This window comes from Chamaea fasciata, unplaced genomic scaffold (genome assembly GCF_029207755.1).
Source record: "Chamaea fasciata isolate MVZ Bird 193981 ecotype frontalis unplaced genomic scaffold, bChaFas1.0.hap1 SCAF_41, whole genome shotgun sequence".
Classification (NCBI taxonomy): Eukaryota; Metazoa; Chordata; class Aves; order Passeriformes; family Sylviidae; genus Chamaea; species Chamaea fasciata.
Window position 1 is genome coordinate 1,161,693 of NW_027094126.1, and position 120,875 is coordinate 1,282,567.

General features: G+C 53.7%; 7 protein-coding genes, 1 long non-coding RNA gene and 1 pseudogene across 11 annotated transcripts in view; 6 read left to right on the forward strand and 3 right to left on the reverse strand.

The window, feature by feature from the left end:
* The first annotated feature begins 3,882 nt into the window (after window positions 1–3,882).
* Window positions 3,883–9,400, forward strand: LOC136303716 (keratin, type II cytoskeletal 5-like). Its single transcript, XM_066207299.1, has 9 exons — window positions 3,883–4,746; window positions 5,574–5,794; window positions 6,635–6,695; window positions 7,222–7,317; window positions 7,424–7,588; window positions 7,710–7,835; window positions 8,141–8,361; window positions 8,474–8,508; window positions 8,916–9,400. Exons 1-9 carry the CDS (start codon window positions 3,883–3,885, stop codon window positions 9,398–9,400), a joined length of 2,274 nt encoding a protein of 757 aa, XP_066063396.1.
* Window positions 9,401–15,433: 6,033 nt separating this feature from the next.
* Window positions 15,434–22,043, forward strand: LOC136303717 (keratin, type II cytoskeletal 6A-like). Of its 2 annotated transcripts, XM_066207300.1 has the most exons (9): window positions 15,481–16,085; window positions 16,655–16,869; window positions 18,496–18,556; window positions 19,180–19,275; window positions 19,526–19,690; window positions 20,085–20,210; window positions 20,401–20,621; window positions 20,917–20,951; window positions 21,099–22,043. In XM_066207300.1, the coding sequence occupies exons 1-9, from the start codon at window positions 15,519–15,521 to the stop codon at window positions 21,446–21,448; spliced, it is 1,836 nt and encodes a 611-aa protein (XP_066063397.1). In that variant the 5' UTR covers window positions 15,481–15,518; the 3' UTR covers window positions 21,449–22,043. The 2 variants fall into 2 exon arrangements, with proteins under 2 accessions (XP_066063398.1, XP_066063397.1); XM_066207301.1 differs by having other exon boundaries at window positions 15,434–16,085; window positions 20,917–22,043.
* A 6,849-nt stretch (window positions 22,044–28,892) lies between these two features.
* LOC136303729 (keratin, type II cytoskeletal 6A-like) lies at window positions 28,893–33,403 on the forward strand. The gene is made up of 9 exons (XM_066207325.1): window positions 28,893–29,381; window positions 30,321–30,535; window positions 31,040–31,100; window positions 31,294–31,389; window positions 31,655–31,819; window positions 32,000–32,125; window positions 32,367–32,587; window positions 32,838–32,869; window positions 32,976–33,403. The coding sequence occupies exons 1-9, from the start codon at window positions 28,893–28,895 to the stop codon at window positions 33,167–33,169; spliced, it is 1,599 nt and encodes a 532-aa protein (XP_066063422.1). The 3' UTR covers window positions 33,170–33,403.
* Window positions 33,404–37,763: 4,360 nt separating this feature from the next.
* LOC136303728 (keratin, type II cytoskeletal 6A-like) lies at window positions 37,764–41,456 on the forward strand. The gene is made up of 9 exons (XM_066207324.1): window positions 37,764–38,234; window positions 38,612–38,826; window positions 39,130–39,190; window positions 39,300–39,395; window positions 39,643–39,807; window positions 40,060–40,185; window positions 40,604–40,824; window positions 41,100–41,134; window positions 41,254–41,456. The coding sequence occupies exons 1-9, from the start codon at window positions 37,764–37,766 to the stop codon at window positions 41,454–41,456; spliced, it is 1,593 nt and encodes a 530-aa protein (XP_066063421.1).
* Window positions 41,457–44,217: 2,761 nt separating this feature from the next.
* On the forward strand, window positions 44,218–51,350 carry LOC136303704 (keratin, type II cytoskeletal cochleal-like; annotated as a pseudogene).
* Window positions 51,351–63,264: 11,914 nt separating this feature from the next.
* LOC136303725 (keratin, type II cytoskeletal cochleal) lies at window positions 63,265–77,151 on the reverse strand. Of its 3 annotated transcripts, none has more exons than XM_066207320.1 (10): window positions 77,087–77,151; window positions 73,148–73,445; window positions 72,211–72,419; window positions 69,622–69,682; window positions 68,876–68,971; window positions 68,022–68,186; window positions 67,424–67,549; window positions 65,857–66,077; window positions 65,307–65,341; window positions 63,265–64,444 (listed from the first exon to the last, which is right to left on the reverse strand). In XM_066207320.1, exons 1-10 carry the CDS (start codon window positions 77,149–77,151, stop codon window positions 64,257–64,259), a joined length of 1,464 nt encoding a protein of 487 aa, XP_066063417.1. In that variant the 3' UTR covers window positions 63,265–64,256. The 3 variants fall into 3 exon arrangements, with proteins under 3 accessions (XP_066063417.1, XP_066063415.1, XP_066063416.1); XM_066207318.1 differs by lacking the exon at window positions 77,087–77,151 and adding an exon at window positions 73,772–74,519; XM_066207319.1 differs by lacking the exon at window positions 77,087–77,151 and having other exon boundaries at window positions 73,148–73,730.
* Window positions 77,152–87,833: 10,682 nt separating this feature from the next.
* On the forward strand, window positions 87,834–104,112 carry KRT80 (keratin 80). Its single transcript, XM_066207328.1, has 9 exons — window positions 87,834–88,535; window positions 91,476–91,690; window positions 97,066–97,126; window positions 98,218–98,313; window positions 100,757–100,921; window positions 101,294–101,419; window positions 101,730–101,950; window positions 102,395–102,450; window positions 102,526–104,112. The coding sequence occupies exons 1-9, from the start codon at window positions 88,206–88,208 to the stop codon at window positions 102,684–102,686; spliced, it is 1,431 nt and encodes a 476-aa protein (XP_066063425.1). The 5' UTR covers window positions 87,834–88,205; the 3' UTR covers window positions 102,687–104,112.
* Window positions 104,113–109,417: 5,305 nt separating this feature from the next.
* On the reverse strand, window positions 109,418–116,837 carry LOC136303738 (uncharacterized). The gene is made up of 3 exons (XR_010724284.1): window positions 115,673–116,837; window positions 115,441–115,581; window positions 109,418–111,424 (listed from the first exon to the last, which is right to left on the reverse strand). It is a non-coding gene; the product is annotated as an uncharacterized lncRNA (long non-coding RNA).
* Window positions 116,838–120,599: 3,762 nt separating this feature from the next.
* Window positions 120,600–120,875, reverse strand: part of HOXC13 (homeobox C13) — a 1,913-nt gene continuing 1,637 nt past the window's right edge. The window contains exon 2 of the mRNA XM_066207286.1: window positions 120,600–120,706. Within this exon, the coding sequence (XP_066063383.1) occupies window positions 120,600–120,706 (107 nt within the window). The remainder of the gene's footprint in view (window positions 120,707–120,875) is intronic.

A 120,875-nucleotide genomic window follows, 5' to 3' on the forward strand; every position in this document is an offset into this window, starting at 1 on the left:
TCCACTGATTAGTGTGGCCACAAGGAAGTCTGGAAAGGAGGTTATTTAACCATCTGTGGGATATGCAGTTTGCTTGGGATCTCCCACAGTGTCTGGAATCTCTGGAGATGGAACCAAAAGGCAGCCAGGCCCTTGTCTAAAGAAATCAGTAAGAACCAGCTCAGGGAGTAACAGGGAAATAATCCCACACCACACCCGTGAAACCCTCTCATGACACTGGGTTGATTTTAGAAGAAAGTAAGGAAAGTTCAGTTTCCCGAAATGCAGCACCAGGGGCTTCTTCCTCAACACCCACCTTTCTCAAAATGTGTGAACTCACACAAAGAGCAGGGTCTGGAGATATGGCTGGACATGCCCCTCCAGGGAGGGAAAATCTCTCACAATCTTAGGAAACTGGGATTTAGGAGAAATCACACCATCCTCTCCTTTTCCTATGAGTGTCATAGAATCATGGAATATTGTGGGTGAGAAGGGACCCACAAGGATCACGGAATCCCAGTCCTGGCACTGCACAGGACACCCCAAAAATCTCACCAGATGTTTGAGTGTTGTCCCAATGCTCCCAGAGTTCTGCAGGGCTCCCAGTTCTCCTGGACAGTGACCCACTGATGGGTCTCTACAACTCGGCTGGGAGGATCTTGCCATGGTGACAACTCAACCCAGCCAGATGCACATCTGGAATCACAGGAAAACCAACCAACCCTGCAGCTCCTCCCTTCCCACAGCTCCCCGTGGCACAGCCAATGGCCCCCAAGCCAGCTCTGCATCACCCTTGGAGAAATCCCTATGAGCTTGTCCAGCCTGGAATGGCACAGGGTGTGGGCAGGTTCATCTGCCCATGAAAGGCTCACTGAGAACCAGGAGCTGTAATTTATTCCCCCATGTCCCACTCCGCTTCCAAGACTTCCCTGCTGACTCACGGCTTCTTTCCCTCGGCCTCTCCAGTGCTGGAGGACGAGCTCAGCCCCCATCCACACTCAGTCTGTCCTCACTGGTGGGATGGGGATGAACCCACCATGGGATGAGTTCAGCCTCTGCTGCTCTCCCAGCATCAGGCTTTCCAGCTCCCCTCATGGTATATTGGATGTGATCAACAGGGAGCAGAGCAATAATTCTATTTTAAGAAATGCCACAGCGGCTGGGGAGTGGTGAAAGCCAAGGGGGTCACCACTTGGTGAGAAAGCAAAACTCACCCCTCTAAAGATGTTTTTGGAAATGTTGTCTTCATCTTTTCTGCTCCATGAACACCGCTCGGGCTCCATCTCATTTCTATGTAAATACCAAGCAGAAACACCCAAAACAAGAGGCTTCCAGTGCCCCAACAGCTCATAATTTATGTTGATCATCTCCCTGCAAAGCAATACCTGAACACCAAACAGCAGCCAGCTCCCCAGGGGACAAAAGCAGTCTGGCAGCTCTTGCATTTCTGGGAGAAAACCTTTAATCATCCCTGTCCTCAACTCCCAGCTATTGCAAAACCCACGTTTGGTGCTACCTGCTTGAAGATGTTCATGTAGGTCAGGGTGTTTTGGAGACCAAAAAAAAGTCGAGAATGTGGGTTTGGGGTGGATGGAAGTCAAATCCAGCACAGTGTCAGTCTGGACAGACACTTTTGTAAACTGATAGAGTCTAAAACTATGGATTCATGAAATGGTTGGGTTAGAAGGGATATTATAAACCATCTCATTCTTGTCCCTGCTGTGGCCAGGGACACCTTCCACTATCCCACGTTGCTCCAAGCCCCATCCAGCCTGGCCTTGGACACTTCCAGGGATGGGGCAGCCACAGCTGCCCTGGGAAATCCATTGCAGGGCCTCCCCACCCTCACAGGGAGGAATTCCTTCCATATATTTGACTTCAACTATCCCTCTTTCAGCTTGAACCCAGAGCCTGGCAGTTGATCCAAACAGACATATGAAAATTCCACATCTGCCTCTGGGTTTGGAGCCCCAACCCTCAGCTCCTCCAGACCACCAACCAGCCCAGGGAGGAAAGGCAGCGTTTTTTCAGGTGGCCTTTGCATCTCTCACATACCCTGTGGATAACGAGCCGAGGGGAGAAGAGTATGGGAGCCAAAAGTGACAATTCCCTCTTTCTTCTTGGCAGCCCCACCTTTAATCCCATTACATTCATTCAGCTCTAACATCTGATCTGAACCCGTTCTTCAGCTTCAGGACAAGCTGCCTTTACTGGGGTCAAGGAACCATGAAGACAAAATCTCATTTTCCCATCGCACCCTGGCTTTGAATTGTATGCAAATCATCAAGGCAATGGATGCTCATGAATTTCAAGTGACATTCCAGATTCAGACCCACATTTTCCAAAAAGAAACAAGCTGACTTGCACCGTCTGGGAATAATTTCTCACTGCAAAAGGAAATTCTCTTTCAGTGCCCCAATTCTTCCATTCGAGCCTTCCCAGCAGCATTTCTCCAGGGATAATCAGATATTTGGTCTTCTGTATTCAGTAGCACCTGTGTAATTGTTCTTCCAGAGATGCCAGTGGGATTTTAGCTCCTTAATGGTTTTGTAGCACTGGGGCACAGGGGTGTGTTTTGAAGGGCAAGTAGAGTCCTGTCCTCTAAATATATTCAAGCTTCAGTCCTGCAGAGTGCAGGCAAAGCCACCAGGGCAGCCCCATGCCAAAAACCAGCTGAACTCTGACATGCAACGGACAAAATACTCTCAACACTGCAAGTTCCACAATGTCTGAGATGCCAGAAAATGTCACCACACCCTGTTGAATTTGATCTTTTTTCCCAAGGACTCCAGGAAGTAAAATAAGGAGGAATTGTGGGAGTGTTTTTCATGCTGGTTAAATCTGCTTTTGGCAGCATTTTGGATGGAAGGTTCAAAGATCTTTAAAAGAAAGCAGAGCTAGATTCTGAGCCAGAATCTCAGGAGTGACTACATCCTAAAGTGGGCAAATGACATTGTTCCACAGAGTGGGGCAGAGAGTTTTTCAGAAAATCTGACTCTTTCTGAAATGGTTTTTTGTTCAAGATGAAAAAACGTCAATCACATCATCAGCTAGCTGGAGCAATCACAACACAGCCTCTGCATGGAATACAATTGTCCTCTGGAAATGCAAATATCCAGAGGAAAAGCCTAGAAAATCTGCCATAGGCTAAATAATGAATATAAATGGGCAAAATTTGAGGTGATATTTACATCTGGGAAGGGGAAAGAGGAAAACTTGATCAGGACCTCTTTGTCAAGTCATCCCAAAGAGATGGTCCCAGGGAGCAGGAACAGCAGACTGGATAAATTAGAGCCCTAAAAGGGATGTCAGGTTTCATGAACATCAAGCCACCTTCTGCCTTCAAGTGAAGAATTAATTGTTTTTGTTCAGATTTAATAATTTTGTTCTCACTGTCTGTCACTTGAGTTAGTCCAGAGGACTCTACACTGATCTCTGTGTTGCATCTTTTAAGTAGATTTGAGAATCCAAGACATTATTTCTGGCTTTATAACATTTAAAAATTATTTTCTGTCACAGTGAGGAAGTTATAGAATCATGGAATCCCAGAATGATTTGGGTAGGAAGGAATCTCAAAGGCCATCTCATTCCCCATGTCCCATGGGCAGACACCTTGCATTAACTCAGGCTGCTCCAGGTCCCTCCCAACCTGGCCTTGGACACTTCAAGGGTTGGGCAAAATAATACAAAATAAAATAACCCTTCTCTGTGAGGAGACAGAGGTTTTGCATCAGACTGAGCTCTCCCTGCCAGAAATCTGGGCGTTAGATAACTCTTCCAGCTGAGCGGATCCAGCCCCAGGAGGTGTGTTTGGGTGCAGTCAGGGTTTAACAAGTCTCAGGGAGACAGCTGCCTCCTGGCACGTCAAAACCATGAAGGCACTAAATTGATCACTGGACTTCCATGCAACCAAGCCCAGATCCCTGGGGGATAAAAGGGGCCCCCGCATTCCCTTTCCTCAGAGAGCTGCAGAGTCTCTCTGGCTGGGCAGGGACCTTCTCTGCTGCCACGATGAACCGGACGCTCAGCATGAGGGCAGGGGGTGGAGGCCGATCCTACAGTGCAGCCTCGGCCATAATTCCAAGCAGCAACAGGGCTGGCTTTAGCTCTGTGTCTGTGGCACGATCAGGAGGAGGAGGAGGAGGTGGCTTTGGGAGGCTCATTGGAGGAGGTGGTGGCGGCAGTTCTGGCGGTGGTGGAGCTTTTGGCAGCAGGAGCCTCTACAACCTTGGTGGTAGCAAGAGGATTTCCATCGGGGTTGGAAGCAGCTTCCGAGCTGCTTTTGGAGGTGGAGCTGCAAGTGGCCTTGGCCTGGGAGGTGGTGGTGGAGCGGGTGGCTTTGGGCTTGGCAGTGGTGGAGCTGGTGGTGGGCTTGGGCTGGGGCTTGGTGGTGGTGGAGGCGGATTTGGTGGTGGTGGAGCTGGTGGTGGCCTTGGGCTGGGGCTTGGTGGTGGAGGTGGTGGATTTGGCTTTGGTGGAGGTGCTGGTGGGCTTGGTTATAGTGGTGGGCATGGAAGTGGTGGAGGGTTTGGCTTTGGTGTACTGGGGGGGCTGGGAGGATTCCCTCCAGGGCTGGGTGGTGGCAGGAACCCAGCAGGATTTTCTGGTGGCCCGTCTGGAGTGGGTACAATCCAAGAAGTGACTGTGAACCAGAGTCTTTTGGCACCACTGAACCTGGAGATAGATCCAAACATCCAACAGGTGCGGAAAGATGAGAAGGAGCAAATCAAGACCCTCAACAACAAATTTGCTTCTTTCATTGACAAGGTGAGACTTCTTTGGGTGCTGCAGATCTGTGGTAGAGGGGGAGTGAGGATCTAGTCAGTACAAAAACATGACTTCAGAGATCTCCAGTCGTTCACTCATTTCCTCCCTGCATGTCTTCATTAACTCCCTCGAACGATAATATCCTTGTGAACATTTACAGGGGAGAAAACGAAACAAGAAAATTGTAGTAATGGGATTAGATCCAAGTTTTGTGCCTGAGGAAAAACACCGATTTGTTGAAATGGACTAAGTCAGTTTTGGGTCCAGCTCTAGTGGGTCAACCCAACTCTCCCTCTGGGCAATCACACCAGATGTCTTGGTTTTTGTTGTTTATTGTCTGCAAGATAAAATCCTTTTTGTATTGACTCAATCGACTCAACCACTCAAGCCCTTCCTTGGCTTTTAATTGGATAAATATCTTGTATGTATGAGCAAGAGGAAAGGCAATTAAGCCTTTTAGCGTTAGTATTCAGACCTTGGCTTTAACGAAGAAAGATATATATCTTACAAAGAAAGAAACCCCAGAGGGTGTGAAAGAAGAACTTCACTGTCTGGTCAAGAAAGAGCTGAACCCAAGTTTTCTTACCATCGCTTGTTGGCTTCCTAAATTAAATTGCCTCGGAAGAGAACTGTCCACTGAGGGTGGATTTTCTCAGCTACAGTTTGGGCTAACACAGCCCTGGATAATCCAGAGGATATTCCCAATTTGGAAACTGTTAGTTCAGGAATCCCTTGGCTCCTGCCATGTATCACTCCCAGTTACTGAATATTAGCTGTCAGCTCACAGGTATCTTCTGCCTAAGCCTCTTCTGCTTCCCAATGCTCAGGTTCGCTTCCTGGAGCAGCAGAACAAGGTGCTGGAGACCAAGTGGACCCTTCTGCAGGAGCAGGGCCAAAAAAACAACTCTGGAAAGAGCAACCTGGACCCACTGTTCGAGGCCTACATCAACAACCTGCGGCGGCAGCTGGCCAACCTGCTCAACGAGCGGGGCCGCATGGATGGGGAGCTGAGGAACATGCAGGACCTCGTGGAGGACTTCAAGAACAAGTGAGTGTGAAATGGGGTGTAAATTGTTCAGCTGAACATTGAGCAGCAGGAGTTTTCACCCAGAGGGTGGCTGGGCACTGAACAGGCTCCCCAGGAATGGTCACGGTCCCAAGGCTGCCAGAGCTCCAGGAGTGTTTGGACAGTGCTCTCAGACACAGGGTGAGATTGGTGGGGTGTCCTGTGCAGGGCCAGGAGTTGGATTCAATGATCCCCACGGGTCCCTTCCAACTCAGCTGAATTTGTTATTCTATAATTCTGTAATTCTAGGATTCTGTGATTCTATAATTCTATGGTTCTGTGATCCTATAGTTCTGCGATTCTATAGTTCTGCGATTCTATGATTCATCTCAAAAATTTCAATTTCTGAAAGTCAAACATCCAGCCAGACTTATTAATGGAAATTTTTCCAGGAAAAGGAAAAAAGTGTCTCCAGTTTATGCTCCATTCTGTAACATAGAACATCACTAACCACCTCCAATACCTCCTGCTCAGAGGTATCTCTCCCTGCAGGACCCATTTTCCTCAACAACACCAAAAAGGGTCCATCGACATTTTTCCCATCAGAAAATGGAAACTCAACCAAGACACAGCACCTTGCAATGGCTCTTGCAAAGGAAAATCCTCTAAACCAGCTTTACCTTCTTTGTTCTGTCTGCATTAAGTCAAAAATGTCCTTTCTGCCTTTTGGGAAATGGGAATCTCACACATTTGAGCTGGACAGTTCCCAGGAGGCTGATTTGGAGATGCCATTCCCAGTCCAGACCACTTTGCAGTCCTACCTGGACACCTGTTCTGCTTCCCAAGGTCTGATCCAGCATCTCTTTCCCTTCATCCCTGCAGATACGAAGAGGAAATCAACCGGCGCACGGCAGCCGAGAACGAATTTGTGGTCCTCAAAAAGGTGGGTGAGACAGGAGGTGCTGCAGATGCTGAGCCAACCCAAACCATTTCACAGACTGGGAATATCCTGAGGGATGGGAGATCTCGTGGAGCTGCATCCTCATCCTTTAGAAGGGTTTTAAATCACCATTTGATACTGGTATTGCAGGAAAGGAATGGAGTGTCTTGTAGGAGGGAAGCAAAATCTCCTCCTGCTCCTGTCCCACAACACACACACAGGTGCAAAGCAGACCATGTAGAGACAAAGGGGATCAGTCGTGCTGGGAATCCCAGGTACCAAGGCCAAAGAGCCAGGACCTCCCTCCTTATCCTCTTCCAAATTGCACACAGCACTTTTCCGAGACAAGAGATGCCCTTTTGGTGCTCTTCCAGTGGGATGTGCCAAGCACAGCTTCTCTAGCAGGCAGCAGGGAAAGGGGCAGACTCGTCTCCAGGACTGGCCATTTCTTGGCTGTGCCAAGGAACTTCTTCCTGGCTGAGAAGTGGATCCAGGTGCCACAGGTGTCCCCACAGCTGCTCTTTTCCAGGACGTGGATGCTGCTTACATGAACAAGGTGGAGCTGGAAGCCAAGGTGGATGCCCTGAGCGATGAACTCAACTTCCTTCGAGCCCTCTACGAGGCGGTACAGACAAATGCCCAACTCCTGTCCTGCCATTGTCCTTGGCTGGGGACTGCCACCACTCTGAGGGTTGGGGGAGGTAAGTGCAGCTCCCGTGTGCTTCCCACAGGAGCTGGCTCAGCTCAGCGCCCAAGTGTCTGACACTGCCGTCATCCTGTCCATGGACAACAACCGAGACCTGGACCTGAGCAGCATCATTGCCGAGGTCAAGGCCCAGTACGAGGACATCGCCAACCGGAGCCGCGCCGAGGCCGAGGCTTGGTACCAAACCAAGGTGAGCTGACCCATCATTGCCACAAGAAATCCCTGCTGTCCCCTAGGAGGGGCTGTTTGAGCCATGCCTTGTCCAGCCAGACACCTCAGACGGTTCAGTTACATCTTCCTTCTTACCTCAGTTTGAGGAGCTGCAGGCCACAGCTGGGAAACACGGCGATGACCTGCGCAACACGAAGGGTGAAATCTCAGAGCTCAACCGGCTCATCCAGAGGATCCGCTCTGAGATAGAGAACACGAGGAACCAGGTAGGAATGGCAAAAGGAGCCAACAGAGCCCCATTCTGTTGTCCCTCAACACCACAGCTCAGCTTTGCTGACTGGGGGCTTTTCCAGCCTCATTGAAGGTGTTGAATTCCCTCCTGGAAATGGCTTCACACTGTAAAATGTAACTATTTAAGTCATCCTTGCGAGCCTGGCATTTCAACTCCAGCCATGTTAGCTCAGTTGGAACATTTTCCATGAACATGCCAGCCAGAACATCCCGGTTTCTTCCTTGGGTGACTCTCACCAAAAGGGAAGAGCAGCTTTCCAAGCCCCCTCATCCCTTGCAGTGTGCCACCCTGCAGACGGCCATCGGTGACTCTGAGGAGCGTGGGGAGCTGGCCCTCAAGGACGCCAAGGCAAAGATGATTGACCTGGAAGACGCCCTCCAGAAAGCCAAGGCTGACATGGCCCGGCAGCTCCGGGAATACCAGGAGCTCATGAACGTCAAACTGGCCCTGGACATTGAGATTGCGACCTACAGGAAGCTGCTGGAGGGAGAGGAGAGCAGGTGGGAGCAAAATCCTTGTGGGGATAATAGTGACTATAACTTTTCCCGTCAGAGGTTGGTTCCTCTGCCTGTCTCCACAATTTTGCTCTAATCTCCTCTAATCCCCCAACAGGCTCAGTGGGGAGGGACTGAACCCCATCAGCTACTGTAAGTATCACAGTTCTGGATCCCAAAGTCTGGCTTTGGGAGCAAGGCCTGGGAGAAACCTTGGGAAAAGGGAAGTTTTGCCCCACATAAGACTTTTGGAGCCGTCCACTGTCATTAGGGGCTTGCACAGGGGGTGGAAGTTGGGTTCATGTCCTATGGGTCAAGGTCCTGATGATGGTACTTTCTGGAACTGGGTGACTCCCTAGCCAGCTGTGGCTGCCCCATCCCTGGAAGTGTCCAAGGCCAGGTTGGATGGGGTTTAGAGCAACCTGGGATGGTGAAAGGAGTCCCTGCCCACAGCAGGGACAGGGATGGGATGACTATTATGGCCCCTTCCAGCCCAGCCCATCCCATAATTCCATGACTGTGAAGTGGATCTCCAACCCTCTGGTTGCTTTTCCTTGCAGCAGTCATCAGCTCCGGCTCCGGCATTGGTGGTGGAGCTGGCCTAGGAGGAGGATTTGGTGCACTGAGCCTGAGTGGAGGAGGTGGCGGAAGTGGTTTTGGCCTTGGAGGAGGAGGTGGAAGCAGCTTTGGTCTTGGAGGAGGTGTTGGAAGTGGTTTTGGCCTTGGAGGAGGCGGCGGCAGCAGTTTCGGTCTTGGAGTTGGCAGCGGAGGAGGAGGAGGCTACAGCTTTGGAAGCGGAGGAGGACTTGGACTCGGGGCTGGAGGTGGTCTTGGGGGTGGATTTGGAGGAGGGAGTGGTCTGGGCACTGCTGGCAGCTACAGCCATGCTGGTGGTGGCAGCAGTGCCCTGAGCACCAGCGGAGGGAATTTCAGCTCTGGAAGTGCAAAAGGCACCAACCCAGGTGTGAAAATCGTCTCCAAAACCTCCTCCAGCAAAAAGAGCATAAAAAGCCAAAGCCTGAAGAATGCCACAGAGTCTGAGTGAAGCCAAGCCCAGACCCTACCGTGGTTCCTCTGTTGCTCCTGCCCACCATTCTCCCCCCACCTTCACCCCTCCAGCTGCCCCTGCCCTGCTCCTGCTCTGTAGTTCTCACACATTTGGATCTCAGGTCAAGAAAAGGAGTGGAACACACAGAAACCAGAGCTCTCCAAGTCCCTGGAACAGGAGTTAAAGGAAAACATGGGCCTAAGTGATTGTTCTGAATGGGGAATTGGTTTGGTTTTCAGTTTGTTCATTTTTAATAAGGCCAAGCAGTTTGTGATTGTGGCCACCCACAGCCATCAGCTAGAACAGAGCAAATAGCAGGGAAAGTTTTAGCTCAGTTCTGGCCCCCAGAAGCCCAGGGATGGGCTGGGAATGTGTCTTTAGCTCACCCTGCTTTGCCTTCACTGCTGGAAAGAGCCCAACCTGCTCCTTCACAAAAGAAGCTCATCTGCATCAGAGATCTGGGTTATTTTTCTGCTGTCTAGAAATACCCCTGGAGACTACTCAAAAATCCCAGGCAGTGGCTTGTATTGTCCCTCTTAAAATATCCTTCATTCTGAGTCGCTCCGGTCAGATGGAAAATTCCCCTTTCCTTCATTCACAGCCAAGTTTTGAAAGATATGATTCTTCCAGATATTGCCAAGTTTTGCTGCTGAGTCAGCTCAGGCACTTGAGCCTGAGCAGGGGTTCGGAGCAGCAACCTGAGATCCCTCCACCCACAGATGAGAATTCAGTGTGCCACGAGCTTTTCAAAAAGCTTTTCCCAAATCACTCTCCCATTCCTGTCTTTCCTCTTCTTAAATGAGTTTGCCCACAGTGACCCTTACACATAACCTCAGGAGTGGTTTTTGTCAGAGGATTCTGATTGATCCAATGATCAATCAGTGATTGATCCTAAACCTATGAAAAAGGACTTGTTTTCTAAATTATAAGATTTTTAAATTCTAAATAATGTCTGACACAAGGAGTCTTTCAAAAGCAAGACCAGTGCTTGCCATCAAGTGGGGTTTCTGTCCTGTCCCATGCAAGGTTTTCCTGGAATGTCTTCAGAAATTCCCAAATCCTCCAGCAGTCCAAGTCTTGCTGTCTCTCCCCACGGTCTTTGTCGCAGCAGGTGGGGAAAGTCTGAGACTGAAAATCATGCTGGAAAAGCTGCCTGAGGGGCTGTGTCCACAGCTCCTGGAGGAATTCCAGCATTTCCTCTCTGTGTGGGTTCCTGTGCCAAAAGAAAGACCTTGGGGAACTGGGAAGTGCAGCAGGTTCCAGCCCAGTGTGTGGGAAACGAGGCAGTCGAGAGCAGGATCCCAAAGGAACTCCAGCGTTCCAAATCTATTTTCCCCTTTTCTGGTGGAATTTACCCCTCTAGCCTTCCACTGTGTCTTTTTATTTTTGGAAAGCACCATTAAAAAAGAAAATTGCAGCTTTTTATACTTCCGTAAAAGTGATGCGACTCCATGTTTCCCTTCCTCTCTCTGTTTGGAACATATCCAATAAAACCAGATTGTAACTTATCTGTTCTTTTTATTTATCATTTTATTCTGAACCAGAACCAGCAACACAAAATATTCTCAACCTTCGTCAGAACAAGCTGGAAGCGTATTTGTTTTACTTCTAGGGAAAAGCTTTGAAATTCTGATTGAATTAAAATGAAAATCTCGAAATCAGTCATCCCAAAATAAATTGAAGAATTGGAGAAAACTGGAGAAGGAAGAGGAGGAAGAGAAGGAGGGTGGAGGTTTATCCAGAAGTGACAAGATAATTTGTTACATTTGGTCACAGTTTTGGAGATGGACACACCAATGGGATTGGCTGGGGTCCCCTGTTTGCATTCCAATCCAACCTATCCTTGCCTCACCCAGGGACTTGTTTACTTTTTATTCTTTAACAAGGTAAGTTAGTCAAGTTCAGTTCAGTTATGGCCAAATTTATCTGTGCACCTTCAGATCAGCTGCAGCTGTCACAATAATTAATCACCATTCATTTCTTAACTTATTGGGGTTAATCCAAAAGCTTTTCTTCTGTGGAAGGGAGGGCTTGGGGCAGCCAGGCAAAACCTCAGGATTTAATGTTTGCTTTCTTAAAAAGCCAGAGCAAACTCAAGTGTCTGTAGGGCTCTTGGGGAGGCTTTATCTGGAAGATCTGGGTTGGGGATGGGTGCTGGAGCACAACAACAGCACTGATGCAGGTTTTTCAGTCAGTCATTGCAAAAGAAGAATAAAACCAAGAAAAAGTGGAGAAAAAACCTTCAGTCAAATGTTATTGCAAAGCCCATATTGAATTTCAAAGGCTCAGATGCTTTGCTCTGCCCTGACCTTGCAACATCCTGGCCCGGCATAACTCCGGGCAGAACCTGGGAAGGAGCAGGAACATGGGAGGGAGCAGGAACACACATGCCAGCGTGTCCTGGCAAGTTCAAAGGAGATGCTTCAGCAAAACCTCACTGAAACCCAGGTGCACCAAAACACAGCAACATCTCATCCCCCTTGCCCAGGAAAACAAAGGAGCCTCAGTGAAAGACCAAATCCAGGGACAGAACTGGACTCAGAATCCCAGAATCCCAGGGTAGTTGGGGTTGGACAGGCTCTTTGGAGCTCATATAGTCCAACCCCCTGCCAAGGCACAGACACCTGGAGCAGGTGACACTGGTGGGCATCCAGGTGGGCTTGGAATGTCTCCAGGGAGGGACAATCCATGCCCTCCTAGGGCAGCTCTTCCAGGACTCTGCCACCTCCATGGAAAGAAGTTCTTCCTCATGTTGGGGTGGAATTTCTTGTGCTCTAGTTTATGGCCATGACTTCTCCCTGCCCATGGAGGTGGTGGAATCACCATCCCTAGAGTTGTCCAGGGAATGACTGGATGTGGCACTCAGTGTCCTGGCCTGGTGACAAGTTGGGGATCACGCACTGGATTTGATGATCCTAGAAGGCTTTTCCCACCTCAGGGATTCTGGGATCCTTGTCCTGTTGCTGGGAACCACTGAACAGTCTGACACCATCCTCTTGCCACCCCTTGGAGATGTTCACATGGATTGATGAGAGACCCTCTCAGATGAGATATTTTTATGGATATTTAGATATCCCTATGGTTGTTGGGATCCCCTCTCAGTTCCCTCTTCTGCAGACTGACCATGCCCAACTCCTGCAATTTCTCCTCATCAGAGAGATGCTCCAGACCTCTCATCACCTCTTTGACTTACACTGGACATCTCCAGGAGCTCCTTGTCATTCTGGAACTGTAGAGTTCACAGTAGAACACAACACTGCAGACGTGGCCCCACCAGGGCCAAGTAGAGGGGCAGGATCCCCTCCCTGACCTGCTGGCCATGCTCTTCCTGAGGCACCCCAGGATTCCATCGAGAATTCCATTCCTTCTGGCTGCAGGGATGCACTTCTGGCTCATGGTCAACCTGTCATCCACCAAGACTCCTCAGCCCCTGTGTTCAGAGGATGTTGTAGACAAGCCAAAAAAACAGTGAAGGTTAAAAATAAACTCTGAGTCACCTCAATTTCTGACCTCACCGAATTGCAGAGGTCAGGAGTGAGGATTTAACTCAGCTCGTGACAACCCAACCTTAACCAACCTGGAGAGTTTTTGACATCTTTTTTCAAGTCCCTTCTGAAAAAAAGAGCAAATCAGAGCTCAGAGGCGGCTGAGCTCCTGCCGACAGGAGCCTCATTCCTCCTCCCCTTTCTCTGCAGTGCCCTCACCCCCCAGACAACCCCCCATGGCATGTTCTGTCACTCCTCAGGGAACTGTCCCACCTGAGGGGCCAGCACAGCCCCCTGCAGTCCTAAGCATCCTCAGTGGGACACTGCATGTGAGCAACACAAACCGAGAAAGGAAAGTGTGAGGGACTGAGAGATTCTGTAAGAATTTTCCTTGTTTTGGTGCCTAAACCATCATTTGCTTTGCTCTTCCATATCCTTTGTAATATTCCACTTAATTGCCATTGTCTGCAGTAACAGGCTTTCCTAGAAGAGCTGGGGAAGTAATGACTCCCTTCCACATGAATCCTTTCCCTCTGCTTTAATTAAAACCTGTGCTCCTTTTCCCAGGTGTGACTTTGCATAAGTGATTTGGGAGTCAAAGGCAAGTTCCCTGCCTGGCCCCCATCCACAGGCTCCTGGCACAGTTGTGCCAGTTCTCATGGGCAGGCATAGGAAAGCAAACCTCTATGGATCTGCCATGCTTGGAACAGAGTTTATTTATTTTCAGTGCCACTGTGTTTATTTTCAGTGCCCAGGGGTCTCATGGCTGAGGTTCCTGCTGCTGTGAAATCGGGGGTCGCTGGGTTTGGGTGGAGCGAGGGGTGAAGATTTCCCAGCAAAACACTGCATTTCCAGCGCACAGGAGATTCCCACATCTCTACTCCCGGGGTGAGAGCACCCCCTTGCTACAGCCCAGCTCCCTCCCCGTCCAAGGGAGGGATCTTGGATCAGCTCCTGCAGGGATCAGCTCCGATGGCGCCCGCGGTGACTCACTATTGGAATCAGGAGCGCTTGAAGGACATGGGAGTTGGGAGCGCTGCTGTTTTCTGATTGCAAGGAGACAAAACCCAACCAAACCAAACCCAACCAAACCCCTCCTGCTCAGGTTCTTTCAAGTCCTCAGACAGAAAAAAAAGCAGAGGTTGGAAACACATCAACAAAAACAAGCTCTAAGACATAGCCGATCCCCTAAAGCTCCTCCTTTTGGATTGAGCTCCTGCACTTTTTGCTCACGTAGATGAATTTGGGAATGTTTTTGGTTTAGCTGCTCAGGGTCTCATCTCTCTGTCTTTCACTATTACTTCACCTGACCAAGGTGGGCAACCTTGGCCAGCAGGCAGAATCCAGCTCACAAAAGTATTTGGGGAGGTATTTTGAGAGGGAATGAGGGGATTTCTTCTCCTGTATCTCATGTCCAGCTCTTCATAGACACAAGAGAAGGATCCCCAGCCCTCAAGCCTTTACACAACCCAGACTTATTGTGGGGGTTGAAACTCCTGCGCAAGGGTTCACCCAGGAGCAACATCAAGAGGCAAAAGCTGTTTCAGAAAGTTTTTCCAACTGTGTGATCTCAGTGGAATGAAGGAGGGGGTGGGAAGGAAAGTAGGTGAATTCCCCTCCACAGAACATCTTGGAGAGCCAGCAATGACATGGAAACTGTTGGATAAATATGAGGCAGGGGGGCAGAAAAAGTGATAAAAATACCACTTCACAGGGAGCTTTTGAATCCCGAGCCTGACAAGGAGATACTACAGAACCACAATCATTTCAAGCAGCTTTTAAATTGTATTTTATAAATCTGTATTAAGGAAAGTACTATTTAAGCTATTTTTATGTGATTTTGGAAAAGGCATTTACTTGCTCTCTTTCAAAGTCACGTTAACTAATTCCTCGGTTTCCCCTGGAATGAGGGGAGATGATTTTTGGTAAGATCCCAGAAAATACTGCCATGACACAGCTTCCACTCAGCTCATCTCTTCAAGCCCATGATCACATAGATCCAGGAAAAAACCCAAACTTGAATATTAAAAAAAAAAAATCACAGTAAAAAAAAATCAGCAATGATCATTAAAACCACCATCACACCCAACTCTCCCGAGCCAACAGCAGGACATGCATGGCCAGTCACAGAGATGGGAACCTTGGAAAAGTCCCTGTTTTTCTTGTCTATGCAATGCGTTAAACCTTAAAATGCAACTTGCAAAATCTTTCCTTTGCTCAAGCGAACGAGTCCTTGGCTTGCCTGAGGGAAAGCGGCTCCCAGGGTCTCGGGAATCATGTTGCATCCTGCCCCTGAGCGCAGACCTCGTCCCATTCAATTCTAATTCTATGACTCAGAGCGGCGGCTTTGGTGGAGGGGGGAGCTCCCTCTCGCCGTTACTTTCCTGCCTGCAAACAATGCATTTTTCAGCGCCTCACCGTAGTCGAGGTGTGTTTGACAAGGCAAGTTGCTGCAAGGCACGTCAAGTTCTGAATTCCCGTGCCAAGTTTTCCAAGCAGATAAAAGAGGAGGCTCCCAAGCTCTCCCATTACAGGGGTTTCTGTCTCCATTGCCCTCTGCTCTCTTTCTGCTGCGCAGCCTTTTTTTGTTTTCCTCTCTCTTACTCTTTGCCTTCCCAACTGAACCAGCCATGAGCCGGATCTCTTTCAGATCATCTACTGGAGGGGGCATGAGGGGCTTTAGCTCAGGCTCTGCTATCGTAGGTGGTGGTAGTGGGACCAGAAGCAGTTTTAGCTCTGTCTCTGTCTCCAGAGTTGGAGGAGGAAGAGCTGGAGGTGGAGGAGGATTTGGAGCTGGCGGTGGCTTCGGCAGCAGAAGTCTCTATAACTTGGGTGGAAGCAAAAGAATTTCCTACAGCTCAGTCGGTGGAGGTCTACGGAGCGGAGCCGGGGGCGGATACGGCTTCGGTCTTGGCTATGGTGGTGGAGCAGGCGCTGGCTTTGGCTTAGGAGGAGCTGGAGGTGGTGGTGGCTATGGGCTGGGAAGTGGATTTGGGCTGGGAGGGCCTGGATTTGGTGGCCGAGGTGGCCCGGGGTTCCCCGTTTGCCCACCTGGTGGCATCCACGAAGTGACTGTCAACCAGAGCCTCCTGGCACCCCTCAAGCTGGATATCGATCCAGAAATCCAGAAGGTGCGGACACAGGAGAGAGAGCAGATCAAGACCCTCAACAACAAATTTGCCTCCTTCATCGACAAGGTGAGAGTTTGGTGTGAACCATCAAGCCACGCATGTTATCAGTTGCCTTGGGAAAAAGCTTCAGGAAGAAACTTCATTTGGATTTAGGGACTTGCCTGAACTGATCCCAGCCGACAAACAACGTGGGCTTGGCTGAAAACTATGAACTGTTTTATGTTTCCTCTTAGCAAGGATGAGTTTTTCAGTGCCTTTGTATTATTGACAAAGTAATTCTCTCTCTTCCCTGTAAAAACCATCCCTGGGTGGATGGATCTGCTTCTCTACAATGAGACAGAACCAGTTTAAACCACTGAGGTGTGCTGAACATCTACTGGGGGGAGAAACATTGAAGTTGCCAGTATGGGTGTTTGGCCTGATTAAAACTCCCGAAAAAAATCTTGATAAACATCTCCAGAATCTTCTAATACTTTTGAGAAACCAATGCCCTAAACTGGGACACTCCTAATAATTGCCCTCTGATTGTCCCAACGTCTCTGGACCTTTTCTGTTGGTGATGCCACCTTTTCCTGGCAGTTGTGAGGTTTTTTTGTGTGCTGTTCACACACATCCCTGGTTTTGTTCCTCCCCAGGTGCGCTTTTTGGAGCAGCAGAACAAGGTGCTGGAGACCAAGTGGACCCTTCTCCAAGAGCAGGGTCACACTGTTACCAGGAAGTCCCTGGAGCCCATTTTTGAAGCCTACATCAACAACCTCCGGCGGCAGCTCGACAGCCTGGTGGGAGAGAGGGGCCGGCTGGACTCCGAGCTCCGGAGCATGCAGGACATGGTGGAAGACTTCAAGAACAAGTAAGGAATCACGTTCTGCAGCGTAAATCATTCCAGCCAGTAAAACCTGGGCAGGTGTTCATTCCTGCTGGTGTACATACGGCATCTGGTCCAGGTTCCTCTTCCCAGCATGAACATGTTGCCAGAATTGCCCCTTGTTATTTTACATTTATCGCTAGTAAGATCAGCGTTTAGTGCAGAATTCCTGGGGGACTGCTTCAGCATAACAGAGGTCATGGTCTGATCCCTGGAGTCTCCTGAAATAGTATACCTGGAGACAGAAAAATCAGTAAATTGTGAGAATAATAGACAGGCAGAACCAGAACGAAACGTAGCCAGTAAACTTCCAGCTCCAAAATCCCCCATTTCCCATGGGCTGTGAAGGAAATTCCAGCCTTTCTAGAGGACCCAGGTGGCCTGGGAGTGCTCAAGCTCACTCAGCTCCCATCACCTGGAAGATGATCAGCCCTTTGCCAAAAATTTCCCTGGGGAGGGAATTAACCCCCTGCTGAGACACGGGATCCAGGGAGGGGGGATGGATGATCCTCAGGATACACTAGTCAGCACCTACTGCCTAGAGGGGATTTTGGGGGGGATTTTTAGGTGAGACCATTGACTTTTATTTGGCTGAGAACAATCTGTCCCTTCTTCTACCAGCCCTGGTTGACTGCAAATTTGAGAATTACCCTGCAGGGCTGGAATATGCTAATATTAGGTAGTTAGGCATGGGAAGAGACAGGTTTTTGGGAGAGGGGCTGGGAAGAAGACACTAGATCCAACAAGAGGGACTGGCAGAGCTTCTGGTGTGGTTTTGGGTGCAACTGAGGTCTTGAAATGTGTTCTGGACTTTTAGAAATATTGGTGAGGCCCCAAACGATGAATTCTACAGTCCGGATTTCAGAGCTTCCTCCTGGGAAATAGAACACATTTTATTTCAAGTTTGTTCGCAGTCCACTGGTTAATTCCCGCTCTTCCCTTGTCCACTCAGATATGTGGCTGCAGGGAAAACTCTGCCAATATTGGTGAGCAAACTGGCACGAACCTGCCTTTAAAAGCCAGGTCTTTGTCTCAAGAGCCTGCATGTTTTGTCTACTTTCTAGCTTAAGCCCTGCCCTGATTATCTGATGAGAGGATGTTGCTCAGAGCCATAAAAAGTTCCACAGAACCACTGTCAGAGCTGTAATGATCCTCTCTTGCACAACCATGGAGCTTTTTGTTTTAATTAAATGCTGCAGTGGGTTCTTCAGAGCCATCAGCATTATTATAATATCAAATATCAAATGATTGCTTTATTATACATTTGTAGGCATTGCAGTGCAGCTTTGTTGAAAGTCTTTTGCATAACTTTGCTTGGAGCGAAGGTCACTGGGAATGGCTGCTCCTGCTTCCTGCCAAAACGGGCTCTGAATCTGCACATTTATGTATGAGCTTGACTTTATGGGCAGTGATTAAAATATATTAATTTAACTGGGACTACTCACATCATGGAGTCCCACAGTTCAAAGACAGTAATATTTGCTCTGCGTCTGCTCTGGATAAACCTGTGGGAGTAGGGAATATATCCAAGAGCCACAACTGATGATTTGGGAGTGGGGTGCTCCCACCTCTTCATTCCATCCAAACCCCCTCACTCTTTCATCCTGGCAGATATGAAGATGAGATCAACCGGCGCACGGGTGCTGAGAACGAGTTTGTGGTCCTCAAGAAGGTGAGTGGGTTGGGAATTCTGAGCCAGGAAATGGAATTAGCTTACCTTGCAGTGTTTGAGCAAAGCTGGTGGGAGTTGGGGTCCTGCACCCTCATGGCTAGGTCAAGCTGTGAGATCAGCACATCCTGGGCTGGGTCCTCCTGAGGCCAGGAATGGGCACAACCTTCTCTGTGCCGATAGAGCTGCCCTGTTTTCTGGTCTCTTGCGGCTCAGCTCAACTCAGTCTCAGTCTCTGGTCACATCTTTGTGAGTCAGGGCTTTGCCTTCTGCCCAAGAATCTGGTTCTGGCTCACAGTCAATGTCCAACATTACGTTAAAAAATACCTTGATCACAGGGATGTAAAAATGAGTCTAAGCAACTGCTGGCAGTGGCACAGGTTGCCCAAAGAAGCTGTGGCTGCCCCATCCATGGAAGAGTCCGAGGCAATATGGTCTATGGAAGGTGTCTCTGCCCACGGCAGAGGTGGGAATTGGATGAGCTTTCAGGTCCCTCCCAACCCAAATCTTTCCAGGATTCCACAATTCTGTGAATAATAGAGCTGGAAGTAGACACGGTCCCATTGGTGTCCTGAAGCCCCTTTGGGTTCTGGTTTCATCAGAAGCCATTGGTATCTTCTCTTTAGGATGTGGATGGTGCTTACATGAACAAGGTTGAGCTCCAGGGCAAGGCCGATGCGCTGGCAGAGGAAATCAACTTCCTGAGAGCTCTGTACGAGGCGGTGAGTGATTCCTGGAGAGCATCCCCCATCTCCTGCTCCGTGGATCCCATACACAGGGCTCTGTGGCAGCAGAGGAGAAGGTGGTCCCAGGATTTTGGAAATGATAATGCAGAAATAAGTTACAAAATGGAAACGGAGCAGGGGAAATGCAAGAAAACAGCTTGGTGGGGAGGACTCTCAAATCACCTCATCTCTGTGGTTTCCACCATGGACACCAGACCATTAGCTTCATTTTGTGCATCTTCTGCAGGAGTTGTCCCAGATGCAGCAGCAAGTGTCTGACACCTCCGTGGTCCTGTCCATGGACAACAACCGGAACCTGGACCTCAACAGCATCATCGCCGAGGTCAAGGCACAGTATGAAGACATTGCCAACCGGAGCCGGGCTGAGGCCGAGGCTTGGTACCAGAACAAGGTGGGTAACTGGGGTGACAGACTGATTTCTGTGGCCGGAAATGACCAGAAATTATTTCCCATCAGCTGAGGGAAGACAGGGATAACGTGTTTAAAAGTTTTGACTTTGGGCTCGCAGAGTCACTAGTAGAACTGGCCTTAAACACTTCCCTTTCCAGGTTCTTGTGGGTGACAACGTCCAGGTCCTCTGTGCCATCAGGCACTGCTTGCCCAGCACATATTGAGAGCTGAGGGCAAGTGCCGTTACTCCATGGACAGATTTCAGATGAATCTTATCCCCCACCCCTTAACCCTCATCCAGACCTGCACTTTGTTCCCTGAAGTCCCCTCACCCTTCCCTGAGCTCCCAGTGCTCACCAGTGCTCACCAGTGCTCTCCTCCTTTCCCTGAACCAGTACGAGGAGCTCCAGGTCTCTGCTGGGAGACACGGGGATGACCTGAGGAACACCAAGATTGAGATTTCAGAGATCAACCGGATGGTCCAGAGGCTGCGGAATGAGATTGACAGCGTGAAGAAACAGGTAGGAGGGGGGTGGTCCTGCAGAGCAGATGGAGGCGGGTGGGACGTGATGGTGGCCGGGTACAGGAGGAAGAACCAGCTCCCATCAGGAGCCCTCAGTGCCATCCTGGGAGCCACCAGCCAGTGTCTAGAACAGAGAGAGTGGTTTGGGGAGCCCAAATGAAACAACTGCCTGTTCTCCCCACTCCCAGTGTGCCAACCTCCAAGCAGCCATTGCTGAGGCTGAGGAACGTGGGGAGATGGCCCTCAAGGATGCCAAGGCCAAGCTGACTGAGCTGGAGGATGCCCTGCAGAAAGCCAAGGCTGACCTGGCCCGGCAGCTCCGGGAATACCAGGAGCTCATGAACGTCAAGCTGGCCCTGGACATCGAGATCGCAACCTACAGGAAGCTGCTGGAGGGCGAGGAGAGCAGGTGAGGACACGTGAATCTGCTGTGTGCTGACCAGGGACCATCTCCTTGGAGTCAAACAGCTTCTCCCAAGGGGCTGGAGCGCCTGGGCAGACAGAGGGATGGTTGAAATTGGGAACTTTGTAGGCAAAGTTTTGTTTCTCCAGGTCTTGTCAGCTGATACTGATAAAAATGAGCACTGTCACCTTTCAGCTGTAACACAGACACACCCTACCCTACTGATGGCCATGCAGACCTAATTAGATGGTCCCATGGGCAAGGTTTTGGCATTACTGCTCACTTTCCCCTTTCCCAACAGGCTTGCTGGAGAAGGAGTCGGAGCTGTCAGTGTCTGTGAGTATCACCCCTCTTCCACCTCTTTGTATCTTCCCCACTTCCACCCCTTCCCACCCACCCCTCACCCAGGGGGTGACACTGCAGGTCTCCCCACCTCGGGGGTCCAGCTGTCCCCTCACACGGGTGTTCCTGCTTCATTCCCAGCCGTGGTCAGCAGCTCCAGCGGGATGGGCTACGGCGGTGGGAGCTGCCTGGGCATGGGCGGGGGGCTCGGCATGGGCGGCGGCGGCGGCGGCGGCAGCAGCTACACCATGACCAGCAGCGGCTTTGGCGGCGGCAGTGGAGGCTTCGGCAGCAGCGGAGGCTTCGGCAGCAGCGGAGGCTTCGGCAGCAGCGGAGGCTTCGGCGGCGGCAGCGGAGGCTTCTCTGGGGGGCTCAGCTATGGCGGAGGCAGCTCCTTCAGCTCTGGGAGCAGCCGGGGCGTCAGCTCCAGCACGGGAGGCAGTGTCAGAATCGTTTCCAAGACCACCACCAGCAAAAAGACCATCAGATAAGGCTGGCAAGCACTTGACCGTCAGCAATTCCGGCCTCCTGCCCTGCGGATCATGGTGTAAATAGCTGCGCTAGAGCCTCTTCTTCCTCCGTCCTTCACCTCTGGGGCAGCGGGGGGGACCAGGACCCCTCCGTGAGAATCTGTAGCACCTTTGGCTGAAGCACAGGTTGTAACAGGTCACTGGCTGGGCATGGACCCCATGGTACCCCTCTGTCAGCAGGCCCTTGGTCTCTCCTCAAAGTCAGGTGTTTAAAGGGAAATGGAAGCACTGTGTGGAACGGGGACAACCATTTCGTCCATCCCATTCCAAGGGTGAATCACAGCCTTGTGGAACCACAGTCCCAGGGCCTCAGCAGTGAGAACACCTCCAAGAAGCTCTAAAAGCCTCTGGCCGCCCAACATGTTACAACCTCCAAAGGTTTTGTCTGCAATTAAAGATTTCTTCAAGCCCCTTCACTTTTCTCTGGCACTTGTGGGAAAGGTTTTTGCTTTGTGTGTATAAGATTTCTAACTACTCGTCCTCGTGGCTGCAGCCTCCTCACTTCCATGCCTAACCTACTGTAAGGTGCAATAAAAGAGCATTTGTCATTTTTAAACTCTGCTGGGTTTTGGCTTTTTTTTCCTCCTCCTGCTGTGGGTGTTGATCTGTGCCGTGCCCCTGGTGCACTGGGGACGCCCTGAGGGCATTTCCTGAGACAGGATTGGCTCCTTGAGGAAACAAAACTCAGTTTTAGGACTTGAGCTCTAGGATAAGTTGGGGCAAATGGAAAGGAGGGTGGAATGAGCAACCTGGTCTATGGAAGGTGCCCCTGCCCATGGCATGTGGGTGGAACTGGATGGGCTTTAAGGTCCCTTTAACCCCAACTATTCCATGATTCTATGGATGGAGAACTGACACACAGGAAAAGCTGTCTCATAACTGAGCCAAAAGATGGATGAATCCCACTGTGGCTGTTACCTGCAGAGTTGCCCTTTCTGTCTGTTGCTGCAGGAGGAAGGAGGTGTAGGGAAATGGGGAAAAGGAAGGTGATTCCTGAAGGTTTATTTGGGATTCATGGGCTGGCTCATGCAGGGCATGGCTCAGCCATTAGGTTGTACAAGCAGGAGTAAATTGTACATCAGAGGAGTCCACCTCTGGCATCAGCACCATGAGGACACAGCGAGATTGGCACACGGAAGGAAGGGAATGGAGCAGGTGGACATTGCCCTGATTGGGAAGAGCAGCTGCAGGGGCCAGCACAGGGTAAGGCACCCCAAATCTGCACACACTGTTTGCACACCGAGGTTTCCCCGGTACGCGCAAATATCCCATGAAACATCCTGGCTGCTCCTCTGCAATGGCAGTTTCAGGGCCTCAGGTTTATTTGGAGTGAACCCGAGGTCTTCCAAGGTGCCCACAGCACTTCAGCCTCCCAACTCCCAGCCAGACACCCAGGAGGTTCCCATGACCTGCCTGCTTGGGGGGCTTCAGCCGAGATCCCATCCCAATCCCAGGCTCCCTCCTGTGGCTCCACAGGTGTCTCCTGATCCCACTCCCTGCCAGTGCCAGGTGTGGATCCTGGCAGGAATGGGGCAGCACCAGGCGAGGTGGGAATCCAGTCCCAACGGCAGGACAAGAGCCATGAGCAAGGAAGGAGCCAGGGCAGAAGCAGGGCAGATGAGGAAGGACACACAGCCCTTTGGCAATGCTGGTCCCAAAAGGAGATGGTCGGTGCCCATAAACCCATCCCTCAATCCCTGCAGCCTCCAGCTGGGAGTGGAGAAGAGAGGGGGCATCAGCCGGGTCTGCCAGAAAAAGCCCCTCGTGCAACATTCCAGAGCAGCTTTCCAGAGAAAAGCCTCAAAGCTCCCTCACTACCAGGACCCCCTCATCCATCACCTGGTGCAGGTGTGAGAGTCCTGGCCAAGCCAGCCGAGCATCTCCAGCAGGTGGGGACCCAGAGCAGGGAAAGGGATGGTCCCGCCCAATGGGCCTGTGGTGGGATGAACATCCTGAGGCTCCAACTCCAGCACCTGGGAAGGACCATGGAACAATGTCTGGGAAAAGCTGGGGCAGCCCATTTGCACCAGAGGAGGTTTAATGGTGGGTGAATGGCTGGGTTCCATTAATTGAAGAGTTTTACCCACTTTTTGAGCATCTGGCCTAGTTTCTTAGACTGATTTGAGGGAACGGGGACAAGCTCCCAGAGCTGAGCTGGTGGCTGGAGGCAGAGCAGCCCAATTTGTTGGGTTTTATTATTGAAAATGTCAAATCTGATGGTTTTTGGTTTTTAACCCAAGTTGCACAACACGTTGGACCATCGGCCACATCAACGCATGGGTCCACCACCAATGAACCCTCCATGAAACATCTTTGCCAAAACCTTACCCATCCCCATGGCACCAGGACAGCTCCTGACCATCCATGAGCCACTGCTGGGTCTGTCTCCTGCACTCTGAGGGTGAGGATGCAGCCAAAAAAGCCCTGAGCAGCTCTGGGTGTTTTCTGTTTCCAGAGAGCCCATCCTGGCACATCTTCTTTGTGAATTTGCAGAGCAGATGCAAAAAGCTGTATTTAACTTCCATCCTCCTGATTTGCAGAGACCTGGAAAACTTGAAACACTCAAGTCAAACATGACACAATATTTTAGCTGCTACCAAAACACCAGGTGAAACATTTTCTGATACCAAACATTTAATTTCAATGTTTCCTATGGGAATGATCCTGTCCTGAAACCCTGAACCAACTCCCCTTAACAATTCCATAATGAAACTTTGCAGCTTTTTTGACTCAAAAGCCGAATTTCCATCAAAGGAAATTATTTTAATTTGCAAATTGTTTATTTGCACAGGCCGATGAATGAAACAAGACACAAAATGCCTCCAGGGAAGGCAACGCAGGATGCAGCAAATCCAGAGTGGAACAATATTCCCAGCTGCCATCTGCTCAGTTGGAGCAATATCCCGCTGCCCAAAGCGGAGGCCAGGAATGGAACCAATCCCTCAGGACAGCAGAGTGGTAAATAAACACCAGGTCCCCTGGAATTGCTGCCCTGTGATTGGATCCACTTTCCAGGACACATGGATAATCCCTGTTTAATTTCACAGCTCCTTGTGCTGATCCAGCTTTGTTTTAACAGGGACAAATTAAACTCCGCACCAGTTCTTCAGAAGGAAAGCCAAGCCAGGAGCAGGATGGAGCTGAGGGATGTGGAATGTGCACAGAGCTCACCAAAACTGTGGGACTCCCCAGCGACACCATTCCCAGGGCTCTGTGTTCTTTACCGGGAGGAAAGACATGCCCCAGGTCCAGGAGAAAGGGTGGGATAGGACAAATACCCTGTGACCACCTCCAGCCTTTGGAGTTGGTGTTTTCACACAGGGTCACAGCCTCAGCAGCCCAGCCCAGGGCAGGGGATTCTCCAAAGGCGTTACAAGATGTGGGGGATCCCAGTTCCTTCAGGTGCCACCAGCCAGGCACCAGAACAGGATAAAGGAGGAACCAGACCCCTCCAAAAGTCTGAGGGTCCTTCAAGAGAAGGACCCGGAGAGAACAAGCCTTCCCAGGTGTGCGCAAGGCATCAGGGATGGAGGTGAAGTTCTTTGCAAAGCCTGGACTGCACTGGAGTCTCCGTGCTGGCACAGAAAACAATTATCTGGGGAAAGCAGGTCACGCCTACACTTCAAAGTCACCCAGGAGCTGGAGCTGACGGGCCTCCAGATACTGCTGGGAACAGGCTCAAAGGACCCAGCACAGGGCAACACCTATGGGAAAACTTCTGAGAAGCTTGTCCTAATTCATCCCTTCGGGAAATGGCATTCATGGACACTGGCCTCCCACCCAGGGGGTCTCAGAGGGGCCTGGCCCCACAGCACAAGGATGCTGTGAGTTCAGTGGTCTCCTGTGGAAAAACCTCAGTCCTCTTGGTCATCATTAATGTGGGATGAAATAGTAAATTATGCCTGAAATGAGTTGGGTTTGAATTTAGCTTGGAAACCCAAGTTTAACCCAAAGGCTTTAATTTAAGCAATTAACCTAAATTACAGCCTTGACTTCGCTGATAATTAAACTGAGATTAGGTAGCACAGGTGAACCAATGCAAGGCACTTTGACACGCTCTTGTTTAACAAATATGGTTATTTTTGCAAACAAAACACAGAGAGGAACATCCAAAAATTTCAGCCTGAGAAGTTGCATCAGATGAAGGATTCTGAGGTGGATTCTGGACAGGAGCAGTGGAGAGGTTTTTTACCTTGACAGTAGCATGGTGCCAGACGCAAATTCAGCCAAGACTTTACTCCCGGGTTTACAGCATTTGTAAAGTGTTCTCCTGCCTCTTGCTCTGGGCTTGCAGCGACTGCTCATCCAGGTGGGCAGAAATGAGGAGGGGGAAGGAAGGGAGCTCCAGAGCCTGCCCAGCCTCTCTCACACAGAGGGGTCTGGCCCAGAGGGACCTGCCCAGACACAGCTCCTGAGGTGGGATCAGAAGGAAAAGCTCCCAAGCAGTGGGTGAGCTCCAGCACCAAGCTCTGGAACCTCTGTATCAGGAGGTCCCTGCACCAGAGCAGCAAATCCACTCTGTGTCTGGAGCTGCAGGAGCATGGGAGACACTCCCCCAGGAGCTACCTGGAAACCTTGTGTTTCATCAACAGAGCAGGGTGGGGACCCCCCTTGCCATCAGCCCATACCCCAAACCTGTAGCTACAGCTCCTTGTGCTCCCAGTTCTGCCTTTTGTAATTACCTCTGAAATTCCTTCCGGATGAGTGACGACCACATCACCTCCACCCTGGCAGAACATGGAATGGAAAGAAATTAATTCCTTCTCAGTTGCTTGGAGGAGCTGCGTTATTACTACTGTTATTAACCATGGGCTCCAACGCACTCGGTGCATTCCTTAGCCAAAAAAAGACAAGTTTCAGATGTAAAAGGAACCTGAGGGGAAAAAGGAAAGCACTGACACATCCCACTGGGAGAACTGGGGAGAACTGTGTGAGCCCAGCACACCCGGACTCCCCACATTGTGTCTCTCCCTGGGGAGGGAGGATCTGCCCTTTGGTGCTGATCTCCACTGGAAAAATTGGAATGAAACTCCTTTCATGTACTCAGATTTAGGGGAGACGGAGAGAGCTGAGAGGGCAATTTCCAAAGGAACCGTGGGCTGGCAACTTCCAGCTGCTTTTGAGTATCTTACGGTCATGAAGTGGTTTGGGTGGAAGGGACTTCAAAGCCCATCCCATTCCATCCCATCCCATCCCTGCCATGGGCAAGGACACCTTCCACTATCCCAGGCTGCTCCAACCTGACCTTAGACATTTCCAAGGATGGGGCAGCCACAGCTTCTCTGGGCAGCCTGTACCAGGGCCTCATCACACTCACAGAAAGGATTTTCTTCCCAATATCCAACCTAATTTTCCCCTGTTTCAGTTGGAAATCTTTCAGTCTGGGACTGGAATCCAGCACGCAGGAATGAATCTCACGACCTCAAGTCCTGATATCTCTCTGTTGGTGGGCAAAGCCCCCAGACTGATCAATAATCCTTTCAAAAATGCCCTTTGCTTACACTCTGTTTGCTTCCAGCTCCCAGGGCTGCAGAGTCAGACCCAGCGACACAGCCTCACTGTGCAAAACTTGCAGGATTCAGCTTTTCCTTGCAATAAAAGCTCAATCTGGCAATAAACACAAAACCAATCTGACAAATCCTGTCTAAGAATAACATTGCACTGAAAACCTCCATTGCAAACATTGTCCCTCGGACTGCTGGGAAACAACAGGCACACAAAGAATTCCTGGGAGCTTCCTGCACTTGGATACATCACCAGGCAGGGGCAGATGGAAGCACAACTGCCCCCACCTTGGTGATTCCTCATTATTCCATTCATTCCTCATTATTCCATTCTTCTTGTACTGCAGCAGCAGCTGCTCTGGCCTGCAGCCAGCACAAGGGGAAGCTGCTCAGGGGTGTACATTTACAATTTCAGCCTTTTGTATAAATAAATTAAATACAAATACTATTTTCCTGAACAACACAAAAGGCCACAAGCACTTTTTGTCCCTCAAAATGAATTATTTTTTACGTTTTTGTCTTATGTTTACTCAAACCACCTGTTAAATGCAAAGGGCTGTGCTGGTACCTGTCGTGGGAAAGGAAAGACCCAGGATGTCCTAGAGTGTCCTGTGGATCTGAGCAGAGGGGAAACCTGTAGAGGACTTTCCAATGGATTTCAGCAGGCAAGGATCACACTTCCAGATGTGCTGAAAGAGCCGATTAAATCCTTGGGAAATGACATTGTGTTAATATTAAGTGTGCATTGGGAACAGCCCCGGAGCACTCCATTTCCACAGAGCCAGTGGAGTCAAAGCAGTTCCCATTCCCACAATCTTTCCTCCTATGTATTTATTTCTGAGTTGTTTACTTGTTTGTTTTCATCCTGCTAAAATAAAGTCCAAACCCTCAAACCCGAGGCAGCAGAACGTGTTTGTGACAGCTCAGTGGCAGCTGTCAAAATCCACACAGGAACAAAAAGATCTTGTCAAAATATTCCATTTTTATTCCTGTAATTATATTTTTAAAGACAGTGGAATAAGCCTGGAGAAGCAGGATTTCCAGCAGGATTTCCAGTGGGACCTGAGCTTTTTAGGGATGGGAGAAAAACTATATCTGCTGATTTCTGTGGTGGCTCAGAGGGGACCACGTGGTCCATGGAATCACAGGACGGTTTGGGTGGGAACCCAAAGGTCCCTTAAAGATCATCTAGTCCCGTGGACAGGGACACCTTCCATAGACCAAGCTGCTCCAAGTACCATCCAACCAGGCCTTGGACACCTCCAGGGATGGGGAGTCCACAACCCCTCTGGGCAAATTTCCCAAGGATCTTATCACAAAGATACCCCAAAACACCAGGATAAAACTATTGACTGCAGGGCTGGCTGTGGAACTGGCACCAGTCCCACTCCTAAAGCACAAGGATTTAAAGTTTCCCAAGCCCTGCTAGTGAACAAAAGAAGGGGCGAAAGCAATCCCGAGGGATGAAGTTTTCCAATGACAGAGGTGTTGAGTGACAGGCACTTGAGGGGTGTTTTGCTGCCGGTGCCTAACGTGACTCATCAGCACTTTCCAGCTTTGAAATGGGGACGAGTCTGGCTGTCTACAAAGACCGGCGACAGTTATTCCCAAACAATGTTCCCTGGTGCTGAGAACCTGGGCTGTATTATTTCAGCAGGGCGTGTGTGAGGAGTGAGTTCACTCTCCAGAATGCTGTTGGACATGCCAAGCCTAATTCATCAGAAAGATGATCCACCTCATCCAACCCATCCCAGGCTCATACATGCATAAAAGGGCTCTCCCCAGCCCTTGCAGAGCACAGGTTCACCTCTCTCCTTTCCCTCCTACTCCTTGCTCCAGGCCAGCACCTTTGCTCCTTTATTCTAGCTGCAGCATCCACCCCAATCCAAAAAGCCCCAGCAATGTCTCGCCAGTCCACCGTGAGGATTCAGAGGGGGAGAAGTGGCTTCAGCGCCGCTTCGGCCGTGGTCCCCAACACCTGCCGGACCAGCTTCAGCTCCTGCTCCGTCACCCGCCTGGGCAGCTGCAATGCTGGCAGCGGCTTTGCCAGGGTCGGGGGGGGCTTTGGAAGCAAAAGCCTCTACAACGTTGGTGGTTGCAAGAAGATCTCCGTGGCTGGAAGGGGTGGCAGCTTCTATGGCTCTGCAGGGTTTGGTGCCGGGAGCGTGTACGGGGGCGGCTTTGGTGTTCCGGCCAACCTTGGCTATGGATATGGGGCCTTTGGAGGTGGCCCTGGATTCCCAGCGGGGGGCATCCACGAAGTCTCCATCAATCAGAGTCTTCTGAAACCGCTCAACTTGGAGATTGACCCCAACATCCAAAGGATCCGAAAAGAGGAGAAGGAACAAATCAAAACCCTCAACAACAAATTCGCCTCCTTCATTGACAAGGTGAGATCTGAGTTTTCATAAATATCTGATTTTTTTGACAGGGACACTTTTCTTTTCTGCTTGATGAGGACAAAAGCTGATCAAGGAGGAACAGAAGTGAGGAATGAGACTGGAAGATGCCCTGGAAGCTCGAGGGAATGGCACCTGTTCCATAGCGGTTGCCATGAATTAATCATCCAGTGTCTGAGTTTCTTCCTTGTTTGCTGCTCTGCACCTCACAGGCAGTGGGGAAAGAAATCTCCAGAGGACAATCCCACCCTTCTGGAGACTTTAGGCTCCTCCAGTGAGCATTTCAGGAAACAGCTTTTTAGATGATTAAATGAATTCCTGAAACCCACCTAAAATGACCAAGAAACTGGCACAAGGGAGAAGCAGCTTCTCAATGCTTGCATTCTCTGAAAGGCATTTAAATCTGCCACCAAAGTGTTTGGATTTTTAGCTCAAAATATCAAAATCCAATCCAAATCTGTCTGTCCACCGCATTTCACTCATGCACAACATCTGCTCAGTTACTGCTCTGGTTGAGCTGCTCCTCCTTGGTTTCAAGGAAAATTCTGCAATATTTTGGAAATTTATGGGGTAGGGGAGCTCTACTGAAGGGAAGGAGAAGCAGCACCTTAAGAATGTTATTTTAATTAGAGAGCAAGCCTTGCTTTGCTCCTTATGTGATTTTGCTCACATTTTTCACACAAAATCCCTGTTCTTGGTCTCAATTTATACAATGATTGAGAAGCCAGAAAATCAAGGGTTGTTCCAGAATGTGTAACACTGAACAGGGTCCCTGCAGTCAAATCTCCCAACAGATGAGGATTTGGCTCTGAAAACCAGCTGGAAGGAGCATTTCACCTTCTCAGCCAGTTATGAGACCCTCCCATTTGCCGGGAAATTCTCCCCAGTCTCTGTTCTTTCCAAGCCCCTTCAGGATATTTCTCCTTCCAGGTCCGATTCCTTGAGCAACAAAACAAAGTGCTGGAAACCAAGTGGAGTTTGCTGCAGGAGCAGGGAATGAAAACAGTCAGGAACAACCTGGAGCCACTTTTCGAGACCTACATCAACAACCTGCGGGTGCAGCTGAACTCACTGCTGAGCGACAAGGGGAGGCTGGAGGGGGAGCTCGTCAACACCCAGTACCTGGTTGAGGACTTCAAGAAGAAGTAAGTCTTGAGCTAATGCTCTACTCACCTGGGCAGGTGCAGCCTTTCTCCTCTCAACATCCTTAAACCAACCGGGGAATCCAGGAGAGTCTTGGATCCTGGAATTCTGGGCAATGACATTTTCTCAAGGAAAAATTTTCTTAGTAACAGAGTAACAGATCCAAGTACACCAACATTTAGGGAATAATTTGGAGCATGATCAAAGACTTATTAACTAAATTACCTGCTGAGGGGGAAGAATTACACAGTAGGTCTGAAAGTTTTAGGGCAGCACATTTCATTTGCTTAGAGCAGCAGAAGGATGACTAATAGCCAGAAATAAGTAAAAAATAATGGATTCGTTCAAGTTGTTTTGATGTACTTGTTTTAACTGGTTCAGGTTCTGGTCTCTCTTTGAGGGAAAAGAGCATTGTATGCAAAATGCTCTGAAAGAAATTATTCCAGCAAACTCAAATTTCTCTGTTACCTGCCCAAACAAAAACTCCCTGTGCCGTTCTCCTTTAGGTACGAAGATGAGATCAACAGAAGGACCATTGCAGAGAACGAATTTGTGACGCTCAAGAAGGTGAGAGCAAATTCCAGGGCACTGTGGGATGGCTCTTTGTAGAGCTCTCATCACCCACTCAGTCACAAATCCACCCATTACAATTCCAACCCCTTTAGTTTTCTTATGATTTCTTCCCTGGACTGTTATTACAATGCATATTCCTGATTTCCTGATAGCGGTGTGAACCACCCAAAAATCTCTCGTCCCCCAGGATGTAGATGCTTCCTACATGAACAAGGTGGAACTCCAAGCCAGGGCAGATGCACTGAGTGAAGAAATTAATTTCCTGAGAGCACTTTATGAAGCAGTGAGTACAACCAGTTCCAAAACATCCCAGCCCTTAGTGAAGAGCTTCTCTCCTTCCATTCCTCTGAGAGCCTCTAATTCCTTCCCCCGGGAGATGCTAAATCCTTCACCTCTGTAGAGTTGCACCAACACCTGAGCTGTTCAGATAATGATCTGGAACAGCCTCTCCCAGGTCTGCAGCTCACCTGGAAGGGTGAAAAGGCATCTCCCAAGGGAATTACCTCATTCTCCCAAGGGAATTACCTAATTCCCTGTGCTCTTTGCAGGAGCTGTCCCAGATGCAGACCCAGATCTCCGACACCTCTGTAGTTCTCACCATGGACAACAACCGGAACCTGGACCTGGACAGCATCATCTCTGAGGTCAAGGCGCAGTACGAGGACATTGCCAACCGGAGCCGTGCCGAGGCCGAGTCCTGGTACCAGACCAAGGTGAAGGATCTGGGGTTTCCATGCTCTTATCTTCCTATCTTGTCTGGAACAGATAAAGAACCAACTCTTCCAAGAAAATCTTCCCAGCTGCTGATCTGGGCTTGAGGGGGGACTGTCAGGCTCCTGGTAGTGCCAAAAATGGTGGATTTTCCCTTGACTGGTTGTTTCCCTGTGTGACAGTACGAGGAGCTGCAGGCCACGGCTGGCAGACATGGGGACGACCTCCGGAACACCAAGCAGGAGATCTCGGAGCTCAACCGCCACGTCCAGCGGCTCCGATCTGAGATTGACAGCGTGAAAAAGCAGGTAAAGGGCAGCAAACCCCACTTTTAACCAATTTACCCCCACACTTGCAAGGGAGAGGAAGGAAAAGGTTGGAGCAACCTGGGCGGTTCTGCTCATTTTGACCCTTTTTCATTCAAAAACAAAATTGTCACTAAAACTGGTGGAGCTGATGGTGCTGGGATAAAACCTTGTGATTGCAGGCAAGGTGAAGAACAACCTGGGTCTGGGGTGGGGACTTTGAGCGGAGTTTTGTGTTCCATAGTGTGCAAACCTGAAAGCTGCCATCGCTGATGCTGAGGAGCGCGGGGAGCTGACCCTCAAGGACGCCAGGGCCAAGCTGGCTGAGCTGGAGGACGCTCTGCAACAGGCCAAGGCTGACCTGGCCCGGCAGCTCCGGGAATACCAGGAGCTCATGAATGTCAAGCTGGCCCTGGACATCGAGATCGCGACCTACAGGAAGCTGCTGGAGGGCGAGGAGTGCAGGTGGGTGGGAAACATCCAGCTCTGGGGCTGGGGGTGGCACAGCAGGAGCTCAGCATTTCTGGAATGCTAAACAGGAGGGCACAGAGCAGGGGGATTGTCCCAGATAATGGAAATAACAAAAATCCACGAATCAACATTTTGGGTTTTTTTATTTTTGTCCCCAAAGGACTCTGGGAAATGTATCCTATTATTCCCCTTCCCAATATCAACAGACTTCTAATCCTCTTCCTTTTGTTCCATCCTTGAACAGGCTGGCTGGAGATGGGGTCCCAGTGAATATCTGTAAGTCTCTAAAATATAAGAATTACCTTATTTAAACATGCCTATGTCTCTGCACTGAGAAGCCAATGCCCAGAGATACTGAAACTATTCCTTCTCCTCCTTGCAGCTGTCACCAGAACAACAGTGGGAACAGGATATGGAGGGAGCAACCTCACCACGGGAGGGGGGATCTGCAATTTGGGGAACAGCTTCAACTGTGGGAGCATTCCCGGGGTGAGCAGCACCACCCTCGGGGCTGGCAGCAGCTCCAGCATGAAGTTTGTCTCCAGCTCCTCCACCAGAAGAAGTTACAGGAGCTAAAATTCTCCTCCCAGTCACCGCCACGCACCAGAAAGCACCAAAACTGGTCCTTTACTGGAGCGTGGCAGGGTCAGCACAACCAGGGCCACCTGCACCCCAAGTCCTGTCCCACAGGAGCCCTACTTTAGGAACTCTCTCTCAGCTGTGTTGTCTCGCACACACCCCAATGGGCTCAGCCCTGGAACCTGAGTCTCACTGGGTTAAATTTGCAGCTTGCTTGCTCCAGCTCAGCAATTTTTCAGATTTTGTATATAAAATGTGTCCCATGACTGTTTGTCTCTCTTCACTTTCTGGGGTTTGTCTAATAAAAATGCACATGTAATTTATTCTATTTTGTGGTCCTTTTAATTAAAGAGGTGCAAGAGCAAATGCAAACACAGGTAGCAAGAACTTTCCCTCAGGCCCTGACCAGTTAAAGGCTCAGATTTTTGCTTCTCACTCAGATTTACTGAATTTCACTGTCAGCAGCCAGAACATCCCAGCCCAGCAGGGCCTCAGAGGGAGGTTTGGTGTTGCTTTCGACATTCCCTCCCCACTGTGCAGGGAAAATACCTGGAAGCCAAACACCAGGACACGCCAAGGCAGGAGTTAGGCACAGGGGAAAAGGTCTCAGCTTCATTTACTTCCAGCTACCAGCCCATGGAGCATCCAAGAGTCTGGATCCTGGGGGTGGGATCCCAGTGCCAGGTGTGTGATGTACTTGCACAAACCTCAAACAAGAGAGAATTAATTCCCAGGGGAGCCAGAGCAACCCCCTGACTTGTTCAGGTGAATCATTCATCCCAAACCCCTGGTCTCACCCACGCCTTGGAGCCAGCAGTGCCAACATCTGCCTGAGAGGGTTGAGAGCCCTCCCCAGCTCAGGTGCTCAGTTTGGGTCCTGCTGCTGATGTTCCCTCTCCTGTAACCACACAGAGGGGCAGGATCAGGTCCATACTCTGGTCAATAGGAATTATGAACCAGATATGGTTCTACACTGAATTAAATGTCACTTAGTATCTATGAAAACACCCAAGAAAGGGATTTATTTCACAGTTGAAAAGTGAAAGTCTTCAGGATCCAGTGTTTCTTCAGAGTTTTAGGATATGTTGGACACAAGGTCTTGGTTTGAGAAGGTGGAAGAAAAACCAGAGGAGGTGTAGGGATTTCAGATGTGGTTTTGACTAATTGGGAGGAATTAATGGAGAAGCAAAAGCAGAGAAACACCTGCAGTGACAGATCTCACTGCTGGAAGGTCACTTGAATGAACAGATGAGACTAGAAAAACCATCCCAGCCCTCATTCCCTGGATTTTAATAGATTCAAGTAGTGAGCAGGGAGGCTCTCTTAGGAAAATACCCATGGATATGGGGAAATAGAAGGGAATTGGTAGTGCTGGAATGACAGACTGAATTCAGGGTTTCCTTCAGGACCAGTAGTTTCCCATAATTTTCCAGGATGCCCTGTGCTCTGCATGTGTATCCCTGAGGAAATCTCCTTCCCGAAATCTTGCAGGCTTGGTTGTGGATCTGCTGTGGATCCTCACTCCTGCCCCACCACCTCTCTCAGCAGCCTCCAGGGAAGGAGCAACATCCTCCCTCAGAACAGCAGCCTGGGCCAGGTCAGCCAGTGGCCTTCCTGCTGCTGCCCAAACAAACCCTCTCTGACCACGAGGATATGGGATCGTGTAATCCCCGAATCCCTGAGGTTGGAAAAGCCCTCCCAGATCACTGAATCCAACCTGTGCACAATCCCCATCTTGTAACCCAACCCAGAGCACCAAGTGCCACGTCCAGCCCTTCCTAGGACGCCTCCAGGATGGGGACTCCACCACCTCCCTGGGCAGCCCCTGCCAATGCCCATGGAGAAATTCCTCCTGATGTTCAACTTCAACCTCCCCTGGCACAGCCTGGGGCTGCTTCCTCTTGTCCTGTTTTTCCCTTGGAGCAGAGCCTGACTCTCCCCTGGCTGCCCCCTCCTCTCAGGGGACTCCCCTGAGCCTCCTTTTCTCCAGGCTGAGCTATCTCAGCTCCCTCAGGAGTTCTGTAGACCCTTCCCTGGTGCTCCAGCCCCTTTCCCAGTTCCATTCCTGTCTCTGGACACGCTCCAGTCCCTCATGTTGTGAGGTGTCAATACATGGGGCATTAGCAGGAGTCTTGGAGCACCTGCCACCAAAAAACAGCTGGGGAGTGGGAAGGATGTGGAGAGAAATTTATCAGCAGTGTTCTCAGACCTTTACTTTCTGTGAAAACTGTCCATGTTCCACTGAATCATCAGGGTTGGAAGAGACCTTCAGCATGACCCAGTCCAGCTGCCAGCCCAGCACCACCATGACCACCCTAAACCACGTCCCCAAATGTGCCAAATCAGCCTGATTTGGACTGACAGCAGATCAGGAAATATCAGAATCCGGCCCAGGAGGGAGTTTCCATCATCTGGGACACCAGCACTTGTTCCCACATCCAACAGGGTCATCCAACAGTGTCCCACATCCAACAGCGCTGCCCACTGCATCCACAGCTGGGTCACAGCACAGAGAGGACAAAGCCTTTCATCCAGCCTGGGAAATGCCAGGGCCAGAATATTTGTTCTTCCAGGGCATCACTCTTCCAACCTACAGCTGTCCTTGCTCAAGAGCAGGGCCCTGGTCACCATGCTGTCACCTCCTGCATCCCGTCAGACTGTGGGCATGACCTGGGGTCAGTATTTCAGCAGGAGAAGATGATCCCCATTAATTCCAGCCCAGCCCAGATTAAAGCCTTAGTCATAATGACATGGATGGTGCTGGCATTCAGGGGCCTGGATTTGCAGTGTGTGGAGGGAGCTGATTGCAGGTTGGTGCCCATAAGGATTTTATAGAGTTCTTTAGGACAGCCCAAGGCTCAGTCAGAGGAGCTCCTCACTCACAGAGCTCCTCTCTCTTACAAACAGCTGCTTGTTGTAACACACCCGTGTGTTACTGAAGCTGAAACTGGAGCTGAAACACTCCCAAGACAGTTATTGCCATTCCAGGGTGTGCAATGCAAATGTTGCAAAAACAGAGAAAAAAAATAGAAATAAAAATAAAAAAGCTTGGCTGAAAAGCACAAAGAGATGATGGGACACTGCCCAGTTCCCTCCTGAGACCTTCTGGTCACATTCACTTTTCTGTCTGGCTGCCATGTGTGTCAGGACAAGCTCCTGAAAGATGCACCTGCAAACACCTGTGGCACATCCCAGAGCCTGGACATGGCTGGAGGAAGCCATGGATTCCCAGGAATGCTCTGTGGGAGGGCTTCCACCTCCTCCAAGGAGTGGGTGCTCAGCCTGGGCACCTGCAGCAGAGACAAACTGTGACAAACCCCAGGGGCTGGGGAAAGCATGCCCACCCCATCCAGACAAGGCACTGGGAGAGACTTGGGACCATGCAGCCTGCTCTGGGATAATCCCCTGTGTGCCAGAGCCGAGACACCGCGTCCTTCTCCAGGGAAATGCCCAGTTTGGCTTTTCCTGGAAGCCACAGGGGGTAGGAGTGAAGAGAGGTGTCTGTGAGCAATGTGGTAAGCACTGAGTATCCTGGTGAGTAAGGGATATCAGAGGGGAGAGACAAGAGGCGTGGGGAGGTGAGCCTGGTAACACCGTGTAGAGACAAGGTCGTCCCATGAGTCAGGAAACAGCTCCAAAACCTGCGCAGGTGAAGCCCTGAGAAATCGCCGAGTCAGGGTTTGTGGCATCACAGATGACGGAAACTCCCTTCTGAGGTTCTGATATTTCACCATCCCTTGTCAGTCCAAATCAGGCTGATTTGGCACTTTTGGGGACGTGGTTTAGGGTGGTCATGGTGGTGCTGGGCTGGAGGCTGGACTGGGTCATGCTGAAGGTCTCTCCCAACCCTGATGATTCTGTGGAATGTGGACAGTTTTCACAGAAAGTAAAGGTCTGATAACACCACTCATAAAATTCCCTCCACATCCTTCCCACTCCCCAGCTGGTTTTTGGTGGCAGGTGCTCCAAGACTCCCCCATCACCACCCTGGCCCTCCCTCTATCACCCCTTTTCCCATCCTGTACCAGTTCTGCTTTAAAGAACTCTCGTTTGGGCATGAGAACAAGAGAACAGTTCCCATCAGGTTTGGGCCTGAGGTACCAAAGCCCCTCTGCAGTTTGCTCAAAACCACAACCCATGATCAGAGACCTCTCAGAGTTCAGACCCGACATCAGGAACCAACATTCCAAAATCAACCAAATCACCCTTACACAACCCAGGTTGATTCATCCATGAACTGGAGATGAGTGAGCACTTGCCCAACGAGGAACCATCTCCTGCAGCAGTGGAAGGAGGGAGTGGGAAAGGGCTGGCTGCAAATGGGAGCTGAGCAGCCACTATCGAGGTTTTCTCAGATATTTCAACACCAAAAAAATGCAACTCCTGCATTTTTTTGAAAGCTCCATAGGTGCTCATGGTGAACTCACTGTGGGTGTGCCAGGTCCGGTTAATCAGTGGGATGAGCCCCACATCAGAGCTGTCCCCTCCTCAGGAGGGTATAAAAGGCCAGTCCCATGCTGGGGAAGCACAACTTCACCTCCAGCCACTTCCTCTCATTCCTTTATTGCTTGGATCTCTCCTGGCAGCTGCCATGTCCCGCCAGTGCACTGTGAGGAACTTCAGCGCTGCTTCCGCCTTCATCCCGAGCTCCAGCAGCTCCGGCCTCTGCCTGCGCCCTGCTCTCCAGGCTGGGAGCTGCAGGGCCACCACTGGCTATGGAAGGTTCACTGGAGGGTTTGGAAGCAGGAGCGTCCACAGCCTTGGTGGATGCCAGAGGATCTCCGTGGCTGGAAGAGGTGGTGGCTTCTATGGACCTGCAGGTTTTGGTGCTGGCACTGGGATCTCCTGTGGGTTTGGTGGGGCAGTTGCTGGTCCCTTTGGGTTTGGTGGTGGCCCTGGATTCCCTGCTGTCCCAGCTGGGGGCATCCATGAAGTGTCAGTCAACCAGAGCCTTCTGAAGCCACTCAACCTGGAGATTGACCCCAACATCCAGAGTATCCGGAAGGATGAGAAGGATCAGATTCAAACCCTCAACAATAAATTTGCCTCCTTCATCGACAAGGTGAGACCTGAGATTCCTGCTTATGCTGTGGTGATTCTTTGGAGGGGAAGCACAAAGAGTGAATTATATCTTTAGCCACAATTTTGCTGCTCCTGTACTGCCAGTTCTAACACCCCAGCAGCCTGGGATCAAATCTTGAGGGTTTCCAGCTTTGAGACCATTTACATCTTTCAGGAATGCTGAGGTGAGACCAGAACACAGGGACAAAGTGGTGGTACTGGAAGTAAGGAAGAAGAGTTGGGAAAGAAAGCAGGAGTGTTTAAATTGTCAGCTGTTCCCCAAGGGCTGAGATCTCTCACCCTCCAGCAAGTGAATCCTTCCAGGATGTCCCTCACGTCTCCAAGGAAAACCATCCTAAAACACCCTTCTCTCTCCAGGTCCGATTCCTTGAACAAGAAAACAAGGTCCTGGAGACCAAGTGGGCCCTTCTGCAAGAACAGGGGAACAAAACAGTAAGAAACAACATTGAGCCCCTCTTTGAGACCTACCTGAACAACCTCAGGAGGCACCTGAGCAGCCTAATGACAGACAAGGAGAACCTGGCAGGGGAGCTGAGCAAGATGCATAGCCTTGCTGAGGACTTCAAGAACAAGTGAGTCTGTTCGTGGTCTGCCTGGGCCTTGGTGGGCTGCGACAGATGCAGAAAACAAGGGGGAAAAGCCTTTTAGCTGATTTAATCTTCTCAGAAAGGCCCGAGTTTAACACAAGATATGTCTGAAAAGTTACAGGCAGAAAATCACAGGGCAAAAAGACCAAGGTGCAAAACTCTACATACAAAAAAAAAAAAAAAAAAATATATATATATATATATATATAAAAAAAAATTAGAGGCTGGTCTGGAAAACGTGAAATAATTTTTAAACAAGCCCAAACCACCTCTCCACCTCCATTCTAGATATGAAGAGGAGCTCAACAAGCGTGCGGCCGTCGAGAGCGAGTTTGTGACCCTGAAGAAGGTGGGTGCCTGCCCACATGGCCCCCCAGCCCTGCAAGAAACCCCTTCTCCAGCTTTTCCTCTGCTTCTCTGAAACTCACCTCATTCTGGTGATGTGTTTCCTCTCCTAGGAGGTGGACACTGCCTACCTGGACAAGACAGAGCTGCAAGCCAGGCTGGATTCCCTCACAGAGGAGATCGACTTCCTCAGAGCCCTCTACGAAGCTGTGAGCACCAGACCTGATATCTTTCTCCCAGTCCTTGCATTCCTTTCCCATCTCAGACCCTCAGGGCTCATTATTTTCCCCTCTGTTGCACTAAATAATTCAAAGGGTTTTCCATTTCACATCTCTGCATGAAGCTCTCTTGGAAAAATCCTTTTGTTCACCCAGCTCTCCCTTCTAACCCTGGGGCTTTCCATCCTCCAAGCAACATTTGTGTCACAGCTCTCGGTAATATTTGCTGTTTTTGCAGGAGCTGTCCCAGATGCAGACCCAGATCTCTGACACCTCCGTCATCCTGACCATGGACAACAACCGGAGCCTTGACATGGAGAGCGTCATCGCCGAGGTGAAGGCGCAGTACGAGGACATCGCCAACCGCAGCCGTGCCGAGGCCGAGTCCTGGTACCAGTCCAGGGTAAGTCCTGGGAAGGTTTCTGCAAGGGGAGAACCACCCTCCCATCCCCAAACTCCCCCGGGGAGGTGGGTCCCACTCTGATTTTGAAACACAGAATGTCTTAAGATTTAACCACCCTATGAAATTCGGACACGTTAATTCGGGATTAGGAACACACACACATTTTGCGGTGAAAACACCCCCAAACCCACACTCTGTTGGGCTCTAAATCCAGCTGGTTTTCCCTTGACTGGTTGTTCCTCTGTGTGACAGTACGAGGAGCTGCAGGCCACGGCTGGCAGGCATGGGGACGACCTCCGGAACACCAAGCAGGAGATCTCAGAGCTCAACCGTCACGTCCAGCGGCTCCGATCTGAGATTGACAGCGTGAAAAAACAGGTAAAGGGCACTGTCTATGCATCAAATGGAACTCCTGCTGTGACCTGACCTCTGGGTTGTCCAGAGAAAAAAAGTAAATTCATCCAAGGGAGTTCTGCTGGATCAGGAATGAGCGTGATATAAATCAGAGCAGTGACATCACCAAGAGTTACTCAGTGTAATATCAGTGATCCCAAGGAGATTCTGAGTGTTGTGGAGGTAAATCCAGGTTGTGACCTGGCTCAGAACATGAATCAGTTCAATGGATTGAATTCAGTTCATGGATCAGTGATGATTAAGATCACACCTATTGATGTTAACCCAAATAGGTTAACATCAATAGGTGTGATCTTAATCATCACGAGGATCAGGCCCTCAGGATACAAAGAGCTGGATTATGCTCTCAATAAGGAATAAAAACCTGGATTTTCCCCTGCAGGTCACTGGGTTGCAGACGGCCATCGCCGACGCGGAGCAGCGCGGGGAGCTGGCCCTCAAGGACGCCAGGGCCAAACTGGAAGAACTGGAGACAGCCCTGCAGAAAGCCAAGGCTGACCTGGCCCGGCAGCTCCGGGAATACCAGGAGCTCATGAATGTCAAGCTGGCCCTGGACATCGAGATTGCGACCTACAGGAAGCTGCTGGAGGGCGAGGAGTGCAGGTGGGTGAGATTTTATATCCCAGTTTTCAGAGGTGCAATGGAGTTGCAGGCCCTGGTCAGGTTTAGGCCCACATTAAGACCTGAAAGCTGTTTAAAGACCAGTGAGTGCCTGTGAAGAGGAGCTGTTTGGGAACAGTCTTTCATATAAACTTTCCACCTTTCAAAAATATCCCAAGGAAGTTTTCCTGCCTTTGTCAGCTCATGCCTTTGTGAGCCTTTGTCCTGCTCACAGGTTCCCCTTGAACTCACACTGGCTCTCTTTTGCTCCCTGACAGGCTCTCTGGGGAAGGTGCTGGCTCAGTGAACATCTGTAAGTAACTTTTAGAGACATTTGGCACTTTCTAGATTTACCTCCCACCCCTGCACAGACCCCATCCCACTCATCCACTGCCTGTGGATTCCTCTCATGAGGGTGTTTTCCTTTGGCAGCCGTGACCAGAACCACTTCAGGAACGGGATATGGAAGCGGGAACTGCCTGAGCTTCAGTGGCGGAGCTGGGGTCTGTGCTGGAATGGGAATAGGCTCCATCTCCGGAAGCGGACAGGGCACAGGTGGCTCATGCATCATCGGAGGCAGCAGCTCCAGCTTCAAGTCCACCTCCACCAGCTCTTCCACCAGGAGATGTTATTGAGGAACTGACTCCAGGCCCCAGTGCTGAGGCGCATTTTGTGTCCAATCCTCACCCAGCTCCTTCAAAAGATTTGGAAATCAAACCCATTTGTCATTATTTATATAAAAGATTCTGTGCTCCCCTTTGTCTTTTGACTCTCAACATTCCTCATTTCCCAATGTTTGTCTAATAAAAGGCATGTGGAATTAATTATGTCACATCCTCTTTTTAATTTCCAATTCTTTTATCATACCTTGTGGCAAAGGGTGGTTGGTGCAGCAGAGTAACTTTGCTGCTTTGAAGGCAAAACAAGTCACACGCAAGTTGAGACATCTCCTTCCTCTCCAACTCCATGGACCTCATATCCAACAGGAATAGAACATTTGGATGTTTCATATCCATGACGATGGGAAGAGATCTACCCTTACTTCTTGGCAAAAGACAAAAGTCCTTCTATCTTAATTCCTACATTACAGAGCTTGTCTGAACAATCCTTCCAGCCACAGTCCCAATCACACTTGGTCTCCCATCCCTACGAATCCTTTACACAATAGACGAAATCAGTGAACCTGACCTTACCCTAAAAGCCATTGGTCACCAATGATACTGAACCTATGAATACACTGATTTAAAGACCTCACATTCAACTCCTACACAACACCCGCAACAGACCTGCCACTAGGACATTTCCAGCTCCTGGAAGTCGACTGTCACACTATTGTCCCTACAGAATCCACAGTCCGAGTCATCGTCACTGCTGACAATGTGCTCCACTCATCTCAGCCTTTTACTCCATTGTGGTCATGCCCAAACCTCTGTAATCAAATGGGATGAGTCATGGAGGGATATAAATCCAGTTTTCCCAAGAAAATGAGTGCTGCAGCTCATCTGTTCTGCACATACATCTCCTGCAGGGATTGATAAAACACTTTCACTGCTATTGCCATAATTAGAAATGGAAAACAACCATTAAACCCCCAAGGTAACCCTCTTTGGGAGGAATAATATCCCCAGAGGAGGTTGTGAGACAGTGAAAGACCCTCAGGGCAGTGGAAAGGAAGTGGCTTGTCCCCTTCAGCACCTGCCCATCTTTCTCTGGCCTCTCCAGTCCACATCCCACTGGCAGCAGCAGAGCTGGAGTTTGGTTTGTTATTTAAGCACTGTCCCCCATCAAAGCTACATCCAGAGCTACATGGATGGGCAAAGGTCTGCAGGGGGCACACATGGAACAGTTGATTTACCCACCTTGGAAAAGAGGAGACTGAGGTGAGACTCCTCAGAGGGTGCAGCTTAGTCCTGAGGGGCAACACCAGTCTCCGCTCTGGGGACCAGGGACAGGACCCAGGGAATGGCTGGAGCTGTGTCAGGGGAGGTTTAGGTTGGATATCAGGAAAGGTTCTTCCCCAGAGAGTGCTGGGGCACTGAACAGGGAAGGGTCACAGCCCCAAGGGTGCCAGAGCTCCAGGAATGTTTGGACAATGCCCTTGGGCACGGGGTGGGATTTTGGGGTGTCTGTACAGTGCCAGAGGTTGGAATTCATGGTCCCTGTGAGTGCTTCCAGCCCAGGACATTCTGTGACTCACCTGATGAGCAGGACTTTCACACCTCAGGCTGTTTTCTCTCAGGGTACCCTGGACTTTCAGAATTCTCATCATTCAGCATTTTGACTCAAAGCACCTGGGCTCCCAGAAATGCACTGGTGCCTCCCAAATCCCTACCTTTACCAGCAGCACCTCAGTGCAGGTGAATTTCTGCCTGCAAAGCTCAGGACTGCAGACCAAGACAGGAACTTCTTGCCTGGATCAGTGACATGTTGTCACTACCCCACAATGGCTGGAAATCTGTAGGCAGAGTCAGGTGTTTTCTTCAGCAAAGCACATCAAACTGGCATTTTTCCCATCTCTAGATTCCCTGTTGTGGCAACTTCAGTCCCATCAGCTTTAAACTAAACAGGAATCACTTTAACCAAGCTAAAACCAAGCCCAAAGGCAACTAAAGAACAGATTTTTCTTTTCCCCCAACCAGTAATCTCCTCTTTGAAAAACAGCTTAGAAAATATGGGTAAGAAAGTTTTATGAGCTGTTACTGCCAGCCCATGGCATCAGAGCAGGTGGGGGCAGCTGGGTGCCAGATTCCAAACCCATGAGCTCACTCCCTTGAGCTGTGGTCAAGCCCAGCTCTCCAAAAGCATAAAAGGCTGGGGGGACTCCTGATCCCAACTCCCAAAGATTCCTGCTCCTCTTCCACCTCACCTCATTGTCCCCTTTCAGTGCTGGGCCTCCTGGAGCTGGGAGCTGCTCCTGCGGTGATGCCTGTTCAGCGCAGCAGCCGCGGCTCTGTGCCCGTGTCCATGTCCCTGTCCATGTCCACGTGCATGCCTGTGTCCATGCTTGTGTCCATGTCCATGCCCGTGTCCGGGCCTGTGTCCATGCCCGTGTCCCTGTCCATGACCGGGTCCATGTCCACGTGCATGCCTGTGTCCATGCCTGTGTCCATGCCCGTGTTCCTGTCCATGTCCGTGTCCATGTCCACGTGCATGCCTGTGTCCATGCTTGTGTCCATGTCCATGCCCGTGTCCGTGCCTGTGTCCATGCCCGTGTCCCTGTCCATGTCCGTGTCCATGTCCACGTGCATGCCCGTGTCCGTGCCTGTGTCCATGTCCATGCCCGTGTCCGTGCCTGTGTCCATGCCCGTGTCCCTGTCCATGTCCGTGTCCATGTCCACGTGCATGCCCGTGTCCATACCTGTGTCCATGCCCATGTCCATGTCCATGACCCGGACCATGTCCACGTGCATGCCCGTGTCCGTGCCTGTGTCCGCGTCCATGCCTGTGTCCGTGCCTGTGCCCATGTCCGTGTCCCACAGCCCTGTTGGAGGCGCTGGAAGAGCCGGTGGAGCCTTGTCTTGGGCTGCAATGCAAGATGTAACCAGCAGTATATATTCCATTTATCTGTTGAAACCAGCTGGGGAGGTGTTTTCCTCTTCTTTGACTCATTCCTCATAACTCTGGGGGCGAGAGGGGGGGTTAATGGGCAGCTGTTAAACCAGGTGGGGCAGTGTTCTTATTTCTTCCAGGACCCGTCCTCCCTCCAGAGGATCTCTGCTGTCCATGGGCCATCGAGGGTCACTGCAGGGCTGATACAATCCCATCATCCCATGGGGAGAGGCTCCACCCAGGGGGAGGAGCCCAGCATTCCGACCTGGATCAAACCTGGCATTCAGAACACCAGCACATCCTGTGTGCACTGGATTCCCAGAGGAATATGGACCCATCTCAGCACCACTGGACCCTTCTCCAGGATCATCTCTGCTCCAACAGAACCACAGCTGTCACTGCAGGAGGACTGGATTGGACTGACACCAACACCCCGACCAACAGGGGGTCAGGCTGTATTCTGACTGTCAGTGTTTTCTCTTTGTTTGTTTGTTTGCATTTTTTTACTACTACATTTTTATTTTTAATATTCCTAGTCAAGAACTGTTATTCCTATTCCCATATCCTTGCCTGAAAGACCCTTAATTTCAAAATTAAAGTAATTCAGAGGGAGGGGCTTTACATTCTCCATTCCAAGGGCAGCTCTAGCTTTCCCTGGCAGACACCTGTCTTTCCAGACCAAGACAAGGCTTCAGCAGGAGGAGCCTTCACAGCCAACAGGGAGAACAAGGATGGCCAGGAGTGAAGGGCCCAGGGCTGCCAGACCACGATACAGCCCCAGGGCAGGAGGCAGGACCGGAGGGGCAGGGCTTGGATGAGGCTCTGGAGGGATCCAAGAGGTCCTGGTCAACCAGCGCCTCTTGGTGCCGCTGAACTTGGAGACTGACCCCAACATGCAGCAGGTGCTCCAGGAGGAGAAGGACCAAATCAAATCCCTCAACAACAAATTTGCCTCCTTCATCAGCAAGGTGAGGCACGTTCTGCTTCTCCAGCTCTGGCATTACCTGGAGATGGAGTCAGGCAGGTCTCAACATTAAAAATTTAATTCTAAATCATTAAAGCAGAGATAAGGATTTTGTGCAGGACTCTGTTCCACATGCAGACTGTCCATACAGATCTTTTTGACAATCTGGATGAAGAGCAAATTATTTCTCCAGATTTCCTTGCAGCTAAGTATTTCTCCTGGCTCCCAAATCTTCCCACCAATGATCTTTTAGTGGGATGCCCATCAGATCATGCTTTAAATTGCAGAGAATATTTACAACCCCCACCATATTAAACCTCCATTTCACGAAAACCAAGGCAAGTTTTGAGTTGAGGATTCTGAATTACTTCTATTGTTCTGTTGGGTTTCACGTACAGTTCCTGGATCAACAAAACAAAATTCTGGAGACCAAATGGAGCTTCTTGGAAGTCATGAAAATTGTGCAGGATAACTTGGAGCCCATGTTTGAGTTTTACATGAAGAACACGAGGTGGCAGCTAGAGGCTCTGGGAGGGGAGAGGGTTAGGGTTAAGGCCATGCAGGATGCAGTAGGGGACTTCAAGGTCAGGTAGGCAATACCCATAGAAAGACTCGTCCAGTTTTCCTTCATTCTCTTCTTCCTGCATCAGTGAAAAGGCCCAAGACAGCCCAAAAAATGTGACCTCAGAATCATGGAAAGGTTTGGATGGGAAAGGACAATAAAGATCATCTCATCGCATCCCCTGCCATGGGCAGGGACTCTTTCCACTATCCAAGGTTGCTCCAAGCCCCGTCCAACCTGGCCTTGGACACTTTCAGGGATGGGGCAGCCACAGCTTCCATGGGAAATCCATTCCAGGGTCTTCCCACCCACACAGAGAGGAATTTCTTCCCAATACCCCATCTAAATCTCTCCTCTTTTAGTTTAAAGCTAGATCAGAATTCATTCAATGTATTGGATAGTTTGAGCACTTTGGAAAGTGAGGAGCTACCTCCCACCCATGGAAAGTTGCCAGGATCCTGAGTGAGAGTTTCAGCTCAGTAACTTTTTGGGCTGTTGGGAGCAGGAGTTCCCTCTCTGCTCTGCTCTTTGCACTTCAGGAAAACACCCATCCAGTATTTGTGTGTGCTCCCATGGCCACGAGGGATCCAATGGGAATGGATGTGAACAACCGTCAGAATTTTATCTGGTTCTGTGGGACCAGAAAAACGAGAGGCGGGAGTGAGATTTCTCATCCCAGCTCCCAACAAGGGCACGTACATCCTGCCTGATCCCTCTGCCCTCCTTTCCCAGAAGATCACATGCCTGACCCTCTGTGCCACCTTTCCCAACAGGAAAAGTTCCCTCCAGCCCCAAAGCGGCAAAAAACATCCTTGACTGCCGTGGGGAAAGAAATCAGCACACACATGAAATCCTTGGACAGTTAAAGGTCACATCAGAGAAGCAGTTTAGACTTTAGGGCTCTGCTTGTGTCTGACAAAGCAGCAAATATTCCTTCGGGATCAGTGGATTCTGGGGTGAAGCCCAATGACACCCCACACATTGCTGGGCAGGGACCATCCTCTTGCATCTAAACCTACAAAAAGACACTGACTCCTGCGCCACTTCTTTGGAATTTGTCCTTCCCACCTTTATCTATTTTAAACATTTGGGTCTCGGATTTTCTTCCTAATATGGGAACTGGAATGACATGATCTTTAAAGTCCCTTTCGAACCCAAAGCTGGTTGGAAGTTCCAAATTCCTCTGGGCCAAACATTAATCCAGCAACTGGAAAACAGACATTAAATTTTCTCATCTACGTGGCCAAGAGCTTCGAGACCCACAAATGGATGCAAAGCTGGGGCTCTGCTTAATGGAAATTATTTTCAGGGATGGATATTTCTGATGGGAATAAATCTTCCCCCATGAAAGGGCCAGGAGAAGCCCATGGTTTATTAGCTGCACGGACTCCTTCCTTTGAACTCCTCTCTTTCATCTCCCCCATTTAAGCATTCCTTTGGAGCTGGGCATCAGTCCAGGCTCCCGCTGTGGGTTTTGACCTTTCCCAAGAGTGTGGCCTTGGCTGTGCCTGCCCAGGCCACCCCCGCCCTCCTCCCCGGCCATCCCGCGGGAGCTGCGTCCCCATCCCGGCTCTCCTGAATAACCAGGTGTGGCGATGAGCTCACCCCCGGCTCCACCCAGAACATTCCGGGAGCACAAGGCTCCCATTCACGGGATAAAAGGTGCCTTTAATGAGGGCCTGCAGCTTTTCTAGACTGCCCCTCCTACCCCCCAGCCCAGGGGTGCTGCCTTTTCCATCATTATCAGCGACAAAGGAGCAGAAACAATAAAGCCTCATCAAGGACTCTGTTCAGCGCTGCTCCCTCCAAAAATCTGTGGATTGGTGGTAAACGCCTGCAGGAAGAGCCCTTTGGTCTCTCCTCCTGTGAAGAGGGGGTTTGCACAGGCCCCTGGAGGAGGCTGTGAAGGGATTCTGAGCTCGCCCTCCCCACAGGTACGAGGAGGAGATCGGCAGGTGCAGGACAGCAGAGGACAACTTTGTCGTGTTCAAGAAGGTGAGGAGGCACCACCACCAAAGCAGGGACGGCTTTGGAAAGGCACATTCAAATCCCCCTTTGTATGCAGCAATGCCAGGCCCCGAGCACTGGGTACAGGTGGAGACATCCCAGGAAGCAGAAACACCTGGCTGTGCCAGCGGGGCAGTGCTGGGCTGTAATTCCTCCTTGTTTCAGGTCCCTCATCCCAAACTCGGGAGTGTCCCACAGATCAGCACAGACTCCACAGATCCCACTGATCTGGTCCCCCAGACCTTGTCCTTTCACCAGATGCTCTGCCAATCTCTGCTTTCTGTGTCCAATCCCAGCATTCACAGCCCCCTGGTCCCACCTGCAGGAGACACAATAAGAAGCTTACTCTGTTTCAAACATTGTATAAAACCTCTGTCTGGGCACTGGCAGGAAAAGGGCAAGTCAGTGGTGTGACATCATTTGGATCCATGGACATCCTCCCTCCTCCCCTCTGCAAAAAAAAAGGTGGAGGTGAGAAATCAGTTCACTCTTGGCTCTGTTTAAAGGCGCAGAGATCAAGAAATCCTCCATTTCTAGTTTAATATGAAATTTCAGTTCTTAATTCAATCTGAAACTCCAAAGGTTTGAGTTAGGTACAAAGATTTCACCCAAAGACCCAGAGAAGGTCTGGTCCAACCTCCACTGTTGCCGTTCCAGGATGAGGATGCTGCCTGTGTGAACAAGGTGGATCTGGGGACCAAGGTGGATGCTCTGACAGACAAGATAAACTTCCTGTGAGCCCTCTACGAAGCAGTAGGAGTATCCCAAATTTCCCACTGCTATTCCCCCATTTTCCCAGTCTCCAGAGGATCAAAGAGCCCAAGAGCTGCTCAGTGCTGCAGCTCCTCTCCAACCCTCTTCTACCCCTTGGCTCAGGACAAACAAACAGTGAAACATTTGGGACAGAAAATGAATTTGTTTGACTTACCGCAGCTGTCCCAGATGCAGACCCAGATCTCCAATACCTCTGTGGTCCTGTCCATGGACCACAACCGGAACCTGGACCTGGACAGCATCACCACCAAGGTCAAGGTACCAGGACATCACCAACTGGAGCTGCACCGAGGCCAAGTCCTGGTCCCAGCAGAAGGTGAGGAGTTGAAAACAAACAGGGAGATTTTTGTTTAGCATTTCCCAAAGGCTGATCTATACTGGAGAGAACAAGCAAGCAGTGAAAACAGGGGGAAAAGGTGTAAAATGAAGTGGATTTGGAGAGGAGTTTAAATAGTTCCTTGGAGATGTTTGGCAGTTGGACTTGATGATCTTAAAGGTCTTTTCCAACCTTAATGATTCCATGATTCTTTATGATTCTATGTGAAAACGCTGCTTTGATAATGAGAGATGGAGTAGCAGAAGAACACAGAAAGAGGAAGCTCAGTGGGATGAGTGTGGAAAGTCTTGGTCAAGAGAGGATCAGAGCAGGGTCAGTGTCTGCTGTCCCCCACGTCACCTCCCTGCCCACCCAGTACGAGGAGCTGCAGCTCTTGGTGATGCCTGGGGATGGCTGACCTGAAACAGAGACTGGAGAGAGCTAGAGAATAAAGTAGATATTTATTGAAAGGCCCTTAGGGTACACCTTGGGCAGGACAAGAGCCTGACCAGGGCTACACCCAAGGTGGACTAAAAATGGTCACAAAAAAACGGACGACTGGTCACGAGGTCTCACACTTGATTAAGTTTTGGTCCATTTGCATATTGGGGTTTAATTGTCCAATTACAGCTTCAGGTTGTGAGGTCTCATCCCTCTTGTTGCTCTCTTCAGTCCACCGTTGTTTGTGCTTTTGGGCCTGAAAGTTGTCCTTGGTCTCCAGCAGGAAAAGGATTTGTTTTGTCTCCTTACTCTGTGAAGACAGCTGACTGACTCTTAATGTGAGGCTCAGAACTGCACCCCTGAGCAGCACAGAATCTGGAAAACATGAAAGATAAAACTTAACCATTAATGGTTTAATGGTTAAACCATTGGCCGGGTGGCACGGGAATGACCTCCAGAACACCAGGGTGGAGATCTCCGAGATGAACCGCCTTGTCCACTCAGACATGGACAGCGTGAAGAAACAGGTACAGGCACAGGACCTCTGCCAACATGCGGCACTCCTGTCACCACCCCCGGCTGGAAGGGGCTTGGAAATCAGGATCCAGACCCACCTCATGGTCCCTGGAGTTGTTCCCTGCAGGTGCCCGGGCTGCAGACAGCCGTCACTGAGGTGGAGCACCACGGGGACATCGCCCTCAGGGACACCAGGGCCAAACTCGAGGAGTTGGAGGCTGCTCTGAAGAAAGCCAAGGCTGATCTGGCCCGGCAGCTCCGGGAATGCCAGGAGCTCATGAACATCAAGCTGGCCCTGGACATTGATATCATGACCTACAGGAAGGTGGAAGGTGAGGAGAGCAGGTGGGAGCTCCCTCTGCAAACCAAATCACATCCAAATCCAGAAATGTTCTCACCTGTGCCTTGCAAGGAGGTGAAAGTGCCACAAAATTTTGCAGAGCAAGTTCACCCCCATCCTACACAGTTACAGATGTCATTCCAAATCCTCTTGGATGCTCCCCATCAGACCCAGCCCTCCTTGGGTCTGTTTTCCAAGGCCCTTGGTGCAAAAATATTGCTTGAAATTATCCTTATAAGGACCCCTGACTTCTCCATCCTCTGGAAGAAGATGTTGGTGCTGTGAATATTTGTAGGTAATCCATCTCACAAACAATATATCAAGTGATTCCTTGATTGTACCTGGAATTGAGGATAAGACAAGGAAGATGCAGCTTGTAGTTATCAGCACAAAAATTAATGGAATTAGGTTTTACTGCCTAATTTTTCCAGCCCTTTAGGTGGGACTAGGGAGGCCAAAGAGCCTGAGGCACATTTTCCTCGACCAGATTTGAACTTGAAGGGATTTCTACATTGAGATTGTCCCTTGGGAGACTCAAATGCCTCAGGCCAGGAAGAAAACACGGAGAATGAGATGTGTGAAATCCAGTCAGTGAGAGACTGTCCAAGAAATAATTGAAATGCGTGAAACTAAAGCTTGAAATTCCTTTGTACTCTTCCAAACAAACTCTGTGCTCCCGCTTTCCCATCGAAGCCGTGGTCCCATCCAGGAGCAGCTACAGAGGTGGGGACACACTGGGAGCGGGTTTCAACGACAGCCTTGGAATGGAGGGATTTGGCTCTGGAGCAGGAAGCAGCTCCAGCGTGAGGTTTGTGTCAAAAGCAGCACCCAGGAAAGCCACCGGAGCTGAGCCACTCACCTGGAGCCTGGGAGGCAAGCAGCACCTTCACCTGCCAGCACAAAGCCTGGAATCATCTCAGAATCCCTGCTTGTCACTTTGTCATTGAGGGAAAACCTTCCCAGCGCTGTTTCTCGGCTTGGGAGCGCTCCCTCTCCCAGTCCAAACAATTCCCCTGCATATCCGTCCCGCAGCTGGCGAGTGCAGTTTGTCAGTGAATAATCAGCTGTCTCATTAACGAGTCTCATTAGCGTCAGAGCTCAGCGCCTTCCCAGTGCCCCGGCTCCAGTCCAGAGGAGGGGCAAGAATTATGTTTACATCTGGAAGCAGAGCCTGTTCCTTCACCTGCCCGGGAATCCAGGAGAGTCGAGCCCATGGTGCTCCCGCCCACCTACTCCTCCCTCACTCCCCAAATTCTTAAGGAATCGAAAACAAAAGTTTTCCCACAGGCAGTTTCTCCATTCCCCAGTTCTTCTGGCATTGCTGGTTCACTCCAGGGCTCTCCTGCTCTACCTACATCCCAAAACTCAGCCTTCATTTTCCACAGGTGAAAGGGCTCTCTCTAATGTCCAGTTAATTCCTCACCCACCAAGAAGGGATAATTTTAAGCCCAAAGCTCATATAAACCACAGGTGTCCCAGCAGAAAATCATTCCCCTTCTCAGAAGGTGGAGACAGGTTAGAAACACGGGGAGGGGGGGGAAGGAACAATTGTTGAACCCAAACCATAAATTTTACTCTTTTTTTACTTTCCCCCCCCCCCCTCCTTCTCTTTTTATGGAAAGGGGAGGGAAGCAAAGAAAAGGGTTGGTAAATTCTGTGCCAAAATGTAACCAACTCATTCCTCCCATTTTCTACTCCTGATGAACTTTTTATATGACTTTTATGAAATTTATTCAATAAACTGCAACCAAACCATGAGCAGCGTAGGGTTTCTCTGCCACCCCTGCAAGTGTCATTTTAGAGTAATTTTAGAAGGTTTGGCCTCGTCATTGGCTGTTGCTCGGAGCCTTCCTGTCTCCCACTCCTCCCTGTCTCTGTCCTGAGAGGAAGGGGAACACTGGAGCATTGGGAGACATCCCAAAGAAGCACCTTGGGAGGTTTTCCACATTTAACAGCCCACAGAGACCAGAAGGTGGGGCTGGTTTCACCTGGCCATGTACACCACCATCCCAACCAGGCAAACAGCAGAAAGAATTTGGGGTCAAAACTTGTTCCCCAGGAGCATCTCCCCCCGTCCATGGACTGAGAGTGCTTTAGGTAGTCCCTGGAGATGCCAGAAGAGCAGGAGTGCTCCAAGAGGTTTTTAAAACCAAGGATGATGGATTCCAAGGATCAGAGGTAACTTCTGGAAAGGCTCATTGCAGATGAGGGAAAAAAGTCGGGCTTTGTCTTCCATCCCCTCTCTGGAGCAGCTGGCAGAGCCACCAGGGCAGGAGTTACCAGGGATGTGATTCCAGGGCAGGGAGAAGCTCCCAAGCCAAGGTTTGGGCCGGGTCAGCCAGGCTGGAGGTGCTGAGATCAGCCCAGCCCCACAATTAAACACTGGGAGCCAACGAGCCAACCCCGCTCCTTCCACCTCCCAGGAGATGCCAACTCTCCCGGGCACCCAGGGCCCAACCAGGAAAATGCTGAGCTCTCTGAGCTCCTTTTAGGCTGGATCCCAAAAAAAAGTGCTCAACTCCCGGAACACCCACACAGCTTCACCCTAAAACATAGAGTGGCTTCTGGGGTTGCATGCAGGAACTTCTCCTCCATGGGGCAGAACATGTTCCCAGGCCATGGGAATGCCAAGAAAATCACATAAAAGTACATTTAGAAGAGGGATTTCCAGGACTAAGCCTTATCTCATGCAGCCAAAGGAATTAAGAGTGTTCCCACCCATGGCACAGAGCCCTGTTGATATTCCAGCAAGGATAGGACTGAAAATCACCTATTTCATTTCTCCAGGAAAGATTTACCCACCTTTCCTGCAATTTTGTCACTCAGAACCCGCCTCTTTCACTGAGAAAGAAATACATGTACAGTTCAAACTCACAGGGATTTGCCCAACAGTTCCAGCAGAAAGGAATGCCCCGGTCTGGTTTTCCTGGCAGCAATTCCCCATGGAAGACACTCCTGCAAGTGATGAGAGGTGTCACTCTGTGGAACTGATCTTTGGGATGGCAAAGGCTGCACAAGGATCAGGATCTGCTCCAGGTTCTTGCGGGTGACTTCCATCAGCAGCTGCTGGGGTTCGGCATTTGGAGGTGGAAGAGGAGGATTAGATTAATGCTCCTGTTTAATCATGAAATATCCTGAGCTGGAAGGGACCCAAAGGATCATCAGGTTCAACTCCTGGCCCTGCCCAGGATAATCCCAAGAATCCCACCGTGGGCCTGTATTTAAGGTGAATAATGAGGAGCAAAGTGATGGGTTTTCCTCCCCTTGCAGGTATGAGGAGCAAACCAGCCCCAGGCCTGTGCAGAGGAGGAGTTTGCTGCACTCAGAGCTCTTTCAACCAAACACAGCCTTTATTCCAGGCTCTTAGGGAGAACAGCAGCCAGTGTTGTCGGAAGGAAGGTGAGGCCTCTCGCTCTCCGGAGACTCTAGAGGGACCTAAAGGCCAACTTTTGGGCAGATTTTAATTAAAAAGAGTAGAATCCCACCTTAAGTGGATCAGCTTTAGCCGAGTGTGTTCATTTAGGATGTTTGGAAATCCCAACTGGCCCAAACCCTTCCTTCTCCTCTCTGTGTCCAGTGACATTCGTCGTCATCCTGGGAGGACGAGGGAGTAAAAGGCTTTAACAGCACAGGGAAATGTGTGTCCTTGAAGAGAGCAGCCCTGGGAATTTGTAACCTCATTATCTGCTGGCATTAAACACTTTTCCATTTCCCAACGCCTTTAAGTGCTCCAGGACACACAGATTGTGCCTCTGTGAGCAAAGCTAAGCTGAAAGCCAAGGTGGAGTGCCTCATCCAAGGGCACTGCAGAGCCTCTGTAAAGTGGTGAAGGCTTTTCCTTTGCTCTTCCTCCCTGCTATGTCCCTTCAGGGGCTCTGTGGAACTGGCTCCCACAACCCATCACTAAATCCCAGAGATTTTTGGTGTTCCAAGTGTACGTCAGTCGATTGCTCCAGATTTCAAAGGTGTTACTCCTGCACTATTTGGGCAAGATCCCAAAGAATCTGTTCCAACCTGATGGGAATGAGAGATGCCAAGGGCTTCATTCTTCAGATTTTCAAATTTGTATTAAAAAGGCTTTTTAGAGGTCAATTTTCCCAACCCCTGCCAGGTTTCCCTGTCTGCGACACATGTTCTGTCCACTTTTTACTGCTGCTGAGTCACTTGTGTCCCCAGAAACAAAGGTTTGGCCTTAAAGCTTCAGATCTGGGACTTCAGCCCCAAAATCCCAGCAAGGGTTTGATCAGTGACTCATCTCCTCACTCTGTTTGCATTCCTCATGTTCCTGCTCTCCTCCATGTGAGGAACTGAGAGGAACCACTGGAATGACAGCAGCTCCTTGGACACAAAGACTGCAGTTGTGGAGGCGATCCAGAGACTGCCTGCAACAGGGAAACACCAAAGCCCAGGGAAGGATGACTCAGGACACTGAGGAGTCCACTGCAATCCCAAATTGTGGCTTTCCAAACCTCCTCCAGAGCATGGGAACAATAAAGGCAGTTCTGATGGGATTGGGATGAGCTGCACCTCTCAGGCTCGTGAGTAACCTGAGCACGGAGTAAAGGGTCTGGTACAGCCCGTGACTGAGCTGTAACATCAGTTGTACACCAGTTGTAACATCAGCGAGGACACGGCAGAGACCATCACCTCGGGAACTGCAGCAAATCCCACCCAGACCCCACCTCCCAGGGTGTGACACTTCCCAAAGCATTTTCCAAAGCACTTTCCAGCATTTAATCCAGGCATCTGAGGACCCAAATGCCTCTCCAGTCAAATGATCCTAACCCCCCAGGGTTTTCCCCAAATGGGAGGGAAGCCTCCCATGAGTGAAGGTGAGGTTTTGTGCAGCCTCAGGTCTCATCCAGCTGCAGGCTCAGCCACGGCCGTGGCCGGCACCTTCGCCTCCCCAGCCAAGATGAACTGGAACATTCCCCCTCCTTGGAAGTGTCCAGAGCCAGGTTGGACGGGCCTTGGAGTAACCTGGGACAGTGGAAGGTGCCCATGGCAGGGGTGGAACAGGATGAGCTTTGAGGTCCCTCCTAACCCACACCATTCCATGATTCCCCAATTCCATTTGGCTAAACTCATTCAGAATGTTTCAGGTTCGGATCGGGTTTCTTTGGAGTCTGTTTGACAACATTCCCAACACATATCCCTGTGGATACTGAAAGGGAGAGGTCAGGCAGCAACAGCAGAGTCTGAGTCTGTGTGAAATCAAGTCACATAATCCTCTCACACTGGCTTGAGAAATTGTGAGGAGGAATCAAGACAATCCTTGGGAGAAGAAAAACCATTAAGGTGAAAACCATTAACAGCTGATGTTTCCCAGCTTGTTTTTTACTTGGAAAAAACAGTCAAGGGGTGTTGTTCTGAGTGTCCAACAGTGTTTCTTTCTCGGAATTGTCTATATAAAGGGTGGTGAAAAAGAAAGATCGCTTCTCTCTCTCATCTGGAGATGAGAAGTTTGTGTGTCATTTCTACCACTGCTCCTAACCAGGATCAACATATCCCTGTTGCATTGGAGAAGCTGCAGCTTCACCCACTGCCCTCTCCTCTTCTGGGATCAGACCCCTCTCCCCACAACCCCTCCCTCAGATTCCTGCCCCAAAGCACTCCCAGGCCTGGCTGCGTTGGTTGGCTCATCCAAAGCAGAAGGAATTCCCAAGGATGAAAACATGGAGAAAGGAACTGCAGCCAGAGAGCCCCAAAACACAACCAAAGTCTGGAGCAACATGAGGATTGAGGAGAACCATGAGGTTAACTCAGCCTTGTCTCTTGCCCAGATCCCCTCAGGATGTCCAAGAGCCCTGGAGCGTCCAGGAGCTCCCAAACACCTCCAACAAAGCTGGGGATTGTGGCTCCAAAACCAACCAACCACGGGACAGGGAAGAGGAAAGAAACACGAGGAACAAAACCAAACCCTTCATCTGAAACTTTCCACCTTTTCCCTGCAAAACACCACCCTTCCATGAAGGGACACGGCTCCAACACCATCTGGTCCTTCCAGGGATCAGCACACACAGGAGCAGCAGGAAAAACCCAACCCCAACACCAGGAGGGCACAGTGTTAGAGGGGAAGGCCCTGCCCCAAACCAGGTGGGATCTTCAAGTGAGGGATGAGGAGATGCTGCTTTTCCAAGGATTTGGCCAATGAGCGTCTAGAAGAAGTCACCACATTCCAGGCATTGACTCCAGTTTAAACTGATCAACTTCCTCAAATTAATAATTGTGCTGGAAAACACCCAGATCAGCAACCTGCAGAAAAGCCACCTTGGGAAATAGATTTGGCCCTGCAGATGTTTCCTGGCATTAAAACGCCGCGTTCTACCTTTCTTCCAGGTAGAACCCACAACAAAATGGTCATTTACCCTTAACCTGCCAGCCAGACTTTGTTAATTCCCAGTAAATTCCCATTTATTGCTGAGAGTTTTATTAACCAGCAGGCTGAGTCCCTCTTTCCTTCCAATCTCTCTCTTGAAAGCAGAGGGAGCAGCAAAAAATTAGGATCTCCTCAGATAAAAAGCATTTTACACCTTCAAAGTCTCAATTTCAGTTCATCCCACCAGTAAAAAGGGGGAATTTTCACCTGAAAATAATTCACCTGACCCAAATTCCCCAATTTTAGTTGTCCTTACACAAGGCCTAACTATGGCCCCTGTGACTTTAAATCATTCCTCAAACCCAAATTGGACTGACCAGGTGCTGCCCTGGCTGCCAAGCACAAGAAAGGTTAATTAATCCCCATTCTTCTCATCACAAACATTTTGTGGAAGTTTCATGCAGCCTCACCCCGTTTTCCAGAGAAATAAAAGGAAAAGGTGCTCTGCAGAGGGAACTGCACCCAGGAATCTGCTTCCAGCACAAGCCCTCTCCCAGCACTCCCCATGTCCTGCTGTTCCTACTGCATCAGCTGTGGCCAGGCCAAAGGGAATTTTGGCTCTTCCTCTGGAGCTCTCCCCAGAAACTGCTGTGGTCTCAGCACTGCCCTGCATCCCTGGGGTGCTCTGGGCTGCTCCAGCAGCAGAAACTGTGATGGTTCATGGTCGGGGTCCAGAAGGGCTGGTGGAAGGTGTCCTCCAAGATGTGGACACGGTTTTGGTGCAGCCAGAGCAGGGTTTGGCTACAGCGATGCCAACTTCGGTTCCAAGCTGGGCAGAGCCTCCCAGCCCTGCAGCATCACCTTCATCACCATCACCCCATTACCCTCACCCCCATCCCATCACCATCACCCCCATCACCATCACCCCCTGCACCATCACCCCATCACCATCACCCCATCAGCATCACCCCCTGCACTGTCACCCCCATCACCATCACCCCATTACCCTCACTCCCATCTCATCACCATCACCACCATCACCTCCGTCACCATCACCCCCTGCACCATCACCCCATCACCAGCACCCCATCAGCATCACCCCCATCACCCTCATCACCATCACCATCACCCCCATCACCATCACCCTCATCACCATCACTCCTGAACCATCATCCCCATCACCATCATCCCCATCACCATCATCCCCATCACCATCACCCCCTGCACCATCATCACCCCATCACAAGCACCTCCATCTCTGTCACCCCCATCACCCCCATCCCCATCACCCCATCAATCATCACCCCCATCACCTGCATCCCCATCACCCCCTGCACCATCATCCCCACCCTCATCACCCCATCAACCCCTGCACCGTCATCATCATCACCCCATCAACCCCTGCACCCCATCCCCAGCACCCCAATCACCATCACCCCCATCCCATCCCCAGCACCCCATCACCACCCCAGAGCTGCTGCTCCGGCTGCAGCTCCATCCCAGTGTGCAGACAGTGAAGTACCAAGAGAAGGAGCAGCTCAAGACCCTCAATAACAAATTCACTCATCAACAAGGTGAGCTGAGGACCTGCCAGCTCATTCCCAGGGTCTGGAGTCCAAGGGAGGCGTTGGGCAGGGACAGGGCATGGAAAGGGCACGGAATCCTGGCAGAACAACTCATTAGAGACATCAAGGGAACTTGCACAAGCTGCCAGGGGAGAAACCTTGGGGTTTACGAGGCCTCAGTGTCCAGGCACTGCTGCTCTGGCCTCTGGGCCTGGCTGGGGCAGGAAACAAGCTAAAACCAGTCCCAGCTGCCCTCCAGTCCCCTCTCAGCCCTCTCTGCACCGCCCAAATTTGTTGTAGAGCTGTTTTCTAAAAATGTCTTTTGCTTTTCTTGTGCATTTCCACACGGGTGCCCCCAAACAAAAGCTGCTGGATTGGGAAACGCTGCCGGGTGTGCCAAGAGCAGGAACACGTCCCACTGCCAGGGCATCAGCACTGCTCCCACAAGCACTTTGCCATGGGATATCTGGGAAAACACCGACAGGGATCATCCAGTCCAACCCCTGGCCCTGCGCAGACACCTCAAAATCCCACCCTGTGCCCAAGGGCATTGTCCAAACATTCCTGGAGCTCTGGCACCCTTGGGGCTGTGACCCTTCCCTGTCCAGTGCCCCAGCACTCTCTGGGGAAGAACCTTTCCTGATATCCAACCTAAACCTCCCGTGACACAGCTCCAGCCATTCCCTGGGTCCTGTCCCTGGTCCCCAGAGCAGAGACTGGAGCTGCCCCTCAGGACTAAGCTGCAGCCCCCAGGGAGTCTCACCTCAGTCTCCTCTTCCCCAGGTGGACAAACCAAATTACTTCAGCTGCTCCTCATGTGGGCCCTCCAGACGCTTTACCACCGTCTTCACAGTCCTCATCCCATTTCCCATTTTTCTTTCTGGGATTCAGGTTTGGATCCTGGAGCAGCAGAAGAAGGTGCTGGAGACCAGGTGGAGCATCCTGCGGAGTCACAGTGAGAGCAGCATCAAGGCCGTGCTCAGGGCTTTTATCTGGAATTTGAGGCAGAAACTGGGAGCCCTCAGAAGCAGCAGAGTCCAGTTACAAACAGGCCTGAGAGCAGCAAAGCAGGGTTGGGAAACTAACAGGAAAATGTGAGTAAGAACCAGAGAAATTCAACTTCAGAGCTCCAAATGTTGCCTGAAATTTGTGAACAGGCAGAAACACTGGACTTTCTGGGGTAGCAAAAGGTTCCCAGAGAACTTGCAGGTGGAGATGAAACAGATTCACCTCCAGCAGATTCCCATGGTGGAGGTGAAGAAGATGGAAAGATCTCCCAGGATCTCAGAACAGAAAGCAACACCCACATTTACAGACACATGGAGGAAGCAGAATATCCCTCTTCCACACTTGTTTTCCCTCCTTCCTGACTCAGAAATTCTGATTTCTAAGTGTTCAGCAGCTAATTGAGGTCACACAAAAGCAGTTCTGCTGCAGAAACCTCTCTGAAATCATGCTTGTTTTTCTACAGGCTACAAAAAAAAAAAAAAAAAAAAGAGCAGGGTATCCCCAAACACTGTCTGGGGAGAGGGAAAAAATCAGTTTCATTTGTTTCACTTGTGGCCTGAAGGAAGTCAAAGAATGAGGGAATTGTGCTGAACTCCAGCAAAAGTTCCCATTTTCCCACGCAGGTCCAGGGATGAGCAGAGCCTGCAGACACACGCCCAGGAGGAGCTACTTGTCCTAAGGAAGGTGAGCAAGGGTCTGTCTGGTTGAACTTTCCCCTTCTGGTTCTTTTTTGGGTGGTTGTGGTGGCTTCTTTCCCCAAGGCAGCACAGGAAACAAGTACAAGCAGAAGCTGGGTTTGCTCAAACTTCAATTAGACCCCAAATTCCAGGAGCCAGAGCACGGTCATGGCACCGACCCTGAGGGCAGCCCCGAGTCTACTCTCCCTCCTAAAATTCCTCTTTCCATCTCCAGAGCATCTCCAGAGCACAGAGGGAGTTCTCCTGGACAAAGCCGAGCTGGAAGCCGAGGTGGAAAGGCTGAAAGAGCAGGATGAGTTCCTGAGAACATTCTGCAAAGAGGCGAGCGGCTTCCCCAGGGCTCCAGCAGTAATCCCCATTTCCCAGCTGGATTTAGAAGCTGGTTATCCTGAGGGAGCAGGGCGTGGCCCCGGGCCCACGGGTGGTTCACTGTGAAATGAGTCTGTTGAGGTGTTTGGGCTGGGTTGGACTCGATGATTTTGAAGGTCTCTTCCCCGCCCAGTGACTCCGTGATTCTGTGAATCTACAGACAGACAAATAACGTGACCCTTTTCCCACTCTCCACAGACTCTGTGGGGAAGGTGCCTTCCCATCAACACCTGCAAGCTGGAATATTCACCTACTAAAATCTGCCTCTTCCCCAGGGAATTTCTTAAGCTGGATTCCTTTTCTCTGCCTTTTGCAGCCACTTTTCACTCCCAGTGAGGTCTCACGTACATCCCAGAGCCTGGATTTGGAAGTGCTCCCGGACCAGAAGCCAGAAATTCCCACTGGAGCAGCAGAGCTGGGGTTGGAGCAGTGGAATCTGAGCAGCAGGAGCAGGAGCAGCTCCCATGGGAAGGGTGTCCAGGAAGACCTGTGGATCATGGCAGTGCAGGGAACAAAGCCCCACACTTCCCATTGCATGGAGACAAAAAAAGGGTGGTTTCCATGCTCAAGATTTCACGGTTTTGTTAATGTGTTTTTGTTTTGTTTTGGTGGTTGTTTTGTTTGGGGTTTTTTTTCTTTGTTGTTTTTTTTTTTTTTTTTCCTGGGGAATCCAGGAGAAAGAAAGGCGAAAATCCCTCATCACTCCCATTAAAACCAGATCCTTTGGCATAGTTCCCTGGTCTTTCCATTCCCACAAGTGCAGGGATTAAAATGAGGTGGGAGGGAGGGGAGGCAGCTCCTTGTCCCAGGACCTGACCAGGCCCTGCTCAGCTCATTGGGGTGATCCCCCAGCAAAGGCACCCCGAACCCCCACCCCATCCCACCCCACCCCACCCCATCCCATCCCATCCCATCCCATCCATCCCATCCCACCCCACCCCACCCCACCCCACCCCACCCCATCCCATCCCATCCCATCCCATCCCATCCCATCCCATCCCATCCCATCCCATCCCATCCCATCCCATCCATCCCATCCCACCCCATCCCATCCCATCCCATCCCATCCCATCCCATCCCATCCCATCCCATCCCATCCCATCCCACCCCATCCCATCCCATCCCATCCCATCCCACCCCACCCCAACCCATCCCATCCCATCCCATCCCATCCCATCCCATCCCATCCCATCCCATCCCATCCCATCCCATCCCATCCCATCCCACCCCATCCATCCCATCCCATCCCATCCCATCCCATCCCATCCCATCCCATCCCATCCCATCCCATCCCATCCCATCCCATCCCATCCCATCCATCCCATCCCATCCCATCCCATCCCATCCCATCCCATCCCATCCCATCCCATCCATCCCATCCCACCCCACCCCATCCCACCCCATCCCACTCACCTCATCCCAGGAAGACAACAAGAGCACCAAATCCCACCATTTCCAGCAAGAGGCTGGAAAAGTTCCTCTCCCTGCGGTGCTGCCCTTTATAACCTCAAGCCAGTGAGGCTTCCCAGGTGGAGTCTTCCCAGGATGGGAATTTCCCTCTCTCCCACCCCACTCCCCCCTGCCCAGCGGAGCTGAGCTCAGGCCCTGCTGCTTCCAGGTCATTTCATTCCTTCAAAGCATCAGATGAAAGTCTCAACCAGGACTTGATGACCTTGAATTTTAACACTTCCATGAGTCAGCCCCAGGGCAGGGCTCCAATCTCCCATCCATCCCTGCCCTCTGGCAGTGGGAGCCATTCCCTGTGTCCTGTCCCTCCATCCCTGGTCCCCAGCCCCTCTCCAGCTCTCCTGGAGCCCCTTTAGGCCCTGGAAGGGGCTCCAGGGTCTCTCTGGAGTGAGGTGAACACCCCCAGCTCTCCCAGCCCGGCTCCAGAGGGGTTCCAGCCCTCGGAGCAGCTCCATGGACTCCTCTGGACTCTCTCCAGCAGCTCCATGTCCTCCCTGTGCGGGACCCCAGGGCTGGAGCAGCTCTGCAGGTGGGGGTCTCACGCTGGGGCTCAGCCCAGGCTCGGGGGTCTCTGGTCCTGTCCAGCCCTCACCCCCTGGCACCTCCAGGTGCTGTCACCTGCAGCCACCCAGACCAACCGCCCTTCCCAGGTCCTGGAACCAAAAATTCAAGGAGCAGGGCTGGAGCACTTGGAAATCCCTGGTAATGCAGAATGAGGCCCACAACTCCTCCGCAAGTATCCCCAAACCACACAACTCCTGCCCAAGCATCCCAAAGCCACCCAAAGGATGACAAATGGTGGCACCCCCTCCCCAAAATGGCTCAGAGCAGATCAGGTCGGAGGTGCTGGGCTGTGGCAGGGCTGGGTAAGAGGCAGCTGAAGGATCCATCAAGGATTCACCCCCCATCCCAGAGGAATCAGCATCCCCAAGTGACCCCAAAGCCTCTGGCCCCAGCTCCACAGAGCTGCAGCCCCAGGCAGGGTTTGTCCCTGCTCTGCTGGGGGACACACAGCCCGCCCTGGGATGGGCCCAGCTCCCCCGGAGCCCCACAGGCAGGAGGAATCGTGTCCCTGTTCCAGATGACCCAGACCCCACCTCCCAGCTCCAAGGAGGCTCAAACACTCCCAGAGGGGACCGAGGGCTGGGACAGGGACAGTGGGTCGTGGGAAAGCTGTAACAAAGCTCCCCACATTTCCCATTGCACTGGGACACAAAAGGGTCTTTTCCATGCTCAGGATTTTTTGCTGTTTTTTCCAGGGAATCCATGAGCAAGAAGGGCTAAAATCCCACCCCTCCCTCCCATTAAAACCAGATTCCAATTCAGCCCTGAGCTCAAACCATGACTCTGAACAAACTCCCCCCATCCCTTTGGCCAGACTCCAGGCAGGCAAATTCCCACCAGGAATGAGCTGTGCAGGCATCAAATCCCAAACCCTGCCCCTGCCCACAGCCCTGCTCCAGGGGATGGCAGGAAGGTGATTCCTGGATATTTCCCAGAGCTCCTGAGCACCCAGGGCAGCACAAAGAACTTGGCTGAGACTGGACATGCAGCTAAAAGGGAAACTTTATTAGTCCTATAAAGGACTCATGAGAGACATAAAAAGCATAAAAATCCAACTCAAAACACAATCCCAGGACAGGGCTGCACATCAACACAAAAACTGGGAGCGGGTCCTTGGAGTAAGTTCCCTAAAAACTCTTCCTACTGCAGTAACAACAATTTCCCTGGCATGTTGAAGACCCATTTTGGCAGGAATGAGGAGTTTTCGGAATGGGGCATCAACTGAACCCTCTACTGCAGGAGACCCCAGATATCACTAAACACCCTTAAACAGGGAGTGGTAAACAGAGACACCAAAAAATAGGGAATTTATCTCCCAGTTCAGTGGGACACATGGAATTTGAAGCAGTTTTAGATCCCTCAAGCTTTGGGCTCCATTTAAAGAGAGAGAAAGGGTGTGGGAGGTTCTTATTTTGCTATGAGGAGCCTGAAATCAATCTGTCAGCGCTGCCTTTGGTCAGAAACAGCTTCAGTCACAGGAATGTTGAACCCCAACCCTGAGCCCATTTCCAAAGAAAACAAGGGGAGACCCAAACCTGTTTACTTCCTGGTATATTTAAAAAAACCCACCCTGGGGTGAGCCCTTGGCAGGGGCTGAGGAGCCCGAGGGATTAGAGTCTTCCAAATCCTGTTAAGAGGGAAGGAATCTTCTGGTCTTTTGCAGAAGCCCAGCAGAAACGTGGGATTTGCCTTTCCAAGGGTGAAATCCAGCCCAGAGCAGGGGGTACCAAGCACAAGGGTAACAGCAGGGATACCCCACCTGCATCCTGGGACAAATTTCACCCCACAGGCTTGATCCTGCTCCCAGGGGAATGGTTCAAATCCAAGAGTGCAGGATCAAGCCCAGGCAGGGCAGGGGCAAGGCCTCAGCACTGCAGGAGTTTTGCAGCCAATTCATCCTGCAAAAGGCACCGAGACTTTTCTTTCCATGGTTTCCCTCTCTTGGGCACTGGGAATGCCGAGCTCCATCCTCGGAGTTACTTCCTGACGCTTCTCCGGCTGGACGAGGTGGTGGTGATGGTGTAGGACTTGGAGGAGCCTCCCGAGGAGAACCCGAGCGCTCCGCTGCCCATTCCCGAGCCCAGGCTGAGGCCTCCTCCGACCCCTGCTCCCAGGAATCCGCTGGAGCTGGAGTATCCGCCCCCGCCGCTGGAGCTGACCACGGCTGGCGTGGGAGAGGAGCAAAGGGAATGTCAGCACCTGGAACCTGCTCCCTCAGGAAAGGCTCCCACGGGATCACGGAATGGTTCAGGTGGGAAGAACATTAAAGCCCATCCAGTGCCACCCCTGCCATGGGCAGGGACACCTCCCACTGTCCCAGGCTGCTCCAAGCCCGGTCCAACCTGGCTTTGGACACTCCCAGGGATGGGGCATCTTCTTGGAAATCCATTCCAGGCCTTTCCCATCCCCACAGGGAAGAATTTCTTCCCAATATCCCATCTAAATCTCCCCTTTTTCAGTTTAAAGTCCTTCCTTCTCGTCACTCCATCACCCAACCTGGCTCAGGACCCCCCGAGCTTGGAGAACTCATGGAGAACCCCTAGAAAATCCATGGAGAATCCCATTTCTCAAACACACTCAGCTCAGCTCCTGGCACCCCAAACCTGTGGGAATGTGGTTCCCCAATTCCCAGCAGGAATCAAGTGGCTGAAAATCAGAGCTGCTGGTTTGGAGCATCGCTGAGAGAGCAGCTCCTGCACAAGGTCTGGGCCAGGTGAGGATCCAACACTTCCCGAGCTGGAAAAACACCCTCTGCCATCACCTGTGCCCTAATTCCCAACCCAGGGAATGCATTTCCCATTAGTGCTTTTCTATCCATACAAAAACGGGAGGAAAGGAAGATCACTACTGCCCCAAGTCCGATTTCACCCGGGTGAGTCAAAGCTGAGCTCAGGATGGAGCCCCAGCATCACCGCCAGCCTCAGGGTGCCCCCAGTAGGGAGAGGCTGAACTGGGACACCCTGAGCCCCCTTTTCCCACGGGTTTAGAAGGAGGTGGAACCGCTACAAACAACAAAATCCACTCACAGATGTTGACGTTGCCAACTCCATCGCCAGCCAACCTGTTGGAAAAGACAGAGGGAAGGGGAGGGATTAGACTCAGCTTTCCTTGGTCCTGGGGTTGATGAGGAGGACAGAGGAAGGGAGTTACTACTCCAGCTGCACCTGATCCAGGGAACATCCCTGGGCCCTCCAGGGCTTCATTCCAGTCCTGCATTTACCAGCTCTGTTATTGCCATGGGTAGGGAGGACAGAGCACAGAGCTTCTGTCCTAATTCCACAGGGATCTCCACTTGGAAATGTTCTGCCACAGCATCCATCAAACACCATGGAAACCAATTTTTTCCTTCTTCACTTATTTTCCCCATTTTTTTTTTTTCCCCCAGAATCTGCCAGTTCAGCTCTTCAGCCAAAGCATTTCCAGGACCAGAACTCAGATTTTCAAAGGTTTCCTTGCCTGCATTTCCTTGTGGGAAGTGGGAATTGGGCTCTCACAGGCAAAGGGAGCAAAGGGCTGGGTCCTCCCCAGAGGGAACACAGGGCATCTTTGCTCACCAATCCTCCCACGTGTCCTCACCTGCTCTCCTCGCCCTCCAGCAGCTTCCTGTAGGTCGCAATCTCGATGTCCAGGGCCAGCTTGACGTTCATGAGCTCCTGGTATTCCCGGAGCTGCCGGGCCAGGTCAGACTTGGCTTTCTGCAGAGCAGCCTCCAGCTCCTCGAGCTTGGCCCTGGCGTCCTTGAGGGCCAGCTCCCCGCGCTCCTCGGCCTCGGCCACGGCCGCCTCCAGCTTCGCTCGCTGCGGGGACAGAGCGGCCACATCAGGGGGCTCCTCATCCCCGGAGGAGGATCCTGTGTCCCAAACCTCTGGCTCTGCTGCCCAGTCCCTCTTCATGGATCTGGAGCTCCACTGGGACTTCATCCCTACCTAGTTTTTTGGGCACTGGATGGAGATGGAAACTCATCTCCTTCCAAAGTCTCCCAGAAGGAAGACCAAGTTTCTCTCCACTGACTACATTTTTTCAGGTGATCCTCAGCTTCCCAGTCCCCCAAATCCCAGAGATCCCCTGGGGTTCAGGAAGGCTCAGGTTTTCTCTGCTATTTCCCCAGAGTTTTTTCAGAGCTGGGCCGTCTCTGGCTGAGATGTGGGCGGGTGTGGACTGGAGCACACCTGGAGCTACCAAACACCCAGATCCACCCCAAGAGCAGCCCTGTGGGGCCCCAGGGGACCCCCAGCTGTGCCCCCACAGCTCCAAACCCCCGTGTTTGGCAGGAAGGGCTCTCAGGAGGCTTGGTGCTCCCAGCCATTGTCCAAGGGAGCCCCAACAGGGCAGCTCCCAGCTACTGCCAGAGCTTCCCTGCCCTGAAACCAAATAATCCGGGATGAATCACCAGGTTTATCTGGAGTGGAGCTCCAGGCCAGGCCTAAGCCACGGCCCTGATAAAGTGATAAAACCCCAGTGAAAGCAAACAGAGCTCCCCAAACCTCTGTGTGTGTGCCCAAACATGGTGCTCCTTGGGAAAGGGAGTGGACAATGATCCCAGGAACAGGAGGGCACGAGGAGTGTGTCCCTCTGTGTCCCCAGGGGCGATTTCCACTCGTCCTTTCCCAAATCCACCTTCCTGGCAGGACCACCCTGCTCCCAACACACCCCCTCCCCCAGCAGAACTGAAATCCTGCAGGATGAGCAGTGCAGCCACCCCAGAATGGTTCTTGCAGACCATGGAATTGTGAAGGTTGGAAATATCTCCAGAATCACCGAGTTCAAGGTGGTGTGTGACACCCAGACCCCTGAAAAATCCCTGACATCACAGAATGGTCTGGAGTTGGAAGGGACCCACAAGGACTACCAAGGCTCAGCACATGACAACCCAAAAAATCCTACCAACCCTGAAATTCAACAGCTGAGAGTGGTGTCCAAAGGTTCCTGGAGCTCTGGCAGCCTTGGGGCTGTGACCATTCCCTGGGGAGCCTGGGCAGTGCCCAGCACTCCCTGGGGGCAGAAGCTTCTCCCAATGTCCAACCTGACCCCCCCAGACACAGCTCCAGCTGCTCCCTCAGATGCTGTCCCCAGTCCCCAGAGGGGTCAGTGCCAGATCCCAGCTCTGAGGCCGGAGAGGGACAGGAGAGGGGCAGCTCCTCACCTGGGCCTTGGCATTCTCGATCTCCCCCTGCATCCTCTGGATGGCCCTGTTGATCTCCGTGATCTCATTCTTGGTGTTCCTCAGGTCGTCCCCGTGTTTCCCAGCTGTCACCTGCAGCGCCTCATACTGGGACAGAGCAGGGGGACACAGAGTGATGGGGTGAGGATGGAGGGAATGAGTGGGATAGAGCCGCCCCCACACTCCACTCGTGGCTCAGGGGATACAGGGGCTGACAAGAGCTGGTGATCGTGGAATGGTTTGGCTCGGAAGGGACATTAAAGGCCATTCAGTGTCACCCTTGCCATGGGCAGGAACACCTTCCACACTGCCAGAGTACTCCAAGCACTATCCAACCCGGCCTTGGACACTTCCAGGGATGGGGCAGCAACAGCTGCTCTGGGAAATCCATTCCAGGGCCTCCCCACCCTCACAGGGAGGAATTTCATTTCAATATCCCATCTACCCCTGCCCTTTTGCAGTGGGAAGCCATTCCCTGTGTCTCATCGCTTCAGGCCCTCTCCAGCTCTCCTGGAGCCCCTTCAGGCACTGGAAGGGGCTCCAAGGTGTCCCTGGATCCTTGTCCCCTCGCAGAGCTCACCTTGCTCTGGTACCAGGACTCGGCCTCGGCGCGGCTGCGGTTGGCGATCTCCTCGTACTGCGCCTTCACCTCGGCGATGATGCTGTCCAGGTCCAGGTTCCGACTGTTGTCCATGGACAGCACCACCGAGGTGTCTGAGATCTGGGCCTGCAGCTCGTTGAGCTCCTGCAGGGAAACCAAGCCCATTAATCAGCGAGGTTTCAGGGCCCTCCTTTTAGAAGCCAGTTAAAGAGAGAATCCCAAGGAGAGAAGGGAAAGAGAGGCAGATAAGAATCCCATCAAAATAATCATTAATTAGGAGGGAACCAACCTTGCAAAGCACAGAGCAACAACCAACAGCAGAGCTGGTGCTGTTTATCCCTACTGTGGCAGCAGGGCTGCTTTTCCCACTATTATCCCATTCCTTAGACAAAAACCCAGCTGGCTGCAGAACCTGGAGGTGCAAATTCCAGCACCTCTTCCAAGGATGTGTGTCCAGCTCAGGCAATTCCTGATCTTTGAAGCAATGGGGAGGAGGAAGGAGCCGGGAACAAGCAGCTTTCCTTCGTTCCTGTCCCACAGCACCACCTCCCCCAGCACTGAATCCCCACAAACCACTCGTTTTTCTTGTTTTCATACAAACAGCATCCCAAATACAATGTCTGTCCCATTATATCTGCAATCCATCCATCCCACACCCCAGACAGGGAGAAATCCGTGTGACAATCCATGGGAATTCAGAGGAATCACTTCACAGGCAGGCACAGTTTTGCTTATGGAAGGAAAGACTCCATGAATCCATCTCCTTCCCCACGTTCATTTTTCCAGCCAGCATTCCCTGTTCTTCCCCTCTGAAGAAGCAGAAGGGTCCTCACCGCCTCATGGAAAGCCCTCAGGAAGTTGATCTCATCTGTCAGAGCATCAACCTTGGCCTCCAGCTCCACTTTGTTCATGTAGGCAGCATCCACATCCTGGAAAAATGAGGAATGACCCATGAGATTGTGGAGCTTTGATGTCTGAGCCCACCCAGCCTCTGGTGGCTTCCAGAGGAGAGTTCCCCAAACCAGCTCCAGGCATCCCAGTGGCACCCCAGGGCCTACAAATCATCTCCCAGGGCACTGAATGCTACTGCAGTGCAGATCCTGAGAGTCCTGGGGATCCCCTGGATCCCTGTTTGCAAGTTCAGTGTCAGGTTGGACACGGAGACCTCAGGAAAGATCCCAAAGAAAGATGTGGCATCATCTCTGGTACCCCTGGGACCCAACACCTCTTCCCTGTGTGTGTGGAGACCTCGGGGCCTCCTCTGAGCTGCCTTTGGCAGGTGTGGGGTGGAATCCTGCCCCTCAGAGCTTCAGCAGAGCTGGAGTAAACTGTGAGTAGAGCAAAGAGTACACTGTGAGCTGGGGCAAATGGGGCAAAGGGCTGCACACACTGATGGTCCATCCCAGGGACGAGCCGTGGCTGCCCCGTGCCTGGAAGTGTCCAAAGCTGGACGGGGCTTGGAGCACCCTGGGACCACAAAAGGTGTCCCTGCCCATGGCAGGGGTGGGATTGGGATGGACTTTAAGGTCTCTTCCCACCCACCCCATTTGAGGATTCCCTGACCCACGATGATACTCACCTTCTTGAGCACCACAAACTCATTCTCGGCCGTCGTGCGCTTGTTGATCTCGTCTTCGTACCTGCCAAAAAAAAAAAGGGATTTCTGTGAAGTTAGAGCCCGGATAAAAGGAAAAACATCTCAGTGAAAGGTTATCCCAGTTCTCTCCTCTATCCCTCCATTTCTTGGGAGCCAGCCCAGCAATTCCCCAGGGCTGGTGCACCAGCGGTGCCACAGGTCTGCTCTGGATGAGCTGCTCCACACCACCACCACCACCTGGAAAGCATCTCCTCCTTGCTTTCCCATAATCCTTAAAACTCCCTGTGCTTCAGAAGATTCCTGCTCCTGTTCCTCCTTTGGGCAAGGCCCAGGCTGTGCCCCCACTTCATCACCAAATCAGGAGAGACACAAACAGATCCCACAAACTCCTCTGGGCTGATCCCAGCACCTGCCAGAGCTGCTTCTACCCTGCACTTCCCTATTCCACACTGTTGGGAACATTTTGCAGGTGTTGAACACACGGCACTGTCCTGGGAAAAGCCAAAGGTAATTAATTACCCTCATTCTCTTCCAAAGCCTCACCAAATTCCAGTTTTGGTGACTTCTGCTCTGGTGTTCACCCTCAGATGAGGGGTCCACCTGAAAATCCCAAGAGGTTTGCTAAAAGTTCTCCAGCAGATAAAAATCCCTCTCCACGGATTTTACAGGACCACCAGCGATTTGCAAACCTGGATCTTGGAGCCCACCTGGAGCTGTCTGTGCACTCCCAACCTGCCCAAACATCCAGCCCCGGCCTGCTCTGGGCATCTGGGAATCCTGAAAGCTATCCCAGGAACAGAGCAGGAAGCACTTTGGCTGCTTGGGAATTGTTGTTGCCGGGTTAAGGCTCTTTATTTACATGGACCCGGCATGGCCAGAGCTGGAATTTGCCTTCCAAAGCAGGAGCTGCTTCGCCTTCCCAGCCTCCCTGCCCCTCCCTCCTGCTCCGACCTGGAATCGCGCCCATCCACACTGGGATCAATGGACGTTGCCCCTTTGGAGGTCAGTGAGCTGCCAGTGCTATTCCAGAGGAAAAAATCCCAGGAAATGACGCAGAGGAGCCACCTCCGCACACAAGGGATCAGCAGAGAGAGATAAAAACACTGAATTCTTCTGGAATGGATCATCAAATTCCTCATTTGCTGGGGGCAGCTCCACCAAGCTGGTCAAGGCACTGATAGAGCATGGAATCTTGGAATGATTTGGGTTTGTAGAGACCGTAAAGCCCATCCCATTCCAACCCCTGCCATGGGCAGGGAAACCTTTAGCTATCCCAGGTTGCTCCAAGCCCCATCCAACCTGGCCTTGGGCATTTCCACAGATGGGGCAGCCACAGCTTCCATGGGAAATCCATTCCAGGGCTTCCCCACCCTTGTAAGAGAGGAATTTCTTCCTAAAATGTCCAATATTGTCCCAAGGCCCCTCTGGAAGCCTGGGACGCTCTCACCCCTTGGAACTAAGCCCTGTGGGCAGCATGACCCCAACTGGCTCCACTGCAATTCCTGAGTGAGGGGCTGGGTCTCATCCCTGGAGCCTTTCCTCTCCTAAGTATCACCTGGGAATTCCTGTGGAAACCAGACCTATGGAAAAGAGGCCACAGGCACCCCCAGAGCACATTGTGGTTTAGGTTTTCCATCTATAAATGAGATTTTTCTCCATATAAATGGGGAGCAGCAGGTTCTGCATTCTAGTTATTGCATCCTCAGTCCCTCAGCTCCTAATTCCTGCGTCCCTTCTATAGCACATAAAGGGTTTGGCTTTCCATGGATCTGTAGGCTAAAGGAATAAATCCACGAGTCCATGGACTGAATCCATGGAAATGCAACTAAACTTTGGGTTTGAACCCCTCTGGCTGCAAACCAGCTCCTTGCAGAGATTCCAGGGCCGACCATGGATGAAGTAACGGAGATGAAACAGCTGGGCAGGGCTGGGGGGCATCATTCCCAAGCAGCCCTTTGGGAATCTCTGGGCATTGACTCTCCCTAACACACCCTGGGGATTATCAGCTCTGTTTGTTTGCAGTTCCTGCCTGATCCAGTTTGCCAGCTCCGTCCCATTCTTCCCTTCCTTTCTCAGAGACATTTCCCGGCTGGGCTGGGCTGGGACAAAGGCCACCTTTCTTCTGGGGCTCCTCCCAGGTGACACTGAAAAGTCACTGAAGAATTTCAGGGCAGCTGCTCCATTCCCTGACCAGGGAATGAGCTGGGAGCTCCTGCGGAACTCCTGGAGTTCCTTCCACCCCAAAGAGCCACTTCTGACCCTGAGGAGGCCCCAAAGCACCACCTCCAACCCCAGGGAGGCTCCAGAATGTCACCTTCAGCCCTGAGCAGGCCCCAAAATGCCACTTCCAACCCTGAGGAGGGCCCAAGAAGATGGAGGCACTGGCCCATGCAGGGACAAGGTGCCAGAAAAAACGAGCAAGAAGAATCCAGGCGGCTTCCCTGGACTGCACACCTCATCCCTGGCCAGAAAACATCTCCCACCCTGGCAGGGGAGCCGGGGACATCCGTGCCCAGCCACCGACCCAGCCGGCGGCTCCACCACCCCGTCAGGGGGACACTGATACTTTACTTGGTCTTGAAGTCCTCCACAAGGTCCTGCATGTTCTTGAGCTCTCCCTCGAGGCGCCCCTTGTCCGCCAGGAGCCCGTCCAGCTGCCGCCGCAGGTTGCTGATGTAGGTCTCGAACATGGGGACGATGTTGCTCCGCGTCGTCTTCTGCTCCTGCAGGAGGCTCCACTTGGTCTCCAGCATCTTGTTCTGCTGCTCCAGGAACCGCACCTGGGAGGGAGAGAAGGGGTCATTCTGGGATGGTGGGACAGAGGGGGAGCTTGCACGACAGGGGATGGAAGGACTGGGCTGCAGGTGGTAATCCTGTCCCAGGAATTTGGGTGTTCATGGGAAGCACCAGAGGAGGGTCATGGAGACCATGCTGAGGAGGTTGGCTGCTCTGGGACCTGGTTTGTGACTGTGGGGCCTTGGATGAATTAAAGAAAAGCAGATTCTGCCGGGCTGACACTTGACAGAAACTGGCCCCAGACCTCAAACCCTCCAATGACTCCAGCTCCAGGGCTGGATTCCTCACATTTCGGGGATACCAGAGCGGGATTTACACAAGGTCAATTGGTGCAGGAGAGTCAAACTGGGCAGGGCAGCATAAGCACCCCGGGCAGGCTCTGGTTCCATCTGCTCTCCTGGGACAGGCCCCTCCAGGAGCCTCTCCTTGCCCAGATTTGGTTCTGGGGTCGGGGTGCACAGCCTGCACCCCCATTTGGGCAATCCCAGGTAAATCAGGCCTGCAAAGGCAGCCCGAGCAAGGCAAATACCTGTTCTGTTGGCAATACCAGCAGGGTTTTAATGCATCGACTAGTAAGAATTATTTGATTGCAGAGGGCAAATCCCACCGTGTTCTCCAGGACTGATCCTCAGCCCATTCGTGACTAAACCAATTTTGGGTCCCAGCTACTGCTCAGCACCCGCGGGGGTTCTGAGCCAGCCCAAGCACCCACCTTGTCAATGAAGGAGGCGAATTTGTTGTTCAGGGTCTTGATCTGCTCCTTCTCCTCCTTGCGGACCCTCTGGATGCTGGGGTCGATCTCCAGGTTGAGGGGCGTCAGGAGGCTCTGGTTGACGGTGACCTCCTGGATGCCGCCGGGGCTGAGGCCGCCCCCGAAGCCCGCTCCCCCATAGCCGTAGCCCGAGCGGACGCTGAAGGAGCTGCCCCCTCCCAGGCTGATCCTCTTGCCGCCGGAGCCCAGGCTGTAGAGGCTGGCGCTGCCGAAGCCGCCGGCGCGGCCGAGGCCGGAGCTGCGGGTGGAGGACACGGAGCTGACCCGCACCTGGCTCAGCGCCGGCCCGGCGGCCGAGCGGGAGCTGAAGGTCACCGAGCGGGACATGGTGCTGCAAGGGTCGGTGCGGATGCCTCGCTCTTTGCAAAGCTCAGGGAAGCCGCGCTGGAGCCCAGGGGAGTGAGAGCTCTCCCGCTGCCTCCCCTTTTATCCGTTAGAAAAGCTGGGCTTGGCCCAAGGGCACACCAGGGATCATTTTACTGCTCGGAGCTGGGTGTGCCTGGCTGCATTCCCACCCTCCAGCGGGAGAAAGGGAAGGGCCGCGGGGAAGGGACAGGGACACACCTGGCGCCGTGTCCCCGCTCCGCTCCTCTGCCACCTGTGCGGTGAACCCCGAGCTCCGATCCCCGCTCCCTGCGGATTCCCCATGCCCACACGGGTGTTGCAATGAGCACGGGGGGGGGGACACAGGGAATACACATGGATTTGGAAGTGCTGCGGGCGGGTTGTCCCCTGGGCACGGCCCAAAGCTGATAAAGGGGCGCCGGCGCCAGGTCCTGCCTGTTTAATATAAACCAGGGCACTGCCCGGGCCCTGCCAGCGGCACCCGGAGCCTGCCTGCCCTGGGGGATATGTTTGCCCTTCCCTCTCCTGCTAGCCCTCCGATCAATCCTAAAAACCGAGGTGGGTTAGGAGGGTTGCATCCCACCCAACATTTAGCCCACACTCAAAAGGAGCCAGGTTTTAAATCCTGGCTCAGCGTTCTGGGTCCCTGCTTGAATTTTGGGGTTCTTTGAAGAAAAAGTTGAGAAAAAAAATTTGGTTTCAGGGTTTTCGCCATTTCCAAATCGTCCCAGAGAGGCCTCAGCCCTTCACTATCAAGTCGTAAATTCCCCAGGAGATTTCAAAGTCTGGCCTGAAAGTGTCACCCTTCAGCTTTTCTGTCCCCAGGACGGGGAGATAAGGCTGGCTGCAAACTCAGCCTGCTCAAAATCCGCCGTCCTGCTCTGGGGGGAGGAGAAGCCCCGCTGCTGCAGGGAAATTCTCTTTGTTAAGAGCAAAAAGGGAGAATTCGATCCGGGAAGAGAGAGATGGGGCAGGATTCCTGCAGGATTCTTGCCAGCCCTGCACCTGGCTTGGCTCCCACCATCTCTGCTTGGACTCGGTGATCTCAGAGGTCTTTTCCAGCCTAATTGATCCTGGGATTATAAAAATAATCCACTGAGTGTAAACGAAGCGGAGCGTGACAGACATGCCCTGCACCTCCCCTGGGGCTGGAGGACAGGACAGGGATCCCTCCATCCATCCATTCCCAGCTGGGAACACAGCAGTGTCCAGTCTCACACAGCCAGGCTGCTCCTGGAACAGCACTAGGATGTCCTGAGAAAACAGGGATGAAATCCAGGCTGGATTCCAGCCTGGATCAGCACACAGGGACTTGTACACAACACGAGAGGCACAGGAGGAGCAATCCAGGCAGGTGAATCCATCCAGGCAGGTGAATTCCAACCTTCTGCCACAAAGGCAAAGCTGCTCCCCGCAGCCTCCAGGAATCCCAGTTCGGCACTGGGGAGCTGGACTTCACCCTGGATTTGGGTGAGGGTGAGCCCGTCTTCATCCCAAGTCCAACCCTCCTTCCCTGCACCACAAACAAACCAACTGGGATCAGAAAGCCTCGGCTCCTGCTTGCTGTTCCCAGTTTTGCTCCCTTCCCCCCTCGGCAGGTGGATATTCCCCGTTTGAGCCCAGGTGGGGCAGGGCAAGACGTGGCCACCAGAGGTGTCCCAGGGTTTGTTGTGTTGTTGTTCCATGGCAACCCGAGATTATTCTACAACTGCTCCGACCAGTAAATTCCTCCCAGCCCTCATCAGTGACCCGAGGGACTGGGGTTTGGTGACACCGAGCTCACTTTTGACTTTTTGGGGAAGGGATTTCCCTGCCTGCTATGCTGGGGGTCACATCCCCCCTGGCCCTGCACACCTAGGACTTGCTCCAACGCTCCCAGAGCAGCCAAACCCCCACAAAGGACCAATCCTTCCATGAATCCTTGGGAAAACAAGACAGGCTCACAACTCCAGCTGGAAAGTGCCAAAAAAAAAAAAAAAATATTTAACAAAATCAAATGTTGTCATGGAAGAGGAAAACCTTTGCAGGTGAGTGAAATTATGTGTTGGGAATGTGTTCCTGTGGGGTTTCCACACCTCCTGTGTTATCCCAGGGGATCCCTCCTGCTCCCTGCTGGATTTCCGTGTTGGATTGAAAGGTTTTGGGAGCAGGAGCATCCATAGGTTCAGTTTGCACAGGCCCTGCTGGTGGCTCCTGATCCAAAGAGCTCTGGCCCTGGATCCCACATTTACTGTCCCAACACCTCACCGTGTCTGTGTGGGCCCACGGCTGGGGAATGGATGCAGGACATTGGGATGAATCTCCAGGTTCAGGGAGGCAGAACACTCTGGGTGATGGAGATCTCCTGGGTGAGGCACTCGGGGATGTCAAAATCCCAGGATCACTGAGGTTGGAAATGCCCTCCCAGATCATGGAGTCCAAGCTGTGACCAATCCCCACCAGAGCCCCGAGTGCCACATTCCTTGGATACCTCCAGGGATGGGGACTCCACCACTGGAGTGCCTGACCATCCCTTCCATGGAAAAAATTCCTCATGATGTCCAGAGAAATTCTCCTGATGTCCAATGACACTGCCAAGCTCTTATTCCTGCTAAACCCACCCAAAATCGATGGGAAGAAAACAGCACCTTCTCCAAGATCCTGAAGATCTCCCCATGCTGTGAACCCAGATCCCCCTTCCAGAATCAAAGCAGCCTCATTAATCAAAATTTCCAGCTCATCATAATTCCTGTGAGTAGTGACTGGTCAGACAGAATTTGTTCTCCTGGATCCCAAAGGCAGGTGTTGGGTGTCCCCAGGCAAGAGTTGGCCTCAGGGATCCTCGGGATCCAGCTCAGAATATTCCACAACTGGAGGCACCGTCTGATGCACAGATTATTGGGATGAGGTGGCTGCTTATCAGGATTTTATGGATTCCAGGCCCATTTCCTGTGTCACCAGGCCATAAATCCAATGGAATGACGCAGCTCCAGCCCAGAGCTCGGCGACAGGGAGTGCCCTTTCCAGCCTGGCAGCAGCTGCTGATCCGCAGGGTTCCAAAGGTTGGTGCCTCCCTCCCGCCAGCACTCAGGGCCCTGTGTCCCACTGGGTGTCCTTTAATTGGTGCCTGGTTTCGTTTTCTGCCCCTGCCACTTCCCAAGCACTGCAACAATTCCCGTGAGCCTGGTGGGATTCCCCTGTTGACGGGAATTGTGGAGTGGTTTGGGTTGGAGGGGACCTTGGAGTTTATCCAGTGCAATCCCCCGGCCCAGACAGGGACACTTCCCACCATCCCAGTCACACCCTGCCAGCCTTATCCCACATAAACTGAGTGGGCCAATATCCTCACATTCCATGAAGTGGCTTTTCCGAGGACCTGAGTTCCCTGCCATGGCCTCTCCCTGCTCCAGTGCCTTTGGCAGAGGCCAGTGTATTGTTCAGGCTGCAACTTCACCTGGATTTACACGAGGAAACCGCATTTTCCTCCCCGCTTTTCCAGCCCTGCACTGGGACAGGAATCAGGGCTCTGCCAGAGGTGGCCAGGTCCAGGCTCACCCAAACTGCTCCAAGGCTTCCAGGAACTCCTCATCCAGGAAACTCCTCATCCAGGCATTCCTCATCCAGGATGCTCCTCATCCAGGCATTCCTCCTGCTGCAACACAGCAAAACCCAAATATGAATTATCACAGGGACCAGTAGGAACAGAATCATGGGATCATGGAATTGTGGAATGGTTCGGGTGGGAAGGGTCCTTAAAGCCCATCCAATGCCACCCCTGCCCTGGGCAGGGACACCTCCCACTGTCCCAGGCTGCTCCAAGCCTTGTCCAACCTGGCCTTGGACACTTCCAGGGATGGGGCAGCCACGGCTCCTCTGGGAAATCCATTCCAGGGCCTCCCCACCCTCACAGGGAGGAACTTTTTTCTAAATCACTCAATATTCTCCCTGAGTCCCAAGGCTCCTCAGGGTGCCCAGAGCACTGTATCAGCTTGCCTGGGGTGACAGATCCAGCTGCGTGTTCCCACGGCTTCCCACAAGCTCCTAATTCCCTCCAGGAGCTGCATTTCACCTCTCCTCTGCCTCTGCCCACCCTGCTGAGGCTGGGAAGTTCTTGACTCAGCTCTTGGCCACTCCTGGAAGCTGCTGGCCATGAAATCCATCCCTGGGAAATAGCTCCTGGAGCTCAGGACTCACAAAGGGCTATCAACCAAAACCCCAAATGTTTGGATACAGCACCAAACCAGCCACCAACACCGCCAGGAACTGGGACCAGGGACAGGACCCAGGAAGAGCTGGACCTGGGCCACGGAGGGTCAGGTTGGATACTGGGAAAAGGTTCCTCTCCCAGAGGCTGCTGGGCACTGCCCAGGCTCCCCAAGGAATGGTCACGGCCTCAAGGCTGCCCAGAGCTCCAGGAGCATTTGGACAGCACTCTCAGGATTGGGATTGGGGGACTGGGGGGATTTTGGGGTGTCTGTGCTGAGTCAGGAGTCGGAATCTGGGATCCTCATGGGTCCCTTCTATCTCAGGTTTTTCCATGATTCTACAAACAACTTGGACCCCTCCAAGGAGTTGCTCTTGCTGGGATCTCTCCCTCCATGAGCCTTCCAGGTGCTCAGTGCAGTGATGGGGCTGCCCTTCCCCTGCGGATGGAGCCCCACATTCCTCCTGCCCTCTCTGCAGAGGAGCCTTTCCACCCCCACTGCCCTGCCCACTGCCAGGAGCTCCTGAACACACCAGGAAACCCAGCCCAGACCAGGATCCTTCCCAGGAATCCTTCCAAGGGGCATGGAACGTGGCCTGACACAAGGGGAAGGTGTCCCAGTATCCCAGCTATGCACTTTCCCCCTCTCCAGCTCATTGCACAGGAGCCTAAAGCTGTTTTTTTCCCCTCTCCCTCAAATTACAAGACCACCTGATTACAAGAAAACCTGAAGGAATATGGATAAATATAGTTATAATTATGGATAATCATCACCTGGGTAATTTTGACATGAAAGTTGAGAGTCCCTCCCATAGCCCAAGCCTTAAGGAAAAACAAACAAACAAATTAAAACTTCAGTTCTCAGTGAAACTGCCAGCGCTGGGAATGCTGGGCTCAGTTTTTCTGGAAAAGACACATCTCAGAAGAGGATGGAAAGCTCCTGTTCTCTTCTCACAAAATCCAGCTGACTTTGGAGTCTGTTGGTGTGCTCAGGTTCCAGGGGCTGATCTGGTGGAAACTGTGAATCCTCCCAGGGCCAGAGCAGAGTCCAGACACCCTGAGCTACAAACACAGAATTCCAGAATCCCTGAGGTGGGAAAAGCCCTCCTGGAGCATCGAGTCCCAGCTGTGCCAGATCCCCACCTTGTCCCCAGCCCAGAGCACTGAGTGCCACATCCAGTCCTTCCCTGGACACCTCCATGGGCTCCACCACCTCCCTGGGCAGCCCCTGCCATGGCCAACCACCCTTCCCATGGGAAAATCCCTCCTGAAGTCCAGCCTGAACCTGCCCTGGCACAGCTTGAGGCCGTTCCCTCACCTCCTGTCCCTGTTCCCTGGGAGCAGAGCCTGACACTGCCCTGGCTGTCCCCTCCTGTCAGGGAGTTGTGGAGAGGGAGAAGGTCCCCCCGAGCCTCCTTTGCTCCAGGCTGAGCCCCCCAGCTCCTTCAGGAGTTCTCCAGACCCTTCCCTGGTGCTTCAGACCCTTCCGCAGCCCTCTTTCCATCTCTGGATTCACTCCAGCCCCTCAGTGTCTTTCCTGAAGTGACACAATCCAGGCTGATCTGCCCCAAAACACAGAATCATTAGGAAATTCTCCTTTCTCCATGCATATTTGTGCAGGTAACCCTTCCCAAGGTGAGGCTGCTCCACGTCCTGTGTCCCCCTCACTCCCTGGCTGGACTTGTCCCTCCCAGGATCCCCCATGGCCTGAGCAGCTCCTCCCGTGTCCCTGCTCCCGTTAGCTCCAAACTCAGGTGGCCTTTCCCGAGCAAGTGGAAACTGTGAGGTCACTCTGAGGTCACACCAGTTTGTGGGAGCTGGAAGAAACCCAGGATGACACAGCCCAGGACTATTGCAGGTGTCTGGGGCTGAGTCCTGCCCAGGACATGGCCACTCCGTGGTGCAAGGAATGGAGCAAGGCGGGAGATAATCCAGCAGAGTCATCCCAAAAAAATGCTCTTATCAAAGCTCTCTTTCCTCCCCTTGGGCAGAGTCAATGGCATGAAGCCACCATCCACCAGTGGATCCCATTTCCAAGTCCAGGATGGATTAAGGGCTCACTGCCCCCCAAAACACTCAGTTCCCACTGGCAGCCACCCCAATTCCGTTTGTGCAGCCCTTGGCAAAAGAATGAGGGGCAAGGACTCGGGGTCTCAACGACTCCCACAGAACCCAGCACCAGCCTCACCCCTGGGGGGACACGGGGATGGAGCTGCTCCTCACCCTCTGCCACCAGGAGGGAATCCCAGCATCTTTGGCAAAATCAAACGGATTTGTTGCCCAGTAAATGCTCCTAAGGAAGAAAAATAACATGGAAAAGGAACTCGGAGATAAACTGTCCTGTAGGAAGGACATGGGAGAGGCAGGAGTAAAACCGGTGTCACCTCCCTCACTCCCCACACACCGAGGGACACGTCATCAATGTGTGGCTCTGAAAATTCCTTGGAATCTTGAAAAAACTCCATCATTTTCAGGGGAAACTCGTCCTGCTCATGACCAGCCAGAAGTCCAGAGGTGGCAGCCCCGTGTCCAGGAGGACGAGGGATGACCCAGGGGTTCGTTCACCTCGGATGTTTTCTATGCGCGACCTCAGGAATTTAAGAGATTTGACTGGTCACAATGGGGGGGTTGAAGGACCTCCCCAAAACAGCTCCAAGCTGAGAACCCAGAGCCCACTTTGGGGCAGGAGAAGGAGCAGGAGAGCAGAGGGGCTGGGGGAAGGAGTGATGCTTCCGCCCCATGACTCACTGGCTGCATTGGAGGGACGGGAGCAGAGCAAACAAAGAACATTTTACGAGGATTTTACAGCTGCTGTAATCCCTGAGTTATCCCTGCCCCCCAAGGGGCCAATCTGGCTCGCAGGGGGTTCTGCAGGAACTACAGAACTAGGGAGAACCGAGCTCCCAAATCTGGGATTTTGGCCTTCCCACCTGTTGCTCCAGTCAGGGATTTTATCCCAGCAGCAGGAGCTGCTCCAGAGCCAGACTGAACTCAAACACAATGGAGCTGGAAGCCACCAGAAGGAAGGTGCCATTCCCTCCTTTGCTCTGGTCTTCTCCAGAAGTGGGGTGGGGACCTGGAACCAGGAAGGACAGTGGGAGCAAAGGGCAGGATTGCAGCCTTGGAGCAGAGGGTGGGGCCCGTCTGTCTCAGGCCCCTCCTAATCAATGCACCCAGCGCTGACAACAATAATTACAATTATAATTGTAATGATAATTGCCTTGGACCTGCCCCCACTGCCGAGGACATCGATGCCGCCCTGGGAGGGGAGGGATGAGCAGGTCCAGCATTCCATGGAGCAGGGGCCACACCTGGAACCCTCCTCCAGCCCCAGCTCCCGATGGCCTCCTCCCCACAGCCATCTGCATCCCAAATCCAGCTCCAGCCTCGAGCTCCACCTGCGGCACTTCCCACCTCCCACGGGAGGAGAGAGGCTCAGCAGGAAAAGTAGACAGGGAAGAACAGTGCCAGGAAAAAGAACAGTTCTCCATGATGCCCAGAGCAGCTGTGGCTGCCCCATCCCTGGAAGTGCCCAAGGCCAGGTTGGACAGGGCTTGGAGCAGCCTGGGACAGTGGGAGGCGTCCCTGCCCATGGCAGAGGTGGCACTGGATGGGCCTTAATGTTCTTCCCACCTGAACCACTCCATGAATCCACGCTGAGGATGTTTCCTTCCTGCACTACGTGGGCTCCAGAGCTCCTCAGTGCAGGAAAGCATTTCTGCCATCCAAAAAACAGGGCAAAACAGCCCCTCCGAGGCAGGATGAGCTCCTGGTTCTGGAGTGCTCTGGGTGTGACTCAGCACCTCAGAATCTGAGCCCAGGAGTTAAAATTCGGGATGACTCAGCCCTGGTCTCTGATTTTACAGGGATTACAGGGTGGCCCTGGCACACGTCACACACGTGGGGACAACCACGGGCCTCGGGCCACGTCAGCCCTGCCTTCTGGGGCCAAGAGCAGCGGAGCAGGAGGACATTCCTGCCTCTGCCTCTGGGTGCTGGCTCAGGCCTGAGCCTGCATCCCGGCCTCCAAACCCACTGAGGGCACATTCCTGGTGCCAGATTTCCCTCCCAGATGCATCGGGATGGGCGGTGGCTCCAGGAACCCACCAGCCCCAAGAGTGCCCCTCTGCAGGAATTCCAGCACTGACACGGAGCAGGGCTGGGGCTTGGCCCCTCTCCGCCCAGCACCACAACACTGGAGATGTGGGAAAATGTCCCCATGGAAAAGGCTATGCAGCCCTTCCCCCATCCCGGGAAGTGCTCAAAGAGAGAGTGGATGTGGCACCTGAGGGCACTGGGTCCAAGGTGGATCTTGGAGGTCTTTCCAACCACAACAATTCCATGATTTGGGAAGCAGGACAAGGCATCCTGGGGATGGTGTGGTGAGGTTTGGCCATGGCCAAAGGTTCTGGTAGCACAAGAGGAAAAGTGGGAGATGGAGCCAATTCCCATAAGTGGCCAGGAAAAAATGGGGAAAAAATCACTTTTTCCTGGTGATTTGGGCATGTGGCCCTGGAAACTGCAGGCACAAGGCCCTGGCTCTCCAGCTGAGGAGCTGCTACCCTGAGCCCACAGGAAACCATCCCTCGGTTTGTCCCCACACAGCTCCTGGCTCCAGCAGCGGCCCATCCCCTCTCCCACTCCCACCATCCTCGGCTCCCAGCTTGTGGATGAGCCCAAATCCTCACAGGGGACAAAACCATACCCAAAAGTATCCCAGCCCTAAAGTTCCTGCTGCGACACAGATTTTGGGAGAGGAGCCACTGCAGGCTGGGATTGCTCTGACCACAAATCCCCAAACTGGGGCAAAAAGGATGTTCCTGCAATTCCAGATGCAAACATCCTCCTTTAACTGTCACTGGGATGTCACAGGCCCTTTTTTTATTCTAAAAAAACCCCTGATCCCAGTGTATTTAACACACAGAACCTGTTGCAAAACAGGGAGGTGGCTGCTAAACCTCCCGCAGCTCCGGAAGAGCCAGAGGCTCCCAGAACCCACAGCAGCAGCTCCTTCTTTGTGCTCCAGAGCCTGGGAGTGACACCCAGAGCAAACAAAAGCCTCATTAAGGTGACACAAGAGCCCGTCTGGATCAGAGCTGGATCTGGGTGCTGTTGAAGGGAATGAAGTCATTTGCTCCGGTGGGGATTAGGAAACACCAAGCTGTAAATCCTCCCTGTGCCTCTCATTCCTGCTGTTTTTATTAGCGGGATGATGGGACAGGAGGAGCCATTTGCCAAAGTAACAGCACTGGCTGTTGGAGAGGGAGCTGGGAACCTCCCAGTACAGCCCTGAGTGGAGATGATGGACAACAGAGAGAGCTGGACATTCATGGAATGGTTTTGGTTGGAAGGGACATTAAAGCCCGTCCAGTGCCACCTCTGCCATGGGCAGGGACACCTCCCACTGTCCCAGGCCGCTCCAAGCCCTGTCCAACCTGGCTTTGGGCACTTCCAGGGATGGGGCAGCCACAGCTGCTCTGGGAGGACCATTCCTGGACTTTGGGGCCATTTCAGGTGAGAAAAGAGGGTTTGGAGATGAAGCAGAGCCCCCTCGGCACCCCCAGTGTGGGCAGCAGGGGAGGGGGGGGTTCTGCCCCGCTCAGGTGAGACCCCACCTGCAGAGCCACTCCCACGGCGGGGGTGGCACTGGAGGGGCTTTAATGTCCCTGCCCACTGCAAGCATTCCAGGACTCCACTGTTCGATTCCATCAGGGAGACGGTGCTGGGGCACTTCCAGCCCCCGGGGCTGCTTCCCCACCGAACGGCACAGCGGGCAGGGCCAGCAGCATCCCAGCAGGAATGGCTGACGTCACCGCCCCTGGATTTAGTCCTATTTAAGGTTTTTGGGTTTTTTTTTTTTTTTTAATACCTGAAATTTCCTGGAAACTCCGCGAGCCAAAGCTCAGCTGAGTGGGAAACGTTCCCGGGAGTGAAGCCGCCGTGGGCAGGTCCCGGCCGGCCCAGCCCCGCGGGACATTCCTGGGCTCTGACGCCTGCTTGGGGCCGAGTTTCAGCCGGGAATCAAAAGGAGCCCGATTTGGGATTCCAGAGGAAAGCAGGGAAGAGATATGGATGGCTCTAGGCAGGCGCAGAAAGCAAGGGAAAAAGGAGGTGGGAGTGGGAATGGGGCACGGGAAGGGAGCGGAGAAGGGAAGAGTGAGGGGGGAGAAGGAATAAGTGAAGGTAAGAGAAGGAATAATGAAGTGAGAGAAGGAGCAGGGATGAAAAGGATCCTGGGGAGGTGGCAGAGCTCCCCCCAGCCACCCCGCAAACCAGGGTCCACAAATACCCCCCAGTCTGGCATGGAATTCTCCCATTCCCAGCCCGCACAGCCCGATCCCAGCACGGGGCAGGAGAGAGGGGGAGGAAGGGCTGTAGTGTCCCCTCTGTGCCCACCTCCTGTCCCTGCAGCATCCCTGCAGTGTCCCCCACCCCTGTCCCAACAGTGTTCCCCCTCTGTGCCCACCTGGGGCTGGGCAGTGTCCCTCGAGGGCCATGCACCTCCCTCAGCCCCTCTGTCCCACCCTGGCATGGCCTGAACATGTCCCCACCTGGCCCTTCCCCAGAGGGACCCGCGGAGAGGGAACAGAGCAGAGCTGAAGGAAGGGGCTCTCAAACCCCCCAGCCCAAGCTGGGCAGTGCCCAGTCCCAAACTGGAACCTCCAAGGCCAGCACAGCCCCCGGTGGAGCAGGAAACGCCTGCCCCGCCCAGCCCGGGGCCAGCGGCCAAACTGAACAAAACAAACCAAACCACACATTTCACAAAATAAATCCTCTCCTTCTTCTGTTTCTTTAAACCTGAGCTGACCTCGGAGAGGCTCCAGCAGCAGAATCAGGAGCTGCTCTCTCCTGTCCCTCCTGTGGCCACAGCCCTGGCCATTCCCTGTCCCTCCTGTGACCACAGTCCTGGCCATTCCCTGTCCCACCTGTGGCCACAGCCCTGGCAATTCCCTGTCCCACAGCCCTGGCCATTCCCTGTCCTTCCTGTGACCACAGCCCTGGCCATTCCCTGTCCCACCTGTGACCACAGCCCTGGCCATTCCCTGTCCCTCCTGTGACCACAGCCCTGGCCATTCCCAGCCATGTGTGACCAGCCTGACACAGCTCCTGCTCCTGGGGCAATTCCCATTCCAGGGGCAGCTCCCTGACCTGGCTCCTGCTGACCCTCTCATTCCTTTCAGAGCCCTGTCAGTCCTGCTCTACCTCCTCGTTCATATCCCTTGGGGCTGATTCCCACTTTTCTTCCTCATTAATAAACACCAATCATTCGGTGAGCCTTGATAAATGATTTCACTCTGCCTGCACATATTGAGCCAATAACCCTGGAAGGGGAGTTCCAGGTGCTGGCAGTAATTCCCACTGTCCAGAGAAGGGTCACAGATTTCCCAGGTTTGTCCAAGGGGGTTGAAGCACCTTCAAGACTCCCTGGGATGGTTTAAATCTCCCTGAGCTTCATTCCCCCACAAAACCACACACAGTGACACATCCAGAGTGGGAGATGCTGGCATCACTCCACATCCAACCACACCAGGCTGTGAGTGCACAGGGAATGGCAGAGGGAGGACACAGCAGCTCGGCTGGATGAGACTGGACCCTCCATCCCCTTCTCCGCCTTATCCCCAGCTTCCTTTGGCCCTGTCCCTTTCCAGCAGGATTTCTGTGCAGCCAGGAAGGATGAAAAGCCCTGTTTTGGGGACCAGCCCATCCCAAACTGAACCAAATACCTGGCCAAGGAGGAGCACCGAGAACATCAGGAAGGGCAGGAGCTGCCTGAGTCAGCTCGGCCTCTCCCCCAGGCGGGGAGGGCAGCAGGGGCAGGAATGAGGGGCAGGTGCTGCGCTGGGGACAGGTCCTCCCTTCTCCAGGGAACCACAGGACCTTTCCCAACAAACACCAAAAATGCCTAGGAGGAGCTCCACGGGCACTGAAACCAGGGTTCCCCAGGGTGTCCACCCTCCATGGGACTCCACCGAGCCCTCTGCCTGCCAGGTGGGCCAGCAGGAGCTTCAGCCTTGACAGGAGAGGCCGAACCCTCTTCCCACACATCCCATGTCACCTGCAAATCAAACCCATCCTGCTGGAAGGACACAGCACTTGGAAAAGCCTCATCCATCTCAGAGCAGGGTGGCTCCAGGGACCCTAGTGAAAAATAGGGTTCTACACTGATTTTCCCAAGAATTAAAGGCAGTTTTCATCCTGAGCCATCATTCTTCTGGCACCTTTCTGTGGCAGAGGGATTTGGGCCCATCTCCAGCATCTAATCATGGAATTATGGAATGGTTTGGGTGGGAAGGGACCTCAAAGCTCATCCCATTCCATCCCCTTCCACTAGTTCATGTTGCTCCAAGCCCTATCCTTGGACACTTCCAGGGATGGGGAGGATGTGGGACATGGGGCAGGATGCTACGCAGGAACTGGGAATCCAAAGGCATCAGGATCCATTTGGATCCGATCACCTGGAGAGGTTTCCTGGATGTCTGTGCACTGTGAGGTGCCCTTTGAGCCATGCTTGTTGTTCCCATGGGCTGGACCTACATCTGGAAACTTCATTTCATGGAAGAAAAAGGATGAGGGAAAGAATTGGAGGAGAAAGGAGCAGGGATTGATGCTGGGATGGGTGGGGTGACCTGGGATCATGAAACATCCCACCACGATCAGAGCAGACACTGCTCCCAGCCTCTGCTGTACCAAAGTGCCCTCATTCCACCTGCACCTGCTTCCCTTGGAGGGATCCAGCCTTCCCAGGGCTGTCCCAGTGCCCTCAGCCCCACCAGCAGCCCCAAGGCCGAGGGTGACCCCAGTCTGCTGCCCGTGGGGATCCCATCCGTGCCTGCAGCCGCAGAGCCATCGGAGAAGCCCACGAGGAAGGGATAATGTCACGGACTGAGCAGGGGCCACGAGCTATGGCTGCTCCCAGCCAGGAATTTGGGCCTAATCATTAAAATAAACCATCAGGATTACCGTGAGAAGTCCTGCCAAGGACCCACTGAGTGAGTGACTGGGTGCTCAAATGCATTTTCCCTGGAAAGGACGTTTTGGGAAGGTGGAAAACACCCCGTTCCTGGCAATATATTGCGATTCCACCTGAAGGAAAGGTCAGCCCCATAGGAACAGGTCCCCTTCCCAAACTACGGCTGCTCCTCAGCAGACGTTTCTTGTCAGAGCACGTCCGTGACAGATCCAACCTCACCTTCCCTCACCTCCCTTGGCAGGGAAGTTCCCGTGTGGAGCAGAACCAGAGCAGCAAGGCAGCAGCTTTCCCACAAAATGGAAATTGGGATGGCCAGAGGAGACCATCCCCCTTCCCAAGGGTGCCACAAAACAAGGCACAGGTGGGAATTCTTCCTTCCCAAGCTTCATAGGAGAAACGGAGCCAAAGCAGGGAACCACATCCAGGGTGGGTTTGTACCAAACAGTGATTCAAGGGTGGGACACCAGAACTCATTGAAATTCAGAGGGTTTTGGTATCTCCAACTTTTTTAGGGCTTTAGGGGAATCGGAATGGGGCAGTCAAAGATGGACTTGGGCACCTGAGATCCACCTCGGGGTCCAGAGGATTTGAGGGTCTCTGGTGCTGCCAGAGCAGATGAGTGAATAACCTCAGCACTCTTGGACCTCACTTCCAGAGGTCTCAAATCCAGGCCTATCCTCCCTAAACCAGAACTATCTTCCCTAAAGCCAGACCTACCATTTCTAACAACCAATTTATCGTCCCTGAAACCAGACCTATCATCCATAAACTGGACCTAACATCCCTAAAACCAGACCTATCCTCTCTAAAACACCAGAGCACCAGACCCTTCCATGCTGTGCCCATATGGTGACGGAGCAGGAGCAGCTCCAGCCACACCAAGCTTGGGATGCATTTCCCAACTCCTTCTTTAGTCAATTCACACTCCTTATGGTTTTAAACCCTCCTATATTAAAAAAAAAATATATATATATATATAAAAAGTATCACTGTTCCTTTCTGCAAATTTGGACTGGAAAGCAGCCAGGGGCTGATGCTGGCTCCTTGTGCCAAGTCCCTGTGCAGACCTGTGCCTGGAGCTTCCCAAGCCCAGCACTTTCAGTTCCTTTCCTCACCTTTTAAGGATGAGGGAAGCAGCTGCTAGGGCCCGGAATTACCTGGGAGAATTTGGTTTTGCTGCGAGGGCCTGAGTCCTCCTCACACAAACAAGCTCCTGAAGAAAGGAGGGAACAGACAGAGGCAAAAGAAAAGAAAAAAAAAAAAAAAAAAAAAAAAAACCAACAGGTTGATCTGGATTTCCATCAAGGGTTCCACCCTCCTCCGTTTAATGAACATCGCAGAACAGGTGTTTGGAATTCATTACCAGCCCACGAGCCCAGGAGACGGGAATTGCAGCAGCCCAGCTGCACTGCTCTCCCTCTCTCGGAGGCAGCAGCGGCCACAAACCTCCAGCCCTTTTCTCCCTCTGCCTTTCCCTTCCCCGGAGCCGCAGCCCGGGCATGACCAACCCCTGCTCTGCCTTCTCCAGCGGCTCCCTGTGCTCCGGGGAGGCGTCGGGGAGGATGAGCCGCGGCACGGCCGCCGGGAGCCCGTCCCCGGAGCGCCGCAGCCCCGACGGCGGGGCCAGCGAGGGCCCGGGCTCGGCGGGCAGCGACGGGCACGGCTCCCGGGGCAGCCTGCGCTGCTCGCCCTTCTCCCCGTTCTCCCTGGACGGGCGGCTCCCGGGCCCCGTGCGCCTGGACATCGACACCGAGTTCCAGGCCGTGCGGCAGCAGGAGAAGGAGGACATCAAAGTGCTCAACAACCAGTTCGTGACCCTGATCGAGAAGGTAGGGACGGCTCCCGGCCGGCGGTGGGAGGGGGCGCAGGCACTGCCCGGGCTCTCGGGGAGCCTGAAGCCACCCCCGGCGAGGCTGGGAACACCCGCCTAATTACCCAATTAGTTATTCTTTCCAAGCTCTCTGCCTAGCGAGGGTTAGGGAGCATCCCTGGGGATCCCAGGGGCTGTGCCTGTCACCCCGGGGAGCTCCCCCAGAGCAGCCCCGGCACTGGCACCGGGGGCAGGAGGCCAGACAGCCACGGGCAGTGATGCCGGTTATGGCGGCAGCTCCAATTCCAGCTGCCGAGGAGAGCTGGAATCTCATCCCTGGAATCTCATCCCCACCTCCACCTGGGCAGCACAGGGGGCCAGGGGGACCCCCCCCACCCACCCACAGCCTCCCATCTTCTGAGGAGAGGGGCCAAGAAAGCGTTGCTTTCATCTCTGCGGAGCCGGGAGAAGCAGAAGTTTCTCCAAGGAAAACAACTCCCAGAGCAGGCAGGTTCCTGCAGAGCCCTGCTCCGTAAACAGATGTAATCTCCGGGATTGCTTCATGCAGCTCCTCCTGCCAACCTCCAGCGGCCCGGCATTGATTCATTTTAACTCTCCGGGGAGCTGAATTCACACCGGGATGGAGAAGGCCGTGGGAACATCTCCAGTGGATCTCTCCAAGGGGGACAGTAGTGACCAGTCACACTGACAGTGCCAACAGGGCCTGGCTCTCACGGGTGGGCCTGTGAGCCTTTCCAAGATCATGGCATTGGAGAATTGGAATTTGGAGGACACCTGGTGTGGGAAACACCCACGTGGTGGAGGCTGGAATTTGGACTGTCCAGGTGGAGAGGTCAAGGTTCGCTGGGCCCTCAGAGCAGGGATGGGAGATGGGGAAAGGGACAAAACGCCTGAGCCCGGCCTGTTCCCTGACACCAGGGAGGGAAGAACTGAGAGTTCCAGGTTTCCCCAACAAACCCAACCCAGCGACTTCCTGATCCATGTGGATCCTGGGACAGGCCCTGGGCCGGGGGCTCAGGGGACAGGGACACCCCCTGGGCTGAGGTCTCTGACTGCAGCTCCTGAGCTCCTGTGAAGGCTTCAAGAGCTGCATCAAGTGGCAACTTCAGGCACCTGCCCCAGGCCCTCATTCCAGTGGAAGGGAATGACACTTTGCTGTCAAAGAGAACTTGGCTTTGTAATCAGGGATTCAGATGTTCTCGATCCCCAGCAGGTGATTCCAGGGATAATTGACCACACAGCTACAGGAGTTTGGTGCTGGTGGTTCTCCAGCTGTTCCAGATCTGCTGGCATTTATTTTCCAGACAGATGGAAAAGAAGAAAGGGAAAAGCCAAGCCCTGGAGCCCCTGTTTGAGGTCCTGCCTTTATCCCAAGCAGCCCACAGGGGAAGGCCTGTGAGGACCAAACTTTGGCCACTTCTGTGTTCAGGCATGAAATTCCAGGGAATGAGGGCAAATCTGGGTGATCCCTCTGCAAAGCTCCTGCTACAAGGCTCTGCAAGGGAGGATTTCCACTGAGGGGGACATTGCAAGAGTCACGGAATCATGGAATGGTCTGGGTCAGGTGGGACCTTAAAGGTCATCCAGTTCCAAGCAGATGTTGGAAGCCAAGATGGAACCAGTTCAGCCTAGTGATGGTTTGTGAACAGGAATGTGAGAGATAAAAAGGAGCAGCTGAGGGTTAGGAAGGAGGTCAGGAATTAATTAAAGGTCAGAGATCTTTCAGCGAGCACAATCCATTCCTGTCCCAGGAGGGAAGGATGAGGCCTCCAAGAGTGAGACCTGGAACATCCCAACACTCCCATCCCTTCTGCTGGAAACTCCCAAGCACTGCAATGGTTTTGCTTTGCTTGGCTGCTCTCTCTGGTCAGACAAGAAGGATTTGGAGAAAGATGATACCACATCTGGGTTGGCAGCTGGAATTCTGCCTCTCCTTTGGACCCCAGGCCAAGGCTGGAGGTCTGATGGCTCCTGCCCTCAGTGCTCCCAGTGCCCGGCACAGCATCGGCCCTGAGTCATCCCGGGATTCAACACAGGAAACTTGGAGGCAACTCCGGCATCTCGAGCCAAAACGTGACTGGGGTTGCTCCCAGAGGTAGCAATTAGCCAATTAATTGGAGTTAGCCAAGAGCTTTGAAGATGAGAACTGTTAAACTCAGAGCGTTTACTGGCGAGATTGGGAATATTGGGAAAGAGGAGCAGGTTCCTCAAAGACAGGCGGTGGAAGGGCAGCGTTGTCCTCTCAGAGCCAGCACAGGGAGCTCACCTGGAGTCTGTAATTACCTGGGATGTTCTCCAGAGCTTTGTCTGAGCTGCTCTGCAATAAACCTGATTCATTCCCTGAGCCTCTCCGTGCTGTACTCACAATCCAGCAGGTTCCCTCTCTTTGTGTTCTCTGGAGTAGGAAATCTGCCCTTTGCTGACCTGGGACATCCCTGCCTGACCTGGGGTGGATCTCAGCCTGGGCTTCACCGTGTTGGACTCAACATCTGGATGTGGTGATCCCGAGGTGTCTCCAGGAGTCCATGGTCACTGGCAACAGGGACAGAACTGACCGTTCCTACTGTCAGTGACTCTTTTATTCCAATGTCACTGTGTTTATTTTGATGTCACTGTGTTCTAGTGAGAAATTATGGAAAATCCGTATGAATAATTAGTGGGTAATGTGTAAAACCCTTAAAAGTCCCCTAAAAGAGGGAGGTGTCCCTGCCCATGCCAGGGGGTGGACCTGGGTCATCTTTAAGGTCCCTTCCAACCCAAACCATTCCATGAGTCCATAACCCTCCATCCTCAGGCCTAATTTTGAAGGGATTTCTCATTCTTCTCTGGAAAGCTGCTGATTCCAGCAGCTCCCCTGAAGGTCTCCACCATCTGCTGCCCTGCCATGCTTTGGTTGTGGCTCTCAGTGTCATTGACACCTCTGAAACCCCTCCCATAGGTCCAGAGCTTGGAGCAGCAGAACAAGGTCCTGACAACCAGGTGGAACTTCCTGAAGGACCAGGATAATTCCCACTCCGAGTCTGACATCAAGGCCATCTACGAGCAGTACATGAGCAAAATGAACCAGGAGATGAAGGCACTCAGCTTCGAGCAGGAGAACCTGGAGTCGGAGCTGGCGAAGGTCCTGAGCACCATGGACACCTTCCGGAGCAAGTAGGTGTCTCAGTCCATATCCATCCCTGTCCGTATCCAGGGGATTCAGCTGGGGCACAGGGAACAGTGTGGGATTGATTTAACTCAGCCAGCCTGAGATTCCCAGGAAAATATTCCTGGTTTGGTGTGCACAGAAGTACAGATTTGAGAATTTAGGATCACAACCTCTTCCTGCTTAACGAGATTTGAAAGGAAAGCCATAGCGATGAAATTCCAAGGAGAGCAGGGTCTGAGAGGAGCTTCTGCTGGAGAACAACTCAGGGAGTGGCATTGCTGGAGTGGCAGCCCTGAAAACAGGGAATGTTTATTCTTCACACAATTACCACAAACCAGAACTTTGTCCCCAAAGTGATTTCTGGACCAGGCTGCTCAGTACAAAAAACAACAATCCTGGCTACGTGGTGGGAATTTTGGGGTGTTCTGGGCAGGGTGAGGAGTTGGATTTGATGATCCCTGTGGGTGTCTTCCAACTCAGGATATTCATCATCACAGAATGAGTTAGGAGGGGCCTTTAGGATCATCCAGTGCCACCCTTGCCATGGTGACACCTTCCACTCAAAGCCCTGTCCAACCTTGGACACTTCCAGGGATGGGGCAGCCACAGGGAAATCCATTCCAGAGCCTCACCACCCTCACAGGGAGGAATTCCTTTGTAAAGAAGGAATATTCTATTCCATGACTGTGGGATTTCTTCCTTTCCCTCTTCACCCAAAGCATTTCTGACAAACTCTGCTTTGACCAAAAGGTCAGAATTGTGCCCTAAATGGTCCTGACCAAAAACAGGGAGGCAGGCAAAGGTCGGGGGAGGTGCAGCTGCCTCTTATCTCTGGGGAGCTCCTCTTATCTCCGGGGAGCTCCGATATCTCTGGAGATGTGCAGATAAAAGAGAGAAGCTGGGCCATGCCCGGGTCAGGAGCAGACAATGCCTCCCTCATTATGGGGCTCATTTGCATCCCACACGAGAATCCCAAATGAGCTCCTTTCCCCCCCCCGATGGCACCCAGCACCTTCCCCAGGCTCTGGAGGCTCCCGTGGGGATTTGGGCTGTGCAGAGATGTTCAACCCAAAGTGCTGCCAAGGGGCTCGTGAGGCAGAAATCCTTGCTGGGATCCAAACCCACTCCTGAGGTGAGGCACGAACGACCCGGGCCTTCTCCAGGGAGTTCAGCCCAAGGATTCTCCAGCTCCTTAAGCCCTGCTCGAGGTGGCTGCAAATTGGGGAAGGGCTGGCAGCTCCTTCTAACAGAGACACAGCAGTGAGATGCCTTAATCAGCTCAGAGCAGGTCAGAATCGTGGAATCACTTGGAAAAGCCCTTGGAGATCATCAGGTCCGCCCATCAACCCACCACTGTGGTCACTACTGACCCCAAGTCCCCAGGTGTCACATTGACACAGTTTTGGACACTTCCAGGGGTGGGGACACCCTGGGCAGCCTGTGCCAGGGCTGGACAACCCTTCTGTCTTGGTTTACAAAACCCAAGACGTCTTTCCATGGAAATTTTTCCAAATATCCAACTTAAACCTCCTCTGGTGGAACTTGAGGCCTTGTTCCCTGTGAGTGGATCCTGAATCCCACCTGGCTGCCCCCTCCTGTCCAGGAGTTGTGCAGAGCCAGAAGGTCCCTCCAGAGCCTCCCCTTCTCCAGGCTCAGCTCTCTCAGGTCTCTCAAGAGTTCTCCAGACCCTTCCCTGGTGCTCCAGCCCCTTCCCCAGCTCCATTCCCATCCCTGGACCGGCTCCAGCCCCTCAGGGTCTTTCTTGTTGTGAGGTACCCAAACCCCAGGAGTTCAGGGGCCTCAGCAGTGCCAAGGACAGGGAATGTTGTGAGGAATTTGACAGGAATAAGAACCAGGAGTTTGATTCTTCACCTTACACTGAAATCATCCTCCCTGGAGTCCTTCAGGTGACACCTGGGTGCCTAAAAAGTCCTAAATTCCTCATGGGAGGTGCCTGCCTGCTCTTTATTTGGATGATGCAGAGATTAGGACCTGCTGTCGCTGTCTGGAGCACCTGCTCCCCCTGCACTCCCCTGAGGAAGCAGAATCCCAGACTGGCTTGGGTGGGAAAGGGCCCTGCCATGGGCAGGGGCACCTTCCACTATCCCAGGGTGTCCCAAGCCTCGTCCAGCCTGGCCTTGGACACTTCCAGGGATGGGGCAGCCACAGTCTGTGCTCAGATCTGCACTCAGAAATTGCTGCAGGAATTCCCAGCTCCCGGCACTCTGGGCTTTTCCAGCCTGATTTCTGAGGGATGATGGTGCTCCCAGGAACGGGCTGCCCGAGGGTTCTCCCCAGTGGATTTCCTGTCCTTTTCTAGTGACTTGGACAATGAGATAAGGCACAGCTGGGGTGCTTCACCCCTCCAAAGTGATTCACAGGGAGAGAATTCCCAGGTCCCGTCCAGCCCTTGCCCAGCCCAGGGGCATTTCTGGGGCAAATCTCTACAAACCAGGCGAATCCGGGAGGTTTCTTTTCCCCAGGGAATCCTGGGGCAGGGAAAACAAAGAACCAGTTGGATTTCCCACGGGCGTGATGCCCTCAGCCAGGCTGTGGCATTCTGGATGGAACACGCCATGAGAACACCCCAAGTCCTCCAGGATGGGAAATGTGCCTGGGGGAGTGCCCCCATAAGGCCCTAAATCCATCCTGAGCCAGGGAGTGCTTCCCAAACCCACCTGGATGGGACTCACTGGGGCACTCCCACCTTCTCCTCAAATGATGCTGCCATGGACCAGTGATTCCAAAGGGATGGATGGATGGATGGATGGATGGATGGATGGATGGATGGATGGATGGATGGAGGACAAGCACATCCAGGAGGGAACTAAGCCTGCCTGAGATTTGGTTCCCTGGATTTTGCCCCATCCAAAGGAGCCTGGGGCGAGCAGACGCTGTCTCGAGTGCGCTAAATGCAGAAAGGGCTGGATTTGCCCTCCTGCAGTGCCCTGGGATTATCTCCCAGGAGATAAACGCTGGGATGTGCCCGTGGAATGCTCCAGCCCCAGGTGAGTCACGGTCCTGGGAGCGTGGCAGGAGCGTGTTGGGCCGGCTGGGCCGGCTCCGCTCTGCGGGGAGCAAGGCTCTGCCAGCGCCCAGGGGCGTGGGGACAGACTGGGATACACTGGGACACACTGGGATACACTGGGACATACAGGGATTGGGCTGAGCTGTGAGGAGGAGGAAGGGGGACTGCAAACAGGCACTAAGCTTGGTCCCAGTGCAGCAGGACTGACGGTATTCCAGCGGGGCTGTCAGTATTCCAGCGGGGCTGTCAGTATTCCAGCAGGGCTGTCAGTATTCCAGCGGGGCTGACAGTATTCCAGCAGGACTGACAGTATTCCAGCGGGGCTGTCAGTATTCCAGCAGGACTGACAGTATTCCAGCAGGACTGACAGTATTCCAGCGGGGCTGACAGTATCCCAGCGGGGCTGTCAGTATTCCAGCGGGGCTGTCAGTATTCCAGCAGGACTGACAGTATTCCAGCAGGACTGACAGTATTCCAGCAGGGCTGACAGTATTCCAGCAGGACTGACAGTATTCCAGCCAGGCTGACATTCCAGGTGAGGAGCACAGACCAGACAGGTAAATCCCATCAGCTGCTGCTGCCCAGCCTTGGAAAAGCAGGGAAGGAGAGAGGGCAAGTTCAGCACCGAGGGGACTCAGGAGGAACCCCAGGAGCGCCCAAAGCTGTGACTGTCACACGCCCCCTGCCCGCAGGGTCCCCTCGGTGAGGGAGCCGCAGCCCCAGGGAGCTGCTTTGGAAATTCCAGGTCTGCTCCTGAGCACAGCTTCTCCCCTTTCCCAACACCTGCTCCCCTCCCCAGGCACAGCTCCCCATTTCCACACTGTACACAGCAGGGCAGGCTCCCAAGAACTTTCTGACTGATGCACCAGACCCCAAACAGCAGCACACGGCTGCATTCCTGATGTTCCTCCCCTCGGTCTGTGGGGAGATCCCACTTCAGCTCATTCCCAAAGGTCTCAGCCTCCCCCAGGTCCATTTGGTGACGTGTCCAAGCAGCACCGAGTGTCTGAGTTCACAGCCTGGAAATGGGAGTCACTTTGGGGCCCCTTCCACCAAGGAAGACCCTGAGGGCCTGGAGCGTGTCCAGAGCTGGGAATGGAGCAGGGAAAGGGCTGGAGCTCTAGGGGAGGGTCTGGAGAATCCTGGGGAGGCTCAGGAGGGACCTTCTGGCTCGGCACAACTCCCTGACAGGAGGTGACAGCTGGGGGGGAGGGGGGGGGTCAGGCTCTGTTCCCAGGGAATAGCAGGACAAGGGAAATGGCCTCAAGGTCTGCCAGGGGAGGTTTAGTTGGATATTGGGAAAAATTCCTCACTGGAATGGTGTCCTGAGCACAACTGCTCAGGGCAGGGGTGGAGTCACCTGAGCCATGTGGATGTTGCACTTGGGGACATGGTCAGGAGTGGCCCTGGCAGTGCAGGGAGAACAGCTGGACTGGATGCTTTCCAAGGGCTTTTCCAACCTTAATGATTCCCTGATTCCATGGAATGTCGTGTGGCCCTTAGGCTAAGAGGAGCCTGAGGGATCATGGAAGAGCAGGGGTGCCATGACCTCCCTGTGAGCTCAGCCTGCTTCGATCCGTCACTCCCAACACTCCCAACCATCCCATTGTTCTGCTCTGACCAAGCACTGCTGGGTCCGAAATGGACCCTGTGGCTGTCCTGGTTATGTCCCTGGGATTTGGGATCACCACACCCCCGTCCCAGGAGCCTGCAAGGGTTGGAGTATTCCCTAATTCCCACTCATATCCATGGACTGAGGCTTTGCTCCCTGGCCCTGCCCTGTCCCACCTGGATTTGAACACCTGCGGGGCTTGTTCCTCAAAGGGACACTTAGGACTCTGCCCCATCCTGGCTTGGTTCCCTTCCACTCCGTGGGCAGTTTTCCATGAATTCCTTTGCCTGTGTGCCTTCACAAATCGCCTGGGCTCAGTTATGACACCAGTCCAGAATTCTCGGAATTTCCACGAGCCAATGTTTTCTTCCTTCCTGGAAGTGAAACTCCAAGGAAACATGAGCAGAATGGAGAAGGCTTGGGGTGAAAATTGAGGAGCTTGGGCACCTTAATCCCCACCCCCCGTCCTTTTCTGAGGAACCTGAGGCTGCCCAGCCCCCAAATGAAATCCCAGTTAAGGCTCCCTCCTCTCTGCTCTGGGATTCTTCATCCCAAAAGTGCTCCTGGTGTTTCAGGGCAGCTGGAATGTGGCAGCTTCTCCTCACTCCTGCCCACAATGCCTCAAGGAGGGGGGACGTTGCAGGAAAAGCAGAAAGTTTGGGTGTTTTGGGGGTCTCAGGACAACCCTGGGTGTCCCTGAGTTTCCCTGTGGTTGATGCCGTGCTTTGGGCACTCTGCAGGTACGAGGATGAAATTCGCCTCTGCAGCGGGATGGAATTCACCTTCATGGAGCTCAAAAAGGTCAGCAGGAATGGGAGGTTTCCAACTGGATTGGCTCTACCCAGCCCTGCACAGTCAGGGAAGGGCCTGGAGGCGATGCAGGCTTAGCTGGTTTGGAATAGGACAGGGTCTGGAGAAGGACAGGGAGGGGATGAGTCCCAGTTCCACGGGAGGGTGAGTCTGGAGTAGCTCCTGAAAATCCCCTGGCAGCACCTGGGCACTGAGCATCCCCATCTCTGTGCCCTGGGATTGATTTCATGGCCAGACTATCCCCAGCCCTGCATCCTGGGATTTCCTGGCCAGACTGTCCCATCCCTGCGCCCTGGGATTGATTTCCTGGTTGGACTATCCCCATCCCTGCATCCTGGGATTTTCCTGGCCTGAGGAGTCCAAACCCTTCCCAGGCTGCCCCCTCATCCCTGTGTTCCCTCCAGGTGCCATTAGGGCTGGGAAAGGCTTGGATTGATAAAGGATTTTCTTTGTTGCCTGCGGAGGGGCCACGCCCTGGGCAAACCCCGGGCAAAGCTCCCACTCCAGCAGGAGCCAGTGGGAACCAGCTGGAACTGGGATTTTATATCAAAAACCCCAATTTGGGGGCAGGATGAGGGTGTCGGGAGAGAGGGAATGTTCCTCACAAATATCCATCCTGGCTAATTCCGTATTTTCCCTGGCACACTCCCCAGCCAGGAAAGGCATTCCTGGATACTTCCATGGATGGCTCCCGACTTTTCAATAAGTGGAGCCTTTTGTGGGGAACAAAAGCTGGGAGGGGATGGCCCAGCCCTGCCCGGCCCAGCGGATCCTCCCACCAACAAATCCCACAGAACAAAGGGAAAAGGTCCTCAAAGGAGCCTCCCCACCTGGAGAGCAGTCCCAAAAACATCCCTGCTGATAAATACGGGAACGGGTTGGGTGGGAAGGAGCTCATCCCGTTCCACCCCTCCGTGGGCACCGACACCTTCCCTGTCCAGGGTGCTCCAAGCCCTGTTCAACGTGTCCTGGAACATTCCCAGGGATGGAGCAAGCAGGGCACTCCCTGGGGAGGGGGAGCAATGGGAATGACTTGCCATAAATCCCACTGTGCACTGAGGAATCCCTTTCCATCCGTGCAGGATTTGGATGTGAGCACCTTGCACCGCACGGAGCTGGAGGTGAAGCTCAAAGGGCTCCAGGAGCTGCTGGAGCTGAAGAAAACCATCTACGAGCAGGTGGGAACACACCTGGGGAGGGCTGGGACGTTGTGGGAACACGGCATGTTGGGAACATATCCTGGATTTCCACCCACATGGGAGCTTGGCCAGGGTGTCAGAGCCATTCCATGGCTTTAGCAGGGCCTGAGAAGTTGATCCTTCCCCTAAAAACAATGCTGGCATCAGGCCAGGACATTCCTTCTGCCCCAGAGCCTCTGCAGGGGCCTGGGGTCCCCCCAAAACAGCCAAGAATTCCAGCCTCATCCCAAATGGGCTATTGGGGCTCAGCTCCTGCCCCGTGGGATGGGGTTTGCCCCAGAGCTCGGCCCAGGTGAGCCTGATGTTCAGACTCCAGGAAGAACCCCAAAACCAGGACACCTGGAGAACCTGGATGCTCTGAAACATAGTCCAGGAAAATGAGGGGTCTCCAGTCAGGAATGGTTCCAGCCATGGGGAAAGGGCCTCCATCAGAACTCTGACTCAGGGCCTGGAAAATGTCACCTGGCAGGATCAGCAGTGTGGGAACACTCCGGATTTATCTAAATTCCAGCGATCCAAACAATTACAATGCCTGATGGAGGAATTTGAACATTCCTTGTGGGAAACTGAGGCACGGAGGAGGCCGGAGCTGCCTCCCAGCACAACTGCCCAGGGAGCCTGATGGGCTCTAAAAGGAGATTATTCCTCATGCTAGGCAGTTTTAGCCCAGTTTTTTTGGAAATCAAGCCCTGCTTCAGGATCTCCAGCTGATTTCCCATGGGTCCCACAAAAAGATGCATTTTTTAACCCCCGATTCATGTAAAAATCTCATCCCCAACCTCCCCTGTCTCATCTTCTCTGTGGATTCACGACATCAGGCACACGCCTATTCCCACAGGGAGGGAAAATGAGGAAAACTTTGCTTGTTGGGATGGATCAGGAGAAAATCCCGCCCTCATTTCTCAGCAATAAATGACCAGTTTGGGGTTTTTATTCACCAAATGGTCCAATGTTCCAAATAAACACAGATTTTATCACCTGCCTCGAGATTAACAAGGAAACTCATGGATTAAACGCCAGTGGGATAAAATCTCCCAAACATCCTGCTTTGGAGGGGTATTTCTGTGTTATCCCTGAGCCACAGCCCCTTGTGAGGCAGGGAAGGGAGTCAAGGAACACAATTCCTGCTCCAAAGGGACCTGAGCACAAAGGGAAGAACAGTGGAAAGGGAGGAGGAGAAGGAATTCCTGGTGCAAAGCAGGAGCTGCCCCTGAGATAAGGGAGCAGCTGCTCCTGAAGAATCCTGGAGACAGACCTGGATCCAGGGGCCCTTCCAGGCTCAGGGAGGAGAATTCTCCACTCTGGGCTCTGTTTTCTCCAGCTGTGACTTATCCAGAGCAAATATCCCAGTGGGTGATCCCGGGGCTGCTCCTGCCTCCCCCATGCTGACATTCCCAGGATAGAGGAGGAGAGCAGCTCTGTCAGCCATGGATGTGTCCAGGGAAGGCTCCTGGATCCCTGAGGAGCCGTCAGTCTGGCTCTGGCATCCCAAAGAGCAGCCACAGCCTCACTGGGTCCCACAGCAGAGCTTGGAGAGGGCATTTCCCAGCCTCCCCAGGCTGTGGGATGATCCACACTGCATTTGTTTTCCCAACATTCTCACATCCATCCTGGATATCGATGGATTTTGGGCCATGATCATCAGCTCCAGCTCTGCTCCTGGGGAACAACCAACTGGACCAGAGGGAATGCCAGGGGAGGTTTAGGTTGGATATTAGGGAAAACTCCTTCCTGGAAAGGTTGTCCAGCCCTGGCATAGCTGCCCAGGGAAGGCGTGGAGTACTCGTCCCTGGAAGTGCCCATGGAATGTGTGGATGTGGCACCTGGGGACACGGTCAGGGGTGGCCTTGGCAGCGCTGAGGAACAGTTGGAACCTGGTGATCATACAGGTCTTTTCCAACCTTAAGGATCCCAGGATTCTCCCTGCTCCTGGAGAAGTCCAAAGGCACCGTTTTGTCAGATTTTTACCAGATTGTATCCAAAGATCCCAAAGCCCAACTTAACCTGAGTCTGGATTTTATGGATCAAGTAATACCAGATCCCCAACTCCAGAGAGTGAAAACTTGGGAATTGTCCCCATTTCCACATGGAAGCTGTTCTGCCAAGCACAGCCCACCTGGAGGGTCTAGTTCTCTCTGACCACTGGGAATCCTGGCTATGACCAGATCCTGGGAAGAAGTTCTTCCTTGTGAGGGTGGTGAGGTCCTGGAATGGATTTCCCAGAGCAGCTGTGGCTGCTCCTGGATCCCTGGAAGTGCCCAAGGCCAGGCTGGAAGGGGCTTGGAGCAGCCTGGGACAGTGGGAGATGTCCCTGTCCATGGCAGGGGTGGGATGGGGTGAGCTTTGAGGTTCCCTCCCACCCAAACCATTCCATGAGTTTCCATCTCCATGTTCTCTCTCCTGCTGTCCCTTGGCCCTGCAGGAGCTGGAGGAGCTGCTGACGGAAATCAAGGACATTTCCGTGGTGCTGGGAATCGACAGCTGCTCCCGGCCGGACCTGGGCAGGATCGTGGAGGACGTCAGGGCCCAGTACGAGGCTCTGGCCCTGCGGAGCTGGGAAGAGGCCGAGGCCCTCACCCGGAGGAAGGTACCAGATCCCTGCTCCGTGCTGGGAGAGGCAGGGAAGGGACAGGAGGAATTGGGGCCTGGGAATGGCCTGATCAGCAGGATGGGAGGGATGGGCCGACCCTGGGAATGGAGGGACAAGGCGCTATCCCGGATCAACTCCGGACAGTAAATCCAGAGTTTTGGTACCCTGGGCTTTCCACACTGGAGGAACCCAGGACATCTCCCAGTGGAGAGGGAAATGTCCTTCCAGCTCTCCAAAGAGCAGGAATCTGACTGATTCCAGGAGCCAGATGAGCCTGGCACAGCCATGGCCAGAGAGGGCAGGAACGAGCCCCAGACCTTCCCCCAAGTAATCCTGGTGATCCCAGGACACCCCTGCCTCTCTCCACAGCTCACCGACAGCAGCTCCCAGCCCGGAGCCTTCGGGGGGCACCTCCTGGACGGGCGGCGGGAAATCGCCGACCTGAACATCCGCATCCAGAAACTCCGCTCCTGCATCGTGTCCCAGAAGAGCCAGGTGTGTCCTGGGGGGGAACAAGCACACAGGTGTGTCCTGGGGGGAACAACCACACAGGTGTGTCCTGGGGTGGGATAACGGGACAGGTGTTTCCTAGGGGGGAACAACCAGACAGGTGTATCCTGGGGTAGGGTAATGGGACAGATGTCTGCTGGGGGCGGGACAACCACACAGGTGTGTCCTGGGGTGGGATAATGGGACAGGTGTGTCCTGGGGGAACAACCACACAGGTGTGTCCTGGGCTGGGATAACAGGACAGCTGTGGCATTCCCTCCCGCAAGCCCTCTGAGCTCCCTTTCCCACCCTCCAGTGCCTGTACCTGGAGGAGCACATCCGTGAGGCTGGCGAGCAGGGGGAGGGCACCCTCAGGGATGCCAAGGCCAAGGTGGCCGGGCTGGAGGAGGCCCTGCAGCGCAGCCGCGAGCACATGGCTCACCTGGTCCGGGAGTACCAGGAGCTCATGAACATCAAACTGGCCCTGGATGTGGAGATCCTCACCTACAGGAAGCTCATGGAAGGGGAGGAGAACAGGTGAGCCAGGATTCCTCCGCCTCAGGTGGGGAAGGGATGCACCAGGACATCTGGGGGGGTGGAAACATCATGGAGTCAGGGAATGCTTTGGGATGGTCCACACAGTCCGATCCCCTGTCGTGGGCAGGGACGCCCTCAAAGCCCAGCTTGCCCAAATCCCAAGTTCTGAGTCGGGTTCTGAAGGTTTGGTCAAAGAAGGAACCAATCCTGGTGGTTCCCAGCAGTTCAAGCTCATTTCTCGCTCCCAAGCCTTCCTCAGACTCCCCGGGCTGAGGTTCCAGACCTTCTCCAGGTGCTTTGCCCAGGGGCTTTTGAAGCTCTTCCTGATCCAAGCACACCCTTGGTCCTACCACTATCCCAACTCCCCCAGGCCAAATCCCAGCCCTTTCCACCCCTCTGGGAGAGCTGAAGCCGTGTCCTCACGCTGTGTCCTTCCCTTCCCAGCATGGAGCAGCCCATTCCCACCGTCATCAGCGCTGTCCACTCCCGGCCAAAGCTCCGTAAGTGCTTTGATCCCTCGGATCCAGGAAATGGGGGAATGGATGGAAGGGTTTTAACCTTGTCCCTTCTCCCAGTTTCTGCCAGCACCCTGCGGAATTCCCGGCTGTTTGCCAGCGGCTCGGGGGACACGGAGCCGAGCGGAGGCGGCACCAGGAGCCCCGGGAGAGCTCAGGGGACTCCGGACACCGGGACCCGGCCCAAGCTCAGCTCCGAGGCCCCTGGGGAATGTTCCTAGGAGAACAGGATGGACACACACACAAGGCACCTGGGAAGCTCTTCCTCCTGAACTCCAGCCCACATCGAAGGAATGAAGGATGAGGATCGTGTCCAGGCTGTCTCTCGTCTTTCCACCCTCCCAGTTCACAGCTCCATTCCCAGTCACAGCAGGAACCAGCCCAGGACTTTAGGGACTCTCCCATTCCCTTCGCCTTCCTCTCCAGGGCTCCCTTCCCAGGGGATTTGCAGTCGCCCCTTGGAATGTGCCCGGCAGGAGGAAAGCGTCCCCACCCCAGTTTTAGCAGCTGCCATTGGTCCCTTTACTGGTGCTGCCAAACCCTTTCCCTGCTCCGAGGGTGATCCCTGATGGGCTTCCAAGGAAAGCACCATCCAGGTTTCCACACTGGGGGAGAGAGAGGAAAACAACCCCAGGATTTGTCACCTGGACTGACAGATCTGGTGGCACCCTGGGGAACCCTTGGCCACCTCAGGGCATTTCTCTGCCCCTCATTCCTTCACCAAAGCTAAAATGCCTCAGGAACTCCTGATTTCCATAATCCCTCCCTCTCTCCAGGCTCCACACAGCAGTTTCAGCTGCTAAAACTGGGGCATTGGTTCCTATTTAACTGCACTGGGAACAGCCCAGTTTGGGTGGGAAGGGACCTCAAAGCTCATCCCATTCCCACCCCAGCCATGGGCAGGGACACCTCCCACTGTCCCAGGCTGCTCCAAGCCCCGTCCAGCCTGGCCTTGGGCACTGCCAGGGATCCAGGGGCAGCCACAGCTGCTCTGGGAAATCCGTTCCAGGGCCTCACCACCCTCACAGGGAAGAATTTCCTTCCTAAAATTGAATCCAAATCTTCCCTCTTTCAGCCTAAAGCTGGAAAACTCCCTTGCCTTTGTATTTATTGACCTCAGCTTGTACCTGACCCGGCTGCCTCCGCTGGCTAATCCCAATCCCGATGCTCCAGAGCTCCCGGAGCCAGCCCTGGAAGTGCCACGTGGCTGCAGGTGGGAGATGCTGTGGCCCTGGAACAGTCATCCATGTGGTTGCTTCCCAAACTCACCCAGAATCCTGCAGTATTTTCCTTCCTGGCTCCAGCCACTGCCACTCCGCCCCCCCAAACTCCCAGATTCCGGGTCCCCATTCCCACGTTCCCATAGGATAGGAAGCACAGCTCTGGCTTGCGGGGTTTGGCTGTTACAATAAAGTTCTATCACTCAAAATCCATCCTGTTCTTGGTTTTCTCCCAGCCTCCCATCACACCTGCACCTGGAGCAGCAGCTCCTTCCCAGCAGGACTCACCTGGGGGCTCTGGCTGAGTTCTGGCAGCCAGGCCATGCTGGAATTGCTTCCCAGGGATTGGCTTGGGCACATCCCCGGGATGAAGGGCACGAGGCCAGAGGGGCACACACAGTGCACGATCCAAGGCCTTGGGGACCAGTTTTGGGAATGAGGGGAACACATTCAGCACTGCTCAGCTTCCCCTTCCCAACCTCCCCCTGCCCCTCTCCAAAGGGGAATTCCTGCACACCTGGGCACCGAATTTCCCTGCAACCCCTCATTCCAGAGGTGTCCCTTTGGATCACTGATGCTCCCTGTTCCCCTGGGGGTCTTCCCTGGTGGATGCAAAGCAGCCCAGGGCCCCCAAGGTGCTGGAGGACCCGAATTTGGGAGCAGCTCTCCAGGTCCAGGCAAGGGGATGGGAGACACAGGATGGGAAGGACATTCCAGACCAGGGGAAAAAGTTAAATCCAGTTTCCCAGCTTGGCAGGATGGGGAAGAGGGGGCTCTGAGCAGTTCCCAGTTGCTCCCAGTTGGGCAGGGTTAGTGCAGGGCTGCCTCTGGAGCCAGGCGCCTGCAGAGCCCTTGGGAAGAGCCCTTGGAAAAAGCCTTTCCCAGGCAGAGGAACAGGGAGCTGTGCTCAGAGCAGCCCCATTCCCGGGATGGGAGCAGGAACAGGGCTCGTGTTGTCCAGGATGAGGCCGGAATGGGAGCCTGGGACACCCAAACTGGGGGATCCGGAGGAACTGGGGGAACTCAGGGAGGGCTGGGGCTCCGCTGAGACTTTCCTGCTGCTTTTCCTACCTGCCATTGGATTTTGGGGATCTTTGTGCTGTTTCTGAGCCTTCACCACCCACGGGATTGGGAGAGATCCCTGAGGCCACAGCAGGGGATTACAGGGTTGGTTTGAGACTTGGGATTTTGGCCACATTCCTGGACTCAGGTCCCCGTTCTGGGACACGGGAGGGACAGACCCAAGCCAGCATTCCGCTGTCCCACTGCTCCCAGCCTCAATTCCCACTGAGCAGTTCCCGAGGGCACCAGGGAAAGGTTCCGTCCAGCAGAATTCCTGCCCTCCATTAACGGGAGCTGAGCTCTGCCTGGGATGATCCATGGCTTTGGGACACCCATCCTGGCCCCTCCACCATCCCTCCCTCCTTAGGGCCCAGCCTCTTCCTCAGGGCAAATTCCCGTTGCTGTTCTTATCCCAGAGTCACAGCCAGCCCCAATTCCAGCTGTAAATTCCCCAGGGAATTGCTGCAGGTTCCAGGCAGCACCATCAGCTCAGGACCCCCCCAAAAAATCCCAGTCCCTCAAAAAAGGTCCTGGATGCACCCCCTGTGTTGTCCAGAGCAGTGCGGTCAATCCACAATAATATACACTGGATTGACCTTTTCTTAGGGATAGAATGTGGAAAAAAGGGGGAACAGAGAAGGATGCAGTGGTGAAGGGCAGCCCCAGAAAGTGCCAGGATCGTCACACCCCTTATTTTGGCTCAAAATGCCACAAAATCCCACCTGGCTGCTTCCTAAAAACGCCTACAAGCTCAAAGGATCCTGAATTTGGGCGAGGGGAGGGGGATGTTGATGGAAAATCTTGGGTTTTATGGAAAAAGGGATGGTTGTGTGATAGTTAGGGGGTGCTTGAGGGGTTGAGGCATTGCTCACCTTCTCAGATCCATGTAAAAAATGGATCAGAGCCTGAGGATTGGTGGGAAAACCAGGGTTAGGGAGGGTAATTAACTAATAAATGGGAATAAACAGGATAATTAACAGCATTCCCCCATTTATGGCTCAGTAATGGTGTTTTATGGCTGATTCCGGTGATCCCCTTCAGTCAGTCTCCCCTGGGGTGCCGGGGCACATTCCCCACGGGGATTTGGGAGCTGCTGAGGGGATCTGTGGGATCCAGGGATATTTATCCCTCTTATCTGCCAGGCCACTCAGGAATCCACGGCACGGCCCCCTCCAGGCGACACCGTATCAACTCCAGCCGCCCCCGAGGATGATCCCATCCCCGCCTGGAGCCTCTCCAGGGCTGGACATGTCAGATGTCCTGGAGGTCTTGGGCGTGAGACATCCCAGGGGCAAATCCCGGGGCGCTGGGAGCGGGGCTGCGGGGATTTCGGGAAGAGCAGCGGGGAATCCGTCCCGGCCGCACGGGGCTGGAGGCCGGCGCGCATCCCGGGATCCGCACACCTGGAGCGGCCAGGAACGAGCTCCGCGCTCCCTCTGCCGGCCAGGTGACGCCGCTGCGGCGCCTCCCCAAATCCCCAACAATCCCCGGCTTCTTTCCACGGGCCCGGCCTGCAGAGAAAGGGAAACGGCTCCCGAGGAGCGAGACACGGGGGGATCCTACAGGAGATCCTAAAGGGGATCCTACAGGGATCCCTACAGGAGATCCTAAAGGGGATCCTACAGGAGATCCTAAAGGGGATCCTAAAGGGATCCTACAGGGGATCCTAAAGGGGATCCTACAGGGGACCCTACAGGGGATCCTAAAGGGGATCCTACAGGAGATCCTAAAGGGGATCCTAAAGGGATCCTACAGGAGATTCTAAAGGGGATCCTACAGGGATCCCTACAGGAGATCCTAAAGGGGATCCTACAGGGGACCCTACAGGAGATCCTAAAGGGGATCCTACAGGGGACCCTACAGGGGATCCTAAAGGGGATCCTACAGGAGATCCTAAAGGGGATCCTAAAGGGATCCTACAGGAGATTCTAAAGGGGATCCTACAGGGATCCCTACAGGAGATCCTAAAGGGGATCCTACAGGGGACCCTACAGGAGATCCTAAAGGGGATCCTACAGGGGACCCTACAGGGGATCCTACAGGAGATCCTAAAGGGGATCCTAAAGGGATCCTACAGGAGATTCTAAAGGGGATCCTACAGGGATCCCTACAGGAGATCCTAAAGGGGATCCTACAGGGGACCCTACAGGGGATCCTAAAGGGGATCCTACAGGAGATCCTAAAGGGGATCCTACAGGGTGGGCTTAAGGTCTCTTCCCACCCGAACTATTCCACGATTCTGTGATCCAAAGGGTGTTTCTCCTCCACCCAGGAACTCCCATGCAGGTGGGAATGGCTCCTGGGATCCAGCCTGGCTGCTCCACTGCTCCAAGACTCGTCCCCCCCCCACACACACACACACACCTGGAGTCACTCTGGGAAGGTGAAACAGCTCCCAAGGTGAGGAACTCATCCCTCCACCTGATCCCACCTGCACCGGCCATGGATCTGTCACCTTCCCCCCCCTGGGCTCGGGTGACTCCAGTCTCTGGCCACTGGTGCTGCCAGTCTCCCTGAAATATCCCTGGATCCATTTCTGACTCCACTTTTTTATCCTCTAAGGGCCAAATCCTTCAGGAACACACCCAAAACATCTTTTATCAGGGAACAAACCCTTTTCCCATCTGGAATCTCGGCTCTCAGCCCCTCTGCTCCCCAAAAAACAGCCCCAGGTGGGAGCATTCCTGATTCTTCTTCCACCTCTCCTTCCTTCCCACTGGATTTAGGGAAGCACCCTCGGTCTGGAAGCAGCCAGGCCTCTTCCCAGTGCACAGAGCCTGGAGAAATCCAGCCCCAGCTGAGTTCCTGCTCAGCACCAGAGGGGAGCCAAAATCCCCCCACGTGCGCCACAGGGTTCAATGTGTGGGAAGGGAGATGGAAATACCCTGGGATGGGGAATGGGTGGCCTGGGGCGCCCACTCCGGTTCCAAACGCAGTTTAATCCTCCCACAGCTGCTCCCCCAGTTCCAGCCAACACCTGGAGTGACTCCAGGAGGAAGATGGATGCTCCAGGCCCTCTCCTGGCCTGGCACAACCATTTGCAGGGATGGAAGTGGCTCACCCCAAGAAATCAGCCATTGGGAAAAGGAGCTCCCCCACTTTGGGGAAAAGACAAGGCTTGGATTTCCTTTCCCCGCACCAATCGGCGCCTCAGTTTCCCAGCTTTTTTCACCTGCAGCCTCGGACAGGATGGAATTCGGGACGAGGTGGGGGGGAATAATTTTGTTTTCCTGATTAAATGCTCCAGGACAGAGCAGGGAAGGGCTCCGCAGGGATTTGTCCCTGCCCCTCTCCCCAGGCTCGAGGGGCTCTCCAGCCCCACCCTGAGTGCCCCCATGACCCAGGGGGCCGAAACCCCTAGGGGAGCCCCAAATCCCCGGGCTGGCAGCAAACAAATCCCTGGATTGTGTCCAGGGCGGGGCGGAGGGAGGGGGAGAGCCCGGCCCCATCGGCCCATCGCGGGGGGAGCGGCCGGCGCCGCTCTGTGCCCGTATAAGGCCAGGTTGGGCTCTGCCGGCCCAATCCGGGCAGGAATGGGAACACCTGAGCCGGGCCCCGCCCCGGGGAGCTGAGCCTGCCCAGGTGAGCGGGGCTCGCCCTGCTCGGGGCGGGGGGGGCAGCGCCTGCAGCCCCTCCCCGCCTGGCGCAGAACGGGGGCTGTGTCCGGTGGGAATTCCGCCCTGGGGGCAGCGGCCCCAGAGCGGCCACGCCGGCTCGGCTGTAAGGCCGGGTGGCACCTTTCCCCCCCTATTCCCAGCCATTCTCCACACGGGGGGTGGAACAGCTCTCCCTGTGCTGCGGTCATCCCGGTGCTGGCATTCAGCCCCTGTGCCCGGCTGGGATCGGGATTCACCCCCCTGAGCCTGCCTGGGACTGGGATTCATCCCCCTAAACCCGCCTGGGATCAGGATTCATCCCCCTGTACCCAGCTGGGATCGCGATACACCCTCCCTGTGCCCGTCTGGGATCGGGATTCATCCCCCTAAACCCATCCGGGATTGGGATCCATCCCCCTGAGCCCGGCTGGGGTGGGGATTGGCGTCCCCGTGTCCCCAGCCCCGCTCTGTCTGTGTGATCTCGGCAGGACCCGGGGGAATCCCGGCAGCAGCGGGATGTGCCCGCACCAGCCGCTCCCGGCCCTGGGGCTCCCTGTCCCGGCACCGGGACCTGGTGCCCCTGGCCGGGCAGGGGCTTGGACCGGCGGATCTCCAGAGGTCCCTTCCAACCCCAAGTGTTCTGGGATCCGGGATCCCACCCCAAGGTTGCCCTGGGACCAGTGAAAAGGGAGCCCTGAGGTGCCACCAGGCCGAGGGGACACGGGAGGGACCCCGAGGTGCGGGCACAGCCGGGCGCTGTCCCTGTCCCTGTCCCTGCCAGCCCCGCAATTCGGGAGAAACCAGAATTCCCTGGTTGTGCTGCCAGGCCCGGGCCGTGCCCGGAGCTCCTCGGGAGCGGTGCCAGCCCGGCCGCGGGGCTGGGAGCGCCCCGTGGGCCGCCTCCGGGCCGGGGGACTGGCACACGCAGCAGCTGCCGCTGCCCCGGCCCCACCCTGCCCCAATTCCTGCCCCAATTCCAGCCAGGGAAGCACGAGCCCCACCTGGGACACAGAGGGAATTGGGGGTTTGCCCGAATTTACTGCGCAGACCCCCGTGCCCAGGGTGGGGCAGGAACGGAGGGGAGCAGCCTGCCCTTGGACACTTCAGGAACCATTTCCAGCTCCCCCCGTGCTCCCCCTCTGCTCTGCGGGCTCGGAGGGGCAGCGCTGGCACCGGCCGAGCTCCTGCTCCAGCACCTTCCCTCCCTTCCCACGTACCCAAACCTGCTCCCCTGGGGCTCTGCTGGAGACAAGAGGCTCAGGAGGGACCTTCTCCCTCTCACAACTCCCTGACAACTGACGGGGGTCGGGATCTGCTGCCAGGGAACGAGTGAAAACAGCCTCAAGATGCATCAGGGAAGATTTAAGTTGTATTTAGGGAAAATTCCTCACTGGATGGGTTGTAAAACACTGCAGAGCACCCATCCCTGGAAGTGTCCAGAAACGAGTGGCTGTGGCACCTGGGGACACGGTCAGGGGTGACCAGGGTTGATGGTTGGACCTGATGCAGTCTGAGGGCTTTGCCAACCTGAGCAATTCCATGGTTTGTGGACAGCACCGACGACCAGATGTGGTTCCTGGGGCTTGGATTGGGCTCAGCTCATCCTCCCCGCTCCCTCCAGGCACTGAACACCATCCCAGAATTTCCTCTCCTGGATCAGCTGGAGGCCGTGGGGTTGGAGGAGGTGGAAGGAGCCCAGATCACAGCACGAGATCCCCTGTGGGACACGGGCATGGCTTGGGCCTGGACATCCTGGAATCATGGAATGGACTGAGCTGAGGGACCCCAAAGCTCACCCCAGCCCCAACCCCTGCGACGGGACACCTCCCACTGTCCCAGGCTGCTCCAAGCCCCGTCCAACCCAGCCTTGGACACTGCCAGGGATCCAGGGGAATCCTCTGGGAAATCCATTCCAGGGCCTCCCCACCCTCACAGGGAGGAATCCATTCCCAATATCCCATCCATCCCCGCCCTCTGGCAGTGGGAAGCCATTCCCTGTGTCCTGGCACTCCAGGCCCTTGTCCCAAGTCCCTCTCCATCTCTTCTGAAGCCCCTTTAGGCCTGGAAAGTGTCTCCAGAGCCTTCCCTTCCCCAGGCTCTGCTCCCTCCCAGCCCCACAGATCTCTCTGATGCACAAATTCACCAGGAACTCTCCAAACCTCAGGGAGTCAGGATCCACAGAGGGATCCGGGGGATCTGGGCCAGTGCCCTGTGCTCATGGAGGGATCTGGGGGATCTGGGCCAGTGCCCTGTGCCCAAGGAGGGATCTGGGCCAGTGCCCTGTGCCCATGGAGGGATCCGGGGGATCTGGGCCAGTGCCCTGTGCCCATGGAGGGATCTGGGGGATCTGGGCCAGTGCCCTGTGCCCATGGAGGGGTCTGGGGCATCCAGGGCTGTGTCCTCTGTCCATGGAAGGACCCAGAGGGAGCAGAAAAGCCCCAGCTCAGCAGGGAGAGGAGCTCACAGGGGCTGCTCCTGGCACAGCCCCTGGAACCACGCCAGGAATTCACAATGGGAGCGGAGCTGAGCCGCTCCTGCCCAGACCTGCCGTGTTTGCGAGGCTCCGGGCACACCCAGAAATTCAGGGCTTCGGAAAAAAACCCCTCAGTACCTGGGCAGGGGAGGGGGAGGGAGAGGAGCAACCACTTCAGAGCTGAGGAATCCCAGGGTGACTCAGGCTCTGACGCAGGAGGCAAACAGGGCTGGGAATGGTGGGAAGAGGGTCGGGCAGCGCTGGGAGGGGATCCTGGGGGGCCGGGCAGTCCCTCTGCCCCCTTGTGCCCAGGGACTCTTGGACCATCAGAGTTCACGGGATGTTTGCAGCTGCAGGAAAGCTGCTCCAGGCACTTCCCAACTTCCCAACACCCACCTTTACCTGCCTCAGAACCAACTCCAAGGGTCCCAAAATCTGCTTTGTCCCAGCGCTTCTCGGGCTGGTGAAATCCCAGTGCAGCACCATGAGCTGCCCCCTGCGCACAGAGAGGCAATTCGCCCTTGGGAAAAGGGGATAAAAACACCTGGAGCTTCACTTCCAATGCTTCCAGAGCCTCGTCATGGAGCCAAAGGGATCTGTTGCTTCCTCTGGGAAGAAGGGAAGTCGGGATGAAGACCCCACCACTGACATGAGACTTGGAGGCTTTGGGGGTTTGGGATTGCAAGGAGAGGAGTAAACAGCCCCAGTCCAGTGCCTCGGCTGTGGATTTACACCCCCTGCCCTCCACAGTGGGTAAATCCAGCCTTCCCTCAGCATTCCCTGGGTAATTCACCAGGACGACCAATCTGCACCACTTCATCCCCCAGCGTTCCCAGTGGTGGCACCAGTTTAAGTCCCAGTTCCTGAGGTGAGGACCTCATGGAATCCCAGCCGCTCTCCCGGTTCAAACCAACAACGGGAAACCCTCAAAACCTGGGATCCCAAACCCAGACTGAATCCAGATACGTGGATCACAAGGCACTCAGCAAATCCCAGAGATCATCTAGCCTTGGATTTGCCACGGGGAATCTGAAATTCAGGAGCATGAGACGTTTCCCCTCTCTCAGATCTCCCACGGGATCTGCCCTGTCCCAGTTCCCCCAGCCTGCTTTTGGGGAGCACAAGAGGAGCCTGCGGATGAAGGGCTGGACCCCCTCCATCCCTGCTGCTGGCAGTTCCCCACAGCAGCTCCTGCCATGGCCCACAGCCACGGGACACGCTCCGACCTGAGCCGGGATTTGGGATCGGTCCTCCCGGACGGATCTGCCCACGCCCGGCCCCAGCGGCAGCTCTGCACTTACACAACCCAGGGAAAAGCTGGGGCTGGAGCGTGGGGATCCCACCTGGACCACAGGAGGAGATCCAGGGCTTGGCAGGACTGAATTCCAACACAAACTCCGGGTGTCCCCCAGGAATGGGAATTCCCACCTTGCTGGAAGCTCCTCAGCCCACCTTGAGTGGAGGAAGGAGCAGCTCAGGGCCTTGTGTTTGGCTTTATAAAACAGGCCTCGAGTGGCTCCAGCCCCTGCTCTGGATAAAATCCCAGTCCACAGCTGGGAATTGCCTCTGGACTGCTCACCCTATTCCTCCCTTCATCCTGGGAAGGAGCAGCATTCCCACTTCTTCCCAAAGAGGCTGAGCTGTTCCAGCCAGGAAAGAGCCCCGAATTCTCCACTCAGGCAAAGAACCCCCCAGCTGCTCCCTGTGCTCGGCCATCCTGCTGCTCCGGCTGCACGTGGAAAAGGCAGGGTCAGCACAGACACACTCATGGTGCTCCTCCCAAGGCCCCCAAAATCCTGCTGCCCCCATCCCAAGGCCAGCCTGGTCGGGGCTTGGAACAACCTGGGCTATGGAAGGTGTCAGGAATGGGATGGGCTTTGAGTTTTCTCCCCCAAACCATTTTGGGAGTAACCCAGGTGTACCTGAAGGAGGCATTGACAGAGCTGCCCTTCCCTGCCAGCTTAAACCCAGAATTCCAGCTCCAGCACTAATGGGATGAATCCCTGTGGATTTTGTGGGAGCTGGGCCCCTTCAACAGTTCCTTTGTGCCAATTCCTGTGCGTTTCACTCTGAACTGGGAGTTTTTTACCAACCATCCCAAACACGCCAGGAATGGGGTGGGGATGTTTTGACAGGGTGGCCTGGATCACGTCCAGATCCCACCCAGCTTCCTCCTCTCACCTCTCGCTGCTCCCGACGTGCTCGACTCCGAGTGTCAAGAGACTGGAATTTGAGACAAAACAGACTCAGAGGGCAAACGCTGCCCAGAGCAGGGGGAACTCCGGGGATATCGGGCCCAGGATCACACACACGGATCCCCGAGTGTGGGGATGGAACATTTGGGGCTAAACCTGCATCTGTAAAACACACCTGGGGGAGCACGTCTGATTCCCACCACGAAAATCCGGGTGCGCATCCCTGTTTTCAGTAAGGATCCTGGTTCTTCCTCAGCTGCTGCTGCAGCTGGCTGGGAAAGGCGCTGGGGCGGCTCCGCCCGGCCCCGGGGCAGCTTTGGGAGCCGCTGTGGGCGCGTCCCCGGACCCTCCCGAGCTGCCATCCCTCTGATCCTCCCGCGTCCCTGCCCTGGGCTGGGAACGCCGCGGCTCCGGCTCCAACCCACTTTCGCTGGGTTTTGCACAGGAGGCAAATCTCGGTGCTGCAAAGCTCCCACATCAGCACATTGGCAGGAGCGGAGCCGTCCCGGCACTGAAATGCCAGCGCCAGGGAAGGGGGGCTCCTGGAGCCCGGGGAGGCGCCCAGCTCCTGCTCCAGCCTTCCCGAGGTCCCTTTGGTGGTGCTGCTGGGGCTGCACTGGATGATCTGGAGGCTGCCCTCCAACCCTGGTGGTTCTGTGATTCCACCATCTGCCACCCCTGCCCTCCGAGCCAGCCACCTCCAATCCGCCCGGTCCACCTGGCCTTCCACCCTGGGAGCACGGCTCAGATGCCCGGACAGCAGCTCCTGCCATGGGGAAAGCTTTCCCTGCTCTGTCACCAACCAAACCTGGATTTCTGTGATGGGACATCACAGAGAGGGGCTGGGATCAGCCACTCTCCAGGACCTCCAAGGGATCCCATGGCTCCTCTGGCCTTCCCAAAGCCTCGCAGACCCTTGGGATGCTCCTGCACAAGGTGTTCCCCCAGGGATCAGTGGATTCAGTGCCCACCCCCACCCTGCACCCGAAATCGGAGTCCAGAGGAAAGTCCAAAGGAACCAAGTTCTGCATCAATCAACTGGGGCCATCCTCAGGGTATTTCCCAGGGAATAGGGGGAGAATCGTGGAATCCCAGAAGGGGTTGGATTGGGAGGGACCTGGAAGCTTCCAGTGCACTCTGGAACCTCTGGGTGCCCTGTCCCGTCCTGTGCCCACACCCCCCACAGCATCAGAAGCTTTATGGGCATTTCCACACTGACTAAAACATTCCTGCCCCTTCCAACTCTCTAAATCCTTAAAAATCCTTACAACTCTTCCTTTGGAGCCTGAAGGGGAACCGGCCCAGCTCCACCATGGGAGTCCAGGCCCTACAACTCCGTACAAAGCCTTTCTTGGCTGAGCCTGTCCCACGTGAGTCAGCTCAGCACAACGCCCGAGTCAGCACTTCCCACCAGGCAGCTGGAGCTGGGCCTGGAAAAACGCGGCCACATCCCCGTGGATGGACCCGCCGGGACCTGCCAGGCTGGCACGGAGCGCCGGGAATGTGCTGGTGACAGCACCCAGGAGAAACGCGGAGCAGGAGAGAACAGGGAGCAGCTCTGCCTCCCCCCCGGGCACAGGGCCCTGCTTGGGACGTGTCGGAGGCTCCTGGGAAAGCTGGAGCCGGCCCAGGCCTGGCTGTCCCTTGTCCCACAGCCCAGGGAAAGCTCCTTTGGCCATGGGAATCCCCCCAGGTCAGATCTGCACTGAGGCTCCCCAGGCCAGTAAGATCCCACCCCCAGCACCCACAGCATGACCCTCGGGAGAAGGGAGCTCAGGAAGGCACGGCCAGCAGAACCCCAAGGATTCCTGGTTCCATTCCCAAGCGTCATTCCCAAGCCAAGCTCAGGTGAGATTCCCATTCCTCGATTTTCAGGAGAATGGAGCTCATGAACACAAGGCCCAGGAGGCACTGCAGGAATACCTGGTTCCCAAACCTCATCCACACTCAGAGTTCAGGAGATACTCCAGGAATGTTCCATTTGATTCCCAGTTCTCATCCTCCTTCCCTCCCTCCTCTCCCAAGCAGCTCCCAGGCTCACAAATCCCATGGGATCCCTGTTCCCTCTCCCTGAGCCTTCCACACGGCACCTCTTCCGCTCAGACCTTCCCTGCACCTTCCTGTGCTCCCAGGTGCAACCCCTCTGCTCCCTCCTGGCTTTTCCATGGAAACCTGGACACCTTTCCCACCTGCACTGAACAAGCTGTCCTGAAAGAAGCCCAACCAGAAGTCCCCCAGGTGGAAAAGGGACCTCCCCAGGTTCCTGTGGCTGCCCAGATCCAAGGAGAAGGCTGGCAATAGTTGGGATCCACAATGGGACTAGGGCAAACCAAAGGCAGCTCTCAGGGATTCATCCTGTGGGAATTCTGAGGAAAGGTCTGAGCCCCACCTGTGGCAGTGACGGGGCAGGTGTGGAGGTAAAGGCCCACCTGAGGAAGGTCCTGCTTCAGGGGCTGGGGGGCAGGAAATCCTCGGGGATCCGCCCCAGTTATCCCCCAGGAGCCGGCACTGGTCCAGGCAGAACACACAGGGGTCACTCCTGCACGGCATTCCCGGGAGATCCACGAGCCCTGGACAGAAGCCACCACACATTCCAAAGGAGCCCTCACAACTCCCAAATTCCCTTGTGCCCATGCACTGGCCACCCCTGGAGACACCTACACCTCGAGGGTGTTCCTGCCTGAGGGATGGATCTTCTCCAGGTGGACATGAGCAGCTCTCCGGGGCCTTTGCATACATTCAGTAGAGATCTGGGAAGGATCCTTCTTGGAAGGGTTGTCCAGCCCTAAAAGGCTGCCCCAGGGCAGGGGCAGAGCCCCCATCCCAGAAAGTGTCCAGGAAATGTCTGGATGTGGCAGGGCTGACCTTGGTGGCGCTGGGTTGGACTTGATGATCTCCAAGGGCTTTTCCAACCTGAACAATTCCATGATTCCTGGCTCAGGCTGTCACCTGCTCTGAGGGGACACCAAGACTGGCTGGGTTAGAGGAGTTCGTCCTCCTGCCTGTTTTCCTCACACTGGGAACGGGAATTCTACCCAAAATGTCAGCAAGGATCTCTTCCCTCACAGTAGTCCCTTCAGTGAGCTTTTCCCAGCGCCATCTCACACAGATCCATGGAATGGTGGGAAGGGACATTAAAGCCCATCCAGTGCCATGGGCAGGGACACCTCCCACTGTCCCAGGCTGCTCCAGCCTGGCCTTGGGCACTGCCAGGGATCCAGGGGCAGCCACAGCTGCTCTGGGAAATCCATTACAGTGCCTCCCCAACCTCACAGGGAGGAATTCCTGCCCAATCTCCCATCCAGCCCTGCCCTCTGGCAGTGGGAAGCCATTCCCTGTGTCCTGTCCCTCCATCCCTTGTCCCCAGCCCCTCTCCAGCTCTCCTGGAGCCCCTTTAGGCCCTGGAAGGGGCTCCAGGGTCTCCCTGGATCCTCCTCCTCTCCAGGTGAACACCCCCAGCTCTCCCAGCCCGGCTCCAGAGGGGCTCCAGCCTTTGAATCCAAGCTGAGAGTGCCTGGAGCAGGGCTGTCCAGCAGGGATGTTCCCAGAGTTAATGGAGATGCAGAAGCAGAGCTGAGCCATCCCAGGGCTGGCAGGTTTGGGAGCCTCCCTGCTCCCTCCGTTTGATCCCTGGAGGATCCCAGGGAGCCGCTTTGATGTGTCAGCCTGGCAGCAGGGCCTGTTCCAGCACGACTGCTCCCAGATTCCTGCGGGAACAAAGCTGCACCTCAGCAGCTTCCAGAGGCTGGGACTGACCCCAGGGCAGAGCAGGGACACCAGGTGACACAGAGGGACCCCCTCAGCATCAGCTGCCCTGTCCTGCCCAGGAATTACAACCCAACAATCCAGCAGAGTGGGTTATTCTGGGATCCTGGAGCATGCCATCCCACAGGGCCAGTTCTGATCCCCAATCCCTGATCCCCGATCCCTGACATGACGGGGGTTTAGTCAATTATCCAATGGGTGTCCTGCCATGGAAACATGGATCAGATCCCTCCTGAGCTTCCCTGCTCCACAGCAGGGTCCCTGCACGGGTTTGGGCACCTCTGGCCTCGGAACTTTCTCACTCCCAATAAAACTGGCTCCGTCGCTCCAGGGATGAGCCAAGGACGGACCAGCTTTGTTAAACACCAGAAAGAAATTCCAGGGGGCTGACAAGAAGCATTTTATGATCCTGACTGAACTGGGATTGTCAGGTCAGAAAAGATAAGGTCTGAGAGTATTTTCTAGTCCCTGGAAGCAGATCCCCACCCCAGATCCCGACTCCAGCCCCTTCCAGTGGGCCCAGCTCCATGGGAACAAAGACACTCCAAATTAACTCATTCCACAGAACCTGAGCTAAGAAATGGTGGCAGAGATTATGTCTGTAATGATCTGTGCCAAGGGGAGAAAACAAACCTGCCTCAGTTTGTTCCAAAAGTGAATGAAATGGGAAACCTGAGGTGTTGAACCGAAATCCCAGAGAGGGATTGAAGAGCTCAGTGAGAAGCTCCCACAATGTGCAGCTTTTCCAGCAGGACCAGGGAGGATAAAGCCTTGGAGACTCCAAGGAGCCCTTCCCACCTGGAAATCGAACCTGAAGGGTCATGGCCAAGGCACTTCCATGTCCAGAACTGGCAGCCTGAGGAAGGGAACAGCCCAATTGATAACCTGTTGATAGCCCAGGGGAGCAGGGCCTGCCTGCAGTACATCAGGGAATCCTGGAATGGTTTGGGTGGGAAGGGACCTTAAAATCCATCCCATCCCACCCTTGCCATAGGCAGGGACACCTCCCACCATCCCAGGCTGCTTCCAGCCCCATCCAGCCTGGCCTTGGACACTTCCAGGGATCCAGGGGCAGCCACAGCTGCTCTGGACAAACGTCCAGAGTGACCCCGGCCTCACCCTTGGATTTGTGGTTGGTTTTCCCACCAAGATCCCACCAGGGCTCTGCTCCCTCTCCAGTTCACCTCCCCAGTCCAACCTTTGCCCCAGAACTGGCGACACTGGGAGGGAAAGGCCAAACTCCCAAAGTGTGGCTGGGCTGGGACTGCTCTTTTCCCAGCTCTCCAGAATCAGATTCCCAGATTTCCACAAGTTGCCACCTCTCCCTTTTCTTCTGTAATTCCAAAGTGACAGGAGGAGCAAGAAGGAACCTGCCCTGAGCTGAGCCAAGGAAATTCAAACCTCTGCCCTGGGACCTGCAGGGACAAGTTCCTGGGCCCGGGAAGCTGCTGCCAACTCCCAGCTCCCAGCGTGGGTCCCTCCACTCCTGGACTGCTGGGGTTAAACTGGAAGTTGAACCAATCCGTTTTTTGCCCCAGTTGGAAATCATGGTTTGGCCTGTGTGGGAAGGGATGTTAAAGCCCACCCAGGGCCATCCCTGGGGGACAGGGACAGGGCAGGGACACCTTCCACTACCCCAGGGTGCTCCAACCCCGTCCAGCCTGGCCTTGGACACTGCCAGGGATTGGGCAGCCATGAGTGAACGTTGACAGAATTCCCATTCGTCTTCCCAGGCAGGAATTCCACGGGGTGGGAGCTGCCCACACCTCAGCATCAAAGCCAAACACAGCTGAACAAACAACAAACTCTTTCAGAAAGCCTTTTATGGATATGATCCAGCTCTGGCTTGGAGGTTCCCTGTGAGGAAATGCAATTCCATTTGCTGAAGTCCAACCCAGTTCTAGGAAGGGGGAGCTCGCAGAAACTTCTAAATGTGGTAAATTTGGGAAGTAGAGAATGAAAACCTGGATGAGCTCTGGGAAAGGGGCTGCTGGGGGGACTCATCCCTTCCAGGGCCAGGGCTGGGGGAATGGGAAGGACTCACAGCTGAGTTGAGGAGTCTGAAGAATTCCTTCTGCTCCAAGGGCTCAGGAAAAGCAGCCATGGAGATGGCACAGTGACCACAGAATCATGGAATGGCTTGGCTTGGAAAAGCCCTCTGAGATCATGGAGTCCAACCACCCTCAGCACGACCAAGGCCACCCCTGACCATGTTCCCAAGTGCCACATCCACACAGCTGTGAAACCCCTCCAGGGGTGGGGACTCCCTCTCCAGCTGTGTCAGCAAGTCCTGGATGTGGAAGGGAGCAGCCCCAGGACATTTGGTGCCCTCAGGTTGTTTCCTCTGGCCAGTCTCCAGGTCTTGCTTGGGCTCTAGAGTTCCACACTCCATTTTCCCCTGGGAATGTGTCCTTTATACTCACCCAGCACGGGAAGCTGGGAGACAGCAGTGTCCCTTAGAGGAAGTGACACTGAGTGTCACAGGAGTGACAGCAAAGAGAAATCCAGAATAAAAATAAAAACAGATCTCATCGACTCCAACCCAATCCCGCTTCCTGCAAGGGCTGGGAGCACCTGCAGAACCACCTGGGAAGTGGAAGCTCCACTGTCTGGAGCTTGATGCTTCACCTCCCCTGCCTCGATCCTTCCACGCAAGGAGGGGGGGAGTGACCTCCCCACAGCAGGGGGGAGGCTTAATTAGCCCCAGCACTTGGCAGGGGACTAATTAATCCCTGCAGGGATTATTGGGAACAGGGCCTGGCTCTGAGGCCAGGCTCCAGCTCAGCTCCTCAGGTTTTCCATCCCAAAAGTGCTGTGCAGTCACACAGCCAAGATTCCCCATCAGGGAATTGAACCCATCCTGGGGATGCAAAAACTGAGGGAAACTGGACTGGAGGCTGGAGCAATCCCAGAGCTCGGAGCTCAGCAGCTTCCCAAGGCACAGCCAGATGCTCCAGGGGAGCTCTGCACTGCCAGGGGAGCTCCAGCTCCCTTCAGCAGCAGCAGCCACCCCAGGCAGGCCCATCCTGGGATCCCCCTCCTGCCCTACTCCAGGTATCCTGAATCCTGCCAGGGTGACCAAGCCCAGGGGTCCCTCAGCTGTGTCAGGTTGTCCACAGCAGCTGGGGCTGCCCCGGGATCCCTGGAAGTGTCCAGGGCCAGGCTGGACAGGGCTTGGAGCAACCTGGGACAGTGGGAGGTGACCCTGCCCATGGCAGGGGTGGGATGGAAAAATATTTGGAGCCCCTTCCCACCCAAACCATTCCCTGAGCCCAGGATCTCCATTTCCCCACGACCATTCCTTCTCCAGCCTTGCCACTGTCCCAGAAGCAGACAGGTTTAACCCCCAGCTGGAATTTCCCTCTGTCCCACCCTCAGGAAACACATTTTAGCCACATGGGAAATGCAGAGTGTTAAAAGCAGACAGAATTCTCCAGATCCTTACTGCAGCTGGGATCCATGGGATCTCCTCCAGGTGCTGTATCCCAGAGCTGTTCCCACCTCTCCAGTCCCAACACCCTCCTGGACAGCAGGAGCCTGGAGCTGAAAGGAAAATGACAGTGATCCTTCCTTCTCTTTGCTGAAGGACTGACTCCATCTTGAGCCCTGCAGTATCCCAGGATCTCAGAACCATGGAATTGTTCAGGATGGAAAAGCCCTCAGAGATTATTAAGTCCAACTATCAACACAGCACTGCCTTGGGCATCCCTGTCCCCAGGAGCCACATCCACACTTTTCTTGGACATTCCCAGGGATGGGGATTCCCCCACTGCCCTGGGTACCCTCTTCCAGCACTTTACAACATTTCCATGAAGGAATTGTCTCAATATCCAACCCAAACTTCCCTGGAACAACTTGAGGCCGTTTTTCCCTTGTTCTCTGGTAGCAGATCCCAAATCTCCCCCAGCTCCACTGAGCTGTCAGGGAATTCTGGAGAGGGAGAGGGAAGGGGTTACCCCCCACCCTCCTTTTCTCCAGGCTGAGCACAGGGACTTGTTTTGAGCATTCTGAGCTGCATTTGTGAAAAAACCCAAACGGATCTGGCTGTGCCAAAGGCAAGCAGAGGGAATTCTGGAGCTGGGCCATCCTGAGCCACTGG

What these genes read in the sequence shown, in the direction of transcription:
- LOC136303716 (XM_066207299.1), top strand. Translation starts at nt 3,883, where the DNA reads ATGCAACCAAGCCCAGATCCCTGGGGGATAAAAGGGGCCCCCGCATTC. An exon ending in TAGAGAACACGAGGAACCAG is followed by an intron (nt 7,836 to 8,140) that starts GTAGGAATGGCA and finishes CATCCCTTGCAG; the next exon opens with TGTGCCACCCTGCAGACGGC. An exon ending in CTGGAGGGAGAGGAGAGCAG is followed by an intron (nt 8,362 to 8,473) that starts GTGGGAGCAAAA and finishes ATCCCCCAACAG; the next exon opens with GCTCAGTGGGGAGGGACTGA.
- LOC136303717 (XM_066207301.1), top strand. Translation starts at nt 15,519, where the DNA reads ATGAGCCGGATCTCTTTCAGATCATCTACTGGAGGGGGCATGAGGGGC. An exon ending in TTGCCTCCTTCATCGACAAG is followed by an intron (nt 16,086 to 16,654) that starts GTGAGAGTTTGG and finishes GTTCCTCCCCAG; the next exon opens with GTGCGCTTTTTGGAGCAGCA. An exon ending in AGGCTTGGTACCAGAACAAG is followed by an intron (nt 19,691 to 20,084) that starts GTGGGTAACTGG and finishes TCCCTGAACCAG; the next exon opens with TACGAGGAGCTCCAGGTCTC.
- LOC136303729 (XM_066207325.1), top strand. Translation starts at nt 28,893, where the DNA reads ATGTCTCGCCAGTCCACCGTGAGGATTCAGAGGGGGAGAAGTGGCTTC. An exon ending in AATTTGTGACGCTCAAGAAG is followed by an intron (nt 31,101 to 31,293) that starts GTGAGAGCAAAT and finishes CTCGTCCCCCAG; the next exon opens with GATGTAGATGCTTCCTACAT. An exon ending in AGTCCTGGTACCAGACCAAG is followed by an intron (nt 31,820 to 31,999) that starts GTGAAGGATCTG and finishes CCTGTGTGACAG; the next exon opens with TACGAGGAGCTGCAGGCCAC.
- LOC136303728 (XM_066207324.1), top strand. Translation starts at nt 37,764, where the DNA reads ATGTCCCGCCAGTGCACTGTGAGGAACTTCAGCGCTGCTTCCGCCTTC. An exon ending in GCTGAGGACTTCAAGAACAA is followed by an intron (nt 38,827 to 39,129) that starts GTGAGTCTGTTC and finishes CCTCCATTCTAG; the next exon opens with ATATGAAGAGGAGCTCAACA. An exon ending in CTGGAGGGCGAGGAGTGCAG is followed by an intron (nt 40,825 to 41,099) that starts GTGGGTGAGATT and finishes GCTCCCTGACAG; the next exon opens with GCTCTCTGGGGAAGGTGCTG.
- LOC136303725 (XM_066207318.1), bottom strand. Translation starts at nt 73,908, where the DNA reads ATGTGTATTCCCTGTGTCCCCCCCCCCGTGCTCATTGCAACACCCGTG. An exon ending in AGTTTGTGGTGCTCAAGAAG is followed by an intron (nt 68,972 to 69,621) that starts GTGAGTATCATC and finishes TCATTTTTCCAG; the next exon opens with GATGTGGATGCTGCCTACAT. An exon ending in CTGGAGGGCGAGGAGAGCAG is followed by an intron (nt 65,342 to 65,856) that starts GTGAGGACACGT and finishes CTTTTCCAACAG; the next exon opens with GTTGGCTGGCGATGGAGTTG.
- KRT80 (XM_066207328.1), top strand. Translation starts at nt 88,206, where the DNA reads ATGACCAACCCCTGCTCTGCCTTCTCCAGCGGCTCCCTGTGCTCCGGG. An exon ending in ATGGACACCTTCCGGAGCAA is followed by an intron (nt 91,691 to 97,065) that starts GTAGGTGTCTCA and finishes GGCACTCTGCAG; the next exon opens with GTACGAGGATGAAATTCGCC. An exon ending in TCGTGTCCCAGAAGAGCCAG is followed by an intron (nt 101,420 to 101,729) that starts GTGTGTCCTGGG and finishes CCCACCCTCCAG; the next exon opens with TGCCTGTACCTGGAGGAGCA.